Source organism: Columba livia, chromosome 3 (genome assembly GCF_036013475.1).
Source record: "Columba livia isolate bColLiv1 breed racing homer chromosome 3, bColLiv1.pat.W.v2, whole genome shotgun sequence".
Lineage (NCBI taxonomy): Eukaryota > Metazoa > Chordata > Aves > Columbiformes > Columbidae > Columba > Columba livia.
This window is the reverse complement of record NC_088604.1, coordinates 105,648,231-105,792,409: the sequence shown is the minus strand read 5'-3', so window position 1 is coordinate 105,792,409 and position 144,179 is coordinate 105,648,231. Positions and strand designations below refer to the sequence as shown.

The 144,179-nt window shown below is 40.0% G+C and overlaps 1 protein-coding gene across 3 annotated transcripts; it reads left to right on the top strand.

The window, feature by feature from the left end:
- Nucleotides 1-28,628: 28,628 nt before the first annotated feature.
- On the top strand, nt 28,629-115,138 carry FSHR (follicle stimulating hormone receptor). Of its 3 annotated transcripts, XM_065058770.1 has the most exons (12): nt 28,629-28,887; nt 60,133-60,204; nt 85,672-85,746; nt 86,138-86,212; nt 94,071-94,142; nt 96,125-96,202; nt 97,633-97,637; nt 98,540-98,645; nt 99,613-99,681; nt 99,798-99,872; nt 104,790-104,975; nt 110,959-115,138. In XM_065058770.1, exons 1-12 carry the CDS (start codon nt 28,703-28,705, stop codon nt 112,184-112,186), a joined length of 2,226 nt encoding a protein of 741 aa, XP_064914842.1. In that variant the 5' UTR covers nt 28,629-28,702; the 3' UTR covers nt 112,187-115,138. The 3 variants fall into 3 exon arrangements, with proteins under 3 accessions (XP_064914842.1, XP_064914841.1, XP_064914840.1); XM_065058768.1 differs by lacking the exons at nt 97,633-97,637; nt 98,540-98,645 and having other exon boundaries at nt 28,632-28,887; XM_065058769.1 differs by lacking the exons at nt 85,672-85,746; nt 86,138-86,212; nt 97,633-97,637; nt 98,540-98,645 and having other exon boundaries at nt 28,630-28,887.
- Nucleotides 115,139-144,179: the final 29,041 nt, after the last annotated feature.

The window sequence follows — 144,179 nt, the reverse complement described above, 5'->3', positions numbered from 1 at the left end:
GGCAAGTTGAACATGATCCAACAGTGTCCCTGGCAGCCAAGAGGGCCAACTGTGAATACAACCAGCACAGCATTGCCAGATGGGCGAGGGAGGTGATTGTCCTGCTCTGCTCTGCACTGGTGTGGCCTCACCTGGAGCACTGTGTGCAATTCTGGGTGCCACAGGATAAAAAGGATATAAAGCTACTGGAGAGTGCCCAGAAGAGGGCTGTGAAGTTGGTGAAGGGTTTGGAGAGGAAACTGTATGATGAGCAGCTAAAGTCGGTTGGATTGTTCAGCCCGGAGAAGAGGAGTCTGAGGGGAGACCTCATCATGGTCTACAGCTTCCTCACAAACGAAGGAAGAGGAGGGGCAGTCACTGATCTCTTCTCTCTATTGACCAATGATAGGACCCAAGGGAAAAGAAGGAAGATGTGCCAGGGGAGGTTTAGGCTGGACATGAGGAAAAGGTTCTTCACCCAGAGGGTGCTGGAGCACTGGAACAGGCTCCCCAGGGAGGTGTCACAGCCCCAAGCCTGACAGTGTTCAAGAAGAGACTGGACAACGCCCTCAGACACATGGTGTGAACTGTGGGGTTGTGCAATGCATGGACAGGAGTTGGACTCAATGATCCTTGTGAGTCCCTTCCAACTCAGGACATTCTATGATTCTATGACTTGAAATTATAATGCATTTTTATTAGGTAAGTCTTTATGCTTTCTATCTAAAGATTGACAAGACTAAATCTTTTTTTTCTTTTTGACTAAAGAAAAAGTTTAGAGTACTAAAACATTTTTCTCTGAATTCCTTCCTCTGCCCCACTAATGCACATGCACTCCACCAGACTCTTAAAATACCCCAATGAATTCACAAGGCAAAATTTTTTAACATACTTCAGGTGACATATTACCCAGGTGGGTAATAAGAAGACAGAGCTGAAAAACAGATGGCTGTGGACCCTCTGCACTGAGTCCTCTTGCCATTCATGTGTCCTGGCTCTCCACTTGGCTGGACTAGATAAGTATGTGTCACACTTGTGTTGTAGGAAGGTAGCTATCAGCAGGAACTGGTCTTTTCTATGTATGTGGAAAGAGAAGAAGGATCTGTGTTTTGGTGTGTTTTGTTTGTTTGTTTGTTTTTTTTAATTCCCAGTATAGTCTTAGAGGTTGAAAGGATGGGCTCTGGTTGAGGAAGCAGGTAATACATCTGCATTGACTAATGCTTTGAAGTACAGCTTAAGTTAGTTCAACCTATGGGGCCTTGCCTGTAGTGGTTATGTTAAGCAAAATAAGAAATTCTAAAGATATACATCAACTATTACATTGATAATTTTTCTTTCACTTATATAAGTTTCGAAATCATGGCCTTTCTGCACCACTAACTTGGAGAGGTCACCCAGTTGGGGACATTGGGTTGCAGGGCTTCCCAGTGTCAGCTCCTGTGCAGTACACCAAGCTGCCTTGAAAATAAGATTACATTTTTGCTTCTGGACCCAGCTCAGTCCAAGGTAGCAATTTAAGATGGAATCTATTTCCTTGAGCACTTGCATGCTGAAGACAGAAAGATTGTCATTGCTATGAAACTTTTTCGATGTGGCTATATCACGTGGCATATGAAAGATTTTCTCATTTCTTTCTAAAAGCAGATCTGTCAGTAGAGAATGATTGGTCTCACTGGACATATGGGCAGTTGGAACTAGACAAGCAGAATGTCACTAAGGGATAGTAAAAATGAAATGTTTGACTATAAATTTTTTTATGTCATATTTAGATTAGAATATAGAAAATGCAAGTAGTCAATATGAGTTATGTAGCACACACCAGAACATGTCAAGGAATGCTCGTTTATTTTGATGAAAGTGTGGTGTAGCAAAGACCCTGCAATGACTTTGCAGGTGACATAAGTTGTTGATACTTATTCCAAAAGCAGTATCTGCAGCAAACACTTCTGAAAGGATGTGGGATATATGCTGTGTAAGGGTTATTAAAAGATCATCTGAGATAGCCATCTTCAATTTGGCTCTGGAAAACCTCAGTAATTGCTTAGAAAACAAGCAATGAAGTAGACTACTATCCTGTATTGAATTGTTTGCCTATGAGATCTGTACAAGCAGTTGAAGTTTGTAAAAGGTAGAATTCACTGAGCTTTTGTGAAAAAGTTGAGATTTCTCAGACTTTTTATTAAATGCAGGGGATTGTGTTATCATCAGTGAGAACAGGTTTCTTTATAATAACAGTGATACATTTAGCTGATTCATACCCTGCCATCCAAACTCTGCACATAAATGCATGTTCAACTTCTTTGCCTTTTTGAGGAACTCCTTGGCACTCTGGTAGCTTGCCTTGCCAAGGCGAGGTGTACCATTTATCACCAGGCATGCTTTCACCTAGAAACTTGCATCTTTGGGCCCTATTTTGGCTGCTTTGTACTTCATCTTAATTTATCAAGTCAGCTTCAAAATGGCCAGAACAGGGCTGGGAGCATGGCCTGAAGGCTGAGCTGCCTTCCCTACTGGCAGTGGGGTACTTGAGCATCATGGATCAGCCGGTGCTGCTCTCGCTCTGGAGGGAGGGGAACAGGCCCTCCATGGGCCCTCTCTTCCTTCATCTAAAGCTTGGAATAAAACCTGCAGGAGAGCAGGCTCAGGTTTTTCCTCATCCCAGCCTCATCTGAAACACAACACCAATAGCTTGTGGCAAGGTAGTTCATCTTTAAGTCAGGGCCGAAATCAAACAATTCTGCAAATGCCAAGGTGAGCCCTCACCAGAGACTGAGAAATGACATTAGGTTTCCAAGCTCCAGAGTAAAGTTAGGATGTATTTTCATTTTAAGCTGAATCAGTCTGGCTATCTCTGTTTCAGCTATGTGGTATTTCAGTTGGTAGAGACACAGACTATTTAATAGACAGTCTGCCTGTGGGGAACAAGAGCATCTGTAGAGCATTTTTCAGGATGTGCTGTTCCACACCTTGCTAAAACTGCAAAGCACGGTAAAAAATGGGTGATGCACAGTAGATAAACCTTAAAAATAACATTCTTCAGGTAATTCTTTATAGAGTCCTAACTCCATCTGAGGAGTACTGTAATACTTTTTTAAAGTGAAGCAATCACTTTTTGTACCTTTGATAGGTAAATTATGAGATTTTTGTACTATTGAAGTACTTATGTACTGTACCTTTGGAAAGCATTCATCACTGCATACTGTGTGTGTCTGAGAATATCTACTTGTAAGGATCGTGTGAATGGGATAGATAGACAAGCTGTTACAAAATCTGCAATCCTACTCTTCATTGTAAAATTTCTAGAGATCAGACTTCAATATTCCTGTTATCATTGTCTTAGTTTAACACCATAACATATTGAGTTAAAAAGTGTATTTTTATATAGGTATTAACATTTTAAATGGTTTCAAAGTTGGCTATCAAAATTACTTTCACTATATGTGAGGACATCCTGTTACATGATAGTCTATGGTTCTCCCTCACTCAGAAAAAGTCATCTACAAAATCTGTGCAATTAAATAGTTAGGTAAGCTCCATCCAAATCAATATTTATTTCTTGGTAAAACTGTCTCTGCAAGCATATCTTTGCCATGTCTGTAAACTTTTCTATAGCAACCTTAATAATTGTGTCTGTTTCACTTCAACGCTGCTATAGAATTATTGAGGGTGTTCTGATTTGTTAGTAGCACAAATATTGCAAGTTGACCCTAAATTTGCTTCCCGAAGTCCTTATGGTCTTTGTCATGGCTGCAGGAAATGAAAAATGAAAGGCTTGAGACCCCACAATTCCTGTCATCCAGGTTGAAAGATATAATGAACCGTCATTAGGTATTGCTGCATGTGCCTCAGAGAAGACCAGATAGATTTGGCTTATTAGGGCAACTGCAATTTGAAGGCACGCTCGAAAATGGGGAGGGAGGAGCATGGTGTGGGGGGAGAAATCACACACAAGCACCATCAGCAGATGGAGAGAGAAGGCCACCACCACCGTCAGAGCAGCAGTATGTGGAGTGACTTGTGACACATCTGTCAGTCAGTGGCACCACAGGGCTCAGGCCAGCAGGAATTCTGGCTACTGAAGCATCCTCTGCTCCTCAGAGGAAGGGCGTCTTCATGGACTAGGGCAGTGACCAGTATAAGGGCAGTGAGGCAGAGAGGGGAGAGGAAGGTGAGACAGGAGGAGTACAAGCACATCCAATTTTTATAATTTTCACAAGTGCTTTTCCTTTGTCTTTGACACCTGCCATAGAGTGCACACAGCACACTGCTAAATAACATCTTGTCACAAAGACCAAAGCAATGATTACATTCTGACTAGATTTTAAGGGTAATTGTATTTCACACTTGTCTATTAAGGTATAGAAGCAAGTGCATAGAAAATATGATCTTCCAGGAAGAGAATGAGTGGTTCTTTCAATTGTCCCGTTTTTTTAATATCTTACCATTGAAACCACCAGAGTGCCATACTGCAGTCATATAATTTAAAAAAAAAGTTATGAATGTGTTCTGTGTCACTGCTCACCAGCAATTTATCAAACAAATTTTTCTATTTTGTCAGCTCAGCATATGGTGTTCAAAACCTGGTTGTTTTTTTTTTTTTTTAAGGGACAAGGTAGAAGAATATTAAGAGCTATTAAAAGCACTTTTCTCATTGCTTTGTTGTTTTAATTAAAAGGTAGAATTCAGCCACTTTATTTCTTTGTAAGACCACCTCATATGCCAATAATCTCAATTTATGGCTATATTTCTCCTATAAAAGGAATGTATTCAAGATTAGGAAATTGTTATATATTGAGAATATATTTGTATTTGAATTTTGAATTTGTAAATTGCAAAGATTTATTAAAAGTATCAGCAAGATTCAGAGCAAATTAATTAAAAAGTCAAAATACAAGGATAAGCAAAGTAATATATGTACATACACACGCCATCTTGCAGAATGTCCTATAGAATAGCTTTTATATTAGATCTGTATCAGAATATCCCTGCTAATGGTTGTGAGAGATCTCTGTGAAGTTTATTACATCCCATTCTTTGTGATGGTCTTGGCAGCTTGTCACCATTGACTTAGACAGGAAAAGGAGGAAGGAGAAGAGGTTACTTTTGGAGTATATGGCAAGTGAGCTCTCTGAAAAGCATCCTCCAGCAGATGCAGCTGTATCTCTGCAAGATGCTCCTGGCACGCCTGAATTCTGTAGCCATGGTGCTAGGGCAGTGTGACTTAGACATCTCAAACTTGCATTTCTTGCACTACTGCACAGCTTTAAGTTGGGACTTCAAAATCATCAGTAAGTTAATAAATCAGTGCTGCTGTGGTATAGACACACCTTGCTGAGCCATCCCTGCTTCTGGTTGGTCCCTTTTAATTAGGGGGACACTTGTGTGACACCTTGGGTGAGCAAGGTTCGTGTATCAGAGCCTAGAGCCAGTCTTCACTCTGGTTCAGCCCTAGGGAAAACGATTTCTGTGACAGAGCCTGATGAACAGTTGTTACCAGCGTGGATGCACCACGAGGATCTGCTTACAACCTGTGGTTACAGAAAGCATTTCACTGGTATTAAAAAAAAATCCCAAAATAAATGGACTGAAAAATAGTTCTGTCTTTTTAGGTCACCTGGGAGAAAAATTTGATGCAGCAGGATTCTCTCGTGGTGGGGGAGATGATAGTTCAGTGGTTCTGTGTTGCCTTGTTACGTAGCTCTGTGGGAGGCGGTGCCCCCTCAGTTGAAAAAGATGTTGCTTTCCACAGCCTAATGAAATAACTCCTCCTTAATGTGCTTACCCAGCACTTTGGGAAAAAGAAATCTCAAATTGAATATATTGTTAGTGTTCTTGAAGTGAAAGGGAATAAAACACTTTGTTCTTGAGATATAGGAGTCTATTTTTTTATATCTTATTTTGCTGTCCCCGGGAAGGGATCTGATTTCTCTATTCTGAAAAAGGTGGTGATTGGTAGAAGGTTCTGTCAATATAGAGAAATGTATCAGAATATTCTCTTTGCATTGATCAGAAAACCAAAATATTTAGGTTTTCTTTTTTTTTCTAACATCTGTTTTTTCAGTGTTTTTTCCCTAAATAATCAGCATGAATCAAAGTTATTATTAATATGCCATTCCTTGCATAACCTTATCCAGTTGGAACATTTACAAATCTTATAAAACACATGGGACCATATACCAAATATTTATTTATACTAGGAGTCACATGATTTTATTTTTCATACCACACCAACTTAGGGAGTATCAAACAGTCAAAGCAAAAGGCCTCGAAGTTTAAGCACAAGTCCTCTTCTAATGTATTTTCTTCCAAAGTACCTGAAAAATATTTGTAAACACACACAAGGACAATCAGTCTTGCTTAGGAAAACCAATTGTGTCCAGACCCTGACATGACATGGTTGTGGCTTGGGAACAGCAATACAGATGCAGACCACATACCCAGGAGGTTTGTATGAGGATCCAAACCTTTAGTACCTTACTTTTGAGCGATAATGAATTTCATTAGCACAAAGGAAGCCTGATTATATTCCCCTTCACTCCATCTGATCTGGTTTGTATTTTTGTGATAAAAGACATCTTCAGATAACCACTTAAATGTATTCATGGCAGGAAAGAAATGTAATGGTTGAGAAAAGTAAAAGAGTTGTGGTTTGTTTGTTGGTTTTTTTTTTTAATGGTTAACGTGTATTATTCTTTATCTGCTTTGTTGTGGTGGTTAATGAGACATACTGAGCTCCCAGGAACAGTGTGAGAGTAAATGTGTTTGTCAATGGCATCCTTACTGTTTATGAACCAGAAGAAGTCCTAGGTCTCCTTGTAGAAAAACCCCATGGGTAGTAGGATATCACTATAAATATATATATTTAGGTTGTTTCATATATATTTGAATTCTACATTATGCTAATGCTCAGTCATTGGAGGTCTCTGTGTTCAGCTACGAATGATAGCTCTTGGAAACTGAATTTTAAAGATGTTTGTGTTACAACTACTATAAACAAATTACTGCATGATAATGAGAACCACATGTTACACCACGAGGAGGAGTTCAAAGTCACTGCAGAGTGAAATAGATTTATGTGAGAGTCTTGGTTTCACATGTTCACTGAAATCTCTCAAGGAAAAAAGGGTGGCATGACACCCATCCAGCATTGCTTTATTGTGATGATGTAATGATTAAGTACAAGAGCCTGCAATTTAGTATGCAAACATAAAATGTGATGTAAAGCCAAAGTTAAAAGGATTTTAATTCAAACACATTAACAAAGAAAACTCATGAATGTTCTTATATGAAGGTGCTTAACTGGCTGTCTTGAAAGATACCTACAAGTTTATGAACTATACTAACAGTGACAACAGAATGGGCTGCTTCGGGAATTGTGAAGATCCTATACCAAACTGATATCATCATCTATGCTTGTACTTACTAGACTGTTGCCACACAATCAGTGAAGTATTTCACCATCCTCCTTCGATGACTCCATATTAGATCCCACATGCATTTGTGATTTCATTAATGAATCCCTTAATTAAGCATTCTGTGAAAGTTCTGAAGTTTATTTTTTTTTTAATGTATGCAGTCCCTGTGGTTATTAAACAACTAAGAAATAAATCTGAAAATAAATAATTAAAACAAAAAAAGCAAAAATTTCTGCATTTATAATGCAAAAGTGAGGCAGTAATAGTAGAAGACACTTTGTTATGAATTGTCAATAAATATAACAATAAAACTTTTAAAGCTCTGGGATCATATTAAGATTACATCTTCTTCCATTGTAAGAAGGATTTAGTACCAGTGAAAGCTACACTGCAAAATGATGCTGCCTTCATGCACGATGCATGTGCAGTACCAGCAGTGAGCACTCCCACGCTATTTAGCTGTCAAATGATCTGTAGGCTTTAAAACTAAATGGGTTGTTTGTGAAGAAATCTGTTTGTAAAGGTGCCATAACTGTAGTAAGTCAGCCTAGGAATGGCTCTGGTGCCTTTCCTGGTGCCTCCAAGAAGTTCTTCTGCAGCAAGCAGTTGGAACACTTTCCATTCTATGCTACTTATTTTTTCCCCATAGAAATCTTTCTAAATTTTAGAGGAGTTGTTCCCTGCCTTTTCCTAATCGCTGACATGAAGATTACCGGTTCATTCCTAGGCTACACTATGGACACAGACATTTTGGCACACATCCACATCCCAGGGTCCCTTAAGCCAGTGATGGCAGCAGGCACTTTCATACAGTAAGTGGGTAAGGACACTGCCTAGTCCTTTGGCAGTGTCTTTTTGGTCCTCTGGATTGTTCAAATCCTTTTGTAGTAATTCTTACTTCCAAATTTAAGTTCTTCCATATTTTCTTGCCACTGGTGACATTCACTTAAATATTTGCGTCAGGTATATTGCAGTCCTAAAGCCTCCACTGCTGCCCGGAGTTCAGAGCTGCCTCATATACACCAGTCCCACTGCAATTTCCCTTTTGCCCTTGGTTTGAGCAGCTACTTGGACCAGACCTGACATCTGCACACAGCATCTCCCAGTCATTGACACCTACGTAGCAAGCTGATTGCTCTATACAACACTTCTGTAAGCTAATGTAAACTCTAAACAAGATCATATTTTATTTTGTGCAGCATTTAGCCACATCCTGTTCCTGCCAGCTGGCCTCAGAAGACTTATTTCCCATCACCTGCAGTTGGTCACACTTGCCCAGTCTAAGATTGTGGCTCATCATTGTTTTTTTAATGACATTGAATCTGGCACCACAATCCAGCTGGAATGAAAACAGTCATTCACGTAATAGTATAGCTGTAAATACGGCAGATGAATTATAGGTGACTGCCTTTGGCTGTGCGTACTCTTTGAGAGTCCTTGCTTTCACTGAAATTGCACTGCAGACACCATCCTCTGAACCAAAGCCTTCTGCGTCCTTGGTCTGTGTATGCCCTGCTCACTTCTTTCTTCCTGAAACAGCTGCAGCACTGGGGATTGCAGATGGCTCTCATTTCACATCGTCTTTTCACCTCTCTCTCACCTCTCCTGTCCATGGCTGTCTTTAGCTTAAACCTATTTCTTTGCATAGGGTTTGGGTTTTGTGTTCTGTTTTATTTTGTTTCGTTTTGTTTTGGTTTCCCCTCATACTGTGGGTTTGTTGTTTTCTCTAAAAGGTCAGGTGGTCCAAGTGGGATGGCAGTATTTGGAGGAGCCTCTTCAAAGGGAAAGCTTTGCTCTCTCCACCAACTCTCCTGTAGCTGGTATTCTAGGTTGGTAACGAATCATTTCCAAAACTACAGGTAAATGAACAAGTTTTCACTTCTGAGGTTTAAAATCCCTGCTACTTAGTTTTGTGTAAGTACACGGTAGGTCACTTCTGCCTTAGTCTGTTTGGGTTCACAATGCTTATTCAATGCTTCTATCAGATGTCTGTTGTTCCAGTTATTTTTCTTGGCAACGATGTTTATCTTTTTTTTCCTTCCCAATGTGATGACTAACACTGCCCCCCCCTTTTGTTTATTTATATTTTAGCAGCTATCAGTAGTTCTGCATGTACACTTTGTTTTCCCTGAATTTGTGTTCCAGATTATTTGTTAGATATTCAGCATGGCCAGCCACTTTATGCTAATCACCTTCCCTGCCTTGCTGTGTGTCTCACTAGACTGTCCCCGCCACATTTCACATAACACATGTTGACTCATAAAACTAGAGTTTCATGCTGGTAAATCTAAGTTGCTCTTTATTTAACGGCTTACTTCAGATGTGCTGCAAATGCAGCATAGGCTCCACCTAAAATATATAGGTTGATGTTATGGTTCTTCCCTCAAATTCTTCCTTTTTGTGTTTTATTCACCTCAGGTCTTAACAGAGAGAATATCTCTGGGACAGAGACAGTAGTTTATAAGCTCTATTTTCTAGAAGTGTTTAGTACTTTCGCAAACAGCATGCTTACTCTTTCTAGGAAAGGCTGTTCACTATGCACCAGGAAAGCAGTCCAAGTCAATGCCAGACAGATCCTGATGAATATCACATCAGTGCAAGTGTGCCCCTAAAGTTGTGTGACTGTTATGTGTAATTTTTCTTTTCTGGGACGATGCTCCCTCTCTTTTTACAACCGCTGTAAAAATACCCAACTTTTTAACAGGAATAGGATTTTAAAATCTGTTTGGTGAAATGGAGTCTGGATGCTAGACTGGAATGTAAGATTCAGTCCATAGAGCTGCTGTAGAATTTCAGTGACCTAGACATGAATCCCCACCACTCACTAGATCTCCTCTGTAAGGTGATTCCAAGATATCATTATCCGCCTTTTCTATTGTAAGTAGTTTGGATTAGCTGGTTGTATTCTTTGGCTACAAGAGTAGCTAAGTCTCAATACTGGTCCCTCTGGCATTGTATACAATGTGCATAGACTGAAAAAAGTCAGCCTAGACTGAAGACGGGCAAGTTTTCCAGATGAGGTTGGAGCTTCATACAATTCAGGGGACCAAGCCTGCTCCACAAGTTTTTCTGTACCAACAAGTTGTTGCAAAAAAATATGACAGCTCATTTGACCTGGTTAATTTTGTGCACAGCAGTACTGCTCTCTTTAGCTTCAAAGATGGAAGCTGACTCTAAGACAGTATTTGTAAAATGCACTTTTTATATACTAGAGAATGTAACAAAGTTTGTGAGACCCACAAGCCCAGAAATGTCTGAAGAACTTTAAAGTACTGAGCTTTTAAGCCAGAAACTGTAATGTTCATGATATGTATGCAATGCAATATTCACTGATCTCAGGGCCTCAGTAAATGAGTGCATGCAAACAAACAAACAAAAAAAAGGTTTTTGCACCTTTAAAGTAGTAGTACTTTTCTCCCCATCTAAAGGCATGGAAGATGGACATGAAGGTTATGCAGGTCTGTGGTAGATTTATTATTCTAAGTCTTACTCAGAAACCTAAGCCAAACAGAAGGGAAAGAGAGAAAGTAAAAACCACAAGTATGAAGGCTTGAGTACTGTTAATAGAAACCAAATAATTAAGAGTTTCAACCTCTTTTTTTAAAGAAATGGCGAATTTTATTATACTGCACACATTTTTTAAATTATGAATGTAGATTTTATGATTTTAAAACAAGAACTTTTTAAAAGGCTCAACATAATATGGCAGAGTTCAAGTTGACATTTTGAGTACACTTGTATACATTTTGTGATCAATTAGGTTCCCTGTGCTTAGTTATTTGCAACTATTTGGTTGCCTGAAGAATTCTTGTGTCTTATTCAATCTTTTACTCTGTAGGTTTTATTTGTTGTTGTTTTGACTCTTAAAAACTTCTGATACTGCTATCACAGAAATAGATGTAATAGAGAAATCTAGAAAAATGTAAGTTGTTGTGCCAAAGTGACACAAACTGTCAGACCTGTTCCCAGGTCTGACAAAAAGAAGGAGAGTGGGTGCAGCCATATGTAGAGAGATGCTTGGGATTAATAGTTTTCAAAAATTCAAATCATTATTCCTCATTGTGGATAATCAACAGGAAAAAAAATTAAATATGCAGTTTTATTGAACAGAAATGTTTTGAAGATATATGGAATTCTTTGTGAATAATTCATGCTCTTTAAGATGAGAAGTGTTGAAAGAAAAAAAGGTGGGGAATTCTGCTGGGATGTGCCAGTTTAGAAACAAAGCAGCACTCTTGCTACATGTAAATGCAGCTGAAACAGAATGGTTGTAACATCAGGGAAAAAAAATCTTCACTAAAAAGTCTGTACCAATATAGTTGATCTCTTCTTCAGACAGTAAATTATTCATTTTGTCCTTGATCAATTCCAGTTAACACGTATTTGCGGCTCACAACTGTTTCTCTAAAACATAAAAGTGACTCACAGGGGAAAAGAGAAGTCAGACTTGGGGAAAAGATCATCAAGAAAACCCTGCCACAATGTAGCCTTCTCTATCTTATGCCCCCAACAGGCATCTCTGATTGAATAACCCTTTCAATAAATTTGGCACTGACAAGTTATTTAAATTTTCCTTCCCTCTCTCAGTACATTGCTCTATTTAGGTTTCTATCAGATTAGACACAAAATTGAAATGAAAAAGGAACAAAAACATGGAATGCAGCTTCAATTTGAGGCAGCTGATGAGCAGTGGGTGTAGCTGTGGACTGTAGGGTGAAGTCTGGGAGGGGTGGGTCACCTCATGAAAACTTCCATATGCTCCTTTCTGTGAGCCTGCATCAGCAGAGTTATGTAGGTATTAATAGTTTTTGCCTCTCTCTGCAGATGGAGTCCATAGTCTTGCAGTCCAAACTGAAGTTGGTGGGGATCTACTGATGATCAAAAACTGATTCTTCTTATTTGAACTGTGACCTTGTGGCACACACAAATTGTTTCCCAGCTGCTTACTGTAGAGTATGCTGAGAACCTTGTCACCACTGTGGAGCCCCCATCTACGGACAGAATTACAGTTTTCTTCCATCTGTCATGGTCTAACAATACTTTCTGTTCTATCCATTACAGTGAATGCATGAAGCAAAGCATTCTCCAGAATGATATTTTTGTCTGTTTTACATGGTGCTTTGGATCATCTGCAGATGCCTTACAACTAATGTTTTTACCTTCTCTGAAAACTGGATGCAAACTCTTTATGTTCCACATACAGAAGCTGAAATACTTCTGTAAATGTTCCTATATAAAAGCAGAATCCTTCTTCATTATGTGAGCTGGCTATTAGCATATGTCCTCTCATGTTCAAGGATGAACACCTTTGAACACCCAGGACAAGAGACCTTTGGCTACATAGGTGGCTCATAGACACGGGGTACTAGAATGATGTGTCTAATTACACCCTAATGCCAGGACACTTGTACTGCCTAGGTTATAAAACGATACTTGGCTGAGAAGCCAAATGGAACAGAAATGTGTCAGTCTTTTAAAATATTGTATTACCAACAGTTTGTTACTTTTTTCTAAACATATATAAATAAAACTATAGTTTGATGGTGAAGTTCATCCAAATCAAAGTGTCTGAACACTAAGCCATTTTTGGAACTGCTGCAGTGTGCAGCCATTTCTTTTCCATTTTACATGCATGTAGAGAAGGTCAAGCAGTGAATTAGCAGACAGCTTTGATGGTGCCAGAGACAACAACTTGCTCCAACACATTATCAAATAATAGACTATAAATTATGTAAGTACTGAAATGCCAAGCAGCAAACAGCATTTCCACTCCTAAATAGGATCACCAAATTCATTAGAAGCTGCTAACCATGATGATGTATTTATTTTGAGGAGTCTGAACATTAACTTTTGCCACCATCATTCCTCTTCTTTCTGCCTATCAAATGTGTTCATTTTTTGATCACGTTCCTTCATTATGTGATTGTCCATCAAGCCCTGCATCCAGCATGCAGAAACTGTTTTGATTCGTGCTCCATAATCTGACAGATGTCCAAGGCATCTCTGGAGGGGCATCCTATAGGAGCAAAAATGTTGAGTATGCAGAGCTCAGGAGTAAAATGCATGAACCTGCAAACACAGAGCTTTGATCTTTTTTTTTTGCTGCTTGGATACAGACCTTCCATAAGCAGGTGACAGAGAGCTGACAAAGCCAGAGGCTGTGCGCACATCTGTGTATTACCTCCTTAAACAGATAACCTGCAGACTCTGGGCAACAGAAACCCTAGATGGCCAGGGCTTTGAGCATCTGTAGTAGTGAGAATGTCTCAAAGGAGATGGAAACAACAATCAAAAAATATGTAAAAGGCAGATTTTATTAGAAATTAAAGTATATTTAGTAGAGAAACACCAAAGTAAATAGGTCAGACAGAAAAGACGAAGTTTTGTATATAGTTTTTCCATGCCCTATGCCCTTACATATTGATCTGTTTTTCTAGGCTTGGTTTCTGTTACTTTATAAACGGCAGCAAGTTCTGCCCACCCCATGTGTGTGCTGCAGGCCTCCTGCCTGAGGCCGTGCTGCTTTCCTGCTGCTGCTCCTGCCAGACCATGCATGGTTGCAGCTTTCTCTCCTGGAACGTACCCAGATCATCGCCAGGGAAGACGTCTCTCCTCCCTCCAAAGGTCTCTTCAAGTCCTGTCTCCTTACAGGGTCATAAAACATAGTTGAAAATGACAAGACATGTTCAGCAAAGGATGTACTATGTGGCCTGCATCAGCTTTTTGCTGATGTCTCCCACCAGCAGTGACATTGGTTGTGGTGTCTAGCATGCTTTAATGTGAGCCAGCTTGTGGCAGCGGGCATTACAGCCCTAGGAAAAATAAGTGTAGGCCTATGCAAAATAATTTAATGCAGTACACTTAGGAGGTTGTACAGCTGCACTGAACTGAAACTTTTTATTTCCAGTGGCAAGATTTGAGTACCTTGGCCTTAGGGAGTAAAACCACCTCATTGGTAAGAGCTTGATATATCAAAGTTAAGAGAGTCTTCTAGAAGCTGCAGGACCCCTAGAAAGGGTAGGATTTTATGTGCACGCTTGCTTTTACAGAGTTTCCCAGAGACTGTGGACAGACACTGTTTTGCTCATACAGTTGTTAGACACACAATGGCAAGGAGTGCCACATATGAAAAATACCATCAGCATTTATTTACAAAATAAATTAGGCTACAACAAAACAAAACAAAACAAAAAGCAGGGTAAATATTAATGAAAAAATTCCATAGTCAAGCACAGTAGTTGGTCCCTAACACAGCAGGACTGAGTCAGATGCAGAGCTCTGTAGGAAAATGCAGAAGTTCACATAGTGCACATAGTGTTTCTATACAGATTGCTATCAGTTTGTTATTTTGCAGAACTACTAAAATTCAGTGAATCATTATCAAAGGATAAAAAGCATGAAGTTAAAATACATCAGAAGTACTGGATTGAGGCATTTGCCTCTAGTCATTCTACTTGCTATGCCTTTTTCTTTCAGGAAACTCTACAGTTCCTAAAAATATATCTCTCTTTTTCACAACCACATCCTGCTTTTAAGACAAACTAGTTCTGAAAAAAAAAAAAAAAAAAAAAAAAAAAGCATATCTTTTTTGCATTTTATCTCAATATTTCACTGAACAGAAATGTGAAATTCATTTCTATACCAGTCTGAAAAGTGAAGCCATCAAAAGACCATGACATGTTCTATGGCATTGTGTTTCTGTAAAAGAACCTAGAGCAGGGGACAAATATAATGATATGTTTCATAGATTAAGTTTGCTCTGATGATTTCTATGCCGGTGACAATTTGCTAGTAATAATGCTTAAGGCAGGGCTGTGGTTGTTCCACATTTTAATTCAGGTAGTCTAGCTTCCTTTTTCTACAAGCAAACTTGAAGTGAAAAATCAGACAAACATCTTTCTTCTATTGTTTACCCAGTGCACCAAGAGACCAGAGGTGGTCCTTCAGTTTTAGACACTCAGAAGTAGATGAGCTTAACAAAGGAGAAGGGAAAAAACCATTTTGATTCATTTCTTCAAAACAGAGGAAGCTCCCCCTTGCCAGTGGAAGCCCCTAACCAAGGAATGTTGTCAAGCAAGTATCCAAGTTTAAGGATGAGTTGTCATTTCAATACACATAAAATTAGATATGTACTTGACAAGCAGTGATTTCACCTCTTAGCAATGAACCACTGTGTTTATGTGAATCTGGAGACAGTAGGCATCTATGACTCAAGAGGTAACTACTAGAAAGTTTTTCCCATTCCTAGGGTTACCAGTACCAACATATTCCAGTGTTATGACTTCTCTATAGGATAGTGAGTATGTCAGGGAGAAAACTTAGGAGATTAACGTAAAATATTCCAATTTATGTGGTAGAAGGTCCTTGGCTGTTGTAAAAACCTAATTCTTTTTAAGTCAGGATTGGCCATTGTAGGGTTTCCCATGTCTGAAACGGTCACAATGATCACAACAAAGGTCTGCTGTTCTGTCTCCTGGAGAGATCATAAATGGACACTTAAGAATTAGAAGAGTAGGCAAACTCATGTCATACTTTCCCCCAATATTCTCTCAGCCTCCAACTTTCTAGAGCTCTGGGGATTCCCTAAGTCTCCTGTTGCTTGTCTGTTTAGCAACCATAAATCATCTCTCTTCCAAACAGTCATCCAGTCTTTCCTTGAATCAGTGTCTACTCTTGCACCTACAATATGCTTTAAGAAGGAATTACACAGGTCTGCTATCTATTGCTCTTCTGGTTTAGCTTCGGCTTCATTTGATGTCCCGTAGTTCTTGGAACAAAATATATGGTAAAAATTTTATTACCATGCATCACTGCATCACCTTCATGCCACTCCTTATTTTGCAGATTTGTAGATTTCTTTTAAATCCGTTTGTTTGTTTGTTTTTACCAGCCTCTTCACTTTGGTTCCTGTGTCCTAGCTAGTTTTTTGTCCAGGTCAGAATTGTCCCATTTCTCCCACAGCAATTTGGCTTCCTTTTATTCTTTGATGAAGGACTTTATCAAAAGCCTTTTGGAAATACAAATAGATTGTATCAACTAGATCTTTCCTTGCTGTGAGGATCCATAAGGCAGGATTTCCCTTTGCAGTTCCTTACAAGCCTAACATTTCCCCATACTCTGTAGCTGCCTCTGTTTCTGTATGTTAGTTTGTTCAGTGTTGTCATCACGATCACAGGCCTCTGATTCCCCAGGTCTCCCTGGGACCTTTTTTTAAGGCCTGATATGACACCCATTCTTTAGATTGGAGGGTGTTTTAAGTGGTTAATATGGTTACATATTGCCATTAGTAACTGAACTACTTGACTTAGGAGTTCTCATAGACTTCCTGGGTGACCTTTTAGTTTTTGCAAGAGACTACCACTTATCAGGAGCTCAGGTTAACCGGTGCACTTGTATTTTCTGCCCACACTGTGTCTCTGATTCCTCTAAGCACAGAGCAGTCACTCTCACTAGCCTCGTAGGGCAGTCAGTGACAGATATGCTTCCAAAGGGATATCCTTGTCTAAAAGGGTCCATGGATGTGGCACAGTGTGATTATTTCATTCTCTGCCTTTTCTAACCATGTTTCTGAAGCTAATCATCCTCTACAAGCCTCTCCTCATCCTCTTCCTGGAAAGAAGCATTTAAAACTAGATAGAAGAAAAGCTGAATGCTGAACCTTTCTCGATATCTGGCCTACCCCTATCCCATGCTGTACCAGAGTCGGTTCCGTTTAAAGGTTGCTTCTGGCTTCAGAATTAGGCTGAGCTGAGTAGCCAAGTACAGTTGGGACTGGAGGATCTATTGATTCAAGATTTTTGCCAAATGGCATGGATTCAGAGTTTTGTATCTGATAAATGTTTGTGGTTTTTTAATGAATTTGGCACTCTAGTCTCATCATGGGATCTGAAGACTAAGAAGGAGCAAACAGTGGCGTTGCCCTTCTGGTAGAAAGGTACCACATTGCCCTCTGACAGACCAGTTGGAAAAAAAATAAGAAAAGAGATGAAACAGATGCAATGCTTAAATTTGGTGCTGTCACCTTCATATATGGCAGAAACGTCACCTTCTCCTACGCATGTTGGAGAATGCTCCCTATGACAGCTGTGGACTGTCAGTGATGAAAGCCAGAGTTTGTAGTAGGATGTGAACGTGTGAATATTGGCCATGATCAGCCTTGAGAACTTTTTCCTGCTGGAGCTGGCATGCTTTTTTGCCCAGAAGTTGGATGACTTTTTGCTTTGTCAGCTGGTGCTAGCTTTAGAACTGTCCAAGTATCCTGTCTGAAGGATGCATTTGGGCTGGGTTTCTGTTCCCCCCCCAAAATTTGTACACCTTTATAGTCCCTCGGGTACTTAGATTGTTATTGTTCCTTTTTCTTTAGGCATAGGCTTTTCCTCCTGTTATAACAGTATGGTAGGGTTGCATCACAACCATGCAGAGGCTAAAGATTTCAGTTTCTTAAAGAGTTCTTTTCCCCAAGAGAACCTTTTTTACTCATTTTCTTCTTTATTCAAAATTCAATCCTCTTCCCACAGTTCAGTATCACTGCTAGCATTTGGTAAAATCACTCCTATAATGAATTTGAATTGAGATATATTAGGGTGACCAGTGGCTTAATGGCTCAACTGTAACTACTCCTTGAATCAGCTCCTGGGTAATAAGTGAGGTAAGAATAACTCCTCATCTTATGTGCTGCACTATCTGAGGTTCTTGCAGGCAATCATTATTACGTGCTACTTTCATCCACTGTTTGGCCAGATAATGCCTTGCAATTAGGCCATAAGAGCAAGCAATGGAAAGCTCTCCATAAAAGCTGATTATATTAGAGCCAAGCAGCATATCCATATCACCATTCTCTAAGATTTGTTGCCTATTCGATGTCTGATCCAGAGGCTTAGCTGTTTATCCAGACTGTTGCAGGCCAAATCTGCAGCAGCAGTGCTCTGGCATAGCTGTACTGAAGTCAAGGGAAATATGGCCTGGCTCCTTCTCACTTATATTCCTTCATATTCCACAATATTAGCTATATCTTATTGGTATTTCTCCACTTCTATTGTCACATTCATCTTCAGCTAGAATAAATAATGTGTCTATATTAACTCAATGGATCCGTTGTTGGAATCAAGTTTGTTTCATGGTTTTGCATAGACAATGAAAAGTTTAAAGGGGCTGTGAGAGATAGCACAAAAATAGAAAACCTGGAGAATTTGGTGAATGTCAGCACACTTTGGGAATGAATCTTTACTGACCCTTATGGTTATACTGTCATGCATGGAAGGGACGGACGGCTTAAATTGATTCCAACAGTAACCCTACATTTTGAGCAGACAGAAACTGCTTTGCTCATGCAGAGTGGTGAACGTAACTGGCTCCTTAGGACAGCACTGCAAGCCCAGGTTTAACAGATTATGCTGAGGTGGGTAATCTATGAGGAAATTTTCATCCTTCCTGCATTCTGTAAGAGGGCATCCATATGCGGTTCAGAGCCTTCTTTCTACTTCACAAAGCTGCTGTGGTTTGGGAGGGTGCAATATAATTTTCTTTTACTTTGTATTAAGACAAGCAACAGTGATCTCCCTGAGGGCTGGCAACTCGACTCTCTTCCTCCAGGGGAACAACACACATTATTTTGCCAGGAGGGGCAATGTCACACTACACACATGCCAGGCTAATCACGAGTTATGTGAGTAAGACTGGTTAGAACTAATGAGTCCTAATGAGACAACTGCTCAGTTTGGAACACATGCAGAACAGGCTTGTAAAATACCATGTAGATACTTTTTAAGAGACAGAGTACAAAACCTCACCTGTGAGAACTTTGGTCTCCAGACACTTTGAACTTCACCTGGGCTAGCAATAATCAGCCAAGGTTTGGTCTTCATCACTTGATTTGGCAGCATTTAACAGATTGTGCTTTGCCTTTGTGGTCCATCCTAAAAAAAGGCAAAGAAATATGATCATGAAAGGTAAAATAGTCTTGCAGCCTCCCACAGGCAGTTTGGGTTGTTGTGCCTGTATTGTTGTCAGCTCAGTCCAAAAAGTACTTTTTTTTTTTCATCTCAGACAGATGTAATACAATAGGATGTGTCATTTGTTGATAAATTGTATCATGCTAAACCACATCGTGTGAGTCGAAAGGAAAATTGTAGCAGAGGTAAGAAAAATGAAATATGTTGGTGGAATATGGCTTTTCTTTCTGCTTTGAGTTTACAGTGTTCAATAGATTTATATCTCTTTTGGATATCTAACACTTTTCTCCCCTAACCCATCAGTGAACCATATCCCAGTACCATCGTAAGGGTGGCAGCAGCCAGAAGAGCCTTTCTGAGTGGAAGACATGTAATCAATCTGTCAGGGTGTGCAGGTAAGCAGGCTAACCCAAATCTGTTAGCACTTTTTTTCCATACACAGGTCAGGATATTCTGGTACACTTGTCAGGTTTCAATTTGGGTAGACATACATCTGCTGGAACTTCAAGTGTGGCTGTGAAGTTTGTTTGAATCCTTTGAATAGCAAGTAAATCGAATGTAAATGTCAGCTGTGATGATGTTTTAGAGACAAAGGGAAACTGAGGTATTGTCTGGGATGTGAGGGGGAAACTCGGTGCATCTCTGTCCTTCCTCAGGCATCCCCCGAAGGCTGTGGTGAGTTGCCCAGGGCACAGGCAGCAGCATTGCTTCTCCATTGCCCTGTAAGAGTCGGATGTGCAGAGCAGCAAAGTGCAGGTGCCAGAAGTGGCTGCAGGTGGGCCAGGCAGAGGTCAGGAGTTCTGTGTTTGGGTTAACAGTGCGAGGCCCCAAAGCACAGCTTCCTGGCTTGGGCACATCACAGTGGGGACATGCTTGTATTACGCAGAACTGAACCTCCCCGGGACCTGCCTCTGGGGATCTCTGCTCTGCACCTTGATGGATGCACACATCACCAGTCTGTAGATGTATCAATATTTTTCCTGATGCTTAACCAGCAGCATCTGTAAAATTATGCTAGGGGTCATTCTGTGCTATGTAAGTGGGGACAAAAATGGCTATTAGAATTGAAAGGTGCTTTGACAACACAGTAGTGAGGACTATGAAGTACCTGAGAGAGATGGAGAACCTTATTTTTCATCATCTGCAGAATTTCATTACTCTTCCTGCCTTTTCTTTCTTTGCTTTAAGAACAATGGCAGGACTTCTCTTTTTGCAGAGAGCTGTGGCTTACCTGATCCCTGTGTGCTGGGAGCACTTGAAGGCAGGTCGAAAATCAGAGACTTCTCTTTGTCACTTTCCATGCAAAATAACCTGCTTCCTGGCAGAAAAAGTGTCAAAGAATAACTATTCCAAGGAGTAATATATCACTGGACAGTTCTATAGCATCAAATCAAGATTCCTGAAGCAACTGGCATCAGATCCTTTTTTATTTTGCCAGGACTCCAGCTGCATAAACACTTAGACATGCCCAGCCTTCCTTTAAATGCTCATTTGATCACATTTAAGTGTATATGTCATTCTTCATAATTTTTATATGCTAAGGGATAGATTCTGAATTTTTAGTCAGTTTTGACAGAACCTTGTTCCATAAATAACCTTATTAACTTTAGTGGATCTGTTTGTGGAAAACAGTACTGTTCCACAGCAGCAGTGGTGTCCCAGCAGGAAAAGCAGGGAAGAGCAGAAGAGGAAAACAGCTGTCAGATATGGCTTCAATACTCAGGTTTTAATGCAGCTTCATATCAGTCAACAAATGCAGTAAAATATATATTTTTTTTTTTTTTTAATTTGCTGCAAAATCTTCAGCAAGAGTAGGAAAAACCTGGGATGCCCTTGTAAGGATACTTTAAAACAAAGGTGAAATATTAATTCTCAATGTATAGTGTTAGAAAAAGACTCAGTGACTCTGGTTCCTAATTATCACCTCAGGCAGCTTATTTAGCCTACCTGTCATGAAGGTAAGAAGTATACAACACACTGTAACTCTTGCAAAGTAATTGAGCAACTTTTTTAGCCTTCTTCTATCAGTATTAATGACCTACACTACTTACACAATACTTTCTTTTTTTTCCTCCTTTTTCTTCAATCTGCTACAGGGATTAGTTAGTCATTTGCATCTTCTTTAGAGGCCTTAACAAAAGTTAATTTGTAATTCTTACCTCTCCAATTTTTTTTCATTAAATGTCAGAACAAAATTAATTTCCCGGAAGGATATTTAGTACCTTTCATGTATCAGTCAGGGCTGAGCTCTTCATTTTCTTGTGTAGAGATGGTTTCTCCTCAGCTGTATGAGGTCCAGAAAATAGAAGGTATAGTTTTATGCATTGCAGAATACCTTGAAAATAAAGACGTAGAAGTAGAAAGTTAGGTGATCTGTGGTATGGTGTCAAGATATTTCCATTTCACATCTCTTTAACGCATTTCAATGCCTGAAATGCTCTCCAATCTGAATGAATTTCAGCAAACTTAGTTGCTCTGGCCACAAAACAGATCGTTATCTCTTTCTATGGGCAGGTTGTAAGTACAAGTGGGGTTAAGCAAGTTTTTGCTTTACAGACATCTCCGCACTTCAATCCTTGAAACTCCTCATGTATTCTCTACCAGACTGCTTTCTTTCATACGAGATGCTACTGATGTGACATGTTGTGGAGGCATCATTAAAGTTTCTTTCATTCATTTTATTTCGAGATAAATTGTAGTATTCGTGGTCTCCTGAACTTCAGTGAATAAGAAGTAGAGCTTCCTGAATGGTGGACTCATGAATTTGGAACAGGAAGCATTGGACAGGAAGCATTGCCAATCTATTTTTTTATGCTGACAATAATTTCTCTTTTATTTATGGATTAAAGACTAATATCTGAGTAATATATTGTAACCATGCTCAAAAGCAACTGACAGTATAGGTTTGGGAAAAGTGTGAATAGTCAGTTTCTATTTCAAAAATTCTAGGGAGTTGTTGGGGTTTTTTTTTGTTGTTTTGTTTTGTTTTCTGAGCCATAAGTAGAATCACAGAATTCAGGCGGAAAAGGGACCTTGGGAGGTATCTGTTTCCCTTTCCTGCTCAAAGTGAGGTCAGCTATGAGGTCAGATCTGGTTGCTCAGGGGCTTATTCAACCTGGTCTTTTGAACCTCTATGGAAGAAGACAGCACAACCTCTTTAAGCAAACTGTGGCACTTCTTGACTGTCCTCAAGGTGAAAATTATCTCTTTGTAGCCAGTCTGAATGTCAGCTTGTTTCAACCTGTTTCCTCTTGTTCTCCCATCCCACACCTCTGCGAGAAGACTGGGTCCACCTTTTGATTACCTCCTCAAAGGTGTTGTTGGGTCCCTCCAGGCCATGCCTTCCCTAGGCTGAAAAAGCCATGGTCTCACAGATTCATCTCACGTGGCAAGAGGTCCTGCCCTGACCACCTTGGTGGCCTTCCCTGAACTCCCTCCAGCTACATGACGTCCCCCTTCTGTTGGGGGTCCCATACTGGGTGCATTACTGTCAATGTAGTCTAACAAGTGCTGAGTAAATGGGAACAATCACTTCTTTCAGTTCACTGGCAGGGCTGCTCCCTGGCCTGGCAGTGCACAGCCTTGTATCACTGCAAGGGGTTCCTCCTCCTTTGAGAGGGGCTTTGTATTTGTCACTGTTGGATTTCATGAGGCTCTCATCAGACCGTTCTTCCAGTGTGTCTAGGCTCCCTGGAAACTGGAAATCAGATTCTTAATTCTTGTGGGTTTTTAATGTGATTTGCATACACAAGTGTTCTGATGTCTTCCCATTTTAACTATTGCTCTGCTGGTGTTAAAATGACTAGTGGATGGTTATTGTTGTCCATAGGCAGGGGTCTACTGAACACTACAGTGAGGCAAGGCTTTTCTGGCCTTCAGATATGATTTGCTGTCTGGGCAAAGCGCTGGGGAAGAATGTATGAAGCAAAATGAGATTCTAGGCAGGCTTCAGTGTCTCTTGTGCATTATTTTGGTCTAGTCAAGCCCACTCGCGGACAGTGCAAAGAAAAAGTACTTCTATAACTGTGCTTTTACAGACGTGTGATAGAAACCTAGCAGATGGGCTGCGTCTTTTATTATCAACAGGGGATGAACAGACCTGAACCTGAGGAGCAGAACTAGATGGGGCGGCAAGGACTATTCTCAGTGTTTCCTCTTGCATACATCTGTGGTCCTAAAATACATGAGGTGCTTGTATCCTCAGACTGCCTCTGAAAAATCATGTAGATAAAGGCCTGAGTGGGAGCTTGTCAGCCATCAAAGCCGCAAAAGCACTGGGGCAGAGTGAAATAAAGAAAGTCATAACTCCCCTGCTCCTCCAGATTGTAACACAAGCAGATGCTCACAGCTGAGAAGAGTCAGCAAAAATTTTAGAAGGGTCCGAGGCCCTTCCATGCTGTGCAGTGTCCTTCTGCAGATGTTAATAAGGTTTAAAGGAGGAGGGATGGATAACAGGAGGGAAGTGGGAGACACTCTGGTCAGCTATTGCTGCATTCAACATAATGCTGTGCAGCGTGCTGCTCTGAGGTCTGTAGAGGTGCTATTTAATACAGAGACTAACCACAGCCAAGTTTTGAAGTCAAAAATCAGTCACAGGAAATCTGCATGAGTGTAATTCCACACAATGTTTAAACCTTTCCTTATATAACAGCGTGTTTCTCGAGTGAGTGCGCTCCCTCTGGTGGCTAATTTACTTTCGCCATTTCACTTTTTTAGAGTTAAGGTTTCATGTGAGCAGTTGGCTAAAAGAACTGAGATAGCAATAAGCCACTGCTTTTATTAGGCTGGTTTAATGTTTTCTGTTCTCAACAGTGAAGGCACACATAAAGTCTGGCCATTCAAATGAATTTAAAAATAATCCCTGTTCATGGAAAATGATGAAGCTGGAAAAAAAAAAATCTGTTCAGAAATAAAGACTATTTCTGGAAAGAAGCCTAAAACACTCTATTTTTGTCAGGTAGATGCTCTGTTGGCATTAATGCTGTGGTGTTTTAAAACCCAAGTTGGTCATTCATAAACAGTGAATCAATGATGTGTCAAACTCCCTCATTAATTTCCTCTTAGGCATCTATCTGTTATGTCTCACACTGCAAGCTTTTCTGGAAAAGAAAACACCATTTTCTGATCATAGCATGGTAGGACAATAGATGCTATTGTTGCCTGTAAAGTCCTAGGAAAAACCTATGTGCTGGATATCACCAACAGAGAGAGAAATCTCCACTCTTAGAAGGATAAATATTTTGGATGTGGTTTGTATGTCATGTGTGGATAAAGTCAATTTATTTGTCTACAGATTTTTATAGAACCCTTTTGGTTAAGAAAAGCCAGTCTTACAGTGGCATTCAGTAATTAAACATTATTCTGAGCCTGAGAAACCTCAGCAGAAACTATTTATTTAATTAGCTGTCATGTTTTCTTCAAAGGAGACAAACACAAGCAAAAAACTGCTGCAAACTTGCTTGCCTGTGGGTTGATACACTCCAACACCTGTTAAGCTTCCTGTCTTGCAGAAAAGAGCTGTTCCCACAGCTCCAACAGCCGGATTTAGATGCTGAGCCAACCAGGTCTGCACCATGGTGGAAGGATTAATCATTACAGTATATTTGGAGCAAGTTTAATGGGGGCAAGAGGCAGAGAGCTGGGGTGCTTCATTCCCACTGTTTCCCCAGAAATCCAAATGACGGTGTGGCCCATGACAGGTACTGCTGCTTGGTCAGAGAATGGGATCTGCAGAACACCTCAGTTCCTCTGACTCAATGCTCACAGAATTAGACCACTGCTTATATAAGAGACCAGTTCTATCAACCAGACTCCTTTACTATTATCTTAAAAAAGATCCCTCGGTGAACACATAACCTCGAATTAGTTGTCTATCCCAGAAGTCACTGAGTTACACAATCTATAATATAATTGTTGAGTTTCTGTCATAATTCACTTAATTGCATGTCTGCTGCTGCAGTGCTTCAATTTGGGGAAATTTCTGTTTCCTTACTCAGGAAAACAGTTAACACTCTCAAGACCAATTTGCCAGCTGGAACATAGTGCTTTTGCAAAGGGATGCAAAGATAAGATAAGGCACTTATAAATATCTGAAAGCACCATTATCTCTGCATTTATACTTTCAACAGTATGCATGTCCATGACAGTGCATCACAGTCAGCCATCTGCACAAGATAGGTCCTTACTCCTAGCACATGATGCTCTGAAGGTGGCAGAGCATGTATCTGGTGCAGGTCTATGGAGGCATAAGTTTACCTCCTGTGTTGCTTTGAACAAGCTACTGAGGAATAGTATGAAACCCTGTGATGGCAGGGGCAACCTGTGAGGCAGATTTATGACTAGCTTTAAGTAGGTCTCACAGATCCCCTGCAACAGGTCCTCTGGGTTTTCAAGCATGATAGTAGCTCTGACCTGGTCCTCAAGAAGGGCGTGTGAGTGCAACCTCCCATAAAGAGACCAGGAGTTATCTTGGCATTTTTTCCCTTCCTTTACATATATTTTCTTCCCGAGAGGAGACTGTTGAACTTATAACACAGCTGTTAAGACAAGATCATCAGTCGATTAATCCATCCAGGGTACTGTAGTGATGTGGCTGTGTGTCACTTGGCAGTCGTGAACAGAAATCAGGAGAAAAATTCACATTTCACAAAATTAATAAACACCAGAGTCTATTCTTCAAGACCTCAGATCACATACACAAAAGAACTTGAAAATCCTTTTGAATCTCCATTTATCCTGAGATAGTTTTAGTGTGGTCTTGAATTAGTGTTTGCTCTATTATGAATGAAATGTCAGTTGTATTTGGAATACTATTCTGATTTTTTTAATTGAATGGATTTAGCTGGATATTTCCCAAGAAATATTATCTCTACAGTATTTCAAGAGAATCTTGGGATTTGGTTTTTAAAAGTATTTGTTGTTTTTTACTACTACTCAAGAACCAGCATCTCACTATTAATTATTGTAACTGAAAGCAGAAAAATGTGTACTGTACTGCTAAAATCGCCTCACCAAACAAAACCAGGAAGGAGTTAACCTCCCTTCAGACTTTCTTCATTATGCTCATGATTTGCTCATGAGTCTGACCTGATGTTTTGAAACATCTGTTTTACTAGTTGTTAAAATAATGCATACTTGGCATAGGCTTGAAAGCCACTAATAATTGGAAAGACCTCTGGTAGCCCTAGTGATATTTTTTAACCTCCAGACTTTTGTGTATAGGAGAACTGTTAGTACTACTGTTTGTAGTTTGATATATGGAACTCAAAGTTAATAAAGTTGAAATGTCTTCATATCAGAGAAAATTATTTTGACATTCAGAAAATGTTACCACTTTTTAAACTATGTCATAATTATTAATATCCATTTGATCAATATAACATAACAATTTACATTGATGCATTTCAGGATGAAGAGATATGGATTACGAGCATTTGTAACCAAATGTTATAGTGCCCTGCATATCCCTCAGGCTTTACCTTATGCTTTGGGGGGAGGGGGGTTCAGCCTACTTCAGTTACAGCTGTAGAAAGTAGAGACTTGCTATTGAAAAGACAAAATGGGAAAAGCCTCGAATGAGTTGTCTTCCCAGCATTTGTTTAAATCCTGAAGTATATAGTTAGTCCAACGTGCAGTAGACTATAGCAATTTTTTACTATGTGGGAATTTCTTTGACCATAGGACTTCTGCAGTTTTTGTCCTATTGAGTATGAAGAAAAGCAAAGGTGGAATTCAGAAGATTTTGTAGGTCTAAGGTATTTCAAAGGAAATAGTATATATAAAACTCATTCAACACCTTAGCAAAACAGACTCTGTTTTATGCATATAGCTAAATAAATACTCTTACCATTCATTATAAGCCTGTCTTTGTTAGGATGAGACTGTCATGATTTTTCTTTACCTTTTTAACGTAAATAAATATCACTGTTCTCATCTTGAGTAGGTTTATGTGAGTGAGGAAAAATAACAAATATTTGGTGAGATTTGTCAAAACTAGGGTAACTCTTCAGGAAACTTAAAGAATCATTTGACTTCGTTTTGAAAATCCTAATAAGTTCTTTTCAGAAACGTCACCATTTTTATGCTTATTTTAAAGGTGAGAACGGTAGAATCTTTCAGCCAGCAAACTTCAGAGAAAAGATGCTGTTGTGTGTCTCATTACATTCTCATATGCTTTTTTATTATGGCAAAATTAAAAAAAAAAATAAAAAAAAAAACCACTAACAACTACTTTTAACAAAATTAAAACCCTTCTGAGCCACGTGAAGGATTGGATACGAGTTAAGTTCAGCAAAATTACCCATGGCAATCCAGGTCCAGTACTCACTTAAAATACATGTGACTTAAAAGCTCTGTGTGTCTGAAACACCTATTTGCAGTTTAAAAGGAGAAAGAAAAAATAATCACTTTGTATCCCAAAATTCTCATTTTACCTGTCTTGTGGACAAGCCCTGGTTCCAGATAAGAGCCTGCTGCAGCATGACTAAGAGTCTCTTCCTCAAGAGTCCCATTCCCAAGAATTAATATCTGTAAAAAGAAAGATATTTTAGCACAGTCAAAAGGTGAACAAAACAAAGAAGATTCAATGTCCAGGCCTTATGATTATATTCTTGATGCTGTTTTCCTCCCATTGTGCCACAAATAGCCATTCTGTTTATTTCTGGGTTTTTTTTCTAGATGACAAAATTATCTTACAAGTCCCTAGGGATCAGGGATCATTGGATACGTGGCATTTTCTCCTGTTTGGATTCCTATAAAGGTGCCAAGGAAAAGAGATGAATTATAAAGTCCATGAAGAATAATTACATTTGAAAATAAAGGTGTGTTATTTAGCCCTGGCTTTAGGAGTGCATAGCTTTTAACCTATCAAATAGATTATATACCCTATAAAAAATAATATATTTCCTTTGCCTACAAGCAACACAAAAGCAAGGGCTCCTGGATCCATGAAGGGGAGCATAAATGGTGTTTCTCCTTCAGGGACAAAAGTGCCTGGGCTGTAGAAACTGAAAATGCTTTGCTGTCCCTTGGTCTCACCAAGCAAAGCATACAAAATAACACAGCTGAAAACAAAGGACCTTTTTCTGGTGCAGAAACCCAGTGTGTCAAAAGTGCCCTGGCTACTTAAGCTGAGGCTGGTGATTTCAACACCACTTTAAATATAAAATATTTATGTCATGGAAAATCAGCATTGCTCATCTCCATCCCTACTCTAAGATCATAAAGGATCTTGAGGCCATGAACAGCATCTTGCTGAGAATTCATCCCCTAAAAAGCCACGTGGTTCATCCCAGCCCATGGGGCGGATCTTCCATTCAGGGAGTCGGGCTAGGAGGTCTCTGCATTTCTCCCTTGGACATGAAGGAGACAGGCACAGATGTGAAGACAGAGATGTCTCTGGTCTTTGCGTGTTTGCTGATGTTCCTGGCGGGCAGCTCGGGATGCCCGCACCACACCTGTCACTGCATGGGCAGGGTCTTCATTTGTCAGGAGAGCAAGGTGGTCCAGGTTCCCCGGGACATCCCCACCAACACCACCGAACTGTAAGTAGGGAGAGGGGACGGTTGTGAGCAGCAGCCCTGTTGCCAGCTCTCAAAACGAACTGCGGCATGGCAAGGCAAGGGTCAGGTTTGGAGTGAGTTGCTCAGGAGGCTTACTCCAGCTGTTTGGAAAGCACAAGCCCTTCCTCTGACACTCGCTTAATTACTTCTTGAATCTCCTCTCCGTTACTCCGATCATGCTCATTTTAAGATCTCTGTTAAGAAAAGATATGTACGTTATAATGCAAAGTGCAGACTAAATTTTAAACAAGCCTCCTTGATGCTGTGACAGTAATTTGAAGCATAAAGTCTAAGTTTCCTTTACAGCTTGCTTCAGCACTGTTGAAACACGTAGCGCAACTTGTCTGCCCCAAACAACTTGATGATGGGCGTTTGTGTTTGTACTGCGGGAGCTTTCCAAAGGTTTGTGCTTGTTTGCCAAGAAGAAACTTAATGTTTTCTTGCTGAAATCATGAAGGCTTTACAGAAAGGTCTCTGATAAATGTTCAGACAGCGATCCTCCTTTATCAGAGGAGCAGCATAACTGCAGTTGGAGAGAGTGAACCATGTAAAGATACCATACTGTGTTACTCCAGGAAGAGTTTTATCTATCTTAAAGCTTCTTTTGTTTTCCATAAAGCAATGTTAGCAATACCGACTGACAGCTGGTTTTTGTGTCAGTACCACAGGCAAGCAGAAGAGCTTACACACTGATGTGTATGTAACAATGCAAGTGATTGTTTTCATTTTAATTTTTTTTTAAGAAAGTTATATCACCCCTTGCCTATACGCACAGCTGTCTGACATTGTTATGAACTAAAGCAAAAATGAAAGGAGTATTCCTGGATAAACCCTTTGATTAGTAGCTGGAGTGGCAAGTTTGGCGGGAGGATACAAAGAAGAGTAATTTATCACTAGTTGGGTAAATAGGTGCCTATCTTAATTTTACACACCACAGTGTATCTGTGGTTACTATCCTACAGTTTTCCTAGGGCAGAAGTTTTGTTTCATTCAGAAAGAGGAGTTGTTATGCTCACTGAATTAGAGGACTGTGGTGAAAACTTGACAAAAATGTCTGAATTAACCACAGAAGGTCAGCAAAAGTTTAAATCATTCTCGCAACTAGAAGGAAAAATAATCCATCTGTGATTTAGGTCATCTAAATCCTGAGTGAACTGTGCTCCAGGCATCTAGTGCTAATTTTGTTTAATTTCACTTTGATTGTTTCTTTAGATTACACAGTTAAGGTCTGCCTTCTAGGGATTAAGCAAAAGAAGTTTATAATTATTTCTGCAAAGAAGTAGAGTTTTATATCGCCACAAAGCACCTGTTAGCGAAATTGTTTGCAGTAAATCCTTGTTAACTTCTCAAGGGTTTGTTGACGATGCTAATTTGTGGGTTCCTCAGCATGAGTGTGTATTCTCTGAAACAGGCTAACTGCAATGTTGATGTGTTCAAAACCAGCAAGTGAATCCTTTCTTCTGGTGGCATCATACAAATACAGGTGTTAGAATCTCTCGACTTGAGTCTCCTCTCAGTTATGCCAGCTTTTGCCTCCTTGGAGGTCCTGTTAAAGCAGTATAGACCTGGGATTGATTTCAGCACAGCTTGGGAATTTGTCCATGAAAACTCTGTAGAGTTGCTTTGAGCATAGAGAATGTTAAAGTTACTAAAGCCAGATACATTAGCTGAAGAGCTATTAAGTGATAGATAAACTTTAAGGTCAAAGCAGGGAGACTCTAGAAAGGTGTCTTCCTATGCATCTCTCTGCTGAGTGCCTAGTGGGGTGATTCAAGTGGCTACAACAGACTTTGCTGCTCCAGGTAACCAAATAAGCTTGCTTTATGTTTCTTCAAAAAGCCTCAATGAGTCAAAAGGGTTTTAAAATTGGTGTAGCAACTTGAACATAGATGGCCACCATGTCTAAGGACCATGTATAGGACACAAGCACAGCTTCTGCAAGGTACTTTTTCACTTAAAAGCTCATTCTGGGAGTGCAGGATGTTGTCTCATTTTGTTTCACATAAAGGAGGGGGTTTTCTTCAGTACACTTGGAACTCTTCACCTCTCTTATGTGGCCTTGATAGCTTTCCTAAGCTATACTAGTGTCCTTTCCTAGGGCCTTTTACATGTTGAATAACAGGCTGGTGAAAGCTTTGGAGGGAGAACAAAAGCCTCAAACACTTCTCCTGTTGCCATGTTTCTGTTCCACTACAGCTGTTTCTTAAGTTGTGATGCTGGCATGTGGCAGCCTTCTCTGTTACTTGGTAAAAAAATTCGGGATAAAGGTAAAAATATTGCCCTCAAGAACCATTATCTCTACTTTTGCTGTAGCTGATTTTGTAAATTATTGTTTTTATCTTTTATTTTTCAAGGGCTGACTGCTGACACTGCTGCCAATGATGGGTTTCTTTGTGGTTGGTTTCCCGACAGTGAGAGCTTATAATCCACAGTGAACATGAGTTCTGTGGCACGGTACAAGAGCCAGGGTTTTGCTCCTGGTTGGATTCTCATCTGCTTTAGCAAGGGTGTTGCAAATGGGAGGGCTGACAGCCACTTATGGTGAGGGATCTCAGTTTATACTCGCCATGTGGAAACAGAGCAGGGATTAGAAACCATGGGTTTATATTACTCTTTTTGCTGCCACGTCTACTTTTTCACTTACAGGCCAAAATCTTACAAGAGGACAGTTACAGCTTGGTTTGTATGTTGCTTTTTGCAGATTTACAAGCACTATGCAGCTGGCATGTCTTGAGTGTTTGCTAACGAAACTGTGTTTATTAGCTGTTTTACATTATAATCTTTGCCTGGAAGAGGAGTTGGATAGAAGAATTATTGGAATTTTTTTATAGATACCAAAATGCCTTTGAGAAATGTAGATGGTTCTAACTTAGAACTCTGGAGGTAATCCATGAGAAAGCAGAGGCCAAAGTTTCAGATGGGAAACATACGATCATTTGTGTCAAAGTATTAACTATTAATTGCCTCACAGAGTGTAAGAGCGGGAGCAAATCAGTAGTCCCTGAGTTGCAGTTTAATTCTTGCAGATTTAAAACAGTTTTAAAATTCAGTGTCAAGTTTTGTAATCCATCCTTAATATTCACTAAGATTTAATTTAATCAGAGATCTTGCTTTAAGAAAGTAATGCAAACAGAAATAACTTGCTCTCAGAATAGAAGGGATCCTTCTTAAGTTTTAGCAAACTACTTTAAGCAGAAACATATAAATATCAACTAGGAATACAGCTAGAAATTCCATTCTCTTACAGCACCCTTCCTTGCTTTTGGGTTTCTTTTCTCAGCAGTTCTTGAAATCACTCTTACAGTATCCCAGGGAAATAGAGAGCTCTACTCCTACAGCTAGGCACAACCATTTGAGCAGTGGACTATACCTCTGATTTGACAAAGTAAAGCAAGAGTAAAAGGCAGCTTAAAAATGGGGGGTGAAAAAAAGGCTGTTTGGTCCAATTCTGCTTGCAATCCTGCAGAATTATGTGAGAGAAATGTTAATATAAGCATTTTATCTACATACTGTAACTAATACTGTGATATAAAAGGTATCAGGAAATCAGATTGGATCATATTGTATTTGTTATGGAGAGAAACTGCCTTCAACTCAGTTACTTTCCTCATTTTCTCCTGCTCCTAAACCTTCCCCCCTTACTGTTTAGCCCTCCGTATCTGGCATACACGCTGAAGCATGTTGACTGGTTGGTTCCCTTTGCCTGACTGTTTCTACATCATGAAGACAATATAAGAGACATTTCCTGAGAATGGAAATTGCCAACTTGGATCTGTGACTCAGCTAATTAAAAGGAATTATTTAACGTGTTAGCGTGCCAGAGGCTTCAGTGGGAGAGTGGTGCCAGTTTGAGAAAGGAGCAACTGAGATGACTGAAATAATTGATAACAGAGACGGTCCATCATTTCCACCCATCTGTCAAGGTGTTACCTAAGAGGAAACTGCAGATAAAATAAATAAGGCCTAGAGGTGATCATGTGGTCTTTTGTATGTTAAAAACCATTCTCTTACTTCATTAGCCAGTTTAGCCATTGTCAGAGCGGTTCAGAGGTACGTTATATAGAGTGTTTTCTCCCAGGCATCTGCAAACTATAAACAGTGGGGGTTTTTCACTTTCTCTCTGCATAGGTGTTTTTGTACAATCGCTCAAGGTTATTTATTTTAGATTATCAAGTCAAGGCTGAGTAGATATCTAACCACTAAAACAGTTGCTGCCTTGAAATAGCAAGTTCTGTGTTAAGTACTGAGTGAGTCAGATGTGCTTCCCTGTGACAGAAGCTGCAAATGATGTGAACAGTAGCTGCAACACTGTTATTGACAGCTGCAATTAGGATTTTTTTATGCTTTCACACTTAAAGCTGAAACTACAGTGAAACCTGCAAACAATCACAGTTCTTGCTCAGGTGTTTGTACTGGTGGACTGACCTTCATCTAAGACAGACAATGTGAAAAGGATAAAGTAAGCTAACAAAATGAAGACCCATGAAACTTTCAAGTCCATTTGTTACTGTCCTTAATCATATAGTTAATCAATAAGCCCACATATTATCAGAAAGAGATGAGAATATTTGCACAGCAGAGCATATTGGGAACATATTACATGCTATCTAAAACATTTACTTTTTTAAAAAATTTAAACTTGCTTTTTTTCTGCTAGGGTAGAAAAAAGTCTGCAGTTAATGTTATGTTCTTCTCTTCCTAGATTTATTATCAGTTCATACTTTGAAGCAGAAAGCTATAGAAGTTGCTGTACAACCACTGGCTGGATTCTGCGTTTGACATTTTCATTGGTAGGATGAAAAGAAATAGGCAGAGCATAAGACGGAAAAAAGAAAAGGAAGAAGGTGACAATAAAGGATAATAAACTCTGCAGGGTAGATCCTCAGCTAGTATAAACTACCAAGTATATATCTCTATAGAAACATGCAGTTTCCAAAGCTTCAGGAGCTTTTCAACACAAGGAGGTCTGCTGCACACAACAGGAATTACTTTGCAGGGCAGTACTCTCTGCTGACTTTCTCATGATACTGTGGCAATAAATATATATGTATGACTTTCACCTGACTTATGATGACTACAGCTCGATGCATCTATGACAGATGTATCATTGAGTCTGAAGATGTATAAATGTGTCTATATATATCTGATGTATCTTTCAAATGAATGTGTATTCTCTTAAAATGTAATGGCAAGTATATGACTTGTTAAATCACTAAGATTTTCCAGGGAAACACAGTGAAAAGCAAGACTTGATTTTGTTTGCTGGTGGCATTGAGAAGGTAGCAAGGTACATGCTGGCTGATGGCCTTCACTGGAGTCAGCTGCAGACAGATTCTCCCCAGGTACAACTTTTGATTTTCTGGCAACCTCTGTCTCACAGACATACACAAAAAAACGCTGAGAGAGCCCGCGTCATGTCCCCACACATCTGATACCAGGTGAAATGGGTTCCTGGGTCTGATCAGCTCTAGATCCCAAAATAAAGCCTCTCTGTTATAGGTACATTATAGGTACATCTTGCTTCACCTCCTACAGAAAATCAAAATTGCCTACGGAATGAGATTATCATCAATGTTTTTCTAAAGTGTTTGGAAGATTAAACTAGTCATTTGTAGGTGTTACATTTTCTTATCTTGAATATTTTGCCTTCATCTTTGGTGCCTCTCCATTCAAATATTTTTTCATATAAATATAACCTAGGAGAGTTTGACAGTAATGTTATTCATGAGATGCAAACTAGAAAATACCAAGGTTTTGTGTAGAGGGACAGCAAGAGAGAAAATCTCTGGTTAGGTCAGAAATAAGTAGTTTTAAACTAAAATGTGTTTAAAATTGAGAAGTTGGTAAGTCTAGGGGACATTAAATATAGGATGAAGGTCTAGCTCTTCTCCAACAAGAACATGTATCATAAAACAGATTTGAGGAATGATGAATTCACCAGTGTCATGCAGCAGTTAATTTCCTTTTCTCTGAATGATATGTCACACTAAACCCTTCAACAGTGTGGATGATTTCCTAGCTTCATTTACTCGCCTTAATACAGCTTCTCACAACTCATCAGTTTTCACCACACAGAATTAAAATGCTGGTTGTTTTCTCTTTTCTAATATTAAAATGTATTAACTTTGTCCCTCACCTCACCCAGGGAGGCCAAGACACTTTGGCCCAGGCAATCCCCTTGATACTCAGGTGTGGCTATCACTATCTGGGAGAGCAGACCACAGTCAGAGCTCTAGGGAGAAGTTCTGAAAAGTGCTTTTATTAGTTTGAAAGACATTAAGGCGCTTACCTGTTTCTGTTACACTTGTTCAGCTTCACTGAGTTGTTCTCCCATCCCTTGTACAGGGAGCTCAGGGTATTTATGCATGAGGGGGGTGCAGAATTGTCTGTGTGTGTCCCTTATGCTCTGACCCAGCAGGGTACAAGCTGCTATACTGTAAGAGCCACAAAGCCAGGACAACTCATCCATTATCCTTGTATCTGCATTTGTCCATGCCATATGCCTTCAGCTCCTCACTCCAGTTTATAAATGATTGCTTAGGAATATGAGTTAGTCGTTTTCTGCATCTGGCCCATGGCAAAGTCATATCAGCATGGCAGTCCTGAAGAATGAAGCTCATTATCTCCCTCAAAATGCAGGCCATGTCCCTTAAATTTAAATTTAAATTTAAATAACAACAACAACAACAACAACAACAACAATAATAATAATAAAACTTGCTGTTCCCAGCAGCATTTCTGAGATGTAATGGAGAAGAGACCTCCAGCAGAAGATGTTTTGTTTTTAAAAGCTCCAAATTTAATTCTTCTAGAAGAATATCGCACACAAAATGTGTCCCCTGATAAAACAGCAGAAGAAAGTCTGCTGTGCATCTCAAAGGTTTCCTTCACAGGTGCCAGGGGGTCTCACTGGGCTGGTGTATCACTGAAAATACTGGGTGCGTGGAGACCTTAACAAGAATTAAAATGGAAGGTGGATGAGAAATGCCAGAAGAACAGAGAGAACAGTTGCACAGAAGAGTGATGCCAAGTGAATATACATCCCAAAGGGGACAGCTGCTCTAAGCGTCAGCAGTTTGTATGGAGGAAGGGGTCCTGCAAAGCTAAACCAAATTATCTAGGACAGAAAATAAAAATAAACAAACCTTTTAGACACCCAACTGAGGAGCAAAAGAAATCCATGCAAAGTTCAACATGCCTCACTCTCTTCTAACTTGATGGCTTTTTAGTTAGTTCTGCTTAACTTTACTGAGTGTCCTTGTGCAGGCAAGCTAAAAGATAATTGGGGTAGGTTCACAGCTAATTTAAATTGTCATAGCTTCATTAACTTCAGTGGAAAGAACCAAGTTCATTTTCACTGTCTGGCAATTGGGACCTCTGTCAGCCATGTGTTGTTCATTTTGTCAGCAGCTGATTGGTAATTAATATGTACGTGTGTTTGGTAAACAAGACAGTTTGGGCATAAAAGACAGGTATTCTTTTTCGTAGTAGTCTGTTAGTTTTACACAGCAAGAGGCAAGCACTTTTTGTAGGAAAAGCCACTTTTCTTTGTTTAAGACCTTGACCTTTTCAGACAAAACCTGTAAATTATTTCACACTCTTTGACTGTAGTTTGATTGGACTGATCTTATTAGCAGTGAAATTTAACTCATTAAAATGAAGCTTATTTCAAATTATAGGTCAGAGTTACGCCTGGATTTCATATAAGAGTACAGAAAATTATTTCTTCTAATTGTCTTGAATACAGTGCAATAATGAGCCCTATTTCTGGCTTTACTTATTTACAGCTTCCTTGATTTTGGGGGTCCAGGGTCAGGAAAGCTTGTGATTTTTTTGCTTTTGCTTAATGTTTTCCTTAGGTGTTCTGGAAGCTCAGCCTTGAAGGTATGGATGCTTCTTATCTTCCATTACCTTATCAAGCCACTCAGATGTATTTGCTCCTGGTTAGCTAAAGAATTTAGAGACTGCTATTATATGCAGAGTGATATATATTTCTGAGTGAAATGAAAACAGTATTCAGCCCAATTCAGTGTGAAAGTCTTTGTTTTTCGTAATTACATTTAGCTTCCTGAGCCTCTATCTTTGCTTTGGTTAGCTAAATAATGCTATATCCTTGAATATAGTATATTCAACACTTGCTATAGACAGGGCAGCCTCAAATTAAAGCACGTACTGGCTGTTTGAGCCATGGACTGAAGCTTTAACCTCTGCCTTCTCCCTTCTCTACACCAGAATGCAGTTACTAGTCAGCATTTTAGTATATTCCTGGAAATCCTGTTTTCTGAACACTTGTGGAACATTGTTCTTGTAATGGTCATACTGACAGAAAGTTTCCCCATAGTACATAAGAGGATGTACTTTCTGATACGAATCCTTGTCCAAATACAGTCAGTTAATTGGAATTAATTTGTAAATATTTATTTGTAACAAATCTATTAATCTGTAGTGGTTTTCCAAAAAAACAATGTGTATAAGCATTCAATGGGGAAAACTTCCAGGTTTTCAATGTTTGTTTGATTCATCTTCTGTTTGAGATTGGAGTGAGGAGGGAATATGCTTTCAAATGACAGTCAGCAGATTTTTTTTTGTTTTCTTTGTTTGAAATAGTAGTGTGTGAAGAAGAACTGGATTGACTGTCTGAAGACTGGAAGAGAAAGTGGTGCTCGTTTTCTCAGGAGACTTTCTGGTGTCCTGTATTTGTGACCTGAACATAGAACAGCAAGATGCCCGTAAAGCAGCCTCCTCTCACCCTTACTCCAAAGAAGTGAAGGGAACAGCCTGTGTGCACACACCTGCACACGTGCTTGGGTTGCCTGTGTGTTTAACCTCTTCCTCCACTGGTTCAGCTCCTGGCAAAGAAGATGAGAATAAAAAGCGGAAACGTGTATATGTAGCTGTAACTGACAAAAAGGCCAAGGCTCAGCTGGGAGAGAGTAGCAGTGGAAGAAGGGACTGTCTGCCTGTCTCTTTTTCCAAAATCAGGAGCATGGGATAGGAAGTAATTTGAGCTCAGTTTTCTTCACTGCAAATGATTGTCATGTAGGCAGTCTGAGGATTATTATGGTTTTCTTCACACACCTTCTGAAAGACTTTAATGGCTTTTGTTTGTTTGTTTGTTTGTTTGGGATTTTTTGGAGGTTTTCTTTTTAATTCTGTGCCATGCTTTGTGCTTAGAAATGATCTCTGGTATAACATTCTTTCTACCCTTGGCTTTGAAAGGTTTGTATTTTAGTGCAAACATCAGGGTTAAGTTTTGATTTCTTTATTCACTTGTACCATCACTTGATACAAATATATTAGGCTATTGCCTTCAGTAGCCCAGTAAAGGTGTCCAAGGACTGTCAAAGGGCACCCTGTTCAATGGGAAGCACTTGTGTCTGTGACAGCCACAGACACTCACTGAGATCAGAAAGTAAATCTGACTCCAGCAGTGGAAATGCTGCCTGTGTTGCTTTCTCTGGAGTTTGCAATCTCTTCACTGCTGCAAAAAAAACACAGGAGCACATGGAAGTCAAATTCATTTTTTAATTCTTATTAACTACTGAGTATTTCCTCAGAGTCCAGTATCTCAGTAGAAATGGTTATAGACACAGAGGAATTTCTGAACAAGCAAGGTCTAAGAAGGGAGGCTATAAACCACCCTGCTACGGGAAAACAGTGGGTTGATGCTAAAAAACCTGCCATATCCCCAAAGTTTTCTTTGGCCAACAGAGCTGCTATGGAAATTTTTGGGGTTTGTTGGTTTTTTTTTTTGGCAAGTAGAGAGTCACAAAAGAAGTACAGACTGTGTCAGAAAATGGGAACAAAACAAGAAATGCCTCAACAGAACAACTCTCTCTATGAGGAATTAGAGTGGTTTGAGGGAGTGGTCAGTAGGACTGCCTATGGAGCACTCATTGGAAGGTTTCACCCTTTTATAAGTTTAGCTACTGTCTGTATATGTCTCCTTAACTAAAGTCTTTCATAAATATAAGAATGTTGTGCCTACAGGATCTTATTTTTGTATATTCAGTATTTATGTAGCAAACAATATAACTCTGGATTCCTTAATTTCCTTATGTGTTATTGCTATGTTACACTGGTGCAGCTCAGCGTGGGTCCACACCTCAGAAATCAGGTTGTTTTTTTGAGCACTTTACTCTAAAAGTTGGAGCCTGTCCATCCAGGGCTTTACAGGAGCACTGCAAGGGCTGGACACAAAAATGTGAATTTCCACAAAGCGTCTGCCAAGGAGTGATTGCCCTTGGACATACTGGTGTCCTGGTCCAGCAAGAGCAGCCTTGTAGCTTCAGGGATGTGAACCAGCAGCAGCTAGGGCTTGGCATTTTTCTGGCCATCAAAGGTGCAAATGCTGTCTGGAAGAAACGCTCCGGTGGCGCTAGGGAATGGGGACACTGGCTCTTTGTTCAAGGCTTTGAAAGACTTTTTTTTCCCCTCAGGCTGCCAAGAGGCGGCCTTGGTTCTAGGTATAGATTCATCTGTTTAATGTCCTCCAGGCTGAGCACGCATAGGGTTGGTTATCAGCTAAAATAGGGAATGAGGCAGTTAGTGCTTCAGAAGTTTCTGCTTGCGTCTCCTTGAAGATTTTCTGCATTCCACAGAAAGCTTGTTAACGTCTGCTTTGGAGGGATGGCAGGTTGCTGTTTTCATTAGTGGTGCCAGATTTGTTGGCCAGAGTACATCTTTACAATGTTCATCATATAAAGGAGGTCATACATTTCTATAAAGCACCTTATGCTAGTATCCTAATTTATGAAGAACTTTGGGCGTCAGCCTCTGTTGCGTAGAAATACTCGTAGTTTTGCTAGTCTGAGCTCAACTGATTCAGGCTGGCTCTCTATCCTAGAAGCCCACAAGTCCCAGAAGCCTTAATTTTGAATATGATGTCAACTGCTTTTCTTAAAACCTTACAAAGAAGGAAGACAGTGCACCTAGACTACACGGGGATCTAAATTTTGACTGCACTGTCAAGCATAGTGTCACTGTAGGTGTTTCCATGATGTTGAGTTTCACCAGTTGGAAAGTCCTTTGCCAGCATCAGTATCTGTATTTCAGTAGCTGCTGTAACAGAACCCAATGGCCATGCTTCCTCTGCTAGCCTGCCTTACGGCGTGCTTCCAAGTCATACTTGGTTTGCATGGTTATCCAAATGTTCTTCCCTTTTGTTGACCTTATTGAAGAGGTGATAATGGAAAATACTTTCTGGGGAAAAAAAAAAAGGTGTCATACTGATCGCTAAACATTCCCTGCTATCTCAATGCTGAAATAGCAATGCTCAGTATGTTAGAAGCTACTTCTGCCAGATAAAGGGATAATCAGCTGAAACATCTGTGTGTTTCATAGTTACCCTTGAAAGAAGGAGGCAGGAAAATCAAAAAGCACACACAAAGGCAGACGGTAAGCTAGTCATGTCTTTCTATACTTTCCTTGCGTATTATTTGCTTTTCTGCAATCCGATGCATATGTCCTAAATATTGTTTTGGTGAACAATAATAACAGTAGTACTGTGATTTTTGCCTAAAGCAGCATAAAATAATCCTTTAAAGACTGCAGTCTTATAAACAAAGCCCTAGGAAATAAACATCTTTTACAACTGTCAAACTTGGAGCAAGAGTTCATTTTCTCATTGCCAAAAGTGTGCCTTTATCTGAGAAAGTGAGACAGAATGGCCGGTATCGTGCCTACTGTTTGAACAATCCATTTGCAAGAATAGATACAGATGTTATATTTACAAAGAGAAAGAAAAAAAGTGGCTGTGTAGTGAGATGAAAAAATCAAAAGCCCTGAAATACCAAGCACTACATCTACCCTGACAGCTCAAAGAACATAAAGTAGGGGCACATTTTCTTGACAAAGTAATCAACCACAAAATTCATGCATTCTCTCATTTTTTGGAAGGCATATTCATTTTTAAATCTTAAGAGACTTTTAACCATGTAAAACAGAGTAAAGAGTGGGAGATCCTGCAAGGAAGCTGCAATTAGAGGAGATGTTAAAGTAATGATGCAGACCTTTGAAATTAATCTGAAGAAAAACTAAATTATTTGGGAAGGATATGTGTGAAACTTCTCAATGATATTTCAGGTTCAGTGGTGACACGGACTGTCATTTTTACTGGCCCTAAAGCAAAACCAAACATGGTTAACCAAGCCTCCTGCAGCAAGTTTTATCAGCTAGATAGGACGCGCAGCAGTTAATGTACAGTACTTTGGCTGATTGTGGATGTCGCCAGAGAAGAATGTGAGGCCAAATTTCTTTTTGTTGCAAATTCTGATTCAGATGATTCCATCTCCATATCAAGCAATTATCATTACGTCGCTGATTGGTTAACCTCTGTTCCCATTCTTCAGGCCTACGTGTGTGATAAAAGCTACATCCAATATATATTGAAAAGTCAGTGGAAGAATTCCTGTTGATTTTCATTAGATTGTGCCATAATATTTTGCCCAGTCTTTCACGGCATTGCTTTAGCACTCGGTCATCTGTACTGAAGTGTCAGCTAACAGAAGCCATGGAGCTGGGGCAAAATTTTTCTCATGTGACTCTTGAATAGATGTGTATATAAAATGAGAGCACTGGACAAAGATGAATTCTTATATAACTTTTACCTCTTTAATTATCTTCCGTCACAGCAAGTTATCATTGTGTTTAATTAAGCAAATGTCCTTAGACTGGCAAGGTGTGCTGCTTCATACTTTACCCCTGCTAGAAATATATATTTCTGTTTCGAAATTTTAATATGAAATATCAGGGAGGTGGAAGAACAGCAGAGTTTTCAACACCCTGACAATCGGTACTGTATATTATGTTTCCCTAACTCTGTCCTCAAGGTGAGCAGTCAAGATAAGCAGCCCATCTGATTTGTTTTTGCATCATTTTCTTAAGTTGTCTTACGTGCAATAATCATTGCAGTATAAGTGACACTGCTGGGAAAATCAATTCTTTCTCACTGAATAAAAAATAACTTACATTATACTTGAATCATAATTGGTATTTTGTTTCTTTTGTTGGACTTGCAGTTAACTGCTGACTACTTCGGCCAAGATAGTTCTGTGTCTTCTGGCAAAGGCACTACTTGCTATAAAACATTCTGAAATCTAATTCCGATTGAGAAGTAATAAAAACCGCTTAGGGATCTATACTGAATTTTCTGTCAGATGTTCGATATCATGTCCTTGAAGATTAAAAAGTCTTTGTATATTTATTAGCAAGATGGAAGGCTATTCCAGATAGGTTGTGAACTATGCTCATCACTGGAGCATGTGAATGACTTTCAGTAGTACATCTGCCATATATTCTATTATTATGAGATTATTATTCCTCTTTTGCTGTTTATCTATAATTCAACCACAACAATGGAAAAGACTCTTATGTGCTATATGTGGGCACAAAGCCCACATAACTGATGCCAGCTTTTCAACCTGAAAATGAATGGGAGTTAGCAGAGGTTATCAGCACTGTGCATTGTTCTCACACCTCTAGGGTGTCATGTGGTATGCCAAAAACCTCTTCAGTTCTACTGTATTTGATGAAATATATTCAGGGCTGGTAGTTTGTATTTGGCTGAATATTATATAAGAAAGTTGTATTGGAGGGAGGCGGGGGTAAAGGAGTTTTTCAGTGATTTATTTTCCTTTGCAGCAATTGTGTTCCAGAGCTGATGCTTGGGGTGTTTGGGATAAAACCCCTGAGATGAAAGAGGAGCTCATGGTGATGTCTTGGTGAAATGTTCAAGCATTCCACATGCAGACCGGGGGCTGGTGACCTGGGGTCCAACTGAGACTTGAAAAGCTGTTTGGAGCTGCAATATGATTTTCCAGGGTTTCATTATTGGGGGAAGAGGCCACTATGAATTGAAATGAGATTAACTGAAGTAGGGTCATCCCCCTAATATCCCAAATAAGAAGGCAGCTGGGTTTCTCCTTTTTCTCCTACCCTTGTAGGTGGTATGTAGACGAAGAGTCTGTATTCTGTCCCTTACATTGCCATGACAGACCTGGAAACCATCTCTTGCTGTGAGCGCCCATGCAGCTGTGTGCCCAGGGAAGACACCTCGTGCAGAGAAGGTATCCGCTTCTGGCCCCCTCTTAGGGCAGCCAGCCTTGCACTGAGACACTACAGCTTTGCCAGAGCAAAGTCCTCCTGGGAAAAACAAAACAAAACAACAAACAAATAAACAAAACAAACAAAAATAAGGAGGAAAACAAGATGCCTGTGTGCAAATGTCCCTTCCCATTGCCAAAAGCCTGGTTGCAGTTAACGCTGTTCCCCTTGCTGCCCTACAGTGGATAATCCTTGGTTGACTATTTTGGGTAGAGAGGACTCCTGAATGCTCTCCAACACCTCTTCCTAACCTAATAAGTGGAAAGACACTTTTCAAGTAGTTTGGACAAGAATCTCTTCAACTGAGCATTAAATTCCATGTGTAATGCATACTTTGTGCTTGTATGTCTATTTCGTTCCATCATAGAATCATAGAATCCTCCCTGTAAATTCCTGCATCTTCAGAAAAAAAAAGAATAAATTTGCTGATTTATTTTTATATATAGGTGGTTTTGGTTGTGTTGTTTGGTTGTTTGGTTGATTAGTTGGTTTTGCATGTGTGTATGTGTGTGTTTTGTTTGTTTTTTCCCTCTGGGAAAAGGAAAAAAAGAAAGAGGGAGACTGGATAACCAGGAGCATTTTCAGGCTCTGTATCCAACTCCACATATAGTTGTTCTGGGAGAGATACTTCAAAGCTTGCAAGTGGATTCTTGTGCCACCTTATCTCTTTCAGACAAAAGAAGACACCCCTTGGCTGGTAATGATAAGCTACAGCCTTGATCGATGTGATCTGTGCTTTTGTCCTTCTCCATAATTTGAGCTATCGATTCTATTTATTAAAACTAATTTAAAAAACACAAGCCCTGAGTCCTCTGCTGTTCCAGATCAGGCTGCTCCAGGCAGTCTGATCTGAAGCTAATCCATTCACTGCTGATTTATTTTCACTCTGTTTTCAAGCAGAGTTCTGTTCTGTGTTTCATTATTTTTTTTTTGTCCTCTGCTGCTCTCTGAGAAAAAAAAAAAGACCTTTAATTTCTCACCTGCAGTGAGAGCGGGGGGGTCTAGATTCATTTTTCTGATATATGAAGTCAGCTCAGGAAGGTTTACCTGGCTCCTATTCTTGCAGGTTTTTCCTCAGATGGTGGCCCGCTGTGTATTGTTCTCTATTGTCTTAAATCAAAGCACTACCTTTATGCTAGAAAACAAATCTGAGTATTTGCTTAAATGCACTCATCTTGCCATACTGGAGTTAACAGGACTTACCCTGTTCCTGAATTAAGGCCCAACAGAGGAAATCCTTTCACCGCTTCTTCCTGGGAAGCACAGGTTTGTCTAAAGGCTGGGGGATAGTTCTCAAAAAATAAATACCTTTTTTTTTCAGACTTAGAGAAATCAAATAAATCCCTGACTATTAAAAAAAGATAAAAAATAAAGCTTTAAAGAGCTAGGCACCTTTCAGCACCAAGCTGGATTTGAGTCTGACCAAGGATCAGCATTTAGTGATTTAGTGGTATTTATTTAGTGTCCATGCATTTTGCTGGTGATCTCATTGTAGTCTTTTTTCCCTTAGTTTAACACAATTGTTTAAATCTTCAACCTTCAAATTTTTCAGATGGTTAAAAGCTCTCTGTGTGTCTCGGTTACACAGGGACTGCATATTGTGTCTACTGCATCTCTCTGTGTTTGCCACTATAACATATTCTTTCCATAGTAAAAAAATATCAGTCCGTTCCTAATTTATCCTGAGGTCTGCTTGGTCTTGCTGACAGTCTAAAGCCTATGATTTCTTCTGCAATATGTCATAACTATCAGCTGCAATCAATCAGGCAAAACATGAGGCTTGATATCATCATAAAGAAAACAGGTATAGGGTGACAGCCTCCAAAGCCCTGGTCTGTTTTTAAAAGTGTTATGCTTTACTTCACAAACCATATGGACACTGAAAGATGGAGTCAGTATTACTGAATATTTATTTGTAGGTTAGAAATGCCTTATGTAGTACAGTAGAAAGCTGTCTTTGTTTTGACTTGAGAACCACAGGTAGAGTATTGATTGGATGCTTGCTACAAGCAACGTTTAAGCAGAGCCTCAGCTGTCCAGATACTGTAAGAAAATGAAGCCTTTCAGCTTGCTTATAGTGTATCCTGCCCTGAGGCTTCACAGAGATGTTGTGTAGCCCAGCAAGGATCTTCTGCAAGTGGTCAGCGCCTCAAATTTGGCCCACCAGTACCAACAAGGGCATGCTAGATCCTCTTTACATAATGCCCTGTCTTGCCCCCAGACCTCCAGGCAGGAGTACAGCTCAGCAGAGGCAGATGACAATCAGTTTTCCCTCTCTAGGAAGGGAGCTGCTCCCTTGCCTTCTCTCTCCCTGCAATATAAGCCATGGCTATGGTAAGGCGGATGAAGTATCGTGTGTACAACAGGGATTCTCAAGAGCAGCTAAGGGTAGAGTAAGAATAGGGCGAACATTCACAATCTATTACCACAGTACTCCTCCAGCCTCCAACTAATTCCAACCCAGGGATCTGCCTGAAATTCTTGTTGTGTGTTTAGTAACCCTAATTTTTCTCTCCTCAAATTAGTCGTGCATTCCACCCGTGAGCTCACATCAGCTTCTTGCGCCCAGACAAGCTGCATGAAGGAGTTCTGGTAGCCCATGTGCACCATGTGAAGACCCAGGTCCTCTTGTTTGTTTCGAAGCCTCTGTCTTCACCTTTAAGATTTTGTAATGGAAGAGCTGATAAAACATCAGTCCTTGCCCACCTTCTCTGAGACATATTGTGGACCTCTAGCATCCCCTTAGGCTTTCCACAACGAAAGTCACAGACAAATTGGCTATTTCTCTTATGGAAGCCATATTGTGACTCTGATCAGCCTTATTGCCCTCCTTTATACCTTTCCAAAACTCATCTAGCTTTTTTGAGATGAAAGCGATCAGAACTGCACCCTCTATTCAAAGACTATGGGAACCACTGTTTTTTTTTTTACCATAGAGGAAGGTTTTAGAAAAAGAAGGCAGCAAACAAGTGACACAAAACTGTTAAGCATTTAGAGTATTATGAGCCTGAGTCTGCTTTGTAGTCCACATTCCAAAGTGGGGGTAGGGCAGACGGTAAGGGACAACTTGAGATTTTGCAGTGGCAGCACATTTCTCCTTATTTTACAAAGATTATCAAAATGACCTAGCAAAAGAATTTGTGAAGAGCCAAAACATTATGTTAATATTTTTATTGTTAAATAGGCCTAGAGACTTCTCGTCACATTTATGTTTGGAAATGTCTAGCAAAGCAAATTCTGTGCAATGAAATAGGAGTCTGAATTCATCACTGAAAACATTACCCCTGTTTCAGTTTTACTCTTTGATTTTCTGGCAAAGGGAGGGGACTAATCCTTGAATTGTTTCAACCAAAGGAGCAGCCCCTTCTTCCACAATGTACAAAACCTTACACTAGCTGTAAATGTTGAGCGCTTCAACATTCCAATCAAGACAGAGATCAGTTGTTTCAAAGAGTGCCAAAATCATTGGTGTTTGCTTGTGCTGATATGAGTTTGTCTCCTCATTTTGGCAGAACTGTCTCTGGCTGGCAGCAGTGCAGTATCTTTGCTGCTCTGATGTCGGTCTCAGCAGAGACCTGTGCCACTCCAGCTCTGTCTGGCTCAGGCACATCTTAAGTAATATCTCAGTAGTCAATCCTCTTCACATATTTTGCTTTCATGTGTTTGTCCATTCCTTCTAGAACGTCTACCATCCACAATGGCCTGTAGCAAGGAGTTGCATTGTTGAACTACATGCTGCATGAAGACTGAACTCCTTCTGCTTCGCAAATCTTCTCATACAGCTCTTGTCTTACTACTACATGGTACATGTTTGTCACCTTACTCCTCACTCACCTTCCAGATTGCTTAAGACTATGGTATGCAGGCCCTGTGCAGGTCTCCGTGGGACGCTATTCATGACCTTTCTTCACTCAAATGACTGGTATATCTGTTCTTGTTTCTTCCTGTCATCTTTAATCCAATTTTGCACAAGAAGATGCCTATCATCACAGTAATTTAGAGAGCTGATGACACAGTCAGTTCAAGGGAGCTGATGGAAGGGTGTGTAGGAATGGGGTAGAAGTCCAAGGTTTCGCCCACTGAGGTTGGAGGTTGCAAAAGGTTTATTTGCCCAGGTGTAACCACTGAGCTCTTTCATAACCTGCAGTTGTGCCATGAGCAGGTCAAGTTTCTCCAGTCTCTCTTTCACTGTTCAGTCACCCTTTTTAAGAGGACTATGTGTATTTTTTTTAAGTGGTCCGTAGGGGGTTCACTTTTGAGAAGCACTCTGAAGGTTAAAGCATTAAGCACATCTTTATTCTGAACATAAGCTAGTGTTTCAGTTGTCACTGTGATCAAGCTAGCATCTTTCTGAAACAACAATATTCACCTTCAAATGCATTAAGGATCCTTGCTTGACACGAATGCAAGCTTTGTCCTGTGTGTTACTGGGAAGAGACCTGTTAATCTTAAAGGACAGTCAGTACAGTCAGTATTTTTAAGAATACTTGGTGCAATAGCTGTCTTGCTTTATTTATTCAGGAACATCACTTTAACACATGAAAGTAAATCCATGGTTAGTGGCAGGTAGACAGATAAACTAAGCATTTGGGGTGGCAAGATAATTCTTGATAAAATACTAGGGATTTTTTTTTCTTCTTCTTCTTTAGTGCAAGGATAAGTAATAAGGATTCCTCGCTTTGTCTTTTCCTTTCTGTCAAATTGGTTTTGTCTGTGGGGAAGAGATCTCAATAACAGAGAAATACTATGAGGGAGAAGAGATGCTCTCAGGAGAGCACAGGATGAAATTGAAAGAGTCCATCCTCCCGAAATTCATATACTTGTGAATGTTTCCCTCAGCAATCACTAATAGATGAGCTGAGAAAATTCTTGATATGGAAACTGTGTGGCTAGGAAGAGCATCAGTAACACACAGATGCATGGTAAGCAATGGCAGTAAACAGCAATGTTTACAGGACTTGAATACGATGCACAAGGTGCATCATATTGTGAGCCCTCTTACACATATGGGAGCCTGTTGCTCACATTAATCTCATGGGTACTCCCATTCTCAGTGTGCTCTGTGGTTCATTCTCTTGCACAGGCAGCATCAATTCCAGGAGCCAGCTCCTGTCCCCCTGGGAACAGCCAGTAGAGATATTCAGATCAGAGGAAGGTGTGACCAGAAGGGATAAACAGGACATTTTACTTCTTTGCATGATGCTAGAGTAACAAAAGGTGGGGATTTTTCACCTTTGTCACTTTTACTGTTATTTCAAAACATAAATATTTAAAATTTAAATGTGCACTTCAGTATGCAAAAGCAAGGAAATGCTCCACTCACCACAATGAAAAAGTGGGACCATATGGCATAAGCCTAGCATATTTCTGTATTTCAGCATAGTTATGTCAGCACTAGTCTAGCTGGTGCCCTCAGAACAGTGGGGTACATGCTATTTGCATCCAAGACCCTCACTTTGGGAGATGTTGCTTTCCCTAGACTGCCAGTTGAGTTAGCTGTGTTTGGCACTCATGCTGCTCTTTGGAAAATAGAGAAGGTATCAGATAGCAAAGATAATATTTAGTTTTACAAAGCTCATACTCAGATCTGGAGGGAAAAAAAATAGTATGATCAAGCCTCCAAGAGCTATTTCTTATATGGTTTCTGACTGCTCTGGCATCAAGGAGCATCAGAGATCTCATTACAACTTCAAACAAGCCTTTGGATGTATCCAGATTAATCCAAATATTTAATGGGAACCCTGTTACTTATTAGGCTGTGTGCTAATTAGGGAATTAGTGAGTGTCTTTCATTTTATTAATATTTTGTAATGTTTCAGTTGTGTCCCATTAAGCAATGTAGGTATAGTACCTATGAGGATATGGACAAGAAAGGAGGTAAAAAGCATACTAGCTCTTTCTAATGAATTTGTCAAGCAAGTTAAAGTGACAGAGGGAAGTTATTTGGTGTTTCTGTTATTTCAACTATCAGTAGTGATGGTTCAGCAAGACAATTTGCAGGAAAGTTTGACGTTCTCTTTTACCTTCACTAAGGCATCCAGCATAGAAATTAAGGAATTTTGTTCCTAGACAATTTGTCAGAGTCACTAAAAATAGCACAAAGTATGGAGGGCCTGCCAACATTGAAAGTCCTGGGGTCCTAGGGGTAGAAACACTACACACAAAGAACACTTGTCACCTTTCTGATATGACCTCAGGCAACAAAGAAACCACTGTTCTCTCCCTGCTGTGGAATAAGATCTTTTTTGATACATTCTTGAGACAGGAGAAGAGTTGAAGTCACTGTCTGTGTGTGAGCAGGAAGGCTATTCTTGCTCTGAATCAAAAGAGAGGAAGAAAGTTTTGAAGACAGTATCTAAAAAGCCCCCCAAATGGTTGGACTGTGACCATTTTCCATAACCCTATTTGTCTTGACAAGTTGCCCATGGGAAAGAACACAAAGTAAAATGTTCTTTGTGCAAGAACAAAATACTTGTACAATACTCCTTTTGTTAGGAAAGTATGCAGAGATATTAATAAAAATAGATGCAATGCTGAGAGTGTGGTCGGAGTGAATGAACTTTTAATGGCTCCTGACCATAAAGATGGTTGCAGATATCAAGGTCAGATTTTAAGGAACCTGCACATTTTTCACATACTGTGCATTTCTCACTGTCCTGTGTGAGTAGCTGTGAGGAACGAGGATGTGCTCTTCTAAATGTAAGGTAGTGTCTTACAGGATAATCTATACTAATAAAGGATAGCTACTTGTAAAAATAAAGCAATCACTATTTTCTAGCTTTCTGTAACCAAGACAGGATAACTTTGTTCACTTATGTTATTTATCTTACACAAGACACTTTTCACAGCTTGCCTTTGACATTAATAGAAGCAATTTTAACCATGCTTTCAAGGCTACCGCTGGCCTTTTTTGGTAGGTAACTCATTCCTGGCAGTTAAACTCTTCCTGGATGTGAACGTGATAACTATGATTCTGCTCATAGAGCTAAAGAGGACTTGTTTGTCGTTGCAATTTGTGTTCAGTGGCAAACCTTTTTCTCTGTGTACATGCGCAGAGGAATCCAGAGCTCCAGCTTTGCTTTGCTTTGCTCCAGCTCTGGGCAAGCTTAAACAAAGGAGGAGATCCTTCCTACATTGCTTTGCTGTCTGCTGCAAGGATACAGGATGCAAACTTTGCCCTTTGGCTTGCAGCCACCTGGATCCCCTGAAGGGACCAATATCCTTATGTCACAGGGTGCTTTGCAGCAGGTCTGCTCAGGGCAGATGTCTTTTGTATTTGTTACATATCTTGTATGTTACTGCTACTTGCACCTAAATCTTCAACGAAATTGTTTGTCAGACACATTGCAAAAAGAGTTAACACACACAGACAATTGGTCTGAATAGTCATAACTCCATTTCTCTGCAGCTTTATCTCAGCGTAGAGCAACCCAGACTAAGTACAATGAAATAATTGCATGAAGTGTAGATCATTAAACACCTCAGGTAGAGTAAAAGTCCTGGTGTTTCATCTCTTTTTCTGACCGGGAATTTTGCAGTCTTATCTTTTTTTTCCCCTCCATCTTGGTGGTTTGTTGGGTTTTTTTGTTGTCGTTTTTTTTCTTTCTCTCTTTTTTCCTCCCCGATCTCCAGATTCATCCCACCCTATTCAAGCAGAGGTATTAAAAAGCATCTTGGACCTTTATTTTTAACTGCCTGCACATGTGACCTCGGAAAGAAGCCATCTGCAACATCGTGGGGGGTGTGCAGTGTTACTGAGAACAGTATATGCTTTGTCCAGAAATGAAAATGTATCAATGCTGAGACTAAACATACTATCGTTTTGGAAAACTAAGGCAGAGGGGAGGGAGAATAAGCTTCACAAGACTGTTGCTTGACCACTTTCGCAGTCTTTTAGATGCTTTTTTCTCCCCTCACAACACATTTCTGTCCTTCCTTATCTCTCCTTATCAGCTGTTAGCTGCTGAGAGGTACTGTGTGCAACTTATTAGTTGACATGAGCAAGGTCCTGGGGGAAAACAAACCCCACAGCAACTTTGCTGTGTGCCTGTGTGAGCAACTTCACAGCTCTGTTGGGGAAATGGGCATTTTGTTATCCATGTTACGGTATTGTGGGCACTTTACAAGTGAAATGCCAGCAGGACATCAGCTATGTGATCTTAAAATGCTTCCCTTCAGCTTTTTGCAGCTGGATGGAATTATTAAGCTGAGCAACTATTCACTAAATTTAGAATAGGAATGCTATCAGTATTGTTCATTATCCTTTTAATCTAATTCAAATAAGAAAAGGAAATTATTTTTTAAGGGCCACTGGTAAGGATTAAGAAGTGATTCTTCATGAGCTCCTGTGCATATTGCCTTTTAGATTCAGACCTGCAAAGAGGATGGGCATCGCTAGTAACTTTATCATCACAGTTCTTATTGTATTTACTTTGTCTCTGAACTGCCTTTTTTTAACAAGACACAAACCAAAATATTTTCTTTCTCAGAGAAGTTGCTTACACCACTCCCAGACCTGAAGAGATCCCCAGGTAGCATACCTGAAAGAAGGACATGCTCCCTCCCAGAGCTATCCTGCATTTTTTAGTCAGATGGAATGGATTTCCCTTGTATTGCTGGGCATGACGTTAGATGGTATAGAATAATCTCCCTGGTTAGTTGAGGTCAGCAGCCCAGTTGTGTCCCCCCCAGCCTATAGCCCACCCCCTAGTCTATTTGCTGCTCGAAGCAAGAGGTAGAGGTGGTCTTGATGCTGTACAAACACTGTTCAGTGAAAACTAGAAGACTAGTGTATTACCATTATGGGTTTGGTCAAAAATCAAAACCACAGCACCATAGGAGTTGCCATGACAAAATTAACACTCTCCTAGCCAGGTCCAGTACAGGAGGGGATCTTTGTTTTCTGTCTTCCCCATAAAATGTATATTGCCTAATTTTTCCTTAGAATACTCACCTTTACCTGCTTTTATTATCCCACAAAAAGAATAAACCAGCTGCACAGTCTAGATAACCTGTCATTTCACAAACATCTGAGGGGGATGAGCAGCTAATTTAAACATATTAAGTGAATACAGTGATAAGATGCTTCAAGACAGATTGTACATATTAGCAAGTGATTACAGACTCTCGAAGTCCATTTACATGCATGTAAAGTAGAGGCTCTCATACTGTCAAATGCATGGATCGTATCTTGGTTGAAAAAATGAATTGCAAAGCTCTTCTTCTGTTATTCAAGCATGCCTGTATCATCAGAGTACCCTTTTTGAAATGGATCTGTAGTTACAAACATAGTCACTATTGGAAAAATATTCTGCTTGGCTTTGGTTTACACTTAAGGTATTGGCATAGATCTCTGAAAAGACAAGCCAGGAGGATGGTGGGAGTGGTGTTTCGGCACCGTCAGTGCCATTCCTCATGATCCTGTCAGCCTTATGGAGTCTCAGCCTCAGCACCTCTTGGAATTGAGGCAATTAATATAAATCATTCTCTGTTTTTAAATTAAAGCGTTTAGAGTGTTGAAAAATAGCTTTGCAGCATATGAATTCACTATGAAGACTTTAAAACCAAAAAGCAAATAAATGCATTCTTTTTGCATTTATCTGGATTATTTTTGAAGCCTCATGCTTTAGCATCTGATTTATGAGTTTTGGACTCCTTTCCACCTGCTGTTAGGAAAGGGAAACCATAGCGATGTCTGAAAGCAGCTACAAGCTGCTTAATAGATTACAGAGATCTTCCACGTAGGCAGCTGATTAGGAAAAGTATTTTCATTTTCATGTATATCTGCATATGCCTCTTCCTAGTGAGTTGTTTCCTAGTACAAGATTCTGGTCCATGGGTGTCAAACTCATTTTCACCCGAGGCCACATCAACCTTGCGGTTGCCTTCAAAGGGCCGAATGGCATTTTATGACTGTATAAATGTAACTACTCCTATGTTTATAGAGCTGTATAATGCCATTTGACTGTTTGAAGGCAAACGCGAGGCTGATATGGCCTCAGGTGAAAATTACTTTGACACCCCTGCACTAGTCGTAGTGAAGTCATATGGCAATGTGAACCCATTTCAATGACCTCAAGGCTTGCAAATGTCCTTCATAAATTTAAATTAAATTGCATTTAGCTCAAAGAAATCTCATTATTTATTCCAGTGAGAATTAGGACAAAAGTTTAGGGCCAAAATGACACAACTTGATTGAATTATACCAGCTAGGACACGTCTGTAATATCTTTTTGTCTCCTGTTACAGCATGAAAAGCAAAATAGTCCTTCGCTGTTGCATTGACTAATCAAGTAAAAAAAAGTAAAAACAAAACAAAACCAAAAACAAAGCAAAACAGAAAAAACAAAACAAAACAAAACAAAACAAAACAAAAAAATAACAACAACAAAAAAAAACAAACAGGGAGCAGGTTTGCATTTAATCAAAAACACACTAAATAGGTCATGGCATCGCTTTGCTTTCTCCTGATGTAAAGCAAAGACTCATTTGTTTCCTGTTCTGGAACCACCAGCATAACTCCAAAGCAAGAAGCAAAAACAAAGAAACAACCAAAAAACTTACAAAGAGTAAATTAAATTTCACTGTAAATCTTTGATTGACAAAATACACTTTACTGCAGAGGATTAGAAGGTGATAACATCAGTCTGTTAGCGCTGAGATGAAAGTAAAATGTTCTTCGAAATCCTATCACATTTATGTCTTTGGAACTGAATTTGGTTGATTTAGCATTACAGTTACCAAATCTTTTTTCCTTTTTATTTTATTTTCTTGTGGTCCTTAAGTTATAAAGTTTATAGTATCTGCCTCATATAGTTCATTTTAACATCATGAATTTGCAATTTACATGAGCCTGGGAAGATAATTGTACAATGCACACACTTTCTGATTAACTGTGTGTGACTTAAGTAGATCTGAGAAATGAGCTTTAAAGACTGTTTTGAAAGATATAAATTCAGCCGTGCTTTATGAAGCAAAAATTACTTTTTTTCTTAACTAGTCTAATTTCTGATAATCAGTGGAGTCCTTTGTTGTGTAAGGTTATTGCTGGCGGTGGTGGGCGTTTGCCAAAGAAGGGTTCTGGAAGGAGGGGGCGTAGTGCTGGAGTAAGTTCTGGTGAAGAATTTATGCCAAAGAGCATCTTCATAATTGTACATGAAAAAGCTTGTGGGACCAGGGCCTGCGAACTCATGTGATGAATATGCAAAATACATCATCTCGCACATAAATGGCTAACCTCACAAACATGGTGTATTTACACTGGTTTTCTCAATATGCACACTTCACATGTTTCCTATGCACATTTCTTGAGAGATATTTAGCAGAAATTACCTGTGTGGGTCTACTTTTTATTTAACTTGTAACTTACCAAGTCTTTTTAATCACCTGTACCTTGGTCCCCAGACACCTGAATAACTCCATCCAGCTCTCCATCCCTTAGTGATCAGCTCTGTCTGATTTCTGTCACGGGATTCATGTGGGGCTAGATGGAAGAATATTTATTTTTCTGGAGGGTTTTTTTCCCTTCATGTCTTACACTCTGTCTGTCTGAATTGCAAAAAATAGCTGCAGAAGACTCAATTTTAGGAAAAGTTCAGTAAATCTCTTCACAACTGGAAATGTTAGAGGTTTATTTAGGAACATTTTATCAGTACATACTAATTTCTGTTGTTTGAATTCTTTAATCTATAGGCTTTGAGATTAATTTGGCATTATGATATTTCTGTTAGACACACCCATACAGAAATAAGATGTATGTGGGTTGTTTGCTCTTCGTGGTGATAAAAAGTGGCTTCTTATTAACTGAGACTGTACCATTTTAAACAACCAGGTTTAGATATATCTGTATAAATAACCAAATCAGTAGGAGACAGTTCTGCCCTAGTCCTGAGAGGTCTAACCTTAATTAGCAACAGGTTTTTAGTAGTTTTGTAACAGAAGAATTTACTCACACTCATACATGAAACAAACTAAAATAATATCATAAAAAGCACTTAAAAGCATAAAAACCACTTAAAATTGAAAAATAGAAAAACCTGTGGGAATTGTGCATGTTCAATCCAGTGAAAGATACTCTGAATGTAAGCTTACATGTACTTCCAGATGTAAAAAGATTTTATTGCACAGCAGAAAACAATTACTCTCACTGATCAGAAAAACAGAAGTAGGTAAAAATGAGTTAAATATTAAGAAATACTATGTATTTAAGTAAATATTTATGTTATCATTCATAATACACACATAAAATATATAAAGTATAAGTGTGATTGTACAACTGTAACAGACACCTTCAGTCCATAGCAATACATTCCCCAAGAATCACTTTCAACAGATGTGTTTAAATCAGGATTTAGAAACCATTCCTGGATATCAGGGTGTGTATAGGAGCAATGGGCCAGACTTAAATCTAACTTACACTTCTGTACATATGGAATTATCATAGTAAATATTGCCATTCTTCTATTTCTAGCCATGTGTATTGCCTTCTCATGATGCAGGATAACCATGTCACCATGTGGGGCTTGTTTTCTTTCCTGTGCTTGTTTCTGCTCCCCAACTTGTTCAGTTTTTCATGACGCCAACACTGGAGTCCTTGTTAAGATTTCTGGGACCTACTGTAACCCAAATAACATCACCGTCACTCAACTTTGGACTTTAAAAAGTGTAATTATTTTTTTTTAATCTGTCCCACAGAAATCAGCTCTAACTGTAATGCCTCTAGAGAGGATAGTAGGGTTAAGGTCCCCCTTGTCCTCTTTGGTGGCACAAGGAGACTAGCCCTGGCTGCATGACTCTTGAGCCTGGACAGGGAGAGGTCCCTCGGTTGCTGAGCATCCTCCTGGGGCATGAAATACAGGAGTTTGCACCAATCAAGGTGAGGGACAAATTGAATCCAAGACTCTTTTCCCTGTGTCTGTGCTTTGGCTGCCAGGGCTGTGTTGGAGAATCACAGAATCACAGAATGTCAGGGTTTGGAAGGGACCTCAAAAGATCATCCAGTCCAATCCCCCTGCTGGAGCAGGAAGAGCCAGATGAGGTTACACAGGAAGGTGTCCAGGTGGGTTTTGAATGTCTCCAGAGTAGGAGACTCCATAATGTCCCTGGGCAGCCTGTTCCAGTGTTCTGTCACCCTCACTGAGAAGAAGTTTTTTCTCAAGTTCAAGTGGAACCTCTTGTGTTCCAATTTGAACCCATTACCCCTTGTCCTACTGTTGGTTGTCACTGAAAAGAGCCTGGCTCCATCCTCCTGACACTCACCTTTTATATATTTGTAAACATTAATAAGGTCATCCCTCAGTCTCCTCCAAGCTAAAGAGACCCAGCTCCCTCAGCCTTTCCTCATAAGGGAGATGCTCCACTCCCTTAATCATCTTAGTTGTCCTCCACTGGACTCTCTCCAGCAGTTCCCTGTCCTTCTTGAACTGAGGGGCACAGAACTGGACACAATATTCCAGATGTGGTCTCACCAGGACGGAGTAAATGGGAAGGAGAACCTCTCTGGACCTACTAACCACCTCCCTTCTAATACACCCCAGGATGCCATTGGCCTTCCTGGCCACAAGGGCACAGTGCTGGTTCACGGTCATCCTGCTGTCCACCAGGACCCCCAGGACCCTTTCCCCTATGCTGCATTCGCCAATTTATAATGGAAGCTGGGGTTGTTCCTACCCAGATGCAAGACTCTACACTTGCCCTTGTTATATTTCATTATATTTTTCCCCATCCAACTCTCCAGCCTGTCCAGGTCTCTGGATGGCAGCACAGCCTTCTGGTGTGTCAGCCACTCCTCCCAGCTTGGTGTCATCAGCAAACTTGCTGAAGACCATGATGCTGATGATCATGATGCCTTCCTCTCTCCCAGCAAAGGCTGCTGCCAGTGGGCACTCCCTGTGTGTTTTGAGGTTGATGCTACCCCTCCAACTCTGATGCAGAGCTGAAAGCTCTGGGAGATGAGACATGGCATTTCCTGGGCACTAGCTCTGTGCAGAGATTTTTGGGTCACCTAACCTTCAGTCTAACCTTTCTTGAAACTTAGGTCAGGCACCTGGCTCTGGATTTTCAATTCCACACCATAAACTGAGTGGTTAGGTTTTTCAGTGCTTTCCTTGCTGGTGCCTAAGAGCTAACATAATTTTTTAGCACCAAATACCACATCTGTCCATTAAGCACATGTTTTTGGAAAGTATTGTTTTCTTTACTTGTTTATCTTGACATGAAAAATGCTTGAATGACAGTGGGCTGTATTCATCTCTTTGACTCTAAAATAGTTCCAGCAACAAAACCAAAGAAATACTTTTCAATTATTTCTCCATGTGTCTCAGAAAGAATTGGTACTGAACAGCCAGTATCTCAGGTTAAGTACAGATTGATTCTTGGAGCCTAATTGGTAAGATTTATTGACAATACAGCATTTGCCTAGTTATAATAGACTGCTATTCAATATACAATTGATAATTCAACAAGTAGCTGATTCTAATTTTCAGTGTTCATTATACCATTAAAGCCCATTTTATTAGCCTACTCAGGGATGCTTAAAAACAGTTAACCTTAATTTTTTAAAGTGGAATGTGATATTTCAGCTATTAAACTTCAATTCTGCTTTAACTGCTCCAGGGCATTAGACATGTGGCTTCTGAATTCTGGTACCTAATTAGTGCAGGATAGCAGGATATTCAATAAAGGTTTGATTTTTACTTCCATGCACTTGTGGCTTTCCTCATACATGTAACATCAATTTTGAATGAGATTCCCTTCTTGTAATTAAGGATCAGGCTGTAAATACTTATTGTGGTGAAGTGTGGCATAGGCCAGTGTTTAATTAAAGAATTGCAAACCTCCTTATGATCTTCACCTGTAGAGAGAGAATTCATTTTAGAACATTGCCATAAAAAAGAAAAAAAAAAAAATGCAGGTGGATTTTCAGACAGAGCCTGCTTTCTAGGGCTCCAAAATTAGGTTTGCATTTCCACAAAGGAAGGTTTAGGAAATGTTTCAAAGCAGAGCAAAGTTAAAGGGTTTCCTGATGGTTCAGCTTTGTCATACTAAGCCTGCTGGATGTTCTGCAAGGATTCATTGTACCTGTCTGCATTCTGAAAGCACAGCCACAGTTTTGCATGTGTTACCCTGGCTGTGTTTTCAGTAGGATTTTACAAATCACCTAATCCAGGTTCAGCCTCTTCTGGAAGCTCTTTAATCCTTCTAACATTTGCATAATGATTTCAATACTGTAATTCTTGTATGATAGTGTGTTGAAGCTCTTTCTGGCTTACATTAATGACAGTCGAAGAATAATTAAATACCAAATTGACTTTATCGTCTTTCAGGACTGAGAATATCATCATTTTCAATGTTTAAAAAAGCATGGGGCCAAATTCAATTCTGGTGTAATCAGTGGTTTTATCTGTAGAGCTAGGGGAGGCATGCATTGACTATTTCCCAACTAAGTAAATATTAACTCATATTTGGGAATCTCAATGAGGTGGTATTTCTCCTAAAGACCTACAATTAAAAAACAGGAACTTTTCGCAGTGTTATTCTATCAGAATAATACTTTTTTCCCTATCAATTGAATTAGAACGTGATAAACTCATGAAAATTCTAAACTTGTCAGCCGTAATAAAAATAGGTGAGGATTGTATGAATACTTCATGTGAATGGCAAGAAAGTAAGTCTCTAGTTTTGAGATATTCAGTTAAAAATTGCAGGACTACACAGCAGATAAAACCAGGTTGACTTACCATCTCTGTCTTCCTGTACACATTATAATAAGGCAGAACAGACACGAGCTGAAGGGCAATCCCAAGTAGCCATGCAATACCTTTTATGAGTGACAAAAATGAGGGATGCCCTAGCAGGCATGCTCACTTAAAAAAAAAAAGAGACTTCTGTAGTAATTCAGAAAACAATTCATTTTCATCGCCATGGGAAAATAGACTAAGAAACTGAACCACAGGGTGATATTCATGTATGTAACACAGGTGTTGTTTTTTTATAAAAAACAAACAAACTCTTTTTTAACTGGTTCAATACAACCAGTATTATCTGATGTCTTGCTTATTTTATCTGCTTCATGTTTAATACTGTGAATTTTAAATATTGCCTTTATTCTCAGCAACAAATATAAAAATACAGTATTTCTCCCCACAAAATCTCCGTGGGCTTTCTCATGTCTCAGTTCCACTTTCTTGACCTGGCATCTAGTCATATCATATGAAGCATGTATCATGATCAGCAGATCACATTAATACATGACATTGTTTCTGCTCACTGCCTACGAATTATTAAATTTGTGAAAGAAAATGATTACCCAGATAACACTTTATTTCTCCAAGGAGTAGTAGATATCCTCCCTTTGATCTTCTGAGTGCCATCAGAAGTTCTCTCATCCTGTTTGTTTATTGTAATAGAAGAAGATGAATCCAGGTTAACAAAAATATTTATATGATATTTTAAACATTTTTTTCATAAAGCATATTCTGTGACCTTTAAAAATTATTACAATGTTGTCTTGTTGCGTGATCAAGTTGTGTATTCCAAAGTCCTTATTTATGGCACATTATGAAATAATTCGAAGAGAGACTGAGAAGCAATAAAAGGTATTAAAGTTGCACTGATGGGAGATAGTAACTGACTCCTTAAATTATCTGTGCAGCAGGTTAAGCCTTATCTTGCATGAGCATGCATGTGCCAGCTTACAGCTTTGTGTAAGCAGCTCTCCCCAGCCTGGCTCCGCAGGGCTGCTTCACCCTGTGCTTGAGCATCTCTCAAAAGAGAGGTCGAGATGAGAAAGATGCTTTCTCCTCCCAGCATGCAGCAAAGCTGTGGTAATCGGGTCTGGATTTCTTATTGAAGCAAACAGGGAAATTGCAACTACTGACAGATGCTTTTTCCCCTGAGCAGCTGCAGATGCTGAGCAGCCCAACGCTGTGCTGTAATTTCGGCCTGGGCAGGCAGTTGGAGTCCCATGAAGCCTTTGAACTCGACAGCTGTATTGAGACGCCAAAGCCTTCAGGCTGGAAACTGTGCTTGTACCAGTGATAATGGCTTCTCCTGTGCTGAAAAAGCTGCCACACGGTCCAATGTTGTAAATAGTGAATAATCACCCCATTTTCTCTTTTTTTTCAGGAGATTTGTCCTCACCAAGATAAGAGTCATTCCAAAAGGAGCCTTCACAGGACTGGGTGACCTAGAGAAAATGTACGTATTGTGTCAATATTTACTAGGAAGCAACTATTATATTTTACTCGAAACAGCAGTTTCTTATTGTAGCTCCTTTTACTGCCTGTGAGCAAGCCACTATTTCTGAGCTTCACCATATTTCTGTTTAAAAAATTTGAAACATTTTTTTAAGAACATGTTCCAAACCACTTTTGTCATAAACATATTTCTATATCAGCAAGCGGACAGTCCTTGATCAAAGGTTTTGTTCAGCATGGAGTCTCGTTGCAATTAATAAATAAAGTGCCGTAACAAAAGATCATGGAAAAAATGATTATTTTGAGAACTTCATAATAGATCTTAATAAACCAGTGGAAGATCAGGGAGGAAAATGCTGCTGTTGGTAAAAGGGCAGCTAAATCTTTTTTCGCTAATGAAGAAATAAGATTGTTTTTTGCATGTTCAGAGTCGGCTAGCATGATGTATGACAGAAGTTTCTTAAGGGTGATAGGCCTGAAAATCTTAGCACATAAAGGGTGTAAGCATTTAATATCTGTGAATTTTAGCAATAAGCCTGGAGATGTAATTATGAGCACCTTTGATGAACAGATGTATCATGCATTCATTAGTATACTATTGTGAATGTATTGCAGCCCTCCATCACTAGAAGGAAAAATCCTTAGTAAAGTGTTTCCTACTATTCTTTAGTGACATAAAATTCATCCGTTATCTGGTGCTAGCACCAGAAATGATAAATATCACTGTCCAATTCAGGGGCATGTACACTTCTTCTGAATTATTTTGTGTATAAGGAAATCACAGTGTTTTGTTCAGAGGCACACCCAGGACTTGCACTGTGACAGGAGAGGGTCACTAACAGGCTGTTCATCCAAGACAATTCTGAGTGAGAAAATGTATTTTAACATCAGTGCCTTTTTTATTGCTCTGAGTATAATGGCAAAACTAAAAAGGAATTGATTGCTGACATTTCTATACATCATTTCTGCCCTTTTCCTTCATACTCTTGCATAAGTAAAGAACTTAGCAAGAAGGTGAATACACCAGAAGGTATGGTGAGGAAAGGACAAGGACTTTGAACCTAGAGAAGTACGGGTGTATGAAGAACAAGCAGTGAACGTGCAAGAAGGATTGTAGACCTGCTGGTCAGCAGCAAGTGGTAAAGCTCACATGGTACCTGACTTTTTCTGAAGCATGAGATCCATTTCAGGGCATCAGCATAGGCTCAAGAGTCTTCTATTGGCACATGGTACACACTAAAAAGCCTCTTGTTGCTGCATCCCACTCATGGATCTGTACCCTCCTAACCCCATCAAGCACCACTGTGAACAGTCATTTTTCTTGAGAAAACAAAGTTTGTTGGTTTTGTTTCAGTTTGGTTTGGGTTTGGTTTTGTAGAGTTTTGGTTGGTTGGTTGTTTTGGGTTTTTGTTGTTATTGTTGGTTTGGTTGTTTTGTTTTGGTTTTGCTTGGTTTGTTTGTTTTGTGGCCAAGAGTTACCAGTGAGGAATAAGATCAGCTCTTTGTCCACAACTTTTGTTGACATTTGCTTCTGCCCAGTCGCGCAGGTTTTCTTGTAGCCTAGTTCTTGTGAAAAATCACTGAGCTTTGTGGACTATGAAGTGGGTTGCAAAAGTGCATTGTAAACTTCTCCTATTATCTTTAATTACTCAGAAACCATATGTCAGATATGTATGAAGGTAGCAGTTGCAGTGAATAAGATGTCTCTAAGTGGTGATATACTGACAACCAAAAAAAGTATTTATGGAAATTAGCTTGGTTTGAAAATGTATCTGTGTACTATTAGTACATGGAGGAGAAATGGGGATATAGTTTATAGCAAAACATCCTTGAAAATACGAGTGTGATAAATATGTAAATGAGACCAATAAACATCAACAAAGTTTCGGTATTTACAGATGACATGGCAAAAAGATAAAATTTGAAATAGCTCACAAATCCTAAACCTAACCCATAAAACATTAATCAGAAATATTCATGATAATGTAGGGACAAAAATGTGTAATCAAATGATAGATTTGCATATAAAAACACAGCCTTTATATGAAAGCCTTTTTAATCTTGCAAGATCATGCACAGAAAGAAGATTAAAGTAAACTGTAGTCTATTTAAGGAAAACATCTAATAATAATGTGATACCTCCATATGGTAAAATGTGGACAGCCTGAAGTATACAAATGAGATACTTCAGTGTAAGTATACGTATGTACTCACCTAGAGCTAAATAAACTAAAGATTAAGAGAGTGACAAAATTTCCCGAGTGTATTAAGGAAGAAAACCAGTATCTTATATAGTTCAACATATCTGTACACATTATTTTAATCATTACTAGATCATTTCTAACTGTGTTTATGAGAAAGGAGTAGGTTTTAAAGCACAAAAGTTTCAGGGAATCATGGTCTTCGGCATCATTCATTTAGGATGAGCTGTTTCAATACAAGTTAAACCAGAGATGAGTCCTCCATGAGAATCTCAGTTCTCTTGTATTTACATTAAAAGTGAAGGAAAACTTTTGAATACAGTGACCAAAAATTTCTAGTTTTGAAAGAAAAATCATTCAATAACATTTTTCAGTGTTCCTGCTTTCTGGATACATTTTAGTTTCTTCTTAAACACCTGAATAGTTGAGAGCTTTGAACAAATGTCCTTTGCCACAAAATATCAAATACTTCCAGTCAGACTCAGTCATGGTAGTCAGGAAAGATCCTGTTTGTTTTCCATTTGGACTGTCAAAGGACTTTCCAAAATGCACAGCAGTGACCGTGACTCCTATGGAAAACCATAGTGTGACCTGGAAATGTCATCATGGGCTACCTAATCTGCCCTCCCTTGTAAATGTCCAGTTTTAGATACCAAGCCAAAATCTTTTGGTTTTCGTCAATTTTGACCAAATACACACATGGGGAGAAGAATAAAATTGTCACTGGAATACTTTAGCCATTCTGAATTTTTGAAAGAATGAGAGCCCATCTCTAGCTTGTCACCTATCTAAATTCTTTAAGTTACCAGAAAACCGTTAAATGTCCATTCTGCAGACTTTCATGTAGAGAAACAACTTTTCTCACATATGATCTAGCAGAAATAACTTCTTTGCTTCTTAGATCAAATGTTTAAAGTTACAGAATAAACTGACAGGCTCTAGTCATCTGAGCTTTCTCCTACTAAAGGTGCAACTTGGATGTTCTTATAGAAAACTACTTCAGAAACCCACAGATCTGAGGAACAGCCTAACCAGCTTATTACTAGTTGTTCTCCAACTTTTTAACAGCTCTGACTTCATGTTAATTTAACAAACAGTTATTTAGCAGATAAGTTATTCTCAAAACATGGTTAGCCCGCTTCAAAGTCTTATACAACTGGAACATGGCAGCTCATCTGGACTTCTGTTTAACCAACCTGTTTACATTCCCAGAACTAATTAATGCTTCAGTTACTAAAGTAAAAAGCAGTGCCATGTGGGCACATATCAGGCAAAAATCAATTAAACATGCTCTACAGGTGCTCTGTCATCTTCACCCTGCACTAAAAATGCTTAATTTGGAGGAGAGACTGTCTGACGCAATATTATGCCTCTCTTTTTCTCTTGTTAAGTTGCCTCTTGTTACTACAAGGTAGCAAACTAGATCGGCAAATGTTGGTCTAACAAGACCTGATCAGGGCTTTGTATTTACAGGCAGTTTGGTCTGATTGTTTTACCCAATGCAAGCCAAAGAGGCTTCACATTTGTATCCTGAGGCACAGTCTCCTTGAAAATTCATCATCAGTTATTTATTCTTTTCAAGAGTTTAAACTAAAACATAATGCTTTGTTTCATCATTCACTCTCTAATCTGTGTATGGCCCAAGGAAATCAGCCACATGAATGAAGCATTTCTTGAACTAGTAGATATCACGACAAAAAAATCCCACCATTAATGTCTTTGTTTTGTATTTTGGAGTAATAGGAGAAGGACATTTCTTTAACATATTTTGGCAAAGATACATTTTAAAAACATGAACCATGCTGTGGTTAACAGAGCTTGGTGAGCTAAATCCTTGATAAGCTCTGAAAATCCTGGAAAATTAAAACTTTTTGGGTTGAGGGAATCTGACAGAGTTGACGCTCCTGGAAACTGAAGTCTTCTGTCTGTGGAAGACAGTAGGAATACGCGCACCAGCTGTCTATAGTTACAACATGAATTTCTAGAGAAAATAGCTTTGAATCATGTATTTACTTAATCACTCAGTTCATTCAAGCTTTTATGTTTTTCTTGCTAAGACTGTTGATCCAGTGACAGTTCACATGAAGAAAAGCTGCTGCTCTGTGACCTAGATACATGAGCACCAGCTTATTTCATATACAACAGTCAACCTGATATATGATGCTAAAATCTATCCTGTTTGCCCCTGTATGCTAAAAAGCAAGTCACACTTTACTTTGACTTAGATCAGACTGACTTACATTTTATGTTTCATCTAAACTGAGTTGTGGTACTTTAAGAACATTGGAGACTGATCAATAGAATATTTTGAGGCATGTGCTAAAATACATTGCTAATTCAAGGCACATCTCTCTTCCTATGAGTGGGGAAGGAGCAAGATTCTTGGTTTGACTGTAAAAATCTCATCAGGAGAATTTGGCATAGTGGGAAGTCTTCACTTTATTTAGCAAGTTTTAGCAACCTGGCAAATTGGCAGATTCACTATCCAGACCTTTTCAGCAGTAGCCATCAAAGCTGCCTGGGCTAGCAAATGGCTAAGGGATGTCCATCATTCCATGTGCTCCTGAAAGCAGTTTCTTTCAGCTCCAGCACGTGATTCTGTAACACGTGGCAGATATGGCCGAAAAATACGGGAAGGAAGAGGGAGAAGTAGAAATCCCATCATCATCTAAGGATGTCTAAGCAGTCTGTGCCTTCTACTACCAAGAAAGCTGGTCAGTAATTTGCAGCTTCTCCAGTTTTTCTTGCACATTGTATCACATGATGCCTCATTTAGTATGAAAAGGATGTGATTAAATAAGATAATTAAAGTTATTTTGAGAAAATGGTTAGGATTCAGTGTAACCAAGACATTTGGGAAATGGTTCTAGGCAGGAGATAGGCAGGAGCTATCTTTGGCTGCATCATTTGGATAAGTCTGCTTTTTTGCCTTTTTTTTTTTTTTTTTTTTTCAAGAAGCAAAGTATGGATTTGCAGGATCTGCTGTGATAGATAAGTTAAATAGTGCAGGTTTACAAAAATATTTATTTACATCCCTAAGGTGAAAGGGGGGCATGGTGCATTCTGTGTACAAAAATATGTACTCTATCAGGTAACAATCATACTTCGGTAATAAATACTCCAGGGCCTATTCTCAAGGTGCAACTCCATGGATATTAAATTTTAATTTACATTATAGGAAGTTATGTGTAACATTCTGCATCTTAAGGGCAGGACATGAAAATAAGTATGCTACTTAATGCATTTAAATTAGTCTAAGTATGCATTTTCTCTCAGGGAATAGAGGACTACAGTTCAAAAACATTAAGGCGAGTAACCAGCACTAGCAAAGAAATTCAAAGTTCAGGCTGACATAACAAAGAATAAATGTTTTAATGGAGCCACTGTTATGATACAGGACTTTCCTCACTCTCTGTCTGCCTGGTCTAACCCTATGCAAGCCAGCAGGCACTAAAGGCTGCCCAGGCACTGCAGGCTGGTTGTTGGACACTGAGCAACCACAGGAGGCTTCCTGGTTCCTCTGGGTGGACTCACCAGGTCCAAAATGCTCATGTCCCTCCTGACTGTCCATGTTTGATAGAGGTCAGTGGTTTTGAACTGGCTCTTTTCTATACTAGAGGGGTTGTTTGCACTTCAAGCCTCTGGTTCAGCAGTAAAATCATGAGAAAGTTCATCCTCTACTATATGTGCCATACACATTCCTCAGCCCGACAGCATCCAGGGTGCCAGTCTTCATTTGCCCATTGCTATACTCTGCCCTTTGAAATGGGTTGCCACAAATGGGATTTGAAATGCAAACAGCTATGCGAGCTTCTCCGAGGTGTTCCCTAAGACGTTGTCAGTGGAGGAGTTGGGCAAAGCAGTGCTTTGTGCTGCTGTATGTCCATATGGCCGTAAGCAGCTTGGGTACATCTTTTTCTCAAAGGACTGGAATCACTTCAGATGACCCTTCTACAGCCTTTGCAAATATCATCCCTTGGATAGCAAGCTAAAGTGTTCAGTATTAATACATAGGAAGCCTGGTGTGTTCTTAATTCATTTCCTGCAAGTAGAAGCTATGCAGCATGTTCTAAATGTAATTAGTAATGAACAAAGACTAGGTGGTTTTATTATAATCTATAAATGTTTTCCTGCATCATCATCTGGCATTCTCCTTTTGCCTGCCAAATCTTATCTGTGGAAGAGATCTTCAACTCACAGTTACTGTGCAATTTCAACAATGTGAAGTAGACATTTATTATCTACATCAGCAACTCACTGCTCACTACCTGAATTCACAAAAGATGAAAAGTGGGCAAATGCTTGTGTGAGTTCCCACTCTTCTTTAGGAGGAAACTTTGACCCAATGTTCTTCTGCCTTTCTCTACACAAACAAACCAGATACAATCAAGTGCAGGCTTAAATGAACGTAGCTCTTTTGTGTATCTAAATGTGGGCTCTGAATTAGTCCCGTTAATTCAAAATAAGATTTGAGGGTCAAATGAACATTTTTGAAAAGAAAATGTCTTAACACCATGATCAAAAAATGTCTCCAAATGGAAATGTTAGGAATTATTTTAAAAAGCATGGGGAAAAAAAAAGGGAACTATCCACCCAGATGAATACATACTGCTTTCCACCAGAGGAATAATGGAGCAGGACAAGACTCCTCCGTCTGGATGGAAGACCTTTGACAGGTGATATTGATGTGGTCTGTACAGTCAGGTTTAGTATGGGGAAGGTGGACAGCAATGACTATTCATGCCCTTCCCAATGCTATTACCAGAGAACAGGATTTCAGACAAAACTAGTAAGTGATAAATCAAAAAAAACTGAAGGCGATACTTCTTCACACAATGCATGGTTCAGCAAGGGAACTCTGCTTCAAGACCTTGTTGATACGGAGAGCCTTCCTTGTAAAATCAGGGGAAGAAAATGTGTCTCGCCTACTTACATACTAAACACAAAGCCTTGAGCTGTAAATCACAAAAAAAAGTTGACCGAGTATTTAGAGGAGCTTTATCAATAGGCCTGCCCTGCCCTTGCACTGGGCCTTCCCTACCACCATCAGAGCAAGACACTTGGGCTGGATGGACTTCAGGTTTGGCACGCTGTGGCTGTTCATGCAGAGGTATTTACTTTCTCCATTCAGTTTTGGAAGGCAGCCTCACTCCAGGTCCTTGCATCAGAAGCATGAAGCTGATTATTGCAACTCACAAATGTAGCAGGGAGCCTCAGAATTGACAGTCATCCTGTGGTGCAGAATTAATACTATAATCTTCCTTCTTTTCTCCTGCGGGATACGTTTTATGCATACTGAAGAGGCTGATGTGTTTGCTAACTGGCCAAATTTCTGAGATTAATCTCAAGGGCTTTGGAGTGATTTTCTTGTTTCAAGAGGAGCCAGAACCGGTTTTGTAAAATGTAAGATGGCTGCCGGCCCAGTCAAATTTTTTTCCTAAAAAAAGTGCCACTTCACTTCTTCAGGTTCCATCTCTTCCTTCCAAGAGCTTCATTCTAGTTTGAAGTAAAGGAAGTTTTAAGTTGTGGTTTATTTTGAGATTCTTGTAATTTCAAAGTAGAATCAGTGACATTCTAAATTACTTTATAAATATAAAAGTACACCTTTACTAAGAAACATAAACCAGTTCTTATGCTGGCTGAACAATACATTTATTAAACTTATATATGTATATCAGAAAATGAAATCAGAACTCAGAATTGGTGATTCTAATTAAGTTTTACATTTTCAAATGTAATTCATAGGTCATACAAGACAAAAGTTGTTTCTTCTCGTGGTGTTTCAGAATATGGCTCTGATTAAAATAATTACCTTTTTCTTGTTAAAATAAGGATATTTGGTTCTAATATTCCTAAAAAATGTAAAAAATAAAAATTGTATATTAATTAGATATTAACACTGAAATTTCTGGAAAGAATGCAAAATAAAATGTATTGACTTGAAAATGCAGGAAATTGAAAACACAAGATTAAAACAAAATAAATTAAGTAGCAGTAAAGTCAACAATTTTTTTAAGAGTTGTAAGAGGATTATTTTGAAAGAGCTTCTTTCTTAAAAAAAAAAAAAAAGTCTGCTTTCTTGTGTAAAATCTAATAACAATGCAATTCTGAGAGGAAACACACGCATTCAGAATTACAGTGGTTGCACTTCACTTGGTTGTTCAGCTCAAATATATAACACCTTCACCTCCACCACCTGCCAGGCAGGCTAATTAGGGTCCCTGTCTTCTGATGCACTGTGGTGCTGTGCTGGTGTGAGTTGGTGGGAATTCAGGTGACAGCATATCCCGAGGGGCATTGAATACGTCTATCTTCTGCCTTTGCTTTAATATGGAGGAAAATAATAATAATAATAATAATAATAATAATAATAATAATAATAAGAAGAAGAAGAAGAAGAAGAAGAAGAAGAAGAAGAAGAAGAAGAAGAAGAAGAAGAAGAAGAAGAAGAAGAAGAAGAAGAAGAAGAAGAAGAAGAAGAAAAAGAAGAAGAAGAAGAAGAAGAAGAAAAAGAAGAAGAAGAAGAAGAAGGGAAAGTTCTTTTTTTCATGAGAAAATGGGGTTTTATAGGATTTTTTTTTTTCTATTAATCTTCTGTGTATATCTATCTGTACCAGTGACTGAGTGCAAAATGTATGACCTACTTGAAATTGTGCCTGATTTGCTCTAAATGGGATTTTCTTCAATATTTATTGTTGCTGCTACTAAATATTGTTTGTTAGAAGGAGGAAGGCTGGCACCAGATTGGAAATGGTAATTCAATTTCAGGAGGATTTCAGAAACACCTTCCCATATTAATTTTATTCAGCTTTTCTGTTTATTTTAGAAATAATGTTAGTGGAATTGGCATGTTGCAATGAAGAATTGTTTCCTGTCTCTATACAAATGCTAGTACAAACCTCAGCATTTATGGGAAACAAATGTTGAGATGAAGTCAAGACATTTATTTTCTAAGCAGGAGATGTTGATTCTCTGACATTATTACTCCATGGCCTTTATTTTTATTATGCGAAATGATTGATGTGGATTTAATCATTATTTTGATGGCTGCTTTGCTCAGTGGAGAGGCAGTTGAGCATTTTATCATTATTAGTGAGCTGCATTTTGATTTTTCTATCAAAGACACTGCTGGCCCCAATCCATCCCAGGTGTAAAACTAGAGATTTGTTGTGCCCATTGTTTGTTTTGTGACCAAGCCAAGAACAATTTGGTCACAAAATAATGGCGAGTAATTGTTTTGATTTCTCAAGCAGGAACATGTTTTTGATGAAGAGCTCCAGATACGTGCTTGATTCTTAGCAAATGAGAGCGGTGTACCCTCTGTGAGTTAACTGCTTACTGCATGGTAGAATGTGTATGTGTATATACATACATGCATACATACATATGTGTATACATACATATAGAGTAGTCTGGAAAATATTTAAATTGCTTGAATTTAGAATGGAAGACAGATACTAAGCCATAAAATGTTTCAAATGCTTGGGGAGCCAACACCACAGATGGAAATAACAAATGATTGTGAGAGAAATGCAGACTGCTGAAAAACTGTTGGTGTCTGTGCATTTGCCAATGCAGTCAGCAAAGGATTAGAAGCTGAGAAGAAGGACAGGTTGGTGGCTCTCCAGGTTCAGGACCTCATCCATGAGAGCTGCTGGTTCCAGTTGTTGAAGGGGGACATTCAAGTGAACATTTCTGGAACAGTTATGGAACAGCTAATCAATATGGAGAATTTATTTTGTCCGTCTCATAGGGTGTTCTCCTCTGAGGAGGAGGAATGCACCTAATAAATAACAGCCTGTTCAACACAAACTCTTAGAATGGTCTCTCCGTGTTGCCTTTGTGTTGTTAAGTTTTTCCACTAAAACAAGGAATAAAGCAGAATTTCACTTGTGGACTGAATTAAACTAGTCTTTGTTAATTGGAAGGATCATTTATTGTCTTGCTTGTCTGCTCAAGAACATAAAGATTTAAATCTGTATCTGGAAATGTTCATCCTTTCTACTGTAATTACAAAGTGAAGGTTCTCATTAGACATGCCTAATCCTTTAATCAATCTTATCTTTTATTTTGAATAAGATTTTATGATGAAATGTTTCCCAGCTTTATTTTCCATGTTTTTAATACTTGTGTGCTGGATTTTTAAGATTTTGGCTTTTCCCATCTGTGCTGTGAGAAGGTGCAAGCACAATATGGTGAAAAGGATTTCCTTATTTATTACTTCTGTTGGCAATTAGCTGATGCTCTTTGGGAAAACTGGCAGCATTAGAGCTCCCTGGAGGAAGTGGGACTGGTTACTGCCTTTGTGGGCTAATGGGCATGTTCAGAGGGGAGCAACTTTGAGTTGCTACAAGTGGCAGGAGGTTTGCAGGCCAGAGAAGAATATGTGCCACTCCGAGACTCTGTTGCGAAGCAGGGAGCAGTCCCAGAGGTGTTGAATGGGGTTTTGCAGGAGATCTGGTCAGAGCTTACTGCAACTCAAAATAAGTCACCAAGGAACTCCAAACCTTCTCCAAAGGCACTGAATGTCAGGGAAGAATGGGTATAACGTCTTCTTCATTCCCTTCCATCTAACCAATTTCCTTTGCATTTTTTCTGCTTTAAGTTATTTGTCCTAGTTTATATTCTGATAGAAAATGTCTTTTTTGAGTTTGAAATTATTTTTTTTCTTCTTTGGGGCATTCTGTACAGAGGAAGATCTAGACATATTGCCTCAAACCTCTAGGCTTGAAGTGCCATCATACGGCACTATCCAGACTGTCTCATAATTACATTTTCCCTGTGTACTGTGTCGTGATTCCTCCATTCCCCAAGCCCAGCCCGCTGTTTGGGCACCCGGCACTGCGAGCTGGGACGAGCAGAGGCTGAAAGCACAGGTCTAGTGGAGGCGTAACCTCTGGCAGGGAACAGAGGAGAGACACAAGCGGCAGCACATTTTTACAGAGGCAAGTAAATAGAACACAGTTCATCTGTGACAGCCACGTGCTTGGGCATAGTTGACAACACACACTGTTTATTTTAAAATAAGCTTGGTTTTGCCTGTGTTACTTGGTAGCAGACTTAAACGGGCTAGCAAGTGGCTTTTCATGAGCTTTCATCTGTTGGTACTGATGAGTACCAGAGCCTGTTTTGTATTGCCAGGATTCAGAGTATCTTTGAATAGCACATTATGTCTTCATCCTACTGTGCTCCCATGCACTGTGCTTTCAGGATAAGAGATAACAGGTTAATGGAACAGGCTGTAAAAATGAAGGGAAATTAGTGCCACCAATGGGCAATTGCTCAGGTCTCTGGAGGGAGGACTTCATAATGGGATCTCAGCTAAGCGCTGCACGGGCTCAAATCCCAGGGAGCATCTTCCATGAACTGTCCAGTCTCACTTTATTTGAGGTTTCAGGGATCACTCCCACACAGTGAGATTGATTGTAGATGTAGCTACATTGATAAAAACTATAACATATTTATTCTTGATTGTGACAGTGTGTAGTCAACATCAGTCCCAGAAATGTGAGAGTAAGGTCTCTTTTTATATGCAGATCTAAGGATGCTTCTGTTCTCCACATTTTGTGAATTTGTTAGTAGGTTGAAAGCTTTCTGCAATCTGTGTGAGCAGCAAAGCTCTCATTTGCCATGGCCTCTTTTGTTCATAGAAGAGTGAGTAATTGCAGAACAGTTACCATCCTTTAGGGAAGATTGTCCAGGAGCCTGCTCCTCTTCTTCTTGCCATTATTGACTCTCAGGAGCCTTTTCAAATAAGCTATAGAGTTTACTCCAGCACTGACCTTGTCTGATCGTATTGATTGTTAGTAACTGTAGGCTAATTAGGAAACAAGTTGCTATGGTAATTCTTGAGTCATACATATAAAGAGAAAACACTACTAAAACCACTAGTGCATGGTGACTATTACCATAGTTAAACAAATTAAAAAATATAATTCATTCAGATTTATTCTGGAATTCAAATGAAGATACAATATGTAGCAAAAAAGTTTTACCCTTGCTACCACATTTTCCTCTTTCACAGTCATTTTGTTCTTTTATTTCTCTGTTGGGTGAATTATGAATAATTTTAGGACTAAATGACAAAGCAGACTTTGGGTTGTTCTCCACATCCCCCACCACGTGGCCCACACAAAATATGTCACAACAAGCTTCATGTGGCAGAAGAATGACTGAGGAGGAGGGTTGAAACACCCCAAATTTCTAGGTCACTTGTTCATATCCTGTCCACACGTGTGTATTGAAAGGTTTATTTTCACACGGGTAGGTTGATGGCTTGCATATCATGAGACTGTGATCTCAGCCTGTGCCCTCAGGAGATGGTGATTCATTGCAAGCTAGAGCAGCTACAGCTGGCTTTTGGCAGCAGCCTCTTTTGGCCAGACTTTAAAATGGCTCTGCAATGGAGCTGATGTCTAAGTGGGTGACGATGCTCCATTGTGGGGCACTATAGGAAGGCTGGATGGCTTTGGCTTTGCTGTGTCTCACAGAATTACAGAATGGTTTGGGTTGGAACAAACCTCTTGAGATCATCTAGTACAACCCCACTGCTAAAGCAAGTTCACCTAGATCACACAGGAACCCATCCAGGCAGGTTTTGAATGTCTCCAGAGAAGGAGACTCCACAACATCTCTGGGCAGCCTGTTCCAGTGTTCTGGAACCCTCAAAATAAAGAATTTTCTCCTCATATTCAGATGGAACCTCTTATGCTTCAGTCTGTACCTGTTGCCTCTCATCCTATCATTGAGCATCACTAAAAAGAGTCTGGTCCCATCCTCTTGACACCTGCCCTTGAGACATTTGTAAGCATAAGATCCCCTCTCAGCCCTCTCTTCTCAGACTCAGCTCTCTCAGTCTTTCCTCATAAGAAAGATGCTCCAGACCCCTAATCATCCTCATAGCTCTCTTCTGGACTCTCTCCGGTAATTCCTTGTCTTTGTTAAACTGGGAAGCCCAGAACTGGACACAGTACTCCATATGTGGCCTCACCAGAGCAGAGTCCCTTGACCTGCTGGTCACATTTTTCCTGATGCACCCCAGGATACCATTGACCTTCTTGGTCACAAAGGCACATTGTTGACTCATGGTCAACCTGTTGTAAACCAGAACTCCCAAGTTCCTCTCTGCAGTACTGCTTTCCAGCAGGTCTACCCCTAAACTGTACTGGTGCCTGAGGTTATTTCTAAGCTTGCCCTTGCTGAATTTCATCAGGTTCTTCTCTACCCAATCCTCCAGCCTGTCCAGGTCTTACTGAATGGCAGCACAGCCTTCTGGTGTGTCAGCCCTTCCTCCCACTTTGGTACCATTAGCAAACTTGCTGAGGGTGCACTTAGTCTCTTCATTCGGGTCATTGATGAACAGGCTGAACTAGACTGTACCCAGTACTGACCCCAGGTGAACCCCGCTAACTACAGGCCTCCAACTAGACTCTGCACCATTGATCACAACCCTCTGAGCTCTGCCATCCAGCCAGTTCATGATCCATTTCACTGTGCACTCATCCAACCCACATTTTCTGAGCTTACTTATGAAGATGTTGCAAGAGACGGTATCAAAAGCCTTACTGAAGTCAAGGTAGACAACATTCATTGGTCTTGCCTCATCTACCCAGCCAATCATACCATCGTAGAAGGCTATCAGATTCGTCAAACATGATTTCCCCTTGGTGAACCCATGCTGTCTACTGCTGATAACCTTCTTTTCCTCCACATGCTTGGAGTTGACATTCAAGTTCCATCACCTTTCCAGGGTTGGAGGTGAAGCTGACTGGCCTGTAGTTTCCTTGGTTGTCCTTCTTGCCCTTTTTGAAGACCGGAGTGATGTTGTCTTTCTTCTAGTCCTCAGGCACCTCTCCTGTTCTCCACAACCTTTCAAAGATGATGCAGAGCAGATTAGCAAAAACATCTGCCAGCTCTCTCAGCACTCATGGGTGCATCCCATCAAGGCCCATGGATTTGTAGATGTCCAGTTTGCCTAAATGATCTCTAATCTGATCCTCCTCAACCAAGGGGAAGTCTTCCTTTTGCCAGACTTTCTCTCTTGCCTCCAGGGTCTGAGATACCTGAGGGCGAGTCTTAGTGGTAAAGATGGAAGTGAAGAAGACATTCAGTAACTCTACCTCCTCTGTATCATTCGTCACGAGGGCACCCACCTCATTGGGCAGTGGACCAACATTTTCCCTAACCTTCCTTTTCCTGCTGATGTATTTGAAGAAGCCATTCTTGTTGTCCTTGACACCCCTGGACAGATTTAATTCCAAGTGACACTTAACCTTCCTCACCACATCCCTGTATATTTTAACACTCTCCTTATATTCCCCCCAGGTGGTGTCCCCTTTTTCCACACTACATAAAAATTGTTCTTCCACATGAGTTTCAACAGGAGCTCTTTATTCATCCATGCTGGCCTGCTACTCCCTTTACTTGATTTCTTGCTCATAGGGATGCATCAGTCTTGAGCTTGGAGGAAGTGATGTTTGAATATTAGCCAGCTCTCTTGGACCTTCCTACCTTCTAGAGCCCTATCCCATGGGATTCTTCCAAGTAGGACACTGAAGAGGCCAAAGTTCACCCTGCTGAAGTCCATGGTTGCAATCCTACTTACTGTCCTACTTCTTCCACCAGGATTCTGAACTCCACCATCTCATGGTTGCTCCAGCTGAGGCTGCCCCCAGCCTCATCTGTGGATAAATGGAAGATCTTGCCAGTCACTTCTAATAGAGTTTTTTCACCTTATTTTTAACTAAATGTGACCCTAAGGAAAATGAACGGCACTCTTCCCTGTTTAATAGGGTTCTTCCTTCTCCTCCTTTGGCACCCTACTAACTAGTCATGTCACGCGAAAATCTCAGCTCTCCTAATGATTCTCTATCTGCACGTCTTTAAGGAGGAGGAGGATATGAGAGCATGCATCTTGTTGCTGCCTTTCTGCACAGTTGAACGATGAGGCAAAATGTATCTAGGAGAGTCACAGGACTAGATGAGAGATAGGAGTGTGTTGAATTCAGGTCATGCCTGTGTGAACGTGAGTTTCTCTGCTCCTCTCAGTCTTCACTGGAAGAATGTCCTTAAATTGCACTTAGCAGCACACAAAGAAAAAAGAGAGCATAAATGCAGCCACTGTGTAGCATGAATCTCTTTTAACAGGTCTCATAAATAAATGGAGTATGCTCCCTGTGACTTCTTGGGACTTGTATGCTTACAGAGTTGTGTTAGTTTAACTGAAAAAAAAAGATATAAAATTGATTAGAAATTACGAAGTACCATTTGAAGGAAAAAAGAAGAAAAAAAAAAAAAGTGCTTAAGTGGATTAGGATTAACTAAGTCAGAATAAAGTTACTCCAGCAATAAAACCAAAGCATCTGGTTTGGGGCTTTGTGTTACTCCTGTAGAGACAAGTCCTGAGCCTGCTATTTTTCAGCACTCACTTAATGCTACTAGTAATTCATCCCCCAGGGGAAACAGAAATTAAAAGCACTTCTACCTAGATGCTGTCTAATCTGTCCTCACCAAAGGCTCCCATGGGGCACAAGGGATTCACCTGGGGAATTTCTTAACCAGAGCTGTCCTGCAGAGCCTGCAGAGGTAATAGCAAGAGTATACTGAAACCTTGTTACCTTTGTGTAGAAAAATGAGGTGTGTGCTAGCACTGCTGGTTGCTTTCTCTATGGTGTACCTTTCTGTATGTAAGAAAAACACACTCCTGCCCAGTGCCCCAGGCCAAAACCTTAGGGGTTTCAGGAAGTTCAAGATAGAACATCTTTCAGAGGGAGCTCTGATATTGTTCCACACTATGTGTTATATTTGTGTCTTCGTTTTCCCATTAAAATAATCTAAAACCACATGTTTTGTTTTCAGTCTGATGGAAGAAAGAGTATAGCAGTTGTCTTTTAATTTTAAATTCAGTATTTAACATATACACAAAACTGTAAATCTGAAAACTAAATTGTTCTTGTGGGACTGCCTTCAAGTTTGTGTACTTCTGTGTCCTTTTGCATATTGACCTGTGTGCTTTCTAGTGACAATACTTATTTAAAATTACAAGATAATATACACTCCTCTAAAATGTAGAATGTTAATGGAATTGAAGATCTAATATATGAAATAAAACCAATGGATTTCCATGCTTTCTGCTGCAAAGTCTGAGATCTCTTTCAGTCTCCACTGAAGTAATGGTAGTAATGAGAAATTATGGATTTAATTTTCTTTTAAAAAATTTTTAAAAAATTTTTCTTTTAAAAAAATTTTTAGGAGTATTTCATCAACATGACTTTTCCAAATGATGATTTTTGTGGTTTGGGATCTCTTCAGCATTTTTTACCCCCCACTTATCAGTAGTATTTTTTCCAAGTGCTTTACTGGAAACAAAAAAGGTTTTGCTAGCCTTGTGTGCTGTAGAAACACTGTCTGTTCCAGTTTATTTACATCAATAGAGGAGGCCAGACAGAAGAATATCGTAAGTATATGCAATGCAGTACAGCAAAGGAATAGAAAGAGCAACTTCTAAATAAAACATCATGGTTTTTTATTCAAACCACGTTTCTTGTTCAGCCTCCTTCTTCAAGTGGTGTGGCTGGGGATGAAGATTCCTCTTTCCCCTTGATGAAGAAGGAAGAACTACTTCAGATAATGTTTTTTGCATCATGTCTAGCTCCAGCTTCTCCCTGTGTCCCCAGTTAGATATGACCCAGGATAGCATGGAGGAAACAGGCTCCCAGGGAGATCAAAGTGCTCTTATGTGGGAGAAACAGGTTGTTCCCATGTGGCCAGGAATTGCCTTCAGGTTCTCAAGGGTTTTGCCTCATTCCTACGGAGACTACTCTGGGGGAATCAGTACTGAAGCCTCTCCATCAAAGGGCTGGCTCCAGCCTGAGGCCTTTCGTATAAAAGCACTGTAACAGTAGATGATAGTGGGAAGCCTGGGTTTGTGTAGTGTTTCTACAAGCCTGAGTTACACAGCACAGTTCTGGCAGAAGCCCTTCTTGGAGTACTTGAGCAATTTCCTTGTAAATGGAGTTGATGTGCAGAAAGGCTGCTGTTCATTGATGTTAGTGACTAAGCACCATCATGTGGCCATTGGGCCTATTGTTTTCATTGCTTTTATTACAATACTGTGTGCATGCACACACAGCATAGAAACATATTAATGGGTTAGATTTTGGACCAAGTATTAGGACATGCTCCATTCACCCCATTAAGACTTTCTTATCTGTGTGCAGTCTTGCAGATTTTGTAGATCAAGAGGGTTTTTTTTCTCAGGGAAACTCAGGTAGAAGCATGTGATTTTCCATGGTTTCATAGTGGAGATCTGTTCAGTTATTTGTCAAATGAGATTCTAGATACATTGAATCAAACTCTCATTGTTGCCATTAGACCCTTGGCAAAAGGATTAGGGATGTATGTCAATCCCATGTTTCTATAATATGTCGTCTATGCATCCTCCAACACAGAACCTGCAGATTTGGGTTATGTGTTAAGTTTTTCTGCTTATAATAGCATAGCGTTGCAACCATATAAATATCTCTTGTCGCACGCTTGTTTTATAAGGCTCTTAGCTCAGTATCTTCTTGCTAGTGCTCGCATTTTCTCTAGCAGTCTGCTACAAGGAATAGATTTGGTTTTAACTTCAGAAGCATAAAAGAAGATCCCTTTCTCAGATAGGTTATATCTGAGGACCTCAAACACACAAATATTTATGCAGTAGGGTCTTGGCTGAGAAAAGAGCCAAAGCTCAAGTATAAGAATTTATAGGGTCAAGGCCTCAATTATACACAAACCACAAGAACAGGAAGTAGTTGTTATGGAAGGGAAGAATGAATGCAAACAGAAAAGAAGACAGAAGGAAATCTTTGTGCTGGAAAAAGATATTTCACACAAAGAAGGTAACATTGAATAAGAGAAGCTTAAATCCCTTCAGGAGGACATTTGAAAGATGTATTGGATGGTGTTAGGTGCAAGATGGTGTCTTTATTAGTAATTGTGTTTAACACTAGGCAATGCTAATTTTTTTCTCATGATGGGTCAAATCATGGGGATTTATTTTCACTGAAGTGCGTGTAACATACTGCATGATTTGCTCTGGTGAATTCTCAGAGTCCTCTCATAAACCTCGCAACATTTTTAATGCAAGAGCTGAGGAGGGAGAGGGGTTTTCTCACAATTTTCCTTCTTACCTAAATAGTTCAATCATGCATATCTGAGGCACTTGTTATTCCGGATCTTCCCATTTTTGTAACACATTGGGGTTAGTAATGAACTGTCCTCCAGAGGCAACTCTTGCCCATGTGGGCTTTCTTAAAGCATTCCATAACTGTCTGTTGAAGTGTCTGGAAGCATCTACTTCAAGATGGTCTTTTTGCAAAGTCTATCACTAGACTTTGGGTCCTGGAAACCATACATTCTCCCACTCCAGGACAGTTTGCCTATTCATTTTCCCCAGAAATTTATTTGAATCACATTTTACCCAGGAAGAGTATCCAGGTCAGGCAGGATTCAGTCTCCTCTGAATGGAGGGTTCCCATTTACTCCTTCAGTCTGAGTGATTATCCCAAATGTAATCTCATCTTCCTAGTTCATATGAATAAAACTGTTAATCATTAGCTGGCTATCAAAGCCAAGAGAGAACTAATAAAAGATAAGTAGAAATAAATGCTTCTTGCCCATTTCCGTGGAAGGAGTTACAGGTGGGCATGAAGCTTATGTCAGGATCTTTGAACCGACAGGTCCCCCCCTTGGCTGAAAAACCATCTTTATCTGCCAGCATGATCTCAAGATCTTCTGGAACCCATCATGTCTGAGAAAGAAATGACATTGCTAGACTGTGTGTCTTTATTTTAGAGACATTTTTCTGCCTTCCCTAGAAGCTTTCATAGTCAAAGCTAAAACGTCACGATGCCTGAATGCAGGGGGCAGAGGGTACATCTGCCCCAGTGACTGGAAGGCACTGAATTAAAACCCCATCTCTCTGGGTTGCCTGTATGGAGCCAGCATTTCTGCAGAAAGCTGCCATTTCCTCCAAACATTCAGTCCTTGCTTGTTTGACTCTACAAAGCTTCCCGCATTTTCAACTTTTCTGACAATAAACTAAAACTAGTATGATACATCCCTTAGTGCCAGAGTATGAGAAGATATCTATCCCCCCAAACTGTACTTATTATAAAATCAGTTCTTATAATGATGTAGCTTCTGCTATCAGATCCAGTTTTTATAATATTCCAATTCTGCAAACGAATAGCACACTTTTTCTGATTAGAGAGACCAGTTTAAAACTGTTAGACGGACAATTAATTTGATGCAACCAAACTCTCAACAGACTTTCATCTGGATTTCTGGCATAGTGCTAAAGCACCAATAGAAGTAAAATCTCCTTTGCTTCTGTCTGCTCTGTGAAAAATTGCATTTTATTTTTCCCATGCCTGCACTGATTTATTTGAGAATATGGTGTCATGCCCTCTGGAGAAGGCAGGAAAACACAGTATTGGTGCCTTCTGATAATCTCCTTCAAAGACTTACATATACATTATTTTTCTCTAACTGTGAAATCACCGTTAATACTCAGTTGGTTAAATGACTATCCCACTTATTTAGTCAGGTCAGTACAACGTGTGTATATATCTTCAGCAAAGTAAAGAGATGATGAGAAGAGGCAGTGCTTGAATTCATCTTTGAAATGTCAATAACTGCTAAGATATATTAGCCTGTAACTCCCTAGTGTTCAATAAATCATGGCAGGGAGACATGTTTTTCATGTTCACAAGGGAAGTGGCAGGAGAAAGTGTCAAATATCTATCTTTAAGAAGGTCAGAAGTCTCTAATACTTTTAAGAAAAATAGCTTTTCTTTTGTAACCTGCTTAAATCAATGTAGTAGCATTTGGCTGTCACTCTAGAGGGAAGTTTTCAAAACGTGATTTCAAACTGGCTTGTTTCTGATCAGATAGAAAGAAATAAGAGCTCCTCCATCTACAACGTGGAGACCGAGGTAGCCAGGTGTTAAATTTTTCAGTTCAGACACATCACAGGCCGTTCCCAGGGATGCTCACCCAATGAATGCTGGGCAGGATTACCTGTGTGACACCACACCACTGCTAATTCCTTCTTAAGCTTGACATAAATTGTGGCATCAGTCAAACTATCAAGTAAAACTGACGTGGCAAATTTTTCTAAAGCACATTTATATTTAAAGAAAGCAGCAGGAAGATAAAAATTTTTGATCTTTTTTTTTTTTTTCTCTTACTTTTTCCCTTAAATCAATGCAAAACAATGCAAATGATTTGTTGCACTGCAGAGAGCCCAGTGAGGCCAGCTGCTCTGGGAATCAGTACCTGACACCTCCAGTATCACTGCTAATTTTAGGTACCTATAGAGCAAAAATAGTTCACAGGAATCCACAGGAGACTTATGCCACAAAAAAAATTGTCCCAAAGGCTGATGATAAAAGGCCAAAAAGCCCAGTTAGGATGTATCAAGTGTATAGCTTACGTACGTATCTACTCTGGAAGGGAATCTAAGGAAAGATGCAGGAGTTTGCAGGGAGGGTTCACACCCAGTGCTACAGAGGAGGGCAATGAAATTCCCCCTTTACAGCAGGTGCTATGTCTGTGGGCAAGGTGCATGCACCAAAAAAGTGCCTGAGAAACCTCAACAAACCAGGCAGCCTCCTCTGCTAGTCTGCCATAGGGAGACAATATCCAGAAAACCATAAATCCCACATTTACTGTAGTTGTCATAGAGCCAAGCTCACCAGTTGGGCACCACTTACTCTGTGCCACTCCTGCTGCTAGTATTACAGTTAGTGATCTGCCTCTAAGGTGGTCTTCTGCAATGAGAATACTTTGCTTTTCTTTGACACAAGTTGCCACTTACTCATCTATATTAAACTTCTGTATCCGTATATATTCGCACATACATACACACATATTTGTTTTAAATAGATACATTTTGTAGCAATCCCTAACATTCTGTGATTCTGTGACCCTGTCTCTGTCTGTGTGCCCTGCTCTGATCCTGAAAGGAATTCTTATCATAAAAGACATATAAGTGTCCAGTCTTTTATTCTTTCATTATTTTGAAATGTGAGACCACTTGGCTGCAAGACCATTAGTTTGTGAGTTTAATACAGTCTTGCTTTTGCTGTAAGACTTTGATTAGTCTAAGAGACTTTTTCTTTAGAGGACTTCAAAGAAACTGCCATGAACTATAAATTCCTTGCTAATAGAATTGTTTAAAAGGCCATTTCAATGTATCTTGATTTTTATGGGTCGAGCTTTGAGTGCAGCTGGTTTGAAGAGGAATACTTCCTACACTTCAAGCTGGGCTCTGTCACAGATGTCATGAAGATGTACTCCCAGCCCTGCCTAAGGGCAGCTTTGCAGGCTGAGCTGAGCTGAGACTGTACTGCCACTAGGCAGCACCTTCCTTCTCCTCTTTCTTTTCTGTCTCTCATTACTGTCACTGGCTCTGCCTCTTGCACACGGAAATGCTGCACTGTAGTGAGACGCTTGTGACTAAGTAATAACAATTAGTTTGTTACGTTAGTGGCAAATTAGAGGAATTACCTTAGTGGTGTGATGTTGTCACACCTTGAAGTCTCACATTCTTTTTGAAGAAAAATAAAACAAATCATCCTTTATGCATATGTAAAACATTTTTACTGAATAGATTTTCCTCTTTTAGGTTGCGTTTGAGTAAACAATTAGCGCTTTTGAGGATCACTGTTCGCTTCAATAGAGCTGTGCAGGGAGTGGAAACTAAGTTTAGCAGATGCCCAAGCACTTTGCAATCACTGAGTGGTTTGGGGCTTTGGAGGTTTGTTTTTTTTTAAGAAATTGTCCCTGATTGTTTTGCATCTATTCGAAGGCTTACATGCATCAGAAATGATGCCTAGATTGTGATCTGTGTTTGCTGTGAAAGCTAGCAGTAAAGCTAATAGTATCATTCATTGCAAACAAACAATGTAATAACAGTCCCATCTTGTCTCGTGATGACATATAATAAGATACGCATTATGAGCAATCATCTGTCTGTGTGTATTTATACTGTAAGACAAATCACTTGCACAAATACTAGCCAGCAATCCCCTTTTTTCTGTTTGTACCTGCTGCTGCATGTATTATTTGTTGTCCTCTACAGAGGATCTGAGTCTGACGAGTTGGTTGTTTGATGTGAGCAGCAGTGGTTGGTACTTTTAACACCAGAGACAGCTGTATCCAAGCTTATGTTCTTTTGGTTTCCCATGAGCAGGGTGTGCATTTTTTGCCAGGTATGAATAAATTGTTCGTGCAAACTGTGCAACCAAAATGTCGACTAGTGTTTGCCCACTGTTCACAATCTGTGACTGATCTGAACGTTTTTTTTTTCTTAAATTTATCCTTCTTACCTGAAGGACAGCCTGTAACACATATGTGTACACCCCAAAGGACAAGAATAGCGATGGCCTTCTGTCAGAAAACAACACTTTAGGGCTGTAAACTGGGATTCATTTGTGAAGAACAGTGATAAGTAAGGTCATCACTAACAGGATTTCCTGGAGAGTGTGGCAGAGGATGCACAATTCATTGCTGGGGAGAGAGGGTCTCGTCCTTTTCCCTCATCCCCTGCTGTCCCCTGAACACAGAAGAAAAAGCACAAAAACAGCTGGGTTCCTGCCTTCTGCCATTGATGAGTTTCCCTTTTGTTCCTTTCACTTGTCTTGAGTGGCCCATAACCACAATGGCTGCAGTAGTCGTTTGCCTGAGCTGGAAGACTACAAAAATCATTTGAAATAGACAGAAAAAAAAAATTCTGTAGCTTTTGTACCTGTAAATAGGAATATTAGAATGAAAGCCAAGCATTTCCCCAAATTGCAGAAACACTCCCCTCCTACAAGTGTCATTTAATTCTTTTAAAAATCATGTAGAGATTCATATCTTCCTGCCTCTCTTTCATTCCTTTCTTAACCATGCGTTCTTCACGCCTTCCAAAGTGCCATGGCCAGCTTGTGCCCTACTTTAATCAGATCAGTATCTTCCATTTTCCAAACCAAAACAAAGCCTATAACCCACCCCAATCTTAGGAACCAAAACACTTTCCTGATGCAGAAACACTCAGTTTTAATCATTCCATTAAAAGAGAAGTATCATCTAAGTTGAATCAAAGTTAGATAGCAGATTGGATCATAAAAAATGATTACCCTATTTGTCAGGTGAGGTCACTACTGTATTATGGTTTCTTAATAAACTTCTTTTTACCCATATAAGGCCAACAAATCTGCAACATTTTCATCTGAGCTGTTCAGTGGCATGAAATCTCTTCTAGCTAAATGGATTTGTTGGTATTAAAAGTTTTGCTTTTCCTGTGATTTTTTTTTTCCTAGGCAGCTGCTTTTTAAATTGTGGGGAATGGCACATATACTGCTGACCATCCAAAAAGAGCACAAGCAAAACTAATCTGAATTTTAAAAGTCTGAGATGCCTCCCATCTTCTAGACTGTAGTTAAGCAAATGAATTGTACTGTCCTGTAAGTACAGTGTAGGGAGTGGTTGCTTCTACTGTGTATCTGATAATGGATTACTTTTAACAGGAAGACCATAAAAAGTCTTTGAAACATCCTTTGCAATGGCCATGTACCTTGCATGGCAGGAAGGAACCCCAGTCTCAGTCAAAGTATTTTGTTGCTGGGGAAACCTAAATAATGAGGAGGAACATGTCCACTTGTGAGCTGGTGCTTCAGCACTGCTAAACACACCCAGATCTCATTGCACCCCACCTACTTATTGTCAAACCTCAGGTACTTTTATTTTCTTTTTTTCCAGTGAGTGTAGAGCTCCCAGACCAAAGGAGAGCTGAGTTTCTTCTGTAAAATCCTTGAGGAAACAAGCGGGAGAGCTTCTTATTAAAATAAAAAAATATCAAACCACTGAGGCATTTTTTAAAGCAGAAAAGGTCAGATGAGTAACTTAACTTCTTTTGCAAGCCTTTTGTGTATCTTAAATTGACAGGTAATTTGTCAGGTATGATTCAGTTGTGAGAAGGAAGTAGAAGACATTTTATATTGCTTGTAATAATTTTTGTGATTATTTTTTTGGCTCTGTATCTATCATTACAATCTATTATTTTACCTCAGGCCTGTTAGAATCTGTTTGCAATCAATATAATTTCAAAAGAACAAGATATCCAGCAACAAGTGCTGGCCAGTTTGTAATCTGACTATTTATCCAAGGTTTCATTTCAAAGATATGCAGGATTACTTTGCCGGTAAAATCCAATAGACCATTACATTATCACTGAGTTATATCTATATTATAAATTTTGTTTCCTACAGCTGACTTCAGCCTGGGAAATAGAATTCTTGCACAATTTCTAAGTCTTCTGGCACAGCTGTCTTTAACTCAACTTTCCTGGACACTGCCAGCATAAGGGATTTAATCAGGGCAGGTTGCACTGCAGTAATTACCCTCTGATTCACCAAGAGAACTCCTGAGTTCTGCATTACACAGGAGCCTGAGCCATCTCTTTGCCATCTCACAGATTAAGGAAGGAAAAAAATACGTATTCTGGACCAGGAGGAGATGCATTCTGTTGATAACAGAAAAATGGTCATTTTTATTCTGCAGTTCTATGGCTGGAAGTGGACATTAATTGTATATAAAAGAGATTAAATAAGGTTTTCTCCAAGGTATGGTAGACTTTTTCATACCTGTGGTCTCCAGCTCCTGGTAATAAGGATGTGTCTGCTGGTGACTAAATTCTAATTTCTGTAATTTATGTCAGGTCAAGACAACGTCATGTCCTACTGCTGAAGTTGTGTCATGTTTCTTGGGAACTTTTTAGCTCTCTTCTCTATTTCAGTCACTTTTCATGTCCTCTTTTCTTCACTGAATTAAAAGCTTTCATTTAACTCTGTCAGTAATTAGCGATGTCAGAGATCCAATAGCCAATGATGGACGGGTGCTGCCTTCTAATACACAGGGAATGGTGACAGCAGGAGGTGCAGGACTGCACCTCTGTTCTCTTCCCTGACATCCACCTTGTTTTTAAAACTCATCAGTAATCTAGGAAGAAGATTCTTGTGAATTTTTCACTTGTCCATTCTGTGTTTCACCGTGTCTTGAAATATCTTGACTTGGTGATGAGGCACTGGAAAAGGTTTCCCATAGGCATTGTCCATGCTCCATCCCCGGAAGTGTTGAAGGCCAGGTCAATGGCAGTTGGGGTTGGAACTAAATGATCTTTAAGGTCCCTTCCAACACAAACCATTCTATGATTCTATCACTTTTAAACTATTTTTCAGAGAGATCTCACAGAATGATGCCTTGGAGGTCATAGAAGCAAATGTGTTTTCCAGCCTTCCCAAACTACATGAAATGTAAGTAATGAGCAATCTAAATTCAAAGGAGACAATTATAAAGATTCATTATAGGCAAGTATCAAAGGTTTTACTGTTTGGTTCAGGTAAGCTCTGAAGAATTCATGGTGATAAAGAAACATTTGAAATCTTCCTTCGTCTTTTTCTTCTTCTTACCTAACTGTCTCTTTCTTTCCCTGCTCAGCCTGAAATTTATCTTCAAACCATTGCTGATATCAAAAGGTGGTGGTGTCTGCTGGTCGGTGGTAGACTGCTATTTGAAATAATGCAGATCTTCTGCTGTCAAAAAGAAAATACCAGCATATAGTACCACTGCGTCATGGGGCAACCACAGATACTTTAAGATCAATATATTGATATACTTTGCTGATGTTTCATTTTTTCTTTGCAGAAGAATTGAGAAGGCCAACAACCTTGTGTACATTGATCAAGATGCCTTCCAACACCTTCCGAGCCTCAGATATTTGTGAGATCTTTTGTTCTTTGCAAGTACTACAGTAATTTTAAATTATGCAGGCATATTTCTGTTCAACCTGTACTGACCACTTCTGGTCATAAAGCAGGATAATGCCCTCGCTCCCTCTGCTAGTTGTACATTGTGAATCCATATTTTCATCCCCAGAACAGCACACAGACCTCAGGAAAGCTGAAGATAATACCCTACATGGAGTATTCACACATGCATAAGATCCTTGAGCCTTTTTAAGCAAAAGGTTGAAACTGAGTGTTGAGAAAAGGAGCTGGGCCTTTTTTTTCTGACTTTAAAAACAACTTTAGGTTGAAATTCCTCCTGAAAGCTTTGGGACAAAATCTCTCTTTGCTGTGGCTCTGCTTTCTGTTATACTTCATACACATTATATTAAGCACTCAAATACTCTTTTCTTTAGCAATGGCAGTGCTATAGCAATGATTTTCATTAACACTTGTTGTGAGATTATTAAAACCTTAGAATACCAACATTTGGGTGTATAGTATGATTCTATTTCATTAGCCAGCCTCATCAAAAATGCCACTTGCACAACTGTGGTTGCCACATCTGGTCCCATGGTGTTGCCATCACAATTCAGTGATAATTGGATCCATCCTTGAAATAAACTGTTACCCAAAAATATTTTCACAGCTTTTAGTGTCTACCTGATCTTCACATGACTAATAATCTCTCCTCTGCATAATACACCAATGAAGTCCAATGAACTCTGTTGAACAGTAATCGTTCTTAATGGCCATAGCTTAAATAAGCTCCTACAGTGTTCTTTGCTGAACAGTGACATATACACCCAGCAGCATATTAGCTTAACTTCTGTGTGTCCGTTCACCTGAGCACATATACCTAACCTTGTTTTCCTTACATAGACAAGAAGCCTTACTCATCAAGAATCATGATCATAATTTCTACATTTGAGTACATAAGAGTAAGTGCTTAATTGTCTGGTTAGATATTTCTTAAAGATGGGGTGAAATCAGGTCAGTGGTCTAATAAGCATAGCTCCCAGTAAGCTAATGAGCATTTAAGGTCTCTGAAAATCGCTAGCATCTGGCAGGTTCTGAGCTCAAAAATGCCAAGAAGTGTCAGTTTTAATTTGAACTTTAAGATTTGAGATTTAAGGTTTGGACTTTAAGAGATAAATTGTATTTAGCACTACATAAATCATTGTAATTTAAACCCTCATTGAACTGGAATAAGTGGCCAGAGTTGCAGTAGGATTATCGTTCTTTCCAGTATTTTTACCAGTGTCTACTTTATCAAATTCACCAGGTGCCTTGATTTATTTTTCATGTCCATAACTGAAACACAGACTTTTCTCTTGGCAGAAGGGAAATAAAGTTTTAAATTTGCATTGTCATGAGAAGATACCATATGCCTTTTTCCTTTGGTTTCAAGCCTGAGTCATTCAGTAGCGACTGCTGTCTTTGAATAATTCTGGCTACCTATGAACAAAAACACAGCATTTGTTTGTTCCATGTAAAATCCCCAGAACAAGCTGTTATGGGTAATAGAGTTGTCAGGTGTACAGATGGTTAGAAAGAATGAGGGCACATTTATCTCATACAAAATTGAAGAACAGCAAGAAGAATTGTGAACACATGATAAGCAAACTAATTTCAGTGATTTTTTTAAATGTGGGACACACGAACTATAGGTTGCAAGGAAAGGGTAACTCCCCACTTTAAATATCTGAAATAGTGGAGGTTTTTCTCATTACTTTAGTGGATGCTCCCTCTTTTGAACATTTGCTATTACATACTCCCATACATGTTGGCTCATATATTCAGACATGCTACATGTATAAAAATTCAGCTGCAGAAGCTCTACATATAGAAGCAACAAAATAAAAATATGGAGGATTGCTTGTCAAACTAACCATTCCCCTCTCCTCTTTAGCTATTTCTACTCACTGATTGAAATCAGAGGAAAATATATTTTGAGTACTTTTTAAGGTATTCTATTTTGTGGGCACACAGGACAGGAGGAGACTCCCCAGACTACTGTATCCTGTTTCTTACTGGCTCCACTCCATGAATCCCAGTAATTAAGTGCTTTATTGAAATTTTTTATGCTCTCCACTGTTTCCTGCTTTCTCTCTTTTTTCCAGGGGAGGCTTTTCCAGAAACTCAATAATTTGGTGGTTAGGAAATTTTCTCAAATTTTATTTGTGGACACTTCCATCAGTTTCGTTCCTGTGATAAAGCTTTCCTCTAATTTAGACTGATAAAGTCCATCTTCGGTGTTTACTCCACTAATCGATTTATGCTGCATGCTTTCTGTGCTGTTGTTTTTTGAAAAACAAAACAAAACCAACCAACCAACAAACAAAAAGCTTGCTTGACTGTAAGTAGTACAACAGGTGCAAGCCTCATGACTCTGAGCATCTGAGCAGATGAATGTGTCTTTCACGCTAAGGACAAGATTTGAGGTAGCAACACTTGGGGTATAAATCAGTGCGACACCTTTGGCTTCAGTTGAGCTACATTGATTCACACCACGGGGGTCAGGAGCCAGAGCTCCCTGTAGCACCCTTCCAAGTAGCACTGAGCCAGGTGTGATGCCAAATGACATTGTGCTCAGGTCACTCAGTTGTACCTTCATGCTCCCTCTTGGCACATTTTTGTAGGAAAGATTGCCACTTTCTCCATCCCCTTGTTACACTCACTGGTGCTTTCCCTTTTAGAAATCCTCATTTAAAAGGCAGAGAGTTATGCTGTTTGAAAGAATGCGACTTAATTTAATGAGAAAGCAGAAATTTTGATGGAAGGCTGCAAAATGGGAGCTGGTAAAAATAACCCAGTCCTGATATTCACCTTCCTGTGAAATATGAGGAAGGGTCAATTAGTGAAAATATAAGGCAAGATACTGAGGGAAGTTAACAGATTTATGGGGTTTGTGTTTGGTTTTTGGTTGTTGTTGTGTTTTGGGGTTTTTTTTATTTGTTTTTTACACAATATAGAAGTAAAATATTGTAAACATGTAGGACTAGAGTTTAAAATAATTTAGAAAAGAGGTTAAGTGTTTCTGTAAATAGAAATGTTATTAACAACTATTTGAGAAATGATAAAAATTTTAAGGCTGTGAAGGGAAACTAACAAACCTCTGTACATCACAGCCTAATTCTCCCATTACCTGCTGGAAGTTAGAAAGGAATAGCAAGTGATTTCATAAATAGCTTGTAACACAACAGACTAGGATATTCTGTCCAACTATACACAGGGTCGCGTGTGAGTGGAAAAGCAAACCTGATGTTGGTCCCACTGGGATATTTTTGTCGCCCATGTGGTGTACCTTCTCCCCAGCTGGGATCCATGCCAGCTTCCCAAATAGCCCACATCAAGGCAGCAAAGCTGGAGATGGAGGCCTGTACTCAGAGAGGTCCTTAGCCCAATCTTCTGCTGCAGACCCTGCCATAGACCTCTGTAGCTCTTCCGAGTCTGAACTACCAGGCAGAACAGCTGGCACAGGCACACCAGTATCTCGGTGTAAAGAGGTATCGTAAGACCCAGCTGCAACCAGCATGCCAAAGCAAGGGGACTCAAGAACCTGCCCATTGCAGGGCTCATTTAGTTCTCCTGAAGTTTCAAGGTGTAGTAGAAGTCTGCCAGCACATAAGATGCACCGTTTGCTTCCTCACAACAGTGTCATGGCTGTGAGAGAACTGTTGGAGTTCAGAAAGTCTCACAGCAAAATATATATTTACTGGTAGTTTAAAAAAAAAAAAAAAAAAAAGAAAAAGAAAAAAAAAAAGAGAGAAAACTGAATTGATGTTAATGCCTGATATTGAGGCCAGACACCACAGCCCATCAGTTTAATGACCTTTACAACATGTTGCTTGCAAGGATTTCTCTGTGCTGCTTCAAAAATAGTTGCATAGCTACTAGGTCTCATTTATAGGCAGGCAAAAAGCTCTGGCTAGCCTTGTCAGTCCTCTCATCAACTTCAAAGGCTCATTATAGCCACTAGCTGTCGAACATTAATAGGCTTTTATCTCTGCCAGCTTGAGTACAGATTCCATACTTAGCCTACTCCCTTTGTCTCCTGCATCATCATTACTAGTATGGCAAAAACACTGAGAGAAAAATGCTAAAAAATGCAATGCTGAAATACTCTAAATATTCTAGAAAAACACAACCTTAAATTTCTTACCAGTCTTTTAGAAGCAGTGAAAAAAATTGTTAATTGGTCTTCCTGGATATATGCCAAAGATACCGACTGCTTCAAAATGGTAACTTATTGACCTTTTCATGGGTACAAGATTATTTATCTGGTTCTCATTAAGAAGAGCTGTGGCATTGTCTGTTTAATAATGTCATAATGGCTTTTCAAACCTATTTTCTTTCCAGAATTAGTTCTCATGTGTAATCTGTGTCCTTTGGTTCTTTTTTACAGTGGATGTGTCAACATCTTGCATTAAGCAATCTCACCTTAAAATAGAAAGATTTAAATTTAACACTCTTTTCAGATCAATTTTGAGGGCATACAGTTGGATTGTTGGAGAGGAAGGGAAATTTAGGTCACAAAAGCATATATTTTACCTGCAAAATAGTTTGCATGTGGAGCACAGAGCCCAACTCCAGAGTCTTGCAGATGCTTGCACCTACCTGGCCTTACTTTGTGGAGGACCTGACACACATGTTCCTGGTATGCTTCCTAAACCCAAACCTGTATTTGCAGCAAATGCACTCAAGTCCACAGAGTATCTATCTGACCCTTTGCATGGATTTGCCTCTTCAATAAAAAGAAGCAATGCTCTTTTCCTTCCTTTTGCATGGTAGCCTCACAGTTAAAGATTTTGCCCCAGGAGTTAGCATTGTGGATTATAGTCTCAGTTTAGCCTGCAAGGCTGGTACACGTGAGTCAGAGGAATCTCTGGGTGAAGTCAGGCTCACATGCAGTATAAAGTAACCAGCATGATTAAGGGATATAAAAATAATGCTTCCTGAGTTATGTTGTATTTATCTCTGCCCACTTCGGGTTTGCAATTTAGCAAATCCCACAATAAGTTGATGAGGTCAACTGTGTTCCCAGTTTTGTCAGAGTAGTTCCAACCAATTTGGCATTAAAAAGAGCAGGCTTGTTGCTATATCTGGAGATAAGCAGCCAGAATCTTCTAGGAATTAGTTCCTGAAAGATTTTTTTTTCTCTGCTGATCAGGGTGCTATGGTTTCTTAAGTGCTGACTGCAGTAAGCCTTTTCAGAAAGACAATTAATGCTTTGGAAAGCAGCCATCAGCCCTCTGAAAAACAGGTTCTTACTGAGCTGTTTATGCATGGCAAGGGGGGACTCAGTTATAACACAGATTAAAGAGGACACTTGTTTAAACTGAGGCTACTAAGGATGTATATGTTATATGGTAAATATATTGACAAAACTGTCCTGCAGGAAAGATATTCAGTAAATTGGATTATCTACATCCTAACAAGATTATCCACTTAAAGTCCTCTGGAGATTTGCTGGTTGAATAAAAAGAGAGGGAGGATCTAGGCTGCAGTCTAACTAAATATCTTTTTAGTTCTTTTTCTGCAATTAATTAAAAGAACATCCTCTTCTGCTCCTAATCGCTGTTCTGTATCTCTGTGCAATCAGTGCTTTGTGCCACCTGTAGATTTACTTCAAAATGTAATAATTTGTCAAAGATGCTTTGCTCTTCATCTCATACTGCTCAGATGACACCAGTACAAATTGAGCACTGAACACTTTTGGATTACTGGAAAGATAAGGACTATGGCATCAACCAAAGATCTTGGATATGTTTCTTCATACATGTATGGTGAAAGCCCTGCTAACCAGTGTGTTATTTTGATACATTGGGAGTAAGTTGCATTGGAGGCAGTATTTGAATAGCATATATTAGAGTATCATCATCTTTCATTACTGCAGCATGACGCTGGAGATTTTCTTGGCGAAGTACTGTAGAAAGGAAACTTCTCATGTCTTCTCCTCTGTCCTGCAATAGCAACACAAGACATGGCAGCAGTTCACTTCCACTAAGGCAAAAGCATAGCATAACTCCTGTTTAACAAGTGGCTTGTAGAAAGAATTGCATAAATTTTTAGCATATGACTCATTTAAAATTAAAGGCAGCTTTCAACTAAATTCCTGTACATCTCCAGTAATTTAGAGAGTGTACTTTAAAATATTGTAAGGAGGGAGTTACAGGTTCTTCATTTGTTGCTTCTAATTCTCCTTTCACAAAATACAAGTGCAGAAGTACTTTAAATAATAAGGCCCTTGTGAAATCCACCTACTTCATTAATCATGCTTTCTATTTAACTATATGTAATATTTTTCAAATGTGTTTTGTAGAGCTTTCTTGGTCATATGTGATAGCTGTTATTTTTAAACTAATGCAATGTCGGACTACTCTGACTCTTGAGATGAAACAGCCATGACTTTTCAGCAACTTTCCCAAATTGGCTTCTTGAGTGTTCACTGTACTTTACTTTTTTTTGTGCGTATGAGACAGATGACAAGCTGGCTTTGCAATGTCTACATTGAGGATATCCAGATGCCACCTCAGGGAGATCAGAGCAATACCTATGCAAGTGAATGACTTGTGTGTCACCCTCAGTGCCCAAATTTAGGATCTGGTTGTCATGTATAGGTGTTTAGCTTCAGTTCAGTTTGTGAAACTCGAAAGGTTACAACTCTCCTGAAATAATCTAGGCTCATAATAAACATCAAATTAATCCTGTTCTTTTTTCCAGTCTCAGACAGTGCTTTTCTTCACCATTCAATTATTCAGGAATTAATCTTGAAAAAAAAAATCACATCCAGTAGTGAAAGAACATTGTTCTGTTTAAGTGTCAAGATAAAAAATATTTTCCATGTACTACTAGGGTTTTTCCAACATTCTCAATGAAATGTTACCTTCTCTACCATCCGACACGTTAAAAATACAAAGAGATAGTTGTCCTTTCAAGAACCTAAATATTGTCTTGTTTTGGTAGCATCAGCATGATAATGAGACATTTTGGTGGCCGGGAAAACCTCTCAGCCTAACCGAACTCTGCCTCCCTCCTGAGCTCAGCCCTCCCAGACATCAGCAGCCACCAGCTGCCTCCTGCTGCATGGCAGCATCATGCTTGTCCTGCCTTTGTTACTGCTCTGGGTAACAACATTTGCTAAAATTGGACACAATGCAGCTCTGTGGATACCTGTGGCCCTGTTTCACTACTGGTTGTAGGCACAGAGTTGTCTTTTGGAGTTATCATTCCTGGGATGGTGTTTCATGGACAGGAACTGCAATGCAGAAGCCAGTGATGTTCAAAGTGGTGAGAGTCTGGAAGCAGTTAAACGCGGAGACTTGGGCCCATTTCTAGTCACACAAGCTGCTGAAATGTTTCCGTGTATCTGCTTCCTTGTTATGGGAGGTGCTGGGGAATAAAGCATCCTAATTCTCCCTTATTTTCATGAAATAATGTTATTTCCAGTGGAATTAATGTGTCCTTTATTACAGTAGAAAGTCGAAATTGTGGTGAGTTTGTACTTTTGTCTTGAAAGAGCTACCATGAAAATAATTGTTCTGTGTCTGTGCAGCTGATTTCTTACAATGTGGTTGGGAAATTAATATTGATAGTTTCCTGAGATCATCAGGAGGGACTGTGTAATTATCCAGGGCAGGATTTCTCCCTTGGTTTCAGTGGAGCTCACGGTTTGCCAAAAACCCTTGTCACATTACAATGCCAAGTTTCCCATGGGCAAAACCCCTGTATGTGACTCAACTCTGCCTTTTGTGGCTACCATTTTAAGTCCAATGTTCTTTCCTCTTTATTAATTATTATTTTGTTCCTGGGGAAGAGTGAATAATCTTCATCTGCTCTCTCCACCTTAGGTTAATATCAAACACTGGCCTTCGGTTTTTACCTGCTGTCCATAAGGTGCACTCTTTCCAGAAAGTTTTACTGTAAGTTTTAATGTCCACTTTTCACTTTTTAAAAGATCCCTTTGAATGTTTTCCAGCTCCAACAAAACCTTTCAAGATTTGATTCCCCTTGTGTTCACTTATTAGCTTCATGGTAGTATTTTGGGTTGTAATTTTGTAGGCATCCATTATAATGTGGCCTGAAAGATCTCAGTTCTCCCCGGGTCTTATTTCTACAAAGTGTTATAGCTTGCACTTTACAGACCACTCTTCCTCTAAGTGTGTGCCTGGATGGCCCAGGGGATGGATAAACAGACTTTTACTCCTCTCTCACCAGTTGAAATCCAAACCAGGCTGGTGGTAGTGAAAATTTGTTGCCACCTGGTGACAGTTCTCTGGCTTGCATGGCAAGAATTGCTGATCTCAGGGCTGTGGAAATATCTCTGCCATGCTTATGAGAAACTGTCTAGAGAACAAATTATATTTTTCTATGGAATATTTCAATGGTAATAGGGGAAAAAAAATATGTAAAACCTTGTGTGAAAGCAGGCACTTTTTTCCTGTAAAAGCTCAATTTTTCTTTAAAAAATGCCTGTCAGCAAAAGTTTGGGTTTTCTTTTCTGAAAAAAATCTGGACAGAAATTTTTCAATCAGTTCTTAGGATAAGCAGAAAACTCAGAAGATAAGCAACTATTTCTTTCCTGTCATTGGACAAGAGAATTTGTTAATGCACAGGCAAAGTTCTGCATGCTCAAATTTTGATTAGAAGATTTCAAGGTGCAGAAACTTTAATCCTGCAATTGTCTTAGCAATGGCCATTGATATGAATGAAAATGCATAGAAAACATAGAGAGGGAAGCCTGAATATAGCATGCATACCTATAACATAAGGAATAAATTGCTGTAATAGATTTAACAACTGTAATTTTGAGGACTGCATTTCAGGGCTCCCTGAAACTATCAAGCAAATGCAACAGATACAGAGCTACAGAGCCTTCCCCCTGTATACTTGTAAGTTCATCATCAGTCTTAACTAGATTTGAATTACCGTGTCCTGATGAGCAAGAGGTTTGGGTTTTTCCAGGTGAAATGCCTCACTTTTCTGTAAGAATAACTAGCCCTTTATACTGCTTAAGTCCAAAACTAGACCTTGTTTCAAACCCTGACCCCATCAAGGCCAATAAGAAAATTCCTGTTGTGCCAATACTCAAAGATTGGTCTTGATGGGTCTTGTGCAGAATGAGACCTGTGTGTCAGTTAATACAGAGTTGTGGCCATATTCAGCTCTCAGCATGAGATAATTTTGGAACCAAGCCTAATTTCAAGCTTTGCAGATAATTAATTTTGTTCTGTGCTTTCTAACAGAAACAGCATGAAAGCAACCATATCCTGAGTCTAAATTATGAGTAATACTGTTTAACTTCTTTGAGGTCTATTTTGAGCAAGCAACAGAATGTATATCTGCCGTTCCTTTTCTCATATCAGTCAAAACTGCTGAAAGACTGAACTTGTCAGTTCAACAAACCACATTGACAAGGGTCCCATGTCTTAAGTTCTTAAGCACATACAAAGCTTATAAGCAACCCCATTGACATCAGCAGGGGAATTATTCATGGGCTGGTAGGTACCCTGCTGAATCAGGCCAAAAAGGCTAATGGATTTTCCTTCTTCTGGTCGGGAGGCTGTGAGAAAGGATGGCCTCGAAACTCCTCAGTTTGCATTTTCTGGGTAGTATGTATCCTGGAGGAACTATTTAATCTACCTCAGGTTTATAAGATCTGTGCTTTTATGCATTTTGATAGCTTCAGCTTATTTGAGAGGGAAGTAGGGGGATGGTCCCGCCTTTAATATAACATTTGTGCTTTGCAGACAAAATGTCTTAAAAACTTAAGTAGTCAACCTCTGCGTACAATGCTTCCTTGGACTGTCTATTAGGAAAAATATTGTATTTGAAATAACATATTGAATTGAAATGATCATAGATGTACAAGAAGATGTAATTTCTGTCATATTCTATTTTTCAGAGATATTCAAGACAACATCAATATACGTACAATCGAACGAAATTCATTCACAGGCCTGAGTTCTGAAAGTGTGATTCTGTGAGTAAGACACAGCAAATCCATTATTTTCCTCGTTGGGTCATTTCTTCTCCAGATTAGGGTCAAGGAAACCAGGAGATGGGGACTATTTTATACACTTACAAATTCAGTTTGAGATTTTAGACTTCTCCTGACATCTCTGTATTTTGTTTTCTGGCCATGAAAAAATGAAAGCTTTTGTGGGTTTTTTTGTTGCTGTATTCAGATCCTGATCTTTATTTTAGAAGCACAGCATAGAGAAAATTTAATAATTACTGATGCCAAGGTTAAACATATTCCACCTACAACAACAGTTCCATGCAATAGAAATTGTATTCAAAAGGATGGCATGACTCATAAATATTTACAGTCAGACACATGATTCAAAGATGTTTATTACTCAGGCAAAATATATGTAGATCTTGTGGAAATGTGTTATATTTGTACACAATGTTAATGCATTGATACAGGCCAGTTCACAATGCAGTTTCAAGCTGCGTGGTTAGATGACTACATTTGACTTGAACAGTCATGTTTTTTAATGAACTATCTGGCTTTTTTGATCCTTTCTGTTGCTGTATCAAAATGTACTGTTTGCTTGCTAACAAGCTGCCTTCATTTCATCTAGCCAGTGCCCAGACTGGAAAAATTTCCCGGAGAGTGTGTGCAGTGTACCTCACATGCTGAAGCAGTCAAACAAGATCTGATTGACTGATTTAGCTCACATTATTTTCGTGGTAGCAAGGTCAGACCATCATTGTTTGAAAAGAGGCCGGTAACAAGTCATTTAGCTGTTATCTCACCTTTGTCTCCACCAGTTATGCACAACCTCTGTGTATGTCAAGTTCCCTGAAGTTTTAAACACACACACAGTTTTCTCAGTTTATATGTTCAAGTCATGATACCTTAAATGTACTAGTTTACATTTTCTCCTGTGATCATAGTATTTGCTACTCAGGTGGGACTTTGTATTTTCAGAGCTTGTTTCCATAATACCACTGAGGGGTGAGATAAATATCTGTTTTTTACTGTTATTTGACCTCTCTGCGCTACTTGAGCAGCATGGAATTGGCTTCCCTTTCTCCCTAGGATGTAAGCCATTGCTTACATGATTACTGCCTGGGTGTCGAAGGGTAGTCTTCTCTGAGGACTTAAGGCTGCTGGTTTGCTAGTAGAATTGGCCTGTGAGGGGATTGTGTCCTCTTCCAGCTGCTTTGCCCTGCAACAGCCCCATGGCTGTGGGCTCTGTGTGCCCACCTGTGTGTGCAGGAGCAAGCAGACCTGGCCAGCACTCGCCTGGTCAGGCAATGCCCTGACTCTGCTGCAGTTCTCCCTTGGGAAAAGGGCCCTGCTTGTGCTCTTTGAGAGTCCCTGATGAGGCTTTCCTTGTGCTGTGACGACCTTGCCTCATTTTAGACCCAAATTTTCTGCCTTCCCATAAAAACCTGAAGTCACTATGCAATGCAATGTAAGTTACTGTTACAGCAAAATAATTTTATGAAATCTGGCATGCTAAGATGGCATTAAAAACGCCTAGGACCCACTGAACTTCCACATTCTGGGGACATCTAATTTTAGTAGGTTTCACTGTGGCAGGCTCCAAGAACGTTTAAGTCAGTAATTTGGGTTGGATCTGATCTTACACTATGCATGGGATCTGCTCAAGACTGTGGATACATTTGGTAACGAAGTGCTAGAAATTTATAGAGGAAATTCTCCTTGCTTCCAGGTCAACATGCCACTTAGAGCCTAAGATAGAGCTTTTCTGCCCCGAAATAGGGTGTAAATAGCACTTCAGGGGCAGTGGTGTCCTGCGCCACATGAATTTTAAAACGTGTTTTAAAAATACCACTACAGTCACCAAATAGGGAGTAAAAAGCCCATATGTCCAAGCTCTGGATCTCTGCCTCCATTGTCAGTAAGGATGCTGCTTGAAGTGAGGGGACAATTTGTCTCAATAGAAACTTGTCTATATAAAATATAATGAGGTCTTGGAATTTAGGTAAAATTTTGTTTGCTCTTCTTACTACTTGAATGTGAGTAACCAGTTGTCAGTAGTGTAAAGTCTACCCTGTATGGCTCTGAAAATCAGTGATTCTGATTTTACGACCTTAGTATCTCATTGCATTAGCATCATGCTCATTGAGAGAATTCAGTAAGTGCTAATACTGTGATTAAAAGCATATGTATCAGCCTGGCAGGTATGGATGGATAAGATCAATGTAAGATAATAACTGTTTTAAATGCAGCAAGCAGGGACATGTCTCTCTGTGCCTGCTCACTCCTGTCTAATAGTGCTTGCAAGTGAAAGGGACTGTGACAGTTCTCCTGATCCAACCTGACAGACATTATAGACACGGAGCTATGTACATCTGCCTATATTGGTCAAAAGCATAATCATTTCAACCAGACCCATAGCTGATTTCCATGCTGACCTTATCTCACCACCTCAGACCTTAGATAAGTGGGTCACTTGCATGCTCAGTTTTCAGTGTGAATTAGGAACAAAACATCCAGTTTTGCTGACAGTTTGATTAAAGCATGTCATTTTTGCCATCAATCAGACCTGCCGCTGCCTGTTGGAGAGGGCATGAGTTGCAAAATGACACCTAAAGCAAGATGAAAGATTGCACCATAAAGATGATAAATATAACTGACCCAAATGTAAATTTTTAGGACTGTGAAGGGAAGAGAGAGAAAGATGTTAAACATTAATTAGTTAATGCACCAGCATAAAAACTTGGCAGAAAGCCTCAGGAGCTTCAATTCCCAGATTCACTACCCATGTCTCCTCTCAGGGGACAGATCCCAGGGAGGTGGGGCTGGGGCAGCAGGGCAGACAGGGAGCAGAATTTGTCGAGGTAGCAGATGCAGGAGGAATCAGCTGCTTCCTGGACAGTTTGGCATCACTGCCACCCCCTTCCTGCCCAACTTGAGGACAATCACCCTCCCTCCTCTGCCTGCCCTGATGAGGACGGGACACCACCACAGGCAGCAAGAGGTCTTTTTCTCTAATAACTGACAAAGGTTAAGCATCTTGAAAAAAGTAAACCTAATCAGCACTGACAGCACCAGCAGGAAAGATTCTGGTCTCACCCCTCCTGGGATTAACCTGGAAAAACCTCACTGACTCTGCTGCAGCCTTCCCAGGGGGGACATGAACAGCACCAGTGTCTGCGTCAGCTCTGCCCTTGCTTCAGAAACTCACTCTAGCTGTCATCTCTGATGGTAGCACTCATGTGCTCTATTCACATCTGTATTCTCCAAAGCCTTCCTCCAACTATTGGGATCTTACCAGCTGGTATTCATAGAAATTTCACCATTTTAATACCCATTTAATAATCATATTTGTTGAATTACATGCATTTTAGTTATGAAGCATGAATAAGAACAAAGTTGTTGTTTTTTTTCTTTTATTTTCTGTATTGCAGATGGCTAAATAAAAATGGGATTCGGGAAATCGAAAATCATGCATTTAATGGAACCTACCTGGATGAGCTGTAACTATTTCTGTTGTTTACTATTCTGAAAAGCAATTATTACAAGGTAGTAATGGTTGCAAGCTATTTTTTTTAATCTCATTTTGTTTTAGCATTGATATTGTTGTGTCTTTCAGAAATCTAAGTGATAATCACAACCTCGAAAAATTACCAAATGAAGTCTTCCAAGGAGCCAATGGGCCTGTTGTTTTGTAAGTAATATTCAGATATTATTTTATCATTAATAATTTCCTTGAAAAGAACAAAGAGGAACATGTGAATGCCAGTCTGGATTTCAAAATCTCACAAATCTTGGAGTTCAAAACTGGAGGCGTACTTCTGACCATTAAAAAAAACTGGAAGCTATATCTGAAATTTCGGTCTAGATTCACATTTTCACTTTTTCCTCAAATTTTGGGGAGAATTTTTGTCCAGCGATTTAGATCTACATTCCTCTCTGCAGTTAAGCTCTTTAAGAGAGTAATTCTGCTTAATATTTTCCAGAGAAAAATGCTGTTAGTTTTTTGTTTGAACAAAATCAAGAGAAGCTGAGTGGATCCTCAGTGTTTAAATCTGAGTGGCTTACTACTCTAGATCTGCCCCTGCATCTCTAGAGCTTAATTCTAAAGACAAAATCCTTACCCTACAGGGACAGGGATTGGGATGTCCCATACCCTGTAGAGAAAAGTGTGAGATGTATCACGCAGCTAAGGCAGGATGTCTTTGGTGGGTGATAAGCTGGAAAGCGAGAACTCAGCAGTAGATAATTCAGCAGTAGGACACTCATGAATCTCAGTCACCATTACCTCAAACCATGGTTTGACATGAAGTCTGGAAATGTCTGTGAGTGAGCACAACTGCTAGTGTTTCTGAACACAAACCACAACACATAAGAGCTGCAACAGAGACACAGGAACAATTTTTTGTCTTACGAATTCTTTAGAGCCTTTTTCTCTTCCCATCTACTCTGGATGTCCACAGAGGGCTAGGAGTCACCCACAAAGGGTGAAAACAGGTCACTGGAGATGTAGGAACATTTTACACAGACGTTAGAAATCTGAGAAAGAGGGAGAAAAATTACTTGAGTTAACCTTGAGTTCAGATGAGAGCTCTTCCGAAGGCCTTTTTTCCACATTGTGATGGACAGTGCACCTGTGATATGAAGAGCTATGGTATGGGTTACTGCATTCTGCTGCTCTTTCATCACTCCTTCAAAGTGTCTTCCTTCTTTAGAAAAGACTGCCAGTGGAGCATCTTTTCAGCAGTAATATCATTGATGTTTCTTTGGAAAAGCATTGTTTCCTGTAGCAAAAAGTAAATTCATTTTCTCTGCAAGCTGTAGCTGATACAGTAATATTCTGGAGGTTTATCAAATTGCTTTGGCTGTAGTTCAGGTTCATTTGATAGTTTATCTGTGTGAGAAGTTTTCTGTTCCATTACCAATACATCCATTATTTTATGGATGGGAAATTACCTTTTTATCCTGACTGAGGTCAAGAAAGAAGAGCTTTCTCACTCATCCATCACTGTAGTGTACACCAGGAATGCACTTTCACTTGTGGAAATGATTGACCCATAATCATATTTTTGTTGGGACAAATAGTGTTGTTGCAATATAATCTGTGTTGCAGACTTCAATATTTTATTAGAATGAATGTCAGGATGTTTTAACTCTTGGTCTTCCTGAACCAATGTTCTAGAGTCAATTAACACAACTTCTATTTTATAACTCAGCATATTACAATAATGTGAAAGAAACACACACACAAATTATAATGTCAGAAAGCAGCAATCTTAGCCCTTGTACAGGCTACAGTTTCACAAATCATTTCCTCTCTGAGGCTTACAACTCTTGGCAGAATTAAAATATCTCTTTTGGAAAGACTTCAAGTTTTGAGTTAAAGGATTTCAGTGCTGACAGTAGGCAACTAAATCAAATGGCTATTTACTCCCACACTTATAAACATCCCTTCTATACAGAAATGCACTGTATTTCCAACCTGGAGGTTCATAGCTTCAGTTTTCAGCCATATTGTTTCATTTAATCATTTTCTGGTGCTGGCAGATCTGTAGTGGCTTGCACCAGCTTTTACTGAAGTCCTTAGGAGTTCTCTGGCTATGTCCTGACTTGGATGCAGGGTGAGGTATGGCTGATCCATCCTATCCTTGCAATTTGGCTTCAACAGGAAACCCACACATAGTGGCCACAGGAGAGCTCCAGTAGGTCCCCAGCTTGACAGCTGAGTCCCTGAAGCACAGCCAGAGATCCGTTTAGGTAAAAGGAGAAAATTGTTCTCACCAGTCAGTCTGCACCTCTCTGATTGCTGCTCCTCCAGCCATTTCTTGCCATTTCTGTGTGTACCTTTCAAACTCCATCAGCTGACCAGCATTTTTACTAATCCAACAGAGCCTCCCAGTGGGAAAGGGAAGTGACTGGAAGAGAAGTCAGGTCCCTTTTTCCTATTCCTGCACTGGCTGCTGTCAAGGCTGATGACTAGCATCCAAGCAATAATAGTACGAGACCATGTATTCCAGTCACCAATGCTTTCTGGTTTGATTTTCTAGTGCCACTTTATCATCTTGTTCATCGTGCTTATTTAATTTATCAAGCCTCTAACTTGAGAGCAGTGGCCCAAAGAACCTCTGCGCTGATGTCTGCATGCGGCGACTCAGTGGAGTAAGTTACTAAACCACCTGCACAATGTCTGTGTTTGCTGTTCAGGACCTTGTCAGTGGTGTATTGATAACTATCCCTACCAGACATAGCAAAAGCCCTGCAGAAAAATGCAAAGCATTTTCCCTAATTTGCTTCTGTTATGTGCGATAAAGAGCACAAAAAGAAAAAAAAAAAAAAAAAAAAAAGAAAAAGAAAAGAAAATATTTTCATGGAAAAATATTTAATATTAATGAAATTATTTGGAGATTCCCAGAGATCCAGTAAGATTTTAGCAATTTTTAAGTGATGTTCCTATTCCTGTTTACTTGTTATTTTCACTGAGTGTAATAACAGTTTGGACTTGGTAAATATTTTATCTAACAAGCCAAATAAAATATTTTGCATGCTCTTGTTCAGAATTATGAGCTCTTGTGAAGTTTCACAGGGTCTTAATGAAGCCATGAGTGATGCTTTCTGTGGACTTAGGCCAAAAATTGCTCTTTAGTTGTTCAGTCATGAGTAGATACTCTAGGCGACAGTTTTCATTAGGCAGTATGCTAAGGTCAATAGTCAGTCCACGGAACAATCAAGGTTACTCACTGCAACCTAATTACCTCTTCGAGTGTCTAAGTCAGAAAACGGTAGCCTAAAATTTTTCATTGGCTGCTTTTTTTAGCTCCTGCAACAGCTGAGGCCCAGAACAACCTCAGGACCACAGCATGGCTTCTCTCAGCCTGACCTGCAGATGTTCAAAGCATTTCTGACTCCATCGGTCTGTCTTGCCCTTCCAGTAGAAGTCCTGGCCCCAGGTCAGGTAGCAGAGTGGGGTCCGTGTTTGCTCCTCTGCTGCCACAGTTCACGGTCCAGCTTTTGAAGGTGGTACATTCCTCCAGAGGCTGGATGCAAAGCCTCAGCTGTGGGCACAGGATGGGCACAGAATGGACACGAAGGTCATCTTTACCCACTACCAACTGCTTTATTAGCTGCCTATGAATTGTTAGATTGGGCCACTCTAAGCTAAAGGCCATGAGTTCAAACAGAGTCATTTCCTGGTATTAATTTTGTTTTTTAGAACGGAGAACAGAGGTGCAAATATGCATATGATATGCAGCGACTGCCTCAACTTTATTGCATATGGGTAAAACCTGGTCTCCCCTTCACATAGTATCACTATACTGTATTAATACAATAATGAAAACAAGTTGTGCATGTTGGGTAATAGACAGCAAATAACATGTTGTCCTGACAACATACTGTTATAGATGAATTGGAAACTGTACCTTGGAGGGAGCATGGAGAAAATGACAAATATTGTCAGTCCTGTTCCTTGATTAGGGAAAATTCCTTTATTTTGTCAGCAAATAAAGAGCAGAGCAACCTCAGCAAACACTGCATCCTGTATAAACCTCAGGCCATAAGAGCGCAGGGACTAAGGGGGGACAGGATGATTTTGTGCAGTTCATTTTTACTATTGCTCTTAAGAGAAAGGAGTGAGCTCTCCTGCTCTCACAGTCTGAAGGACACAGTTTGTGCCCCAGTGAGGGAAATGTGGGAACATTTTACCCCAGCTGTTACACCTTGGAGCCATGGGGATGGGTTCCTAAATATCTCTTAGCCTTGTGATGAAGCACGTTTGGTTCCTCTTCCCTTTCCCCACCTGCATGACACAAGTCAAGATTTAGTGTTTGCACATTGTTTCCTTTTAAAAGCCACGCTAATGCTCTCTTTAATACATTAGTAGCTGCTGCTTCCATTGTTGCCTTTGATAGCCTGTCCCACACAGTAATTGCCTTCTACAGAAATACTTCTCTCCTAACCTCCTGTAATCTTGCCCCTTTCTTCACTTCAGTCTGTGCTCTCTTTGTTTTTTTTTTACCTCTGGAAATGTTTTGTTGGTTTTGTTCCTCACAGTTTGAACCATGTCACCCCTGTCTCTCTTCAATCGTTTTCTTCCTAATGAGTACAAAACCTGATATCCCAAACCTCTCCTCACATCTGTACCCGCCCTGTGAGCTTCTCTCTGCCTTTTCCACTGCAGCCTTTCCATGATGTGATGTTCACATAGCAAAGTTCTGTTGTGATTTCATCAGCCTTTTAAGCAGTAACAGTGTTCTGTAGTAACAGTGTTCTGGGATGACTGTTGCATTACCGGGTATTTATAATACTAAACCCAGAATCATATGGCACTAATGGTTTATGTCCCTGCTAATTCTTACCCAGAGAATTATGGGATTTTTTTCTTTTTTTCTCTGACCAAACTAACATCACTTGATCGTTGTTTGCAATTAATATTACATCAGGTTTCCTGGAGGAACACCTAATTTATCCCTGAAACCTCTTTTCAGCGTAGATTTCCAGCTAATCTCTGCCCAGTCACTACTCTGAAAAGGAGCAGGACAGTCTAAAACACATGTCCACCATCCAGCAGCAGTAAAGTTTCTTTTAACTGAGATTTTCGTATGTTTTCTTAAAGGGATATTTCAAGGACGAGAATCATTTTCCTGCCAAGTCATGGATTAGAACTCATTAAGAAGCTAAGAGCAAGGTCTACATACAATTTAAAAAAGCTTCCTGATTTAAGCAAACTTAGATCTCTGATTGAGGCAAACTTCACATATCCGAGCCATTGCTGTGCATTTACAAACTGGAGAAGACAAAAGTAAGTGATTTAATTTGTTTTTCTTTTTGATGCTTCTCAACAGTTGATAGTGAATTAAAGTTCCTCAAAATCTGCATAGAAAAAGGTCTCTTCAGTGCAGGTAAGTAGGTGGATATAAATAAATAAATTTACAACACATACAGGTTTATGCATGCCACACAGGAGTAATATATTTTGATAACTGTGTTAGCATCAGCAATTTTCCCATCTCCAGCTCTAGCCCCTACCTGTCATAGGTCCGTCTTTCATTTGGACCTGTCATGCTGGATCATCCTGAAGCCACACTGAAGACCTTCAACAGAAAAAGTCTGATAACTTTCAGGAGGTAGCTGGAGGGAAAGCTGTGTTTGCAGAGAAGATGGTTAATACTTGGCTGTCAATTCAGGAGGGTAACAGGACTGCTGAGTGATCTTAAACTCTTCTCTCACAAAGTCACACTGATGTTGGAACACTGTCCAACCAAGCACTATGAACACATTGTCTGTGCAGTCTACATACACAAAAGTTTTTGGACATGATTTCTGAAATGGTTAACCCTTTTGCCCAAATAAACAGCAGGGGGTGGGAGGGTGGACTGTCTTTTTAGACTCCCAAAATAAATTTTCATGCTTGTATTAATTTTTCATTAGCAAGTTGCTGTGAGATTTCAGGTATCAGTGATTCTCATTGGGTATTTTGGGCTGCTCAGATAGACTTTAAATGTACACATGAACTAGCTAATGAACCTTCTGAATTTGTGCCACCGGAAAACATGAGGAACTGGTACCTGCGGAAACCCTGATTATTGTTTGAAGTTCTTAGTTTACTGGATGTCCTCAAAGACTTGGAATTTGCCATGGCAGAAAAAAAAAATGCAGATCATTGTTATAATTCAAGACGTTGTCTCCAGAAGTTGCCTAAAACTTCAAAGAAAAGTTAAACTATGCAGAGAAGGCATAAACTACTTCTATCTGAATAGTTATAATAGCCATTTATGTTACTTTTAGCATTGTATTGTTACCAGGCAATGAAAGATAACCGATCTTGCATGTGTTGATAGCTAATAAATAGAACCTACATGAGTTTGCAAAATTAACTGTGGAAAGAGTGCAAGTCTGATGGTGGAGAGTGCAGGAAAGTATCTGACAGAATACATCCCCCATTGCCCATTTTTGATCCAAAATGCTAAAAGTTTTTCTAGGACAGTTTATCAGCCAGAGACATTTTCACATACTTCTGCAGGTGCAGTGCTTGGTGGCTTGCCAAGTAGAAAAGGATCCAGTTCTTCCAGCACTGGTGGAAAATTGTTTGCTTAAGAGTCCAATGGGAGCATGCTTAGCCCTGAATCTGCAAAGGGATCATGATATCATTATGGTTCGTATTTTTGAAGGTAGTTGGCTTCTGAGCTGCTTGGGCCAAATCAAGACCCAAATCCCAGAAATTAGGCAACTGGACTTTTCAAAAACAGAGAAAGAGTTGCTATTGAAGGAAAGGTAAAAGAGGAAATGGCCCTGACCGCTTTGTAAGCTCTGAGTATCTAGTCATCTCATTTGGACTTTAAAAAACTTTCACATCACATTTGGCTCAGGGAACCAAAGCCCACAGGACTCCCCTGCCCCTTAGTATAGCCCTGCTTTTGAATGCCTCTGCTCTTGCAGGTAAGAATCCAAGGAGGACACTGCCAGCTCTTTCCACTGCCTGGACAAGTGCAAATTTGAAAAGAAATGTCAATTAACTGTGTAGAGCTCACATAACCCAAGTACCAAGGGCCAGCAAGCTGGGCTGGAGCACCACATGACAGTGGGACTGCTTCTGGAGCAAGTCTGGTCACAATTTCACAGTCCCCTATAGTATCAGGTGTGATGCAATGCTAGGAAATAGAATGCAAGTTGGAGATACTCTTCTCTATGATACATAATGTATGACTACCGAAATACATGTGCATGTGAACTGTATCATACTGGTCAACAGAACAAATTTGGATGTATTTATGATTTCTTTAATACTTACCAGACACATCTTTTAAAAATATTAAGCATAAATACAAAATTATTAGAATCTATTATCTATATCAACTCTTCCTGTTAACTGCTTTAAAACATAATTTAAAATGGCAATTTCTTTCATACAGTCATGTGTCTTGTACTGCAATTAGTGGGAAAGTAATGTCCTCTCTCTAGCTTAAAGCAAGAAAATGGATACATTTTAGTTCAGTTTGAATATCAAATGCATTACCATATACTTCAGCAGAGATTAGTCACACATACAGTAGCTACACCCACTTTCATTTCAAAGCAGTTTTCTTGACAGCTGACACAAGCTGTATGTGCATTGAAGACTTCTCAGGTTGTTCAAGAGTTATTAATACTTTGCAGTGCTTGATCACACGACGTGCATTATCTCTTCGGTGAGAGCTGTGCTCAGTTCAGAGCAGCAGGCATTACTTGTGGTGGTAAGCCTGATGTGACCTCACCTGCCGTGCACATCCACAGGAGAGGGCCATTCTCCCATGCCTGTTTGGATCTCAGAATACTTCCAGGTAATCCAGGGATGATGAAAAGTATGTCTTCTCACTCTCAGAATCACATTTCTAAGTATCACAGCAGCGGTTTACGTTCACGTGGGAAATTTGGGAAGGAATTAATAGAAGGATGTGTGGCCCCTATCTGGCTGCCCTGTTTATGTAAGATTTCCCCTCTTGGAGTCTTTTGCAGCACTTGAAAGCCTTAGGTGAAATAAGTTGACACAGTGAATCATGCTCAATAAACTCTCCCAAATCCATCTGCATCAGCAAACAGTCTCTGTTGTGATAATAGGAAGTTTAAGCCTGTTACAGCAACGGTGCTTCCTAAATTTTGGAGGATGTTGCATCAACCACAGCTCTGCCAGACTGAGACACAAACTGAAGCTTAGACAATGTTTGGTTTCCCATTCCAAGAAGGATTATATGATAAATATTGATCTGTAGTTTTATTACACTGGAATTTTGTGGTGCTGGCCTTACAGATGATAAAATTATTTCTTAAGACAAGTCCGGTGCAGTATATTGAACTTCAATCACATTTTTCTGTGACTGGAAAATAATATCCTTGAAGCGTGGGTAGGGCAGAGGCTAGATGTTAAAACCTTCACCTTGACAGAGACCATTATGAACTCCAGCAAGCTTTTGGCTTTCTTTGACATAAAGATCACTTTCTGCCTAAAAGAATGACATTGATGTGACTGTCCTTCCAGTCGATCATTATTCTTTGGAGGAGCTGTCACTTGAAATCCTATTTTTTTTAAAAAAGTGGCATCAGCAGGAGTTGTGTTTGGGCCTTGTCTCATGAGAACATAATATGAGTTGCTCACAACTCACTTGAAGTCACTTTTCAGTGAGGATGATTGGTTTGAGATAGGGCTCAATACAGAACCTACGTCAGGACTGTTTATCCTGCTTAGCCTGTTTCTGAACACACAAGATCTTGCTGTCACCAGAGCCAGACAAAGAACATAAAATAACCTCTTGTATGAAGGTAGTAATTTTTGTCTAATTTTTTCAGAACACTCTGCCTATTTTAATGATATTCTTCAAATTGCCCCTTCTCTGGTTTGTTTTTTAGAATATTTACTTCAGCAAAGCACTTTTAAATGGTAACAGAGGGTTACAAACACACTGAATAAATGAACTATGCTACCTACTCTCTCAAAAGAAAGCAAGCATCCCTTGCCAAAAATATTTTAACTTGTTGTTCTGAATGTACTATACAACCCTAAGGGCAAATATCCCAAGGCAAAGAACTGGTAAGCAGTCAGTACCAAAGGATGGCTTTTCTTTCCCTCTGGAGTTTGCAACTGTCCATCTTATATGCTCGTGGTACAGGTAACCAGCCAGAAGACTCCTCACCACCCATCCTCAGAGAAAAACAGATCAGCCAGCTCTGTGGGAACCTGAATTTATTTGGGACTGCTGGCTGTAAAATAATTTAAGAATGAATAAATTGTAATAATCGGCAACATCTAATTTGCCTTACATAGCAGTCTTATCAGGGGACAGATTTAGCTCCAGGCAACGCATCCGTAATTTGAGAAAAGGTTTATTTTTAACTCACAGCTGAGAAATGACCAGATAAAAATATTTCTCTCAGTTCATTAAAGAAGAAGCACCAGTTACAATAGCTTTCAGTGCCTTCATGTGTCTGTTGCACTCAAAATTAAGGGACTTATACTCCTATTATTGCTCCTTGGAAGCATATATTCCCTTTCAGTTAGAAAAGTGTTGATATATCGATCAATACACTGGACCCCTCACTCATCCTTATGCGAGCAGAACACAGGGGAGTAAAATGTAATGCCTTGTTATTGCTATTGTGACCTCCATAGAGCATATATGACCTCACAGAAAATCAGTTTTCTGCCTCAGTTGACAGGCAAGATAAAAAATATTGATAATAGCAGAGGATGCTCAGAACCTCATAGGAAATGTCCCTCACCTTCTGGTGCTGGGCCTTCATTAGTTTTCCTTTCTTGCAGATCTTTTAAACTCGATTTTTGGAAGAAGTAGTGAGTGCACAAAGTCAAAGGGTAAAATTAGGTTACAAGAAAGAATTTTCCCTTTTAAGCTGCTGCCAATTGTTTCACAATTTCAGCCTAACTTGCCTAGAAAGCTCTTCTCTCAACTGTACTACAAGTCAGGGTGGAAGATAAGCTGGGGTCCCATCCTAGAAGTTATACAACTAAATTCCTGTCTAGGCTGCAGATGAAAGTAGACAGAGCTGAACCATGCTGGTTTTGCAACACATTGTCAACTGTTTCATTCCCTAATTTGGACTAGGTTTGGATCCATTTTATGTAAAGCTATAGATGCAAGTTTCTGGGACACCAGTTTTCAAAGGAGACCTAGGAGAAGCAGTTCATAAAGTCTGATCATTTATATTTTGTTAACACACCTTGATATCTATTGATTTGATGGAGCTGATCATCTTTCTCAGCCAAAACATCTGTTTCTTACTTTGGTGTATGCATGAAGAAGGGCATAGAGTTAATCCTCTAGGAAATAAACAAAAAACTGGCAAAAAATACTAATTTCACTTTCAAAGACATTTTTTCTTTAAACTCTTTTCATTTATTTCCTTTATCTACCTTTTCTAAAATATGCAAAATGTTTAAAAAATACTTTCTGACAGAAACAAAAACAACTACTGATTCTACAGAAATACTAGGTTGGTTCGGTGTGGTGTGATTTCATTTGTTTTGGCTTTGCTTCACTTCACTTGGTTTCAAATATATTTTCTTTGAAAAACAGCTTTTAAGCAAAATGTTCTACCATGTCTAGTGTTTGTGTATGTGTTGGCATCTGGCTTCTAGAAATTAACTGGAAGACTGCATGAACTTGTTTATGCTGTTTATTTGTGTTAATGGCTAGTATAGCAATATGATACGAGATACTCAAAATGGATGGCACAAACTGGAGCTGTTCTGTGCCCTGAAAGAGTTACAAGATTGAATATGGCACACTGACTGCCAAAACTTTAGGAAAAAAGGAATTTGAGAGTAATACTAAGGGACAGTTGCATTACTATGATTATACAGACTCCTTATGGGCATGGCTGAATTGACTTATTCTTCAAAGTTCAGTCTTATGTAGGAATTCATCATCACATGTTTCTTCCATGCAAGAATCAGCTTATCACTGACAGGTTATGTGAGAAATTTTGTTGAAATAAGGACAGATTCTTACAGACTTCACATGTCCAGGTGGATGACTGTGTGATTATTACTAATGAAGTAAACATCAGGCTTTCCTTTCCATCACATTTTATGATGTCTCCAAATCATTTACACTTTCAAGTAAAATTTTATAAATAGGGACCAGCCAGACTACTAATTTCAAGCTGCGAGGCAGTCCATGTATTAACCTAAACAGAAAAACTGAGCTGTTAATGGAAACGGAATGATTTTGTGTTTGTTGTATGCCTTGTACCATGTCTTTTAGTTTCCAACACTGCTCTTTTTACTATTTCAGCACCGAATTACATCCAATATGTAGCATATCTCAGGCCAAGCAAGACCTCGATGAGCAGCCTGGCAACAAGATACATAGGCGATCTGCAGCTGACGATTATATTTCCAACTACGGCATAGGATTTGACCCAGCAGACAGCGAGTTTGACTATGGTTTATGCAAGGAAATAGTTAATGTAGCTTGTTCACCTAAACCCGATGCTTTCAATCCATGTGAAGATATCATGGGATACAACATTCTGAGAGTCCTGATATGGTTTATCAGCATTTTAGCTATCACTGGGAACATTGTTGTCCTAATTATTTTAATAAGCAGTCAATACAAACTCACCGTACCTCGTTTTCTAATGTGCAATCTTGCATTTGCAGACCTCTGCATAGGTATATATCTCATGTTTATTGCATCTGTAGATATCCAGACCAAAAGCCAGTATTATAACTATGCCATAGACTGGCAAACTGGTGCAGGATGCAATGCTGCAGGATTTTTTACAGTGTTTGCAAGTGAACTCTCAGTCTACACGTTGACTGTGATAACTCTAGAAAGGTGGCACACCATCACCTATGCCATGCAACTGGACCGCAAGGTTCGATTTCGTCATGCTGTGATTATAATGATTTTTGGCTGGATGTTTGCTTTCACAGTGGCGCTTCTTCCTATGTTTGGTGTCAGTAGCTACATGAAGGTCAGCATCTGTTTGCCCATGGATATAGAAACACCATTTTCTCAGGCTTATGTTATATTTCTTTTAGTGTTGAATGTACTTGCATTTGTGGTCATATGTGGCTGCTACATCTGCATCTACTTTACTGTAAGAAACCCTAATGTCATCTCTTCAAACAGCGACACCAAGATTGCCAAGCGCATGGCCATACTGATCTTTACAGACTTCCTCTGCATGGCACCAATATCTTTTTTTGCAATATCAGCCTCACTCAAGGTTCCTCTCATCACAGTGTCTAAATCCAAGATCCTTCTGGTTTTGTTTTACCCCATCAATTCCTGTGCTAACCCTTTCCTCTATGCCATTTTCACCAAGACTTTCCGCAGAGATTTCTTCATTCTGTTGAGCAAGTTTGGTTGCTGCGAAATGCAAGCCCAGATTTACAGAACAGAGACGTCCTCATCGGCTCATAATTTCCACACAAGAAATGGCCATTGCCCTCCTGCATCAAAAAACAGTGATGGGACTATTTATTCATCGGTTCCTCTGAATCACTTGAACTGAAATTCTTGCATGAATTTGTGTCTGAGGCAGTGTGATAATCACTTTCAACTGTGAATTTGAATAATGACTTTAGCATAATATGTAAACTTATTTTTATGAGAAAAAAATATTTCTGCTTTGCTATTTTTGTTCAATGAACAACCATCAGAGATGATACATCATCTTCATCAGTTCTTGAAGGACAAAGAACAAAACTTCAGTATGTGCCAAAGTGTCCTTGTCGAATTGTCTCAAGAAATGCATAAAATCATAAACTGGTAAATCCCACCACACAGACAGGGATTCCCTTCATTCTAGGAAGATGTTAGCTGCTTATTGAGAACTAAGTAGTGTTTGTATGCAGTTGAAAACAAAAATAAGTAGAATTATTTTTTTTTGTCTGTGAAGCATGTTATAGCAATGACAGGTAATCAGCTCTTTTCATTAATCATATCCCCTGGGGCTACAGGAGACAGAAGGCCAACTTAAAGCCCTCCTTCAGCACAGATGTACCAGGAATGAGAATATCTTGTGTTGTTTCTATTTCTGTTGACCACAGCAGAGGGGCAGGAGGCAACTCCAGCTATGCTGATATTTGCTATTCCACACTGCATGGACCTGTCTTACTCTGCACAAAAGTGTCATTTTGCATAGCATTTGTGTTCGTCTAGATTGGCAGGCTCAGAGAACCAGATTTAATCTGGGTTTGGAACAAGGAGTTTGGTTTGGAGTCTGTTTTCAAGGTGAGAAATAGCAAGACCAAGAGCAGGAGAAACCCTTAAAAATAATGGGGTTGTTTTCTCAAGTTGGTCCCACAAAGATGAGTCAAATTTGCTTTTGTGTGGCTGGGTCCCTTGGGTATGGGAAGATGGGCCAATTGGCTGCCGTAACATGATACATGAGGCAGGTTTGCTATACAGCAGTAATAGTGCATTGCTCTGTCTGGACTATGTAAGGAACAATGGATCCAGATATGGCTTTTGAAAACATGAACAAAAGGTTTTCCAAAATCCCAAAAGTTGTCTTTCCCCTTCCCTTCTAAAAAAAAAACCTTCATGTGCATGTCATCAGAAGATGGTCTAGATTGAAAGACCTGAAAAAAAACATACACTGCATATGCTGAAATAACAAAAAAGAAAATAAATCCTTATGTGAGCATGAAGCAAACAGCAAGACAGGAGCCTGGGCTTCATTCCCACCTCACAAACAATTCACAGGTTTGCCCCATGAGATTTTATAAATCTTTGAAGTCTTCACATTTAATTGTGATGTGCTTTGAATATTTCCTGCCTGCAACTCCTAAAACTTCAGTAACAATTCTTGAAGCTTCTACCCATAATTTCTCCTGCCATCAGCTCCACATTTCAACATCTGAATCTAACGTGAATAACTACAGGAGATGATTATTTGTTTTGTCCTAACCAGGGAAGGAAGTACAAGCTCCCTAGTGCATAAAACAGGGTTTTGGGGGGGAAATTTCATCACTCAACACAAGTAACACACACACCCCCACACACCCCCAAGATCCAGAAGAAGGAATAACAAAACAGCAAAACAGGAGACACAGTTCATCTCTGGAAAGCTGTTCTGACTGCTCAGAGGAATCACTTCTTCACAAATGTTTTATGTCATATACAGTGTACTGATGTACAGCCATTAAAACACATCCTGATGGAAGTGTCTGAAAGATGATGTTCCAAAATGACAAATATTCTAGTTGCATTTTAAAAAGCTCGATTCTCTTCTTGAGCCAACAATGAGGGGCAATCTGTGCCAAATACTAGTCCATTTTGGTTGATAAATAGGCCAAATCCCCTTTTTTGCCTGGGTCCTGACCATTTGCAAAGGCAATAGGATGAGACCTGGCAGCTCAGGAAAGTTCAGGCACAGCCTAGAAGCCAGTCTTGTAAGTTCTCTCACACCTAAGTCAGGGACATGAGTTTGGTCCAGCTCATCTACGTCATGCTAAATTGTTGTCCAGACATTCACGGAATCAGGACCCAGTTAAATATGCTTGACAAATAAACACCCATGAAAGGAGATCTTGCAGGGTTGTGTCTTGTAGGCAGAGTCGGACCAGGGTCCAGGGGATGAAGCCATCTAGCCCATGGCTCTTCCTCCAGAGGAGGCAAGGAGTGATAATTGAAGAGCAAGTGCAGCTTACACTTCACCTCATCCCTAGCAGGAGGACAGCACAGAAGTCCGTGAGGCACACGTCACCCTGCCCACACGTGCTGCACAGGAGCTCTGGTGGCAGCAGCTCCAAAGCTGGGGGGCTGACCATGTTGATGCCAAAACAAAATAAACTCCTTCTTGTAGTCCTCAGATCTCCTTGGCTTTCACTCTTCTTTGGATTTTAATTTCAAGCATTTTCCAAGTTGTGAGGGGCATTGTAGGACCTGTATCTTTCCCTGTGTGGGACATCAGTCTATTTATAGCAATTTTTTAAAGCAGGGTTTTTTCTTTGAAGAAAACAGTATAAGACAAAAAAAAAAAAGCAGGATACATTTTATTCATGCTTGTAGTGTAACAAAGGCCACCTGTGTCTGGTGTGGATTTTCTCAGCACCGAACAACATGTTTGTGTGTGTAATCTTTAAACTATTTTACGTTACCCTTTCTGAAATCTATTCCAATAAAGCCAATATCAAAACAAAGTGCCTTGAGAACAAGTGTATGGCCAGAGATATGCTGACGAAGTATGCAATAAATGTTACTGCTTATCTGGAGAGCTCCATTTATGCGGCACAGCCTCCACAGTCAGGTCACTGTGACCTACAGATGAAACTCGACTGATGAGAGACTCTGCAAAGAAAAACCTCCTGTAGCCTCCTGGAGAGTTAACAAAGCACAGAATGCTATGTTTGAAACCTCTTAAACAGGTAATGTAGCAGCACTGACTTGTCTTTGTTTTAATCAAGCTGTTCTATCAATTCACATTTCTAATTAAATAAGATATAAACCACTGACAGAACTTTTGTAGTTTTTCTCCTTTTTAATATATATATAAATGGCTCTTCTTATGTGATGCACCCTAATTGTCTTCTTTTTTTTATAGCAGGCCTTGGAAGCTCTCTTTTGTTGAGTTTTCTGTTCAGACAAAGAAGTGTGTGTCTGTGTGTGCACATGTGTGGGGGAGAGAAAGGCCACAGGTAACAAGGAAACCAAGTCAAAGCACAGCCCTGACTCACAGGAAAAACCCTGGAGTTATTCTAACTTGGAGCCAGCCCATTGCTCGCTCACTCCAGAGACGATCTGACACTTTACAATATTGTAATGCCTTCTGGTTTCCCTCCCTACCCTTACATGACCCTTGCATTTTGATCTCTACCAAGCCCCAAAAACGCCCAGTTAAAGAGTTACAGCTGTCTTCACCCTTACAGTGACACCATCAGAGTGACATAAAGAGACTGTGCTGGCAGAATTTGCTGCCTTTGCAGACATGATAACTTCTTCATCTGCATCACTCCTTCAGGCGTGTACCTGTGGGGAACCCATACCTGACCTCCCCGAGAAATACCTATCTGGTGTTGTGATGGGAAGTGAGAAATGGGGCCACTTTGGCTTGGTGGAACAAAGGCCACTTCATGAAAATTGCCACCACAGGTAAAAGTAATGGGAGCAGCTGGTCAAAAGTATCAATACAAGTAAAAACCTGACTCAGAAGAGAAAATTAACCCCAAGTCATGTTCTTTACGACATTGCTCTGGGGTTGCACAGATATGCCAAGCAGGTTTTGCTCATTAGAAGGCAGATCTACGTTTGAGCTTGTTAAGAATGCAAGATGAGGCTTTGCATCTCATTTAGCAAGTCTTCAAATCATTTGACCACATTTCTTTCCTGCTGATTCCATCCTAATCATTCCACTGAGGACACAGTAGATAATCTTACATTTAATTTATGCAGCTTTGTTGTTAAGAAGAGTTAATAATGCAAAATGATTTATCCTCAAGGAATAATTTAACCATCCCTCCCCCTCCCTGAATGAAAAAAAAAAAAAAAGAAAAGAAAGGTGGGTCTGGTTCAAATGGTCAATTAAGCACATAGAAACTTCCTCACAGATTTGCATCTTTAATATGGGTATGTGTAATCTCCCATTGTGCATGCAAATGTGAATCACACATACACATTCTTCTTCAGAGTGAGTTTTTGGTCTAAGTATTGCTTGCAAGCACATATTCAAAAATCTGGGCCTTGTTACTTTAAAATATTCAAGCACAGGAGCAAGATTTTATAGCTGTCATCTGGATAATTAAACTCTTCATTAACAGTTGTTCTTGAGCCAGTAGGTGACCTGTAATTAGGGATGAAAGTACTCAGGAATGGATTTCAATCATTAAGAAACTGCAGAGGACTCTTTGACCCCATACCCACCCTCCCCCAAGCCCATCAAAAACCTGTTGTAAAGCATTGGTTTTCCAAGAGAAATGATGCTGGGCGAGGCAAAAATATGTTTCCAGGTCCAACACATCAGATGAATGCTTCACTTAACCTTGTTGTAACTAAAATATTGTATTTTCTTTTTTTCTGTCTCATGCAGGCTTTGCCATGTGTTACCTGGATCCTTGTTGCCCCAGCCAGGACACCTGCAGCAAAATTTACCCACACCAAAAAAGAAGAGGAAAAATTAGCAAGATCACAACAAGAGCAGAGCACAGATGGGCATATGCTGTATTTATAAGTGGGTGGAAGATTGCAGGGCAGGACGGAGGAATATGGGCCTTTTTGTTGAGTCATTGAAATATCCAGAGAAAAAAATTCTGCATTAAAAGGGCCATTTTTGCTGAAGTACAGTTCCCAGGTAACAAGCAATGGAAACTTCCATGGCAAAATCCTGTGGCAGGAGAAACTCAAAAGGAAGTTCAAGTCACAGGTTTTTATTTCATTGTTAAAGAACTATGTTAAAGCCAAAAAGCAGAAGACTGACAGAAATAGTGTGCATATGCCATCTCCAGAAAAAGAGACAGCAGCTTCTTCAGGGGACATGCAAGGTCCGCACTGCACCATCACCAGTCACCTTTGCATTGCAATTCTGTGTGTTGGCTGCGAGCTACAAATGCCTAATTACCTTTGTATGCTCCCAGTTTCTTCTTCTTTTCTTGCCTATGCTGCACAGACAGGCATGTGCCCAGTGGACTTATATATTCTTGTTTCTTCATTGCCTCAGCTTTGCCCCATCTCAGTCCTTTCCCTGATAATGGTTCATGCTGCCTGTTTTAGAAATGCTCTGCTTTTACCTGCAGTCATATATGAACAGATTCCCCATCCCTTAGAAATATTTCTTGATGAACCAGCAGTTGGAAGATCAGAAGTCTGCTTGTTGCTCTCTGTGTACTAGGGTGCCCATGTCTTCTTACGCTGCCTTCCAGTTTCTATCTCCTGTTTTAGTTACTTGTTTGAGTGACTGCTGTGAGGATAACTGGCCCTTTCCCAAGCTTAGAACATTCTGTTTTGAAACAGTCAATGTTTGAGCCAGCTGACTTCAATAAATCAGAATGAAACGCACAGATCCCTCTCCATGCCTTCTGCACCTTCCCTGGACTTTTTTTGGGGAAAAAAAATCTAATTTTTACATAAAAATTTTTAAGAAAACAAATTAGTTGAACTAGACTTTCTTCTAGAAGCAGCATATCCATGGCACTGCATTTGCACTACGTTGATTTCACCAAGGTTAGGTGTTTTTTTCCAGTGACTTCAGCATCTCCTGCTACCCAACATTACCTTTCTCTTGGATGACTTGTTCTGTCCTCCTTCAACAACTGCCACCGCCCACATCACCACTTTTAGTATCAGTTTTCCTTCCTCCCGTGGACGGTGTCATCTTTTTGCATGACTCCACTGGAGTCACAACTGAAACCCTCATTAGTCACTGGAAAAGCTTTCAACAATTCAGTATTCTATTTTTTCACATTAAAGGTGTTGTTTACCTCATGGTATCGTTCTGTCTGTAGAACTTTTCCATGCATTTGACACCGTCATAACTAATGCTCAGCTTCAGTGCTGTCCTACAGCACACTGCTAATGAAAGTAACAACATGGCAGTGTCTTTGTCTTGGTTCTGCTGTCCCTTGTGCACCTGTGTGAACCACACAAGCATTGTCCTTCTCAGCCCCTCCAAAGTGACTTCTCATTTTGACTGCCCTGATTGTAGATGCTGGCCCTGTTTTGATGTTCACCAGTGCCAGCAGGAGATCTGCTTTTGTCCGTGAAGAGAGTCGTCTGTAAAGTCTTGTGAAACTGGGGAGGAAACAAGCAACCTGTGTTCAGAACAACCTCATCGTTGCTCAGAGACCTCAAAGAGCCCTTGAAGGGCAGCCAAATCACAACATATGCAGTTACAATTTGGCCTCTTTCCTTCTTGCTTCAAGTAAACCTCCATGTTCCACATAGCATCACAGGGCAGCATCACCATTGCTAAGCTGTGTCCCAGAACTTGCCACATCAGAGCTGCAGTCAGTAAAGCACTGTGGAACCTCTCCTGTGAGGCATGCATGCGCTGGTCACCACAAGTTTAAAAAGGTCAATAACAGTTAACTAGTCAAGTAATCAGGCAACTAACTATGCAACTAATTAGGTCTGACCTAATTTCTGGAAAACACAGGAATCTTTTAGTTTCCTCTTCAGGAATAATTCATTAACAAATGTATTTATTTTATTTCTGTGAGTGGTCCCATGCGAGTCGTAGCCCAGGTGGCTTCTGGTTACTTCTTTCATAATTAAAGATTCTGTGTCACTTTTCCAATATGCAAGAGACAAAACCAGTGCTCTGTCTGGCGTCCTCTTGCCTAGCAGACACAGATGGTGATGCTTAAGGCTGTGAGCGAGCTGAGGCTGTGCGCACAACGCATGTTTCCTTCCTCATCGAGTTTTTGGACTTTCCTCACTCTCGCAAAGTTCCAATTAACAGTTTCATATTTACAATAGTGAAGAATGTAAAGAGAGATCTTCCTAAGGAGTTGGGTAGCCAGGATTCATGGGCATTCACAGGGAGACTTCCTTTGAAGGCTTGAGTTTTAGCGTTGCTTTAGTATCAGAAAACTCTTTCAGGGAAGGGGCTTAGTTTTGCACGAGACAATATGATCCTCTGCCCTATTTTAATTACTAATAATACTTACTTACACAAAGATGAGGCCCCAGCAATGCCCTTCTTACCCTCATGGTTTTCCACCTGTCCCTCTCTCCCCCAAAGACCAGATGAATAAAAAGGCTTTCGAAGGGAAGCCTGGAGTAGCACTCACTGCTAGCAGAGTGGGGAGAATCACAAATGAAAGTAAAGTGCGGGGGAAGGAGGGAGAAAAGGAGGAAGCGGTAGATGGAGAGATGAATGGATGGAGCCCAGGAAAATAAGATGGAGCACTTAACAAGAATTTGTGCTATATGTCAGAAATAGAGCAATTTTCTTAAGGTTGCACGCAGAAACCAGGTGGTATTGGAGCATAATGTTCCATGTCCTGTGCTCTTCGTGCAGCAAAGAGAAGATGGCTGTCTGAGACAGTCCTAGTGAGGTTTTCAAAGGCTTTATCCATTTTTTAATGTTGGCAAACTCTGAAGAAACAGTGTCAAGGAAGGAGGGGGAAAACAGGAAGAATGAGATTTCTCTTACTTATAATAAGACTACAAATTATTCTTATGAGGAAACTGAAAAGAATTGCACTGAGAAGACTCATAAAAAACCATTATTTAGTTTTTCTAAGCTGGGTCTTCTGCAAGCAACACTCTGCACCAAGGCTAATATTCATCCCTTTTCAGAGAACCACCACAAGGACTATTTCCACAATAAATGACCTTTAGAGCAGAGCTGACATGATGTGTAAGTGTTGTGCTGGCCCTCTGCACTGCAGCGAATTGCATGTTGAGGAGGGAATGCTTGCCTTTCGCCTGTGAAAAATTGCCCACACCTGCCCCATCACCCCCAGCCATTCCTAACACACATTTGTTTATATGCCCTTTTGGCTCTGAGGGTCTGCATCACAAAATAGCACCAGAACTACATTCTATTAAAAAAAAAAAAAAAAAAAAAAGTATCGTAAAATTCTTCCCCAGAAGACAGAAGACTCCTGCTTATTACCTGAGATTGGGACATTCTTTTTTGAGCTCAAAGTCCCAAAAACAAGACAAACAGGCTACAGGAGCACCTGAGATTCTGTCTCCTCTAGCAGTATGGAAAAAATCAGAGGAAAGTAAGCCTGAGCAAAGGGAAGATGCATTTGAACTGGGTGTCCCAGCTCCCAGCCTCTCCAAGCAATCACCCTCCCCTCTGCAGAGGGTAGTTTAAGGGCTGAAAGGCAGCGAGAGGGCAAGAGAGACCCCACAAAATCTTGTGTCCTCTCAAAAGCCAAGCAGCTGGGCTGGCCATCACTTCTGGCAGGGATTTATCTGATTTATCTGTATTCTTACCTAGAAACAAACCAAATGAGCTCCTCTGCTGAATTATAGCCAAATTTATGCACATACAATGAGAAAACTTGTTTCGTCACCAACATCACTTTCACCATTGTTTAATGCATATCTCCCACCGCCTCATCACTTCCAGGATTTATCTCCATCTTTGCCTTCAGTTTTCATGAAACTGATCCATTTCTAACCAAGCCCTTCCTACTGCCAGAAAGCGTGTCTGCAGTGAGCATTCCATTTGCCAACTGTCATGGTGTTCCTGTGCCTATAAGGAGTACAAATGTTTCTACTAGCAAGAGAGTAAACTCTTTTCTAACCTCATGTCTGCAGCAACAGGCATGCTGGGACTCCATCCCTCGTTACTTCCTGGGCAATAGTATCAAAATCAACAATGACAGCAGTGTCTGTGGAGTGTCTCGAGCCTCTTCTTAACTCCTTGGAGGTCATTGGAGCTGCACAGCGTGACAAACTTACACATGTATATGCAAGGCATACTTTCCCCAGGCAGCACGTTAGGAGCTGCAAAACGAGAGCAAGCCCTCAGCGCTTTTGCAGAATTGCTTTTGATCATGTGCCACATGAGAGTAAATTGCAGAGAAAAGCATGTGAAATAATTGAGCATATATTGTCCCACCTACTGCGGGGATGTAAAAGCAGAGCAGACAGTGGGGGCTGCATGGAGGAGAGCGGGCAGCCAGCTGGCGTTTCACAGAGCTCCTTCATCCTGGTGCAAAATTTCCCAGCAGGTTTGATGTAAATATGTATGATGAGCAAGGGAGCAAGAATGGAGCTGGGGAAATAAACTTATGTTGTGCTTTGCTACCACATTGTTCTTGCTACTTGTTAAGAGCCAGGACACAAAAATAAGATGCTTGAACACCAGTAACTACACAACGGTGTGATCTGTGGGCTCTGCAGGAGCAAGTTGAACCTCACAGCTTCTTGAGGGCTGACCCTGGCTTTTTGGGAGGAGGGAGAATAGCATCTCTACTTCCATCCCAAGCCTACATATTGTCTATGTGTAGCATTTTAAAAGTTAAAGCATACACTTGCTCAGAGCAGGAGAAAGCAGCCAGTTACAAGGAGCAGGCAGCACCTGTGTGCCTACAGCTCTGCCATCATTACAGATCTGTTTTGTCGTGCCTATTTCCCCATTCCCCAAGCTACACCACATTTCTCTTCTGTAATCAAGTTACCTGTTTTCCTCCACCACCTCTCAAGGCATACATGTCCCCTTGTCTGCTTTTCTGCTTCTGCTCTTTCCCTCCCTGTTACACCTCTTCGAACCAATGCTTTCCGTCTCACTCTTGCCTCAGCACTTGTCTTGCCTGTAAGGGACACCAGTTAGGGAGTTACAAAGTAATGTCTGAAACAGAAAAATATTGCAATCAATAAAATTCTCTTTAAAAACGAGAAGCACTGTGAAAGAGATACTGGCAGTTTTCATTTACTTCAGAGATGACTTTTCATCAGATGAAGCATTTCAACATTGTCTTCCTCCCTTCCACACATGCATTTCCCTCCCCTCTTCCCCTGTACGCACAAACACACTCTGGTTTTCTTTCCCTTTCTAAGAGCGCAGCTCTAGGGCAAATGTTTCACTTCTAATGGGAACGGCCTGCACTCCTCAAGCACATCAACAACTTAGCGGGAAGGTTTGAGGGACTCAGTACAGGAAGCCTGAGCATGGTCAGCATTCTCGAGGGTGTGCAAGAGGCTGATGGATGGGACAATTTGTTCAAAAGAATCAAATGAAGAACTGGAAAAAGCAGCCTTATCCAAGCCCAAAGGATCCCTGAAAGCATTTGTGTCCTGATTTGGGGTAGACTTTTGCAAAAACAGACTAAAACCTGCAGAAGAGCTAGGTTTAGAGGTAGAGATGCCAGCAATTACGAAAACTGATTGTCACATTATTTACAGGATATTGGCTGACATTTACCAGCTAATAAGAGCAATACCAGTGTAAAGAAAGCTTCTGTGCTTTAAAAGCCCTATCAGAAAAAATCAAGCTGGCCAGATGGGCTGGATGTGTGTGCCCTGTGCTCCACAGGTGGCCCAGCCAAGCTCCCAGCACCAAGCAGCCGCTCCAGAAAGCAGAAATGCCAATTGCTGGGCAATTGCTGTGAATATGCATTTTTTCCCTTTGCACATTCCCCAGCTCTTTGCATATTTTCTCTCTACCAGGAAAGCCCTGCAGGCAGAGATGTGGATCTGGCACTGGTCGGTCCCTCCTGCTCAATGGGTCTTGCCAGCTGGCCTTGGTGGGGACACAGGACAGGGTGAGCTTGTGCAATGCACTTGTGCTAGCCCAGCACCATGGTTTTGTGACCATGTGCTATTTTTGCACTTGTGATGTTTTATCACAGTTTCTTAGCCATTCCCTTTAATGTGATTAACTTTCAGTTGCATAGAATATCCAGTCTCAACCCATCCATATTAATAATTCAGAAGCTTCCCTTTTCTCTGAAAGTAGAAAGCAGCTGTTCTGGATTTCAACAGCATCCAGTGCTTAGCATATGAATGGGATGACATTAGGTACCATGGCTGCTTGATATCTGTTTCTGTTGTACCTTTCAGCGTTATTTATAACATCATCACTCTGCTTGCTAGACTTGACCCATGCATCTGCCAGGAATGGAATTCAGGCTTTCTTCTTGGAGCAGTGAGTATTGCTTTCTGCTGTCTCCTTTCCCACACCTGCAGCTTCACCAAGCTTTTCTGGACTGTTTGGTTAACCCTTTCTCTTGCCATGACTGAGGGTGAAGAAGCTGTTATCCTCTTCCTCCAAGCTTCTTTCCTTAGAGTAATTTGACCAAAATTGTTCTGCTCTTAGCTTTTTCTGGTTTATCTAGTAGAAGAATGTGAGATTTTCCTGTAGCCTAATGAAAATGTGCACATGGTACTTTAAAAAAAAAAAAATACACCTGACTTATTGCTTTCAGTTTCGAGGACAATAGCCTTCACATTGCAACATACATTCCATAAGTTCAGTTGAGCTTCTCCTGACCATTGAACCGTTTTGGACAAACAGAATAAATTTTTCTGCGTAGGCTTAAGGTCCTGACACATTAGAGATGGTTGTGAAGTAAGACCTAGTGGGTTATGCAGCTGCTCAGGCCTTATTTTTCCTTCTTGGAAAGTAAGGTACCATGAACCCGGAGGGAGTTCTTTGGTTGCTAACCAGTTCAGTTGGAAAAAAACACTATGGATTAGGAGATCTCATGCTTTCACACCTCAGAAAAATGTGCTCATTATGCTGGAGAACTTCTGACCTTACAAAGCTTTTAGGTATGGCATTTAAAAAATAAAAATTAAAAAAAAAAAGAAAACACAATCACTTTTCCATAGCAACACTCACATGCTGGCTGCCATCAGGACACTGCTGGTCACCTCTTGTTCTCCTCCACTTCAGTCCTCAGGGACGGCAGCACTCCTGGCATACGTGTACATCACTCTGCTTCACTAACGTCTTTGATCACATTCAGGCCATCACATCCCAGAGGAATTTATTGTGATGGGCTTTCACAACAGTCATTTCATGCTAGTAAAATAATAAAAATACTAATAAATTCTGGTCTTGCTTTGTGGCAATACAATGGGCTTTTATGCTGGAGGCTTGGGCTCAGAGAAGGATGTGAAAACCAGGGCTGAGCAGCAGGAGCTGACAGAAGTTTCTGAGTGACTGAAAACTTCTGAACAATCTCGAAATCAGACATTTTGCCTATGGGAATACAGCACAGCTTGCAGCCAGGAACGCAAGCATACAAATGATGGGCCTGCCCTGTGGCAACATCAGACTCGTGGTGCAATCCATACATAAACGGCAGAGGTGCACAGTCCCAAAGAGGTGTGCGAGCAGCACCCCAAAGGGCATGTCCAGCCTGCTTGGAAATATCAGGGTGCATGGGCAGCTCATCCATGCCCTGGTCTACAGAAAACGTGCCACTGATGCCAATGAGAATGTTTCAAGCTGCTGAACATCAAGGTAAATTTTACCTTATCAGTGATGCCCATTGTCCAGAGAGATGCTGACGTTTCCAGCCCGTGTTTCGTGTACCTCAGTCTCGCAAGGTGGTGGGAAGGGTACCCTCCACCATTTTGCAACCCGCTTCATCCTCGGGAAATGTCTGAAATGCCCGCAGAGGGCACAAGCTGACAGGGACAACAGCTCCCTCCTGCTGCAGCTTCTGGTTCAGGAGAGAACCACAGAGCCCAAGGCAGGAGGAATGAGCCTCACGAGACCGGGCCAGCACAGGGACCCAGGGCCACAGCGTGTGGTTCTGCCTCAATTGACAGTACGCTTTGGGGGGAGGTTTTGCCTGGGTCAGCCACTGCTCCCAGGTGGCTAACAGCAGGCAAAGCAGCCTGAGGCACGGCACTGTCTGCTGGCTGCTCCCCTCATCCAAGCTGAACCCTCTGCCAGGGAGTCTCCTCCTCAGCACTGCTGCACCTGAAAAATGAGTTGCCCCGAGACTGACACTGCAGCGTGCTCCCACACACAGCTGCTGAATGAGCTATTTAACTGCACAGATATTATTGAAGTACAGACTGTAATGTCTATTTTCTTTCTGAGGTGAAAAAGGAGCATTACATCATGCCTATACTGAGAAATACTCCTTCCTTAAGGACAACAGCAGAAAGCTTATCTCAAAAGGCATGATAAAAATGCAGGTAGGGATAAGAGAGGCCAGCTCCTTCCACCCTGGTGTCTGTGATGTTCTCCATGTTGCTCTTGTGCTCCTCACTCATGGGACATAACTCATTAGAGAGAGGATGGGGTATGCAAGGGAAGTTTTGTGGTCCCACCTGCATGAAAGCACTGAGGTGCCCAGTATCTACAGTGTATGTTCAATTTTGACATGGAAGGCTGAGAGGGGACTGCAGGGGATGCTCATGGGGTTGGCCCTGCCTCATGGCCAGCCCTGCTAGCCCATCAGAGGACCTCAGCACAGGCAGGTGATACTGATTTTATCCCATCTACCAGCACAGTGCTCAGCACTGGCTGCTCTCTGCATGTCAACAACATCTGAAAGATGCATAGGGCAAAAAAAAAAAGCAAGCCATAAACAGGCAGACCCAGATCACTGACCACAACTGGGGCTGTAGTTTCCCCAGTGCTATGCTAAAGACCCCCAGATTTCATTTCTACTGTCCATGCTGTTGAGGCTGACAGGAGTGAAGATGCACTTAACACCAGGTGAGAAGCTGGAGACAGTGCTGCACAAGAGTGAACCTTTATGGGAGTCTTACAGAAGAGATTTGCTTGCAGCAAAAAAGCAGACATTTGTCTTGATATATCATCTGTCACCTTCTGCTGCAAATATGTGATTTTGTGCTCTTTCTCCTCCCTCTCAAATAAGAATTTCATGAAGAAGGAAATTCAGAAAAATAGATTAGTTTATTTCCAGCTCTGTAATAGATGTGCTTTCACTTCTCTCTGTGTGCATTGGTAAATATTTACAGCATGTTTTCAAGGATTTTTTAATGTATTTCCAGATTTTTCTATTTAGCGGACAAGAAACTACTTATATCAATAAAAAGACAATGATGTGCATAGAGGGATCAAGTGCGATATACTGGGGCAATGACTCCTGTCTAGATGCCAGCTCTCTGAGGTTCTCAGTGTCTCCTACAAAATGCTCTACAGCTTAAGTTCCTCCTCTGGAGGAAGAAGATCTTCAGAGTTGCCTTCAGGAGACCAAAGAAATAAGTATTTTTTCATATGTCCTTGGACAAAAGTGGATGCCCAGGTTACGAGTTTTGTAAACAGTTTAAAAGGGCTGTAGTGATGATGCTCACCGAAGATTTACTCTTGATTGATTTAATGATATCAGATATAGCAATTATGCTGAGAAATTGGTATCATATCTTCTTTAATAAGAAAACGAGTTTATATTTTGAAAAAGTAATAATCAAAGAAATAACATTTCTGAATTGCTAGCTGTACCACTGTTATCTAGTAAAATACCAAGCATTTTAGTGTCATATATTGCCCTGGCAAGTTCACACTTTATTTATGAATGATAATGATATAAAGAGATGCTTTCTTTGAAAAATTTGAAAAAAAAAATCTGAAAACTAAACCACCATCAGGAAAACTCCCACAAAATGAAACTTTAAACACCACCATGTTCCCGGAGCTATTCTTGGAAAGGTTGACATATTTGTGTGAAATCTCAGGGAGAGCATGTATGCAAGCATTCTGCTCAGCATGAACCCCAAACACCCACCACACTGCTAGATTAAAAGTAATAATATGTTCCAAAATGGAGATACACTGCAAAACAAATTACACAACTCTTCAGTGCATTTTGACACCCAGAAGGGAAAGGTGCCAGGAGAATATCTCTTTTGCACCAAACGTACCAGATCCACAACAATGAACCATCAGGCTCCAAGAAAAATGTGCAGCCAGGTTGTCTGCAGCAGCAAAATACGGCCACAGAAGGAAAAGTCAGTCCCTGAGGAAGAGGGGGCTCCCATGGACTGGTTCTCCCATCAGAGCTGTAGCTCTCATCTCCAGAACTGCAAGCAGAGGCTCTGCCCTGGGAAATACTTCTTTCTTCTCAGAAGCAGTTACAGAGCATACGAGCTTTTTGAGGAATGAACTTGCTTTTGTTGTGTAATAGGAAAATCTGGGTGCAAAATGGAATGACTGTATTTTGTTGCCTTTCCTACAATAGACTACAATTCATTGCAATAGCAGTGGCCACATTTCATTAAATAATGAGAGAAGAAATACCTGCAATGTAAAGTGTGCTTTGTTCATGTACTTTTAGCATATGTGGGTTTATCCCTTAATATTTTCTTCCTTTGACACTGATCTTGTGGGAGCAATGAAGACATCCTACCTCACATCCTTCATCATCGAAGCTTTCATGAAACACAGGATTTATCATATGAACATACAGAGTATCACACTGGAAACATGACCAGTGTAGGGGGTTAATCTTAACCCTGCAAAGGAATAAATCTATGCAACTCATTGCCTAAATCGTGGTGTAAATCAGGACAAAACAATTCAGTTGTCCATTAGGTATGCACATAATGCTTTCCAGGTTACTAAAAGATTATATTATTTTCAGGGCTACCTTAAGGCTCCTCAGCTGTTTTGCTGCCTCAAGGACAAGCACAAAAATAACTGATGCTGGCACAAAGCAGTATAGCAGTGAGAGCCATCCAGCTCCACCCAGCACTGTCCCCCCTGGCTATACCGAGCCCAAACAATTTTGAAAAAACTCTCTCTTCTCTATGATCCGTTTGATTGGAGGGTCACAAGAAAAAAAATCGTCTTATTTTGGAAATATTGCTACACATTATATTATTGCATTTCTTCTAGAATCTGAAGTGACTGGCCTGTCCTTATTGGAATATATGCTCTATGGCATCAAATCTTGTATTAAGTAATTGTCTCCCTGCGATTAATCAGTGTGTCCATTCCTGTAGGCAGGTTGGGGAATTGTGGTTTCCAAATCTGGGCAGCCTTTTACATTCAGCTCACTGAGAGCCTAAAAACTGCAAGGAAATAAAGAATCCAGTACATTAAAAAATATCTAACAGGGACTGGCATCAAGACTATTTCCACCAACTCCTGCATGCAAGCTCAGACAAATGCAAGCCTAGAATACTTTCCATGTGACTTTCATTAATGATCTTGAAACAAATCGATGAGATTCTGACACCAGAAATTTGTGCTGCTCTGGAGGCAGCTAAATTATTCCATTTTCAATTTCTGCTGAAAATTTGCAGTCTCTAATAGATCTCAAAAAAAGTCCTGCTGGAGCTAGTCAGGAACCAGAAAGCAGTTGATTTTCACGACTTTTGAGTTTGATGGAAAGTCTTTCTCACTGCTGGGTAGAGAGGAGTTACTGAATTTAATTATTTCAAGTTGCAAACATAAGAATAAAAAAAAAAAAAAATTAGACATAGTCTTTGCTTCATAACACCAGGAGACAGAAAGGGGGGGAAAAAAAAGGCCTAATTTGGAACTATTGTCAAACTGTGCTAAGAGACTTCATTAAAGTTGTTAACTAAGTCTAAGTCAGTGCAAAGAGGAATGCTTTAGAGTGTGAATGTATTCAGCACATCTGCATCTGAGACCCAGTTGTTTACGGTGACTGCCAGAGAAGGACAGATACTCACCCAAGCCAGGGTTGCATTAAGCTGCAAACCCTGTTCCCCCAGTGGGCACACCTCATGGTCTCAAGCAGAGATGCTCTGCCAGCTCAGAGGCTAAAGCAGACACATTAATGATGTATTAGTGCACCAAGGACTGTTGTTCTAGGATGCAAAGCTGCACTCCAGTGATGTAGTGTAACCACAGGAGGCTCACGCAGAATACTGAGGTTATGTGGGGATTTTTTCTGTTAAAGCAATCTTTGCTTATGTGGCTGGTTTTCAGTGTTTTGTTGGATAGCTTGGGAAATAGACTTTTTTCCTTCTTCTTGATTTCCTGATTGATCTGAAAACTTTTAAGAAATTTGTTTCAGGTCAGGTCAGAATTTACACTTGTATCTGAAAAACAACAAAGAAAAACTCTAGAAAATATACGTACTGGCTGAAGTAAAAAAAAAAAAAATGTGTGTATATATATATATATATACATTTGACCTAAAAACAAATTCTCTGGATATACACTTCTGTTATACAACAAGATTTACATTTAAAAACAAAAATTGTATTAATTTCATATGAAAAATAACATGCCTTGTGAAAATTTGTACAAGTAATATAAAATATTGAAACAAACCTTTTAATTTAAAAAATAGTTAATAAAGTTAAACCAAGCATTTAATTGGTTTTAATTCTTAAAAATCATGGTTTTGTCAGTAAATTAATTGTCAGCAATTTTCTTCCTTCCTCTGCTCAGCTGGTTGCTAATTAACAGCAATGGCAAATTTCTGCTGTCACAAAAAGGAAGAGGATATAAGAATTTCTATGATCACCATTGCAAGTGTGAAGCAGAAGTCACTGATAATTCTAACAACCTCAAGAAAAAGCACAAGTTAGCCCTGTCTTACAGATGGCAAGGGTGGGGCACAGATCCTTGAAACCCCTTGCTGTGGTCATGCAGGACACCTCAGGCTTATCGGGTAGCATGGCGCAGGAGGAGTGGAACTGGAAGTAGGAATATTTAAAGACCAGAGGTCCATGATATTTACATGCAGTTCACAACACTCACATGGATAGTCTTTGCTATTATTTGTTTCTAGTCTGGTCCCATGGTAGTCCACCCATATTAGAAGAGGGCATTAGGTGCATGTCTCTAATTTGCTCTTAAAAGTCCACATGGTCCAAGACTACTCCACAGTGGCAATCAAAAGTGGAGTGAGGATTGATGGTCAGGAAATTAATTTCAGAACACATTCTGGCTCTGCTCTAAAACGCTAATGCAGATATTATGCATGTAGCCCAGGTCTCCAAAATGCTAATCCTGGCCCTATTTATATCATCTTCTCACCTCTAACTTGCAGGAGGTTAGTGTTGAGACGGTTTGAGTGTTTCAGCAGTACTAGCCAAAAAATCTAAGTTCCAGAAGTAGTCACAGTCAGTCAACAGTTACTACTCATTGCCAAAAGATGTGGGCTGTCCCAATTCCGTTCTTCGACAGTAGAGTTTTCATGGTGACATCACCATTATCATGACTATTTATAAATGGATTTGAAACTGCATATCAAGGAAAGAATAGTTAAGAATAATACTGATACAAAATCAAATGGATATGAGTGAATTAAGAACAAATTTAGAATGGAAATTGGAGAACTCGTTCTGATTAACCAAAAAATGAAACTGAAGTAGTCTATATACAAGATAGGGGGAGCTTTGACCTCCAATTGTTTAAAAATGAGGATGATAAATTTATGGAAGGGATTGTATAAAGAAGGGATTAAAACGTAGGATTGCTGTATCAATCCTGAGACCTCCAATTTCCCAGTATCTGCAGGGCTGGGAGCCGATCAGAGCTTGCTTGTTAACAGTGCTTGCTCATGCTTCATTTGTCCTGCACTTACACATGCCACAACTCTGAGAGTACTAGGACACGGGATGTGGGAGTCTTTTGCTCCTGAAGAGCTGGACTCTTTCTACCTTCTTCTGAAGCATAAGAGCTTGTCCACCATAGATGGTGTAGCATGTGCTCAGTGATACTAAAATCCTCCAGGTGTCCAGCTGGTGCATTTCCCTCATCCATTCAGGCTTAAATTCATGTCACGGAGGCACCCCAAAAGTCAATTTAGGCAACAAGTTCCAAACAGACTTGACTCTAACTAGAACTGTTTTACAGAAAATCGACTACAAATGTGGTTTATCCAAAATTATTCAGCACTTTGGTAACATTTCACAACACAGGTTTGGATACTGACTAGCACTCAATTACTACACAGCTGACTCAGACTCAAGGGGATCAAATCCCAAAACTCTAGAGTGATGATTCAGAATGTCCATCTTCCCACTCTGTTTCAAAGTGAGAACTCTTGGGAGTACCCAGATGATTGCTTACCTGATCAGCATGCTGTCTCAGCCCCCAGGGAATGTTCCTTAGATGGCCAGACTAAGGAGGAGGGTCTCCAACTGCAGACCCCCTGTTCCAAGGAAGACAAGCTCAATAGGGGTGTCTGGTGGCTCCATTCATACCATAATTGAGTCTGAGCTGTGGTCATTTATGGTAGTGGTCCATACCAAGGCGTCTCACTGGTCACAGCCCCTGTCTGTCAACCAAGGGGTGTGTGCGTGACCATAGTGGTCCATTAGGCTAAAAGTTCCTTTTGCTTTCGGAGCAGGGGTGAAGTTTCTCCAGATCAGTTTGTGATGACCATTGTTTCCCAGCTAACTGCTTTTAGCTTCCTTGTTTTACATCTTTTTCTTGGTCTGAGCTACTTCATGACAATCTGGGAGTTTTTCCAACTAAAACTTCACTTTTGCAAGACTTGGGACACTGAAAGCATCCTCAGCTGTCCTATGGCCCACTGCATTTGGAGATTTTAGTCTCTTACCACATTTCTGCAGTTAGTTTTGTAGCTGGTGAGAAAAGGAACGGTACATGCAAAAAGTGTTCAGTATTTCTTTATAATAAAGTGCCTAAAATATGGTTGTCTGCGTTGGTGAAGGACCAGTCCTAAAGACACAGCTGGTTCCTTGCAGTCCCACCTTCCTGTATGGTAGCATTGACTCACTCAAGGTTATTTCAGGCTAAGTAAGCATTAAATGTAAGCGCTGAAGGAGATGCTGGGGCAACCACTCATAGTTTAGACCTTTACATCTGTCATGAACTGAGGTAAAACCCAAGATCCAAACAGTACTGAACTCTGGTTCAAACAGGTGTCTGATAGCAGATCTGTGATAAAGTACAGGGGTTTTTTAATTTCTAGTTACACCTGTACTTTTCTCTTTGTGCACCACTGCATGACATGTTTCTCCTGAAAGAGACTTACACAATTTGAAGGCAAAGCCAATGAGAAGTACTGACTAAGACTAATGTTATGTGGTTATGCTACCCAAAAGCAAGGGACCTTCTCTTTATATTTCTTGCAGATTCTGCTAGTGGTGGATAATGTTAAAGCATCACTGAGGGCTTTGTGCACATGCATTATTCAAAACCTGCACTTTTTGTGATAACTTCTACATGGAGGAAGCAGAGACTGGTAAGATGTACTATGTAACAAAAATATACGGAGAAATTATCCGTATGTACACAGTGATAACACTAGGCAATAAAGGTGCTACCAAAATTGATTGATATGCCCTAATAATGCCTTTTCACTTTCCTAAGGGAGGAAGAACAAAATGGAACTGAGATTTTCCTGTGTTGGAGATGATATTTTGTAAGTTCATATATCTTTTCAATCACTTTGTAGGAAAGGATTTTGCACCAAGAGTGTAATCTTGTCTTAAAAAGCCCTCCTAGTGTGCTTCCCTTTATGAACTGACATTAACTGTTATTAAAATACATATTTATTTACATGGAATTGAAAACACTCTCATTTCATTTGGCTTCTATGAGTAAATGGTAATAGTAAATGTATTGGGTCACTGCACTCTTTGCACGATATTATCTCCTTTTAGATTCTACTTGCAAAAATAGGAATAGATTAGAGGAAAATATATTTTAATGCATAGCAAAACAGAAAGTACTTCAAAATAAAATCATGCCTTTCCAACTGCTTTTTTTAATGAGTTTTGCCTAAGGGTTTGATTTCATAAAATCTAGATGGGTGCTCTGCAGTTTTGTCATCCGGAGACTTTTATTGCAGAGATGGAGATTGTAAAGGTGGTTTGAGATTTCCAAGCTGAGCACTTGTGTTCATAAGAAAGAACCACTTTCCCATAATGTCAAAGTCAAATCTGTACAGAATCATTAGAATTCTGGAGGAAAAAAACAATTGAATTGATTCTGTCATTGCAAACAGCAGTACAAATGAACTGCTTCTTCGGAAGAGCCCAACCCTTCACTGTACAGACAGCCTTAAACCCAAACCTTCCAGCAGATTCCCACTATTTTGCCAACTGAGCTTACTCACCTCTTCAGGCTGAAGCCCCAGCTCATTCAAACCAGTGAGACATCCCTCACTTCTGAGATTTTAAGGCCAGGAAAGGCAATTCTGACAGGGGTGTCTGCATGGCACAGCCTCACCCAGCATCATCTGCAGCAAACTTACAATTCTGTTGCACTCGTGCTGAGTCCACTGGAAGGGTAACTGAGTGTGGTTAGAAGTCCAAGCAGTGTAGTGACCCCAACATAAGATGCCTACATGGGTTCTTATTTATATATTTATGTCCATTCTTAATATCTCTCCCATCTGTATTCTTGTTCTTTTTTCGTGCTGCATTACAAAGCTGGCTTTTCCAGCATCATCTTCTCCTTTGAGTAGACCTATGCAAAAAACAGTTCATATCTTTAGCTTAGATAAACTAGACACACCCTAATAAAAAGAAAAATTAAAAATAAATAAATTTTAAAACCCACACTTTAATCTCTCTTTTTTAAAAAAGTTTAATGGCAGTTGATTGTGCTCTTCTGATTAGAAGCTCGCTTGCACTGCAGGTTTACTACCTTCAGGACATGTTTTCAGACTTGCATGTGATCTAGTTGCTCTTTTCCGAACCCTCTCCAATATCTCAGTGCTTTGCAGTCAGGATATCAGGACAGGGTGCGGTGCAGCGCAGTGTTAACCACATTGCTACAGCTCCACAGAGAACTGCTGCTACATCCCCATCCACTCGTAACAGACTCTCCTCTCTGCACATAAGCACCACATCCACCTGCTGTGCCACAACAGCCTGGCTGGCACACATATTCAACGCACCTTCCACCACAAGTCCTGACGAGATCTCGGTGTTATTTCATTGGAAGATGCAATGCTGTTAATGAGACGCCTGTCATACTTCCTCCCTAGCATGGAATGATTACCAAGGGGGCAAATTATTGAAACTAATTACCAAGGACACGCTCCCACCTGGCCTGGATGGTAGAATATGGGGGGAGCCCAGTGTGCTGGCATTGAGGAGTACAGGGGAGTGGAGCAGTGTGGAGATACCACAGACAGGCCCTGTGGGCAAAGCAGGTACAGGAACTAGATGGTATAGCTGCTGTCAATTAAAAAATATAAACATTCAATTCCATCCAAAATGTTAGTTTTGAGCCAGAATATGCGTCAAAATTTGCCCTGTGGATGAACTTTGCTCATTGTAATATCATTATAATACCAAATCACACCTCCATCTCAAAAGTTATACACCTTCAGCACACCCCTATTACTCGTGAGCAAGCGCAGAGAAGTTTTTACCTTAAAAATGGAAGTGAGAGTTTTTACACAAATCAACAACAGAGGTATGTATGACTAGAGTCAGTCAAGCTCCACCGAAACGTAGAAAATAGTATAAAATACCCTAACAACAGGGAAAAATGGGGGAAGACACCATCACTAAGAAGTCAAGGGAACAGCATAACAGACTTCGAGGATCAGGACACTTTCGGGTAAGATTTGCACACTTAATTATACCAAGTGTTTCCCCGGGACACTTAGATTTCAAGCTTGTATTTGTAATTACAGTAGTAGCACTATATAGTCATCTTAGAATTCAGATATATTTGGTATGAATACGTATTTGTTGCAACTAATGTGTATTTTTGCAAATAAAGTGTGTTTCTGCATACAGTGTATATTATCAATGGCAATCTGAAAGAACATGTACCTATTGCTTTAATAAGCCTCATTATTTGTGGATCTAGTTGTGAGAATTTCTCATTGGATGTGCTCAGACTTCAAGTATATATTATACTATTCATGAATCTGTAGAGGCATATAAATTCAATGGCCACAACTATCCTGCACTGTTAGTGAATCCGTAAATCATGTGAATTCAACATAACACTGGACTGGCTGTTGAGCATGATAGGACTTGTAGTGGTGACTTGAGGTCATCTGATGTAATTTGGCATCCCTCAGGTGTTCAGCTCAGCTGCATCAGGCATCACAGTGAGACACTGAAGACAAGCTGGGGTGCAAGGGAGCTTAACTTCTGCTAAATTAACCCTCTTAATACAACATGTAGACACATCATCTGGTATGCCTGCTAGTCCTCCCTCCAACGTTATTGACCATTCCACTGGTTTCCCACTACTGTAAGCTCTGCAAATGATTATTATCTCAAATCATTCACAAAATTGCTGAATAGTACTAGATTGGTAGTTGCTAAAGTGTTAAACTGGTACTGGAGTGAGTTCTTGTGGAGACCCCTCCTTTTGATACCAGTTTTCTATTCACCGTTACATTTTGCAAGTTAGTGGATTAATTGGCATATGATCCACCTAGTAAGGGCCCACCATGATATTTGCAGACTGCTAATGTTTTCATCATGATGGCAGATTTCAACTGTTTTGCAGAAATCAAAATATATTGTGTTGACATCATTAAGCTGAGTATACTGTCTCCTCCAGAGAGTTGCTAGATTAATTGGTCTATAATTGGGTGGGTCATTCAGTTTACCCTTTTAAATTGTGGCATAATATTAGCTCTGGCATTTTTCAGCCCTTGTGCCCCAAGACTTGCTAGAAATCAGTGCAAGCAGTTCATAAATATCCTCAGGCAATCCTTTCAATGCTTCTGGATACAAGTACTATAGTCCTGAGATTTTAAAATGTTTAAATTCAATAGTTGCTGTTTAACGTCCTCCCTAATTAAGAACAGAAGAGAAAGTGTTTATTACCACGCTTAGACATGAAACGATCATTCTGCTTCTTTCTGACCACAGAACAAACAATTATTGAACCAACCTGAGGCAAAGCTTTCAGGGAGACATAATATCTTTATTAGGCTAATGGATAGTTTTGATCATACTGACAACAAGTCTTATAAAAGAGTTTATCACTCCCTGCAAAATCTACTTTACCTGAATCTTCAAAATATCAAGGCTTCAACAGCATCATTGTGACAAAAATTCCAGTTTTTTAGTATCAAGGCTGGTAATTTTATCATCCTTGTCTATGACTCTCCATGTACCAATGCTAAGGTTTCATCTGTTCCTCATACATTTAAAGAATCCCTTTAAAACAAAGAGGTTTAGGCTGTTCAGCACTGTCTTCACCTATTTTATAAATTTTCTGAATTTTCTGATAAGTTTAGGAGGCTTACATTCCAGTTTGCTATATGGGGATGTGCATGAACATTTATACATGTTTCACATATGATCGCTGTTCTCGCTTCTAATCTGCAGCAGGCTGTAGCCTGTTTTTTCCCAATTGCTGAATTGCAGGGTCTTAAAGTTTAATAAACCTTTCTTGAAGAGTTTTCTATTACTGTTTGTACTCTGGTGTTTCAGTTTTTCTCATTATAATTTTGTCTTTGGAGAATTATCCTTTTTTAGAGCAGAGAGGAAGCAAGAGAGGTTGCTGGATATATCTGTCTTCCAGTTAGGATCAGCAAATGCAATTGAGTTTGATCACTCACATTTCAACAAGACTTTTTACTTTCTTCTACAGTAACCGAGTAACCTTATCCAACAGAATAATATATAATACAGGGTTTTCTTAGTGATACATAGAACACTTTTTTCTTCTGTTCTCAGAAAACTACCTTCCATTTTCAGAAACTCTAAGGTTAAAGTACAGGTGGAAGAATGTGTATGTGCTCCAAAAATCTGATCTCCTCTGTTTATTCCCTCTGCTTACCTCACCTAGATTATAAGGCAATGTTCTTGGTGACCGACAAAGGTCTTTCTCCTTCACTTTTTCTCTTCCATTCAACTACCACCTCCCAGCCCTTCTGTAGGTAGTCCTGTGACCATCAGCATATAAGAGCCTTTCAGAAATAAATCACTGTGGGGTGCAAATTAAAACTTTGATGCAGAGAGTTCTTCCCAGCCTACCACAGCACCCAAAATACACACAGCCCGGCTTCCCAATTTAAATTCCTGCAGAGACTATGGCCAGTGATTTGGACTCTCCCGCTATCTTGGTCTTCCAACCAGCTCTTGCTACTCCTGATGATATCCAATTTCTTTTCACAAATGGGTGTGTGCAATTCCTCTTGTTTATTGCCTGAGCTTCTCATGTTGGTATAAAATCTGTTAAATAATCGTTTTTCTTTAAATGCCACAGTGTTTTGGTTCTTTACATTGCTGTAACCTTGAGTTTAAGTAATATGACTTGAGCAGACATACAGTGTTGGTGCTCCTTAATTAACTCTCATTTGCATGCTGGTTTAAAATCTTTGGGGTCACTTTAGTCAGGTACCTCCCCAGAAGACGGGCAGCCGACTTAACCCCAACCCAACTCACATGCTTTCCAGCCTTCCCACTGCATACACTCCCTTGTCACCCCCTCCAGTGTGCTGTCACCCACAGCTCTGCAGGGCCAACACACACAAATAAAACACTCCCTCTCTCACTGAACAGACACTTAAAAGCAATGGTGTATAGAATCATGCTGAAAATCCTTCTTAAATGTACTTCCTCCTGCATGTTCTTGTCTCTGGTCTACATCCTATGATTCTTAAGCCCAGAGGTCCTCTCCTCCTCCGGAGCATATTTACCACAGAAAGTTCTTCTGTATGTCCATATAGCATGGTGACACGAACCTATTACAATGAAATTACTAACCATGCTAGTTTTGCTGAATACTGTTTCTGCAATTCACTGCTGCAGCACATATGAGTTGCCTCCAGCCCCGTTAGTCACATCATTTCCCTAGGATGTTAGACATTACAACCTCCAGGATACAACCTGCTACTCCTCTGATATCTGCAGGTTATGGGCAAGCCACCTTATCACAATGCAAACTTGCGGTATCAATGGAGGCCTGAAAGACTAAATATTCATTCTTTAATATATGAATCCCCATGGAGAGCTCCACCTTCCCCGAATCACTGTTCCTCCAGGTCTCGCTGCTGTTATAAATAAACCATATGGTGACTATTCTGCTTTCACAAACTGGTGTTCCTCAGGCAGTTCTGCAGAGCCTCGGGATGAGCTGCAGAGATTAGCTTTGGGCATGCAGCCCTCAGGGATGTATTGTTGTTAACTTTTCTCATTTTTTTCTGCAAGAGAGAGGAAATTTGACAAGTGCACCTAGTCCTGATAACAAAGCCATTGTGGGAAATCAAGCGAGAGTGGTGCCGGCTACTGTGTTGTGTCTTTTTCTGTTCCCTTGGCGCTTATGAGTCTATTTAAATTCTTTCTTGTGTCCACAGACCAAGCGTGGGATGCGTCATACTTGCAAAAAACAGCCTCCTTGTCTTCACATGCTAAAACATGAGCAATTCACTGCAGAATATTAGCTGGGCCAGATAGCCTGGCTCCCTGACTGAGAGGAATGGCATCTTGCATGCTTTTGCACAGCCACCTATAGAAAGTATTTGCATTTTAAGGCAGCAGCGGTTTAAATCCTCCCCTGGATCTCTACAATAAACAAACATTATCTTCAGCAGGACAGATTTGCAGATAATCAGTTCAGTGTGAGTTCTTAGCACAGCACAGTGGGTCTGGACAAATGTAGTCATTAGGTGCATAATTAAAGAGTATTGATAAAAGTAGGGAGCTTAGATTTTTTCTGCATATGAAATTCACCCATCTGTGATGGAAATTCTGCGTCTGTCACTCAAAAAACCTGCAAACTTAGAAAAAATTCCAATAAATTTCCTGAGAATGACTGGGGGATTTGAAAGCACATTTCAAAACAACTAATTCCAGGGCTCAAGCTATTTATCCCATCAGGTCTGAGAGGCTACTTGGATACATCCTAAAATTCCTACCTGGTGAAAAAGAATTTGAGCAGGCCTCAGTCCATTACCTAGCAGTCAAATGCATCAAAGATCAAATGGCTAGAACTTGAAGCTAGAAAAAATGAGATTCGAAACCTAGTGTAGTTTTTAAACAATGTTTTTGCACTTAATCACTGGACCAATTTACCAAGGGTAAATTGGGTTCTCCATCACATGGAAGTGTTGCGTTAAAAGGGGAGGGTATGGGTTTGTTTCACTAATAATTCAAATAAGAATTAACTCAGGGCCATCTTGTGACCTTGATGGTTGCTTTTAACTTCAGCCTGTTGCTTTCCTGTTCCTGACCTGCAGAAGAGGCAGAGACCTGTCCTGCCTTCTGCCCCTCAGCCCTATTGCCATGGCCAGCGTGGGTCCCTCTGTTGAAACCTCAGCAGGCACCGAAGGGGACCGCAGCCACAGCATCCCCTCCTCTGGCACTGCAGGCAGGGGAGCCACTGAGATAATCAAATACAAGTATATGCATGCCCTCATTCCCTTTTATTTTGTTTCCTTCAATACACAGTGTTCAGCCATTTCTGAATTTACATCCCTATGGGGTTCTTCTCCTTCTACACCTGTCTCACACTGGCATATTTTTTCTTGAAGTGGTATTATAGACCTTTTATCAATCAGCGTCGCTGCCTATAGCAACAGTCTCAAGCTTATGTCTTCAGTAAGAAAACCAGGCAATTTAATGAGGCAAACAGCAAAAGTGCCTTCGAATTCCCACTCGACTATTCCTGGGGTAACCCTAGGTGGCAGGAATGCTCAGCATCCTCCCTCTCTTGTTCACCTCATTAGGGCAGAAACCCCTTTTCAGGGGTCTATTTAAGCACAAACGTACTCGGGAATGTCAAGGCAAATTTGCTGCAGGCAGGAGGCGATGAACATAATTCAAAGAACATTCAGACTGCAAGAAGCTGCTAAGATGGCTTCAGGGTCCTAACACATAGACTCTGAAAGATTTAGCTGGTGTGACAGAGGACACTGCCTTTTCCACCTGCCTGTCCTCCCCGCTTATTCCTGTCACCAAAGCAAGAGTGTAGAAGACTGGGAAGGTCTAATTCCCAGTGCCACAGTTCATTGACTCGAGAGGTAATCCAAACTGCAATTGATTGCACAGGCAATTAATAAGACAGAGTGATAACTGCGGCACTGTGGAGAGGCTGAAGGCAGGCCAAGTTATGACCCTGCTGGAAGAAGTCTCCAGCTAGAGGAGGGAACAGACTGATAATCGGTTAAAACTTCCCAACATGAATCACTTGGGTTTGTGCAGCAGAGTCTTTAATTCACTACACTTTAATTCTCCAAGGCATAAACTACAGAGATCTAAAGCCACTTAAAACTCCTGAGTGAGAGCACCCAGGCACACAATGAATTTTCTTCAGTGTCTTCACAAATTCAGTTCAGTTTCTACCTCTCGTGCAGACGTGGACCAAGAGCCATATTCAGCCTCGTGTAAACTCCCAAGAAGATGTCTTATCGCACAGTGTCTCAACACTTTGACCAGAAACGGGGTTTTTGAAAAGCTATATATGCGATTCGTGCCCTACTTTGCTGATTACCTCTTTTAATAGATCTGCTAGGAGAGGGGCATTTCCCACTAGACACTGTTTCTGTGATTAGGTGTGAAGTGTTTACTGGTGTCATTTGTACTTGATATTGTTTTCTGCAGAGACTTTTGTACCTGGTGTCAATATATAGCAGAGTTCTAGCTGACAGAAAAACTCCAGCTCTTTGCATCTGGGAAGTGTATAAATTTTGAACACATAAGGTCTTGAAAATTGAGTGTCCTTAATGCAGTATGGGTTATAAGCACGTCGGCTATTTTTTTATATCACTAAAAACTACTGTGAAGATTAAGGCAGCGAGGTTCAGAAATGTATTTTAATTATTTTAGATCCATGCTGCAGAATACATACCTAAAGCCTAGCTAGGTTTTAAGAATAGCATGTCTTTGATTTGTGTTTTATTCAAAGCAAATTAATATTGATATTTTTATAAAAAGCTAAAACTAGATTTTAAGATTAATGAAATCTTTTATATTTAAAACTATAACTGCTAAAATTATCCTTATCTTGTCCCAGAATGTTGCTCCTTTTAAACTGTGAGGATGGTGCTTTCCTATACACTCATTTATAGGGAGATGGTAAAGAAATGTTTAACTTCAGTAGAATTTAATCAGGCTCACAAACGTTGCTATGCTTTTATATTTACTTCAGAGATTTGGGTGGGGCATTGGGCTGTTTAAGAAATTTTCTTTTCATACATCACCAGTATACTACCCCGAGTTTGCAGAAATTACCACAGTTGAAACTACCACCAAAAGTGGCTCATCTGTACCAGTCAGGAATTTACTCTCATATGTGTAAATCACCTCATGCATTAACACAATGAGCAATTCTGTCTGGTCTTATTTGTTCCTTAACAGAAGAGGAAACGTTGAAAGTGAACCAAGAATACTACCTTAGAAATATCAGGTGCAAGTGTAAGGCAATCAGCAGGCCAGATTAATCAACTGTTTCCAAATTCCCTCAGCTGACACCTGTTCTGCAAAATTTTTGTGGTGGCCTCCAAGAAGAGGGAAAACAATTTGGCCCATAACACCCACAGTAGCTGATCAGCCTAGATGTTCCAACACTTTGTAGTAGCTTTGTTGGCCCATCAGCTTCCACCTCTTCTGTAGCGAACCTGCAACACAGCTGTGCAAGCCACTGCTAGAGAGCAAGGCAGAGGTTCCATACCGCATCAGCACTTTTCTACTCGCCTCTCTGTAGCTGAGAACACACTACCTCACTTTTTCTGTATGGTGGGAGCACAGGTGCAGCAGTAACCAGGGCTAGAGCAGTGTGGGCTTGCCCTCCCTCTTCCTTCATTTATCTAGTCCTGCTGTTAACAAGCATTCATAGCTCAAGAATTGAACATCTTTGGAAACAGACACTTAGACTTTGTCCTGATTTCACTCCAGTTCCCTGCTGACAGATACTGCGAACAAGCTCTTACAACTTGTCTCACTTTTCTGATTAAAAGCATTATCTTTACGTAAGGCTAGAATTTAAGGCCTCAGATTGGACTCCAGCCGTAGCTAAGTGACAGTGTTTGCTAGATAAGTATCCTGAAAGCTTTGCAGAGGGTTTGCTCTTCTGAAACAAACTGTAATCATACCATAAATAAAGAGTGGCACACAGGAGGGCTCAAATTGGATTTCAGCTTTAGTCGAGTGATAAAAGGGCAGCACCTTTTAACTAGGATACGAAAAACCTTTCTGTAAGGGGTCCTCCTGAAATGAAATTCAATAAACACACACAGTTAGAGAAAGAAAAGCAAAGCTCCATGCAAGAACAGACAGTTTTCCCTGGTAAAGGGGAGGCCATAAGAGAATATGCAAAGTATCCAGTCATAAGAAAACACGTATGAGCACACTGATCACTTTAAACCATAATCCTCAAGCAAATACTAGTCTTTTTCTTACCTTTGAAAATTGAATTGGATTTTTAACCATGTCAGAGGAGTAGATAATAACCATCAGGAACCTGCAGAGACTTGACTACCAGCATGAAGACTTTTTCTCTGTATGAGAAACAGCACAATTTTAGCTTTCCAAAAATAAATGGGAAATGGCATAGGGGAAGTCATAGTCTACTGAGGGGAATATTTTTTCTGGGCAGGATAATAGTAATTTTTTCAGCCTGTGTCACACACATAATTGGTTCTCTTTTTTCATTAACGAATTTCTATCCCTGGCTTTACACTGAACTAGACCTCATGAACAAAGGTGATCTGACAAAAATAATATACTTTACATTAGTAAAATCATCTATTTGAATGGATGTGTGGGAGACAAGAAGCAGACCTGTGGAAGAAAGATCTCCTCTCTCATATATCCATATAAATGAATGATTTTACTAATGTAAAGAGAGGTCTACCACTGTTAAGCCTTGTCAATGAGATCAGAGACAAGGCTCTGCTGTCTGCTCCTTAAAGTATATTATTTTTTGTTAGATCACCTTTGTTCATAACATGGCCATTGAAAATTTAATGTCCTTACATATATCACTGTCAGACGTTATTGCACATTCACGAAGGAAAGTAATTTCATCAAGTGATAAACTATGAAGGCTACTAAATATAGATTTATTGGAAATTCCTGTTGAAAGTAAGTGAATCCTTTTTGCCAGCTGGAACAGAAAGCTACAGTCAAGCTATTTTCTTACCTGTCTATCATTCTCAGTATAGTGACTCCTGAGTTCTAAAATCAGATTATCACTGCAGTGCCTGTAAGCTTATTTTTAAGTACCCAATGTTTGTCTTACCTCTGGAAGGAAAGCAGTTTTAGTCTCTAGACTAAACATTTGCCAGAACCTCCTGATTAAAATAAATCATTAGGAAAAAAAAATAATAATAATAATCCCCTCTTCAACAAAAGTCCAGTTCTTATCTCCTATATTCAGCACATAGTTCTCAAGCCTGAAATCAGGTGCTAGCAGTCAGCAAGGTGATGGAGGGCATGTGAAGATGACCGTAGCTCTGCACCATTAGAGGACAGGCCAGCAAAGCCCCTGCCAGCAGAGGAACCTCAAAATGCAGCCCAGGCTGCTGTGGGAACAATGGGGTGGCACATGGCACTGTTCCTTGAAAGGAAGACATGCACCGAGTGATTAGAATAAGAGTATTCATAAGCCAACTGGGATGTCACAAGTTGCTTTTGTGTCCATTTCTCACTGAGAACCACAAAGCCTGGAGGGGATACATGAAGGCTGCAGTGGGCAATGGCCAACCAGACCTGCCAGAGGAAGGGCTGCTGTTCACAGCCTGATCACTGTGTTCATCCCGGTGCCTGATTTTTTTGTTAAAGATGTCTGGGTCTATAACAATCAAGGTGTTGGGGACAAAGGTACCTGCTGCTGTCTGTGTAGCTGATGGTTGTCTCTTTTGCAGATAGCTCAGCACTCACTGAATTTTGCTTTGGGCAGCACTTAAAATGGAGCCAGTATGGGCTTTAACAGGTTAGAACCAAGATTTGGTAAATCTAATATTTTCCTTCTAATATACCATGGACTTCCTTTAAAATAATCACTAGCATATTCTGTTTCTTAATTTTTCTGCTGCTGGTTTCTTATTACATGAACTAGTTCATCAGCTGACGCCATACAGCCTCACGTCTGCATCCGTGACCTGCAGGTTTACTCACTATGGGCTGCTCCTGTAACAAGACTCAGTTACAGATGCTGCTCTGTGACCAGTGGCACATCTCTGACTCCCAGGGCCAGCAGAAGAAAGCATGAGTAAAGAAGCCAAGTGTTTCATAGTGCTCTGATAAAGAGTTAAGTAAACCAAAAGTGCAGTATCATGTGCATCTTCCTCTTT

What these genes read in the sequence shown, in the direction of transcription:
- FSHR (XM_065058770.1), top strand. Translation starts at nt 28,703, where the DNA reads ATGAAGGAGACAGGCACAGATGTGAAGACAGAGATGTCTCTGGTCTTT. An exon ending in CTGGGTGACCTAGAGAAAAT is followed by an intron (nt 60,205 to 85,671) that starts GTACGTATTGTG and finishes ACTATTTTTCAG; the next exon opens with AGAGATCTCACAGAATGATG. An exon ending in CTTCCGAGCCTCAGATATTT is followed by an intron (nt 86,213 to 94,070) that starts GTGAGATCTTTT and finishes TCTCCACCTTAG; the next exon opens with GTTAATATCAAACACTGGCC.